Source organism: Haliotis cracherodii, unplaced genomic scaffold (genome assembly GCF_022045235.1).
Source record: "Haliotis cracherodii isolate W230 unplaced genomic scaffold, xgHalCrac1.p SCAF_3, whole genome shotgun sequence".
NCBI lineage: Eukaryota > Metazoa > Mollusca > Gastropoda > Lepetellida > Haliotidae > Haliotis > Haliotis cracherodii.
The window spans coordinates 46,981,579-47,125,757 of NW_027266286.1; the positions used below are offsets into that span (position 1 = coordinate 46,981,579).

The 144,179-nt window shown below is 39.7% G+C and overlaps 1 protein-coding gene across 1 annotated transcript; it reads left to right on the forward strand.

Annotated features, from left to right (window-relative positions):
* Positions 1-7,783: 7,783 nt before the first annotated feature.
* LOC139474842 (pyrokinin-1 receptor-like) lies at positions 7,784-80,062 on the forward strand. The gene is made up of 4 exons (XM_071257990.1): positions 7,784-8,147; positions 68,147-68,680; positions 78,833-78,964; positions 79,494-80,062. Exons 1-4 carry the CDS (start codon positions 7,805-7,807, stop codon positions 80,060-80,062), a joined length of 1,578 nt encoding a protein of 525 aa, XP_071114091.1. The 5' UTR covers positions 7,784-7,804.
* The last annotated feature ends 64,117 nt before the right edge of the window (positions 80,063-144,179 follow it).

Here is a 144,179-nt window from a genome sequence, read left to right on the forward strand (position 1 = left end):
GTTGCCAAACGTTGTTTTGTTAGATTTGACATTTTCATGATCTTTGTTTTATCAAAGGGGAAAAAAGGTATTCGACATGTTGATGTCAACATTGTATGTATTGTTAATTCAGGCGAATAGACACTGGACAGAGTGAGTGAGTATGGTTTTACGCCGCTTTTAGCAATATTCCAGCAATATCACGGCGGGGACACCAGAAATGGGCTTCACACATTGTACCCATGTCGGGAATCGAACCCGGGTCTTCGGCGTGACGAGCCAACGCTTTAACTAGTAGGCTACCCGACCGCCCCAGACACTGGACAGAAGAAATCTTCGTTTTTAATTATCTGGGTGTTTTGGGTAACCCATGGCCAGTAATTCGGTTGTAATTCCACATAATACTTATACGCGCAATCAATTCCATTCTATTAAAACGAGTTTGAATCCAAACTCTAAATAGAATGCTAACCTGTGTTACGACTTATCTGTTCGCCTTTGTCTCGATGTAACACAGTTAATACTTGGGTTCCGTGTCTTTGATGAAGTTAAGAAACAATTTATTTTATTTGCAGAGAGGACAGATTGTGAAGTCATGACCATTACCTGGTTGCACCACAATAAAGTTCACACCATTTTAATTGCATAGTTCGCGAAAGGTTGCTCTGACGTGGCCTGTAATGGGATGCCCTCGGCGATAACGAGAACTTGTATCTGATTTAAGCATGTGATTAATCCTGTTTCCTTTATTTAAAGCATTAATTGTTTATTGTTAAGCAGGTTTATCTCTGCAGCCGTTGTAATATGCAGCTACCAACCGACTCGTCTCGCATCAAAACACGGGGCTGTGTACTCGCGGGCAGATGAACACGGAGTACCCTGATCACTGTGTCGGATTAACGAGACTGATTAATGAGTGATTTCGGTAATTGGTTGCAAATTATGTGTGTCGGAGTCGGTGTGCGAGACTGTCGGATTAACGGGTCTAAATAGCACTGATTTAATCGGTTCCCATCATTAGTGTCGGATAAAGCCGATTGTCGGATTAACGAGACTTGGCTGTAGGGAGGTTCTTGCCATTATTTGCCATTAAAAAAAAGATGATGCTATTTCAAACAATTTGGAAAATGTTACTGGCACATTAAATCTGACCATACAAAAACTGCATGGATATTAATATCTTATCAATTGTAAGAAAATAGAGGTTATCACGCGAGTGTGTTTGGGGATGGTAAATATCCTGCATTAGGAATAAAAATTGTATTTAGCGAGCCATAATATAGTGTCATTCTTCAATTCTGTGCTTGAAAATCGCTTCACCTCACTCACAAACATTACCTAAACATTGCGAGTTTTCCTGGAATGCGCGCATTAATATTTATTACGTCACAGGGTAGGTGATGTGTCAGTCGGACAGTGACAGTAGCCAATATAGTTCAAACTGAAATCTGTTTCTTATACAGTGGCGAAGCAACATATACGCAAAACAACAATTGTTTTTACTTGCCTTTCGCGACAATCCATCGGTCTGTCCGCTAGAGGAACTGCCCTTTGTCAAAGGGAAGCTACTCTAACCCTAGTCTATGAGACATCACGGCCAGTGATTGTTCACAGTCGGCCTGTTCTGTCATAACGTTAAGAAGTGTAGTCAGATGTACACACAGCGCCAAAACGAAACAAGGTAACAATTCATACATATTTCGCCTAAACCCAACTATTTTTATTTGTGGAAAAGGTTTCAAGCCGCAGAGGTCTACAAGCACAGATATGGCTTCTGATCTCGCTTGGCTAGGCCTAATGCCCTCGCAAAATTGTTTCGAAATTTATATCTCCAAAGTTGCCCAAACTTATAAAATGCCTTAGTTACGTCGCAGTTCGACACTGACTTTCAGTATATGACTGGTTTTTTTTGATAATTGTATCAATTATCCCTGAAGTTTATCCAGATTCACGATGGTTAATTCTGACGCAATCGCCGAATGACAAGTGCGACGCCATGTTTGTTTATAAACACTGACAGTAGTCCCTACTTGACCTTTGATATTTGCATCTCTATCCGCATATGACCCAAACGGATATGGTTTTATCCGTTGGCTTTATCCTGCCGAGAAACCTACCCATTATATGTATGGAGCCAAATGCAAAACCACATTGTTTAAACAGTCTGAATAAGCAATTTGTTCAAGCATTTTATGGGACAATTTAATGTTTAGATAAAATTCCGGCAAGTTCGATTTCGACGGAAATACGTTAGTAAGGATCCCCTGCACCTTCAGTGTCAACAACAGCGAAAAAGCGTTCAATTCGGATGTCATATAATATATAACTCATCTGCCGCATACATATCCCTTAATCGTATTTACATTAGGCCCCATGAGGAAAATATTACTTGTTTGTGTAATTTAACAAACCAAACTATGTACTTATTATCAATGCGTCAAAAACAGCAAAGCGTAGATGCAATGAATGACAAGTACTGATGACAACATGTACAATTCAGAACAGACTGTCAGGTATATTAAACAGTTATTAACAGTTCTTATCCTATAAGTTTCGTCTTAATCGAGATATAACAGAATAGTATGTACAATAAAAAAGAATTTTCATTTGATACGTATTATGCCTATGTGTCATTATATCAAAACAGTTAAAATATCTTTTATGACAATGGCGGCCATTTTGAAATCCAAGATGGCCCACACAAAAGTTCGTCGAAAATCTGTCAATGTCATTTTTCTTCAACAGCGATGTTTTTTGAAGATTTTAAACCTTGTTGCCAAGGTGCTACCTATAATATTGTCTTCTTACATTAGCCAAAATACTAATCATGTCCCAAAAGAATTTGCTTCACCGTAGTTATCTTTAAACAAATACTACATGACAAAACAAGTGTAACGCCCCTCCGCCACTAAGGGTCGTCTCAGAATGACAGAGGGGCGGTGGGGTAGGCTAGTGGGTAAAGAGTTTGTTTGTGGCGATTACACACATGCCTACAATGTGTGAAGTGATGACGTCCCGGCGTGATATTGCTGGAATATTGCTAAAAACGGCGTAAAAACATACCCACTCACTCACAGACCCAAAATGACAGACAAGAAATGGGAATTTGGACTTCTCTACCACCTTGCTGTACGTGTTTTTTCTTCGGTTACGTTTTCAATTTTTATGTTTGTAACAGATTTATTACTTGGCTTGCAAACTTTGATTGATATGTCGGTCACTTATATTATTACGAAACACATAATGACGGAATTCGAACAAAGGTATTTTTCTGCTCTCAATCACAGTTACTAAAAGAGTTGGGTTTATACAGCTTCTTGAAGATATAAGATGCCCATAACGGTTCATGATTCCAATGAAGGAGATATTCTAGTCTACTGAGGCTGATATATAACAGTCTGTAAATGTTCAGTTCCCACTGGCACTGACGTTTGATCAGTATATCAGTCTTAATATCTTCTTGGAGAAGACCATATATGTTCATGTGTTTTGGCAGCCACTGTGGGAAATGCGAGACAGAGACTGGCTTACTCTATTAGTAACTGTGTTTGGGAGAAGAAAAATAACTTTCTTCTTTTGGGGGCACGGGTGGCCCAGTCGTCTTAGGCGTTGCGATTCGCTGTGCAGAGTAGCGTCCCTTGGGCACGCCAGAAACCTATGATTGTGGGTTCGAATCCCGGTTCGCCCCGATAATGTTTCTTGGTTTGTCAGCACCATACCCGTGCTCGTGGGTTTCACCGAAGTGGTAAACGTCTGAGACCTGCATCACTTCGGCCTTTCCTCACACATTAAGCTGACACGGCGCGATATAACTGTAATACTCTTAAAGCGGCGTTAAACCCAACCCACTCACTCACTCGTCTTATTCCGCCATGTAAGTATTTGAACAGTCCTATATGAAGATGCAATCACGATACACGTAAATATGTGAGTGAGTGAGTTGGCGCAACGCCGCCTTGATCAGGCATGCCATCCTAACTTGGTAGGAAAGTCCGAAGTGATGCAGGCCGTCGACGTTTGCCACATTGGTGAAAACTACGAGCCTTAGTATATACTGCTTACAATTTGGTGGAATCTCGGATTCAAACCCAAGACCATAGGATCCTGCCACGCATGCAGTTTTAACCAAGTGGCACTGATTTTTACAACTGAATAGGTCAAAATAACCTTTACACAGTTCAAAATGTCTCCATCAGAAAACTGTTTGCGAAAGAGTACTCACACCTAATGTACACGTGATATATACATGTTACTGCGTTGTAAACAAGCACAATAAAAAAATTCTCTGCATACCGTAATGAACATTCTGTTTGTCTGTCTCGCTGACTGTCATCCCCGGTGCCAATATGAAAGTCAATGTCTTTAAGTTTAACCTGGTGTATATAATATTAGACATTGATATTATCCAAACAGTCTGAGGGAGACAATTTAATACGGAACAGAATGTATTGCATACTGTTTTCATATATTTGCGTGAAACCGCCTGAGGTCGTTCCCTAAAGGACAGGCTTTATTAGATTATTGTCATAATTAACAACAGTCTACAACCCATAGCACCTGACCCCGACATGACCCCAGCGGGACACCGACAGAAGATGTGCCCGATGTCACGGTAATTCAATAACACACATCGCGATTGTCCTTGTCCCCCCGATATAGGTGTGTGGCCAGAAGAGAACTTTTGAACACAAATTCATTTGAACATAAAACTATGTATAAATCCTGGAGAGATAGGTATGGTCGCAAATGGTGATTATTGTGTTATGGTACACGTTGATGAGTGAGTGAGGAACTGGAAGTGAGGTGAAATGGGGTTAAACGTCGCATTCAAGATTAATGCAGTTTATGGTGACCTGCATGCATGTGTGAGTGAGTGAGTGTGTGTGTGTGTGTGTGTGTGTGTGTGTGTGTGTGTGTGTGTGTGTGTGTGTGTGTGTGTGTGTGTGTGTGTGTGTGTGTGCATAATAACGCCAATTTCATAGTGCTAGCCCACTGCAATACCATGCCGCAAGTTTAACATTAACACAGACACAAAATACAGACTCCGAGCCAACCAGTCCTTGTTTTAGCCCCTTAATGCCAAGCGCTAGGCAGGGTAACAAAAAGGACCATGTTTTAACGTCTTTTGGTATGACGCGGCCGAGGATCGAACCCCCGACTTCCACTCTCCGGGCAAGCTGTCGAGTGAGTGGGGGGATGTGAGTGAGTGGATGAGATCTAGAAAATGGATTTACGCCACTATATTGCAGTCACATGATACAACGGCGTAGTAGCAGCTTATTGAGGGACGAAAGACAGAAGTCACGCAAGTCAAAGACGTTAACCACTTTACAATTCCTTCGAGAACGTAGTGCTGACTGACCAAATATAATGCATCAAGACAAATCATTGATTCACACCACGCCCGCCGAATCCACACAATGGCGTCAAGATGGTCAATGATTTACTAATTATCCTAATTATTGTTTCCGGCGATTCTAGAACAGTACTACAACTTACCGATAGTTAGTAAAGACAAACTGTGTCGGTATCAAACATCAACACATATAATATAAGAAATTTCGAATGGTTCTATCGCTTTATCCTTTGAGTTTTTGATTTTCAACTCTACCAAACAAGACTCATATGTGATTTATCTGACATTAGATCGTACCTTAATCTATTGATGTTCCCTCTAATCTACAGGTGTAGATGTTGCCTTACCATCCTGAAACACTCCCGACTTCCATGTTTAGTGCACTGGGAACCCAACACATGTAGATACATGCTCTTTGTCCATTGCACTTAAGGCATCTTGGGGCGGTCGGATAGCCTAGTGGTTAAAGCGTTCGCTCGTCACGCCGAAGACCCTGGTTCGATTCCCGATATGGGTACAATGTGTGAGGCCCATTTCTGGTGTCCCCCGCCGTAATATTGCTGGAATATTGCTAAAAACGGCATAAGACCATACTCACTCACATAAAGAATCTTCTTTGTCATGAACAAAATGATAATACCGGTTTAAGGCGCCATTGAAAATATCAGTTTAAGAAGGAGGAATAACATCCAGCCATCATATTAATGATATGTTTTGTTATTTTCGACATTCATTTGGGGCATTCGTTGTTGCATCATGTGTGATACTCCGAGAGTATCACAATGTGTTTACAATCGCAGACTGTCATTTGTGATTTCACCAAACCGGTTTGCCATTTCTGGTCAAATAAATAACCAACGCTGGTTTGCAGATGGACATTGCCACAAGTTAACACATAACAGTCCCATAACTTGTTATTTATGTACTTGTATCTTCTTACAGTAATATGCTGTGTGAGTGAGACTGTCAAAATTCCTTTAATATAGTTATTTTAAAGAGAATGCTATCAGTATACAATACTCTACTCTTTATTTTGAACCTGCTGCCATCACTAATTAATAGCGATTCATAAACTAATCGCACGAGTGATTTGTCGCTTTTAGTTTGCCAGTTCCAATACAAGATGTGGCTAAGTAAGTTATTTTCTGAGCTTTGTGCTCGGGAAATATTCAAACATTAAACGTGTAGTATATTGAATAGAATAGTACAGTAGAGCCTGCTTAATCTCAACGGTACAAATTCATATCGACCGCGTTAACGACACTTGGTAGGGAGTAACTATGTATCATTTACAAACATACACAACAGTAAACGACTGGGAGATTGTTTTCCGACATATCGGGGTTACATTGTGTATGATTTGGTAGGAAACTGAACAAAGAGTCCGATTGCATGTAGATATTACCTTGCAAATATGCTACACACAATGTCCCGGGCCCATGATCGAACCAGTTAGGATTATTCGAATTAAAGCATCGTGCCAATTGACGTAAACATGGACAAAACCGATTACCTCCATCTGTACACCCATCTCATCTTGACCATGGACATAAATCTGGGACAGGGTGTTAGTAGGTTCCCAGCGCTGCGTGATTCAAACTATTTGATTCAGAATTATTTCAGAATCTCTCGACAGATCAGACGTTATCTAAGACTCTCTTGAGTTTGGGCCTAATAAGCCGTGACGTCACGTCCAGCCCTGTGCAGGATATTACCCTCACAATTCAACGCCGAGCCGAGGGTTACCTGTGAAGGCATTGACGATTTTTGCTCCCCACTGAGAACATATGTACGACGCTGGAATCTCACCTCTGTTCAATAGGTTCAACGAATACACCTATCCCTAAAGACCAGCAATTACTTCCAGACTCACAATAGATAGCAGACGAGGTACACACTCATTTGATCAATCAGCGCGCGCTGTACGACGGAACAGAAGCCGCTGCTCTTGCTATGTGACCACTTAGAGTATTGACACTTGGACGGGCGGCCGCGAGATCGTCTCTGTGCCCACGTACTTCACAATGGTAGGCGATGGCAACGTTTCAGCGTGGTCTTGTGCTGGACTTGTTGCATTGTAGCGAAACGTGTGGGTGTTGCAGCTGAAGTCTGTCAAAGCAATCACAGAAGCTTTGATTTGCTGTATGCATGATACACAAGTTCTCAAACAAGGGACTGATGTACGAGTGGATGGGGCGAAAAGATGGATAGGACTTGCAAAAGAGAAAATAGCTTCCCACACAAAGTTAAATGGATTATCGTTCAAGAGTTGAAAGCTCCTGATGGGTTCTTATGATGGTTTTTGTGTGGATATCTCTCTGGAAAACAAACCAAAACATGACAATCGTTAAACAACACGCGATTCGAATGGCCAATTGTGGGTATTTATGATATTTGTCAACCAATGGTTAATAATTCAAAGGTTATACTGTTTTTGAAAGTGAATCTGTGAACGACACCTGCTTTGAAATGGTCTCAAATTATGTAATCAACGGATCAAAGTTCCACATTGTAGCAACTGTACTGATAAACGACTCCACGAAAGTATCACCGGGTGCTGCAAGTGGGGATGAGTGGACAAACACGAGCACCTTTGACGTGGAGGAGTTCTTGGTGGAAAGCTTTGGCGAAAGACGAAAGGATTTGGCATCTGTGATAACGCTCACTATCGTATACAGTGTGATCTTCCTGACAGGGGTGATTGGGAATATGTCCACATGCATCGTCATCACAAAGAACTCCTATCTCCACTCAGCCACAAACTACTACCTGTTCAGTCTGGCTGTGTCGGATATGCTCACACTTCTTCTAGGTAAGTGTTAGAATCTTACGAAACTTTAACTTCACGTGTTGTTTGCATAAAGCATTGAATCCGGATGGGGATGTGACGAGGATGGGGATAATAGAATATATAGGTGACCTATGCCTGTCGTAAGATAAAGCGCATCGGGTCATGATATCACTCATTGGTGTGTTTTTTTCTCTCTCTCTCTCTCTCTCTCTCTCTCTCTCTCTCTCTCTCTCTCTCTCTCTCTCTCTCTCTCTCTCTCTCGCTCTCTCACACACACATACACACACACACACACACACACACACACACACATATACTACACCACTGTTTCGTAGCTTCTGTGTACGGGTTACAATGTGTTCTACATAGAGAAGTTAGCGCAATATTAATCTTCATTTGTACAAACACTGCTTGTCTGAAGTTAGCGCAGTATTAACCCTCTTGTCATCATTATCAGTATTACCATATATTCTAGTTACTGGGGTACATGTTATATCTAGAATATACACAGTTTTGCTCTGCGAAAAGGATTCAATGCATTCGGTTTCCGTATCCATTTTCATCAAAGGAAACGTAATTCGGAAATGTATTTATGATTCAGCTAAATGATGCCAGATTCATTTCCTTATGGCGTCACCGTTATTTTTTACTCGTTGCATATTCATTTTTTAAATGAAGCACACGACAATATGTCTTCAAAGTTTTTCCTGTGTAGTCGAGTTATACTTCATAAGGTCGAATCCGCCTCTTCTGTGTGGTCATTAATTATGAAACTAAAATCAAGTTAATTGATATGATTTTAATGTCTTTTTTATGGGCGTGTGTACGATTGATAATAACAGTTATTGAGAATTGTTGTCTATAAAATATATCATGTGACATATAAGTATCTAATTTTGTATGTCCCCCGGAGATGGTACGTAAGTCCACGTCAGTCAAAGTATATTTATTACTGCCACGGTTTTAATCGCAGAATATGTGTTCTTTTAATTCGGCTAAATTGACAATAATCGCCAACACCTGAAGGCATGATGTAAATCCTGCTAGGGTCCATGCAGGTAGCTAAAGTACTGTAAGTCCCCATGGCCCCTGGTGTGGTGATCTACCTTCAGTTGCTGGCGATCTGCAGCTCTTTTGTATAATGTATAATTGTTGTGTCTAGTGATGTAATTTTATGTTTCCATGCTGGTTTTAAATCATGATCTGTGATAAGTCTCGTTATTTTACTGTCCTTTATTGACTGTTTTTTATAGTTTGCATGTATTTATTATCTATATAACCTTTCAAAGTCACGATATGGCTGAAATATTGCCGATGTGACTTTAAATTTTAACTCACTTGGTCACTCTAATTTTGTAATGTTTGAAACAATATTTCATACTTCACAATCTTTCTTAGCCTTCTGCTCTGTAGGACACATAGGTTTAATTCATTCGTCTTGCATGGAATAATGTATTGGTATGATCAATATCTTCAGCACTGAGTTAATTGTTAAAGTAGCACCCTTGATGACTTCAGTCATCCCATAAAAGCTAAATCATTTATGCAGCAAAACGTGTCGGTGATTGTTAGAATGATATATTGATAAGCCCAACAACAGCTTGTGGTTATCAAAAGCATGCCCGCATCACCTCCTGTCTAACTGTAAAGGTCGATTGGAAAACTGCTGAAAGAGGGGCGGAAATTGCACATACATGTATACAGAGATTTCCATGAATCAATATATTTACCACACAGCTGTTCGAGAAGTGTATTATGATACCTCCGAACCGTTACAGTGAGTGAGTGAGTGAGTGAATATGGTTTTACGCCGCTTTCAGCAATATTCCAGCAATATCACGGCGGGGGACACCAGAAATGTGCTTCATTGTACCCATGTAGGGAATCTAACCCGAGCCTTCTGCGTGACGAGCGAACGCTTTAACCACTATGCTACCCGACCGCCCCTTAACCGTTAGATTGTCATTCAATGCTGGTGTATGCAGGTGTGGAAGTAAATTCCAGGATATAGCTCTACAATAGCTCCCAAACGCCTTTAAAACCTACTTCTCTACAATGTAAACATCTGTGTGGTGACATATTGCTATCAGATATTTATTACAATAAAATATTTGATTACAATATTACAACTTCTTTAGAAGTTGGAATGGTAACTAAGACAAAATTGTTATGGATGATGTAATAAAGAATTTGCTCATCCATAACAATTTTATTTTAGTTACAATATTACGATAAAATAAGATGTCGTTTTCTACAACCTCGGGTACTCAAATATTAAAGTACTATCAAAAGAAAACCACTTCAGACACCGGTTCATATACTCCTTCATTTTATGTACACACTAATGATCACATGATAATGCATTTAAGAGGTAGATAAAATCTACTTATATTTAATGATCGGTCAACGCCGGACACACGGTAGTAGGTTATAAAGAAAAGTTTTTACTTGTTTTTTATTTGTACTGCCAAACAATTAACGTTCATGATATACGCCAATGCCACAAATACAACGACAACTACATCCCGGTGACTGAGATACAACTTCCGGTTGACCAACTTATTGGGAATATTAAAGAAAAGAATGTTTCAGATCCCACAAAAACAATGTTATCACTCCTGTCCACGAGACATTGAAATTGTAAAAAAATACTCATTTGCTAAGAACGCTATCGGGTATTAAACACGAGCAACGCACAGCATAAATGCTTCTGTTATTACTGATAATATAACTCTAATTAGGTATGTAATAGGCTGTGTTCATCATTTCTGACAAAACCGCAAGCAACAACAAGAAAAAAGGAAGTTTTCAGCGCTAAAAGGCAACTCAAACCTGCTATTTGCACATCTTCGAGTTCCATTTATCTTCAACACGTTCAGTTTTCAACAATTAGTTTTTGCTTTTTCTTAGTTGGCTTGCGATTGCCTCCCTTGTGTCTACCTATCTTGGGGCAAGGTCTTGATAATTACCTTCATCTTCTACCATGTGTCAATTTCAATTAGTTGTACAAAGCGTTTTTCTTAATTGCTTTTTTCACACGATCAATCATCTTTCGTATTTGAACTATACTTATTGATGTTCAGAAGATGAATTCTCTTGCAGTGACTTTCACGAGACAGTTGGCTAATGATTCGACAGTCTAGACGTTAGAGTGGACGCAGATGTCCAGCCCTGGATATGATATAATTGCATGCGTGACATACGCCAGTAATAAGTCAGTAATAATGTGTCGAGTCCATAACCATTAAGGAATGTGTATTATGGCATTCATATCAATCCCAGATGCAATTTGTCGTTTTCCTAGCACTCGTGGGGCAGTTGGGTAGCCTAACGGTTAAAGTGTTCACTCGCCACACCGAAGCTCCAGATGAAATCACCAGATGGATGTAATGAATGGTGTGTGAAGCCAATTTCTGGTGTCCATCGCCCGATAATGCGTGATTATGATTAAAGGCGGCGAAAAACCATACTCACTGATGGTCGGATTTTGCGCATGTATAGCCATCTTTAGCAACAGTGCTGTTAATCTTTGAATAGTCTCTAATAGTATTGGGGAACAGGGAGGCCAGGTGGTTAAAGACTCAGCAATGTCCCGGGTTCGATGCCCCACATGGTTATAACCCATGTCTGTCGTCACCGCGCCGTGATATATTTCTAAAGGCCGCGTAGAACCCTACCCTAATACTTACTTATTGTTTCTCAAGTCACCAGTGTACTAGTACTGGGTAGAGTTGGCTCCTACCATCCAGCTTCAGATTCTCGCGATTAGGTTTCTAGGTTTGTCAGCTCAGGTTTGTCGGCTTTCCTCCCACATTAAACTGACACGCCATGATATAACTGGAATATTGTTAAAAGCGGCGTTACTCACTCACTCACTCACTCACTCAAATGCCATCTTCATTTGTCAAGCAGTATCCGTATCTGCCACTGTCGTAGCATCATGATCAATTCATCATATCACTGAACACATTGCTTTAACAAGTGCTTCCCCAAAGATATATTATGACTAACAAACGGAAATCAGAATGATGTTAAGGGTGTTCTCACGAGAAGCAATATTCACGTTCAAAGGTTTATACAGTGTATACACATATACTTACTTATGTGAACATATTAAGGAACGATCTAAACGAAAACTTTTCGGATTTTCGTACACATGTGTACCCCAAAGACTCAGAAAGTGTGTATGTGTGTGTGTGTGTGTGTGTGTGTGTGTGTGTGTGTGTGTGTGTGTGTGTGTGTGTGTGTGTGTGTGTGTGCGTCGTTATGTATATTAAACATTACTAGCAAACAGTAAGCGATGTTAACAGGTGGACATGTGGAAGATCAAAATGGTGTCCGATGCAATTCTATATTTTGACTTGGGCCATTACGTTCCCGGGTTTGTTCAGGTGGCGACTTGACTTGCATGTGCATGTATTTGCGATGGGTGCAATCGGTGACGCAGGCTATGAGAACCATTTCCCGAACACCAGGTATCATATTTATAGTGACTATAATAAAAAAAACATGAGGCATGATATTGTCAGAATGGTACAATGTTTTCAGCAGAGATTGCTTTTTGATGGTGGAAAGGGGTTTGTCGCTTTTATTTACAGAGAATGACCACTATGTCTTTATCACAGATATCTTGATATCAAATATCATGTGGATACCGGAACGATCAAATCCGAACTCTCGTACAGTTGCTGTCCAAAGGACTGATGCCGCCCGACGCACGTTGGGTACCTTCACTAGTGCCCTTACAACAGAGTTCACCGTGTCATATTGATCCTTTCACAGAAGTAATGACTATTAAAGCGCATGTGCCATGGCCTCCTACCAGGACTATCATCTGCGACCGGGGCGATGAAAATGTGTAAAAAATACTGCCGGTCAAAAAAGTATACACTTGAATATCGGATTTGAGCAAACAATAACAAACGTAATCACATCATTACTATGCTGAAAACAGTCGCCGAAACACGTAAGGTCCAAAACACAACTATGATACCCGTACCAAACACATCAACATCGAATACATGTAACCATTTCTTTTCTTCTTTTTTTCACGTTTAGTCACCATCAAACATGGGTGTATACTTTCTCTTGCCCGGGGAAAAATGGTAAACAAAATGCATGAATGATAAAAATTACATGAATGGATCACTATAAATCAGATTTTTTTTATTTGCCGAGTCAAATCATGAAAGAAAGTTCAATGTATCACATATTTAGACCTGTAATGCATCTAGGCGTCCTTGAGGCTGAGTGCTTAGCATTCTTGAACCGGTTTAATGGGGAGCTTTGGTTGAGCTTAAGGTCCAAATTCTCGCTTTTCTAACACAGTTAGGATAACTGCTTTAGAGTAATTGTGTTGTGAACTTGGGACCCAAGAAATTATATACCCTAGGCCTACAGCTGTACGGGGTTCTGAATGAAGGACATGGAAGGCTCCGTGATGGTTATGTGGAGTGAAGATACAGCTACGTATATGTTAACATTCATAGATGTTCAGTGACTTCTGTATGTGTATTTGAAAACAACATATAGTTTAGGGGTCAGATAAACATAATAACTTGCCGTTAGAATATGCCGTCTTGTTTGTGGTTTACATGTCTAAGGGGGTGCCTGGACATTAAAGTCTTCGCTCATCACCGGGTTCGATTCCTGAAATGGGAACAACATTTGAATCCCATTTCGGGTGCCCCTTGCCGTGCTATTGCTAAAAGCGGCGGAAACGTTCTGAGCCCAAGTATGATGGATATATAATACGTCCTTAGCATGTATTAAGTGCAGTATTGTCCGTGCTTACATGCTGAATTTGAACCAAATACACAACCATGCAGCATATATATGTAGGTATTACAGTAGCTAGATATTTGCTGTTGAGGGGGCACGAGTGGCCCAGTCGTCTAAAGCGCCGCGATTCGCTGTGCAGAGTTGCGTCCCTTGGGCACGCCAGAAACCTATAATTGTGGGTTCGAATCTTGGTTCGCCCCGATTGTTTCTTGGATTGTCAGCACCATACCCGTGCTCGTGGGTTTCATCGAAGTGGTAAACGTCTAAAACCTGCTTTACTTCGGGCTTTCCTCCCACATTAAGCTGAGACGCCGCAATGTAACTGGAATACTGTTAAAAGCAGCTTTCAACCCAACTCATTCACTATTTGCTGTTGATGATGGACAGAATTGACTACCGCGCTCCCATAAAGTATCTCCAACAGAAAAAGCTAACTCAAACAGCCACCCATGGTGTCATCCTCAGGACATGGTGCTCCTTCTTTGCCACTGTTAAGAGGTGAGCAGCGGAATTCAAGATGGGATGAGAGAGCCTCGAATGATCCAAGATTAGGAAGACCTTCAACTGATACCACTGAGGAAAACATTGATAAATCAAATATGAGTCTGGATGATCGACGACTCACAACACTTTACGTAGCACAACACGTCATAGCAGATGTCTCTCATGAAAAGGTTGAGAACATTCTGAATGAAGAACTGAGGATGACAAAACACGCCGGGTTCCAAGGTTTCTTAATCCTGATGAGAACCGCTCCTGGTTCATCCAGGGAGAACTAATTATAACGTTGCTTTGAAGCAGACCTAGTTGATGTTGTTGAGCGATTTGTAAACATGGGTATATCTTTGGTTCACCACTATCATCTAATTGTAACGTGGCCTCCGACAATACGGCAAAGCCTGTTCCATCATTTGACAAGGTGATGGCTTCCAAGGGAATCCTACTTGTGGAATCATTAATGGCCACTATTGTGCTCATCTAGATCTGTTAAAGGCTACTATGGGAGAATATAAAGGCAAAACGTCTTGGAAACTCACTAAAGGTGTATTGTTCCACCATGAACTCATTTTACAGCCTCTCGACTTATCAGATTTGGCACCTTCAGATATCCCCTTCTTCAGAAAGAGCTCTCTTGCATGAAGCAAATGATGATGACATAATTTCTGCTGTGGAAGACTGTTTACACCACCAGGCACTCCAGTTTCGTTGACCAAGTGTATGGGCCACGGAGGGCAGTATGTCAACCAACTCCACCCACGCAGCAGGGGGGTCATGAAATAAAATGTTATGACCGATCGTTGGAAGAAAGATGGAACGGTTTCGAAACAAAAACCTAACGCCCGTGACATTGCACATAGAGCTTGCGATTGCTGTATGTACGTACGTTAAAAGGGGGTCATTCCTGATTTTTGGCACTTCATTGAAAGGTTGTCAAGTCGCTTTGATCCTACTCACGCGCACGCCTCGCCCAATACACCGTATGTGGCAACTAAAGGCACCATCACTAATATTATCTTAAACATTCTCTGACATTGATATGAAATGTTTCAAGACACTGAAATAGTGTTCTAAAACGGGGAAAACTCTCGCCCACCAGTTCCAGTGGATAAGGAATACAGTGTCAGGCAGAACGATTCCACCAGGAGGGTATCACAAATGTTGGGTAACTATAATTGCTTCACCCGTCGGCTTCATTTTGAACCAGTGCAACAACGCCTTGCCAACCATAGCTCTGCTGGTGTAGGGGCGAGGGGTAGCCAAGTGGTTGAAGAGTTCGCTCGTTCCACCGAAGGCCAGTGTTTGATTCCCAAAATGGGTTACCGCACCGTGATATTGCTGGAATATTGATAAACATGGGGCATAAAACCCTACTCACTCACTCACTCTGCTGGTTCACAATGTCCCCCAGCACCCCACCACACAACATCTGTAAAATATCAACGCAAGGCCAGGCAGTAATCCTGACAACAAACAATAGGTCATCCCACCAGACATGTATCATAACATAGGATTTGTCTCATCCTAAAAGGAACGCCATGAGTAGCATTACTGTGTCTGGAGGTGTTGTTACAGGAGTTGGCCTTTCCTAGGCACACATTGAGAGTGTCACTGGCGACCTGAGGAGGCTTGACTCGGATCTGTAGTGAAACATAATGGTTATTACCACAGGAGATTGTCATCACTGGTCAACCTCCACAGAGCTCTGATGGAAAAATAATGACCATTCTCATTTACTATTTTGAGCGTTTACCTTCAACTATATACGAATTCATCGCTGTTCTGAATGTATTTTTCGTGAAGCTTGCTCCGTGCTGGTAACCTATTTCAATTATGCGTAAATATAATGCAATATGTGGGGAAATGTAAAAGCAGTAAGAGCAATGTTGTCTCGAAAGACTGTGAACTACATGAATAAAGTTCGACTTACCCGTAGTTCAACACCCGACTGGACCTGTATACCGTCTGACCCTTCCATCAGAAATAAACCACATCGTACATGTAGGGTAAATAACATATATATTCATATATAATAATCAATAAACACAAGCATATCTGCACTCATGCTTTTGTATCCATTTTATTCAAATTATACAAATGCTAATTTAAGTTGTATTTTGAGTTCGAATTGTAACTTATTTTCAACCCATGAAACTATAGATTTAGTTCGAAACAAACGGGAATTCGACACATCCAGGTTAAAATGGTAGTACATACAGCACGATTTGGGTCGAACACAACCGGGGATTCGACAAATCAGAGTTCGATACAATGGATTTGTCTGTAAGAGAACATTAAGTCAACACATTCATATTTTATAAGTACCACCAAAAAAGGATTATTTGACTACGACATCGAAGAATGTTTACCTAATTATCTATTCAAAAGGAAGCAAACAAAAAGAAGAGAAGCCAAATCTTTACAAAAATGTCCCAAAATGAATCATTGAAACCCTACAGTTATGACGAACGTCGTGGGTGCACAAGTGTCTCAATAAGACAAACATAAGCCATATATGTTATTACACGAAGTCTATACTTATGGTAACTTTTTTACAAGTAATAAGCGACGGAGAGCGGAAGGTCCGGGGTTCGATCCCCGGCGACGTCATACCAAAAGACGTTAAAAAATGGTACTTGTTGTTACCCTGTATGGGTTAAAACAATCTTGGACGCGACGTTAAACCCAATTTCACCTCACCTCACCTCCAAGCACTAAGAACAAGATCAAGAAAATGAGCAAACGGCTTGCGGTGTCGAACGCGTGTTCCTACGTGGTTAGCTAATAGTGAGACAATTATCTACCAGTGTTAGATGAAACACGCCAACCAATAATTACATCTTACATGTAGGTAAGGCATTCACGTTTACCGAATACTCGTGCATGAAAAGACCGAAATTGATCGTATGATATCCCCATTTCGACTACAGGATTAGAGCATTATTCAGTCAACAAGACCGATAGCACTCTCTTAATGCTTCCTATAACCCTCCCATATTGAATGTGCTTTGCAGAGCTTCCCGACTCGCCATTCAATAGATAATCTGCCCATATCACATGGGAATTGATGTATTTAACCCCCATCCAAAACTCATCATCAGTGGATAAAACATATTCGCAGTTCCAGAGGCGAGACGTATTGATATCAGACCTATACAACGCCTCCGTGTGAATCAAGTGCGCCCTCCATCACCCTCGACAAGATCTAGTGTGAGATGCAAGCGACCGGATCGCTGGTGAGATCAGGAAGACGTTTCACTAAATCTTCAAGTGAGGAGCTATTGGATTTTCGAAACGAATCACACTCGTTGACGGGAACTTGTTTCATTTCAAATACCAATCAGTATTTGTCGATGTTATAACGACTGTTGTCTAGACACAATTTCATTGAATGGAGATTAGCTGACAATTACTATTGAAGATTATAAAAAAGAATTATTTGGAACGTTTAGAATATAAAGATAGTCCAGCATCTCTTGAACGCTCTTGAAAACAATACGACAGCTCTATATCATCACTATTGGTTGATAATTTGAACATTGATTTCACACACACAGGCGACAGTTGAACGTCCAACCATCGACCCCAATATTACCCATATTCAGCATTTCTACCACTCTAACGGCCTATGTTAATAGAGCTTGCAACACACTATTGAAATAGTGTATGCTATATCAGCCGACCAGGAAAACGCACGACCGAGTGATGAATACCTAATGTTAAGAATGAGCATTCGAATCTGATCGTATTTTGAATTAAGACTTGACCATATTGTTGAGATTGTATACGAGAGAAACAATGTATGTAAAAGTCTGGAAAATACATTGCTCATGTTCGCGTGTTTCCTAAGATATGTCAAAAAAAAAGAAATAAAGTCCCCTATATTTTGGAAGGAAAGAGAGTTGTCAAAAGAGTCACACTGTTTGCACATAGGTCATTGTATTTAATTTTGTCCATCAAAATGCCACGAGGTCAAACGCAGCCTTTGTTCTTATGTAATGAGCATAATAAATATATAGTTCCAAATCTTTTAACGACCTCGAAATCGACCATTTGAATGGACATTATGTGTTCTTCTTCTTATTGACAATAAATACTTTGTCATCAACTGTGATATCAAATATATTGATATCTGTGGCTCTGTGAATTGGCTATATAGATACCTTTTGACTAAATATCCAACAATTTCATATTGATATATCTATGAGTGAGTGAGTGAGTTTGATTTTACGCCGCTTTTAGCAATATTCCAGCAATATCACGGCGGGGGACACCAGAAATGGGCTTCACACATTGTACCCATGTCGGGAATTGAACCCGAGTCTTCGGCGTGACGAGCGAACGCTTTAACCACTAGACTACCCGACCGCCCGATATATCTATGAGGAAATGGAGCATTAATGTTCAAAATTGCTTACTCAGTAACTTCAGATGACATTTGCTTTCAATTTTGACAAATTGAATTTAGCGACAGTGCATATGTAATATTACAATGTTTCCCAGGAATTTGGGGATGCATTTGCTGGAGCCAGCACCATAACTTTCTTTGTATGGATTTGTTTGGAGCTTTGGAATCTAGTAAAAATGGAATAGACATGTCTTCAGTTTTTAGTGTCAAAAGTTAATATTACTGATGCAGATATCTTACTCGGTAAAAATACTTGCCTTTTATGTGGTATTATCTGATATGTCACTTATATCAAATTCTTTGATCGAATAAATTTCTGTAGTAATGCTTAATTAATTCGCCTGACAAATACGGGAACATAAGGTACAAGTCCAAATAAGGAATTGTATCGGACATCATTTTTATCAAATTTGGAAATGACATCCACATGTCTGCCATAAAAAAATGAAATCTTTACCCATTCCTTGAAAGCTGTAACCTTTATCAAACAACTTACAATATTGTTGGTAGAAACAATAAAGGCATCAGATGGAATATATGACCAAATGATCATGAGAAAACTATCAAACATAACTGGAGGATTTAATCTTTCGTCGTTCCAAAATAGTGTGCATCGACATTAACACCATCATTCAGTGTCTGCCTGTCATATTCAAATTAGGAGGGGTGATTAAAGTTATAAATTTAAATTTCCATTCTAAATTTAGGACTTTCCTTCCATACCTTAAATTGGAAAGTATCTATCATTGTTAACAGAAACTGCTACCCTTGAACAAATTTGTATTATATTATAAATCAGTGTCTTCAATTCTTTGGCATTTACATCTTTGCCATCGCAATTTCCATGTTTAATATGACGCATGGCGGAACGTGATTCTTCAGTAATCGAATAAACAAAAAAGGATTTCACTTGACAGCATAGTTTATGAATAAATCTCTTTCAAATTTATAACCAGAACCTCCCACTTGTCAACTGCGTTAAATTAGATCCAGTGTGGGCGAGATGAATGGTTATTCTTTGCAGGACACAGAATGAGCGACTGGAGTAGAAGACTGATGAGTTACAGCGTGATGTGACTTGAAGGAACATGGCAAACATGTTTATGCTATGAATATTTGTATTAATGCTTACGTGTCTGTGTAAATATTGTGTCAAACAACATATGCTCTGCTCAGAAGGGCATGCACAAGAACGTCAGGTCATCTAACAACGACCGAGACGTCCAGACTAGGTCTGATCCGATTGTGGATGTAGCAAGCAATGTCCCTTTCACAGAATGCCTCGCACACCTCGCAAGCAAGTAGAATTACACGTTGGCGTTAAGTTATTACTTCACCGGCATTTGTACCAGTGTAAAATTAAACCTTTCTCCCATTTTTCTATCGATTTCACAGACCATATCGTTAAGGACTTTTGCCAGAGATGGAAAAAAGTCATTCATTAAGAACCAAATCTCAACTATATAGCCACCGATCGAAGTTTCCTGAAAGATTAAGTGGCATTCGGCCCAGTAAGTTGTTTAGATCTGGTTGTAAGAACACTTAACTCTGATGGTTATGCTCGGTCGGTAAGATGTGACAGGCAAGTCGTCAACAGGTTCGACATGAATGGTTTAATTTTTCCTTGACAAATACAAGAATGCGCAACAGGCAAATTTTGTAAATAAACACATGTGGTTAAATAGGTGTTTTTGTACTGTTTCCTAAGATTCATGTTCTCTGTGAAGTTTCTAGGAGACATTTATGAAGTATTTATTTCGTTCTCTATTGAAATGACACCAAGTCATGTTTTGCGCATGGACAAGAGTGTTCCTAATTCACGGAATACTGATAATTACGATCATAGTTTGCACGTTCTGACACCGGTGTTTTTGGTCAAAGACACACACAAGCTCTATCAAAGGGTCAGTAACCATCCCACATATTCATGCATGTGGTATACCAAATCGCTCAGGTTGTATGTATGAACATGCTTTGACTTGAACACAATAATTGTGACATTCACAAATTAATACAATGGAACCCTGTTAGACTAGACACCTGTTTGTCTGGATTTAGGTATCCGACAATGCTACCTGGAAAGGTGAAAAGGAAGCGACATTGTATGTACATGTACATGTACATGTGGCACTGCGTCTCGTTCCACAAATTATATCCAGTGCATTGTCATTTCTGGGCACTTGCTTCACTCTATCCCTTTCTAACGGATCAAAATGCCATAGATTCATCTCTATTGTAGGTACTAGGAAAACATGTTGAAGATAGGTTATGCCTACGTTTGAATCAAGTTTCTTGTAATGAATTCGCTTTCCATTTACCATTAAGGTAGGGTTCCGTCACCTGTCTGTGTGTTTCTTTCAAAGCTTCGCGTATGCGTGTGTGTGCGTGCGAATGTCAGCACCAGGGGCCCCTACCAACTATATGTTTCGGCAAAAGGGTTATCCCCCGTGAAAGATGGTGAGATGTAATTAGCATATACACAAACAGTTCATGTGAGTTAGGTTTATTTTCTTGTTTAAAGCCGCACTCAGCGATGTTCCATCTACATGACGGTGGTCTCTGACTATCAGGAACTGGACAATCCAGTGGTATACATCATGAGCATCGATCTACGCCACTGGGAAACAATGACATGCATGAACCAAGTCAGTAAAACTGACCATCAGATCCCGTTAGTCGCCTCTTACGACACGCACGGGTTGCTCAATACCAATTATAATCCGGAAACTAACGGGTTATAACTAAAACCGTTGCAAGAATTTGGATGGAACTTGCGGCAACAAGTCACCCCCGACCAATGATTCCAAAAGTTATTTGGTGATACAATATGACTTTTTTAAGTGTGCTTGATATCTTTTCCATTCAGGCGAAACAGACTGTTTTCTGCCCACCTACTCCCCATGGGCACCATTTGTGCATCCCTTCCTTCTGGTTAGTATCTTTGTACATATGAATCGGAGTTTCTGCTCGGATTGGCAAAGTCAAAATGAGGTAAATTGTCCAAGAAGTTTAACTTAAGCGTCAGTTATATCGATGATCTGATATCTGATAACAGCCAATTTCTTTCCACCTTTCCAATAGTGAACTCCTCCTTAATGCCGATCAATATTCCAGCAGTTTCAGCCCTTGGTGTCTACATTTCACAACTTTTGAGGTACAATCGAGCAAGCTCCTTCTTCCAAGATTTATATCAAGAGCGTCATATGACTTTTGCTCAGAAGTTGTTTGATGAAGGTTACAACATGCAATGTCTTAGTGAAACTTTCAAAAAGGTATATGGTAGACATGTGGAGGACATTTTAAAATTAGACGTATCAGTAACAACAAGCATGTCCTAAGCAATCCACTATTGTCCCAATACGTTCCCAATAATTGACCTGTCTTTGCATGTGGTTGTGACGAGTGCCACCGATTCAGCAGGATACGCTCACCTTTTCCTTTTCTGGTATCATCTGTTTGATAGTGATTCATAAGCACATGTTCTTGATATGGTAGGATTCGTGCAATCGACTCTGCTTTTGGGAGAGGTCTCTTATGAATATGGATAGGGTTTTGTCGCTTTTATTAAGAAATATCAACCGACTGCGAAAATGCGTATACTTCATGTCAAGGAAAATTACTATGTTGACTATGATACATGCTTGCAGTTTCTAACACTTGTGGGGCGCGTGTTTTTTGCACTGATCTATTATTTGTTAACAATAGATATACTGATTATATACATGACCCTTGGTTTGTTACCAATAAACCGGTCTCGTGGGTTTCACCACTCAATCGTTTAAGTAAGTATATTTGTTGCATATTTCAGTAGTTAAAACAAGAATAACAGTGGTACGTATTTATTATAACTTACTACCACTGTCCTGTTAAAATAGCTCTCACTTGCCAACTGTCATATCATTATACCATTAGCAACAATTTTGTATTATGAAACTGCCTCATATAAATATACTACTCAACAATTTCTAAGGACCGAAATAGCAATATGTAGTCGAATATGTGGCCCTTGGAAAATGTTGAGTGTTATTAATACATTTACGAAATTGTACCGTGTATAACTGTGAGATGATTTTGGTGAAATAAAGAACTTGAAATAACTCCAATTTTGTACAAGGAGCAATATACTAACTTCACTTCTGGTTTTCCTCCCAATTTAAACCTACACGCCGTGATATAACTGAAATGTTAATACTGCCGAAAGCGTCATAACTCACTCAGATACTTTCTGCGATAACTGCATCTATACAAAAGTTCACAGTTCTACCATATGGCATCAGTGCATGCTATTTCCAAAATCCGATCCTCCTCCCCTCCAGACTTCTTTACCTCATTGCAGGATTATTAGAGGAATTGAATGCATGGTTTATTAATATACCACTCATGCCTAAAGCTACGTCCGAGAGGTAGGTTTCGTTCATTCTTTGGACAGGTTCCGCAATAGATACATGAGTATTGTCATTGATTAGTGTTGTAAGATGGTATTCAGTCAATCGAAGAATACGATTTTCTGTCGGTTTAAACCTACTTAAGTTGAACATGTCAATTTAATTACTCAGTTTCCTTATGTGCACGCTTCCAGCATCGATATCTGTAGAATCGTTAGTCAAGAAGAAATGTTGTTAATTGACACAATAGGGTGATTCAAATTAGAGCTAATGTACACGGTAACCCACTATTGAATTCAGTCTTGGTCACTGGTAACGTGCCCTGTTTTTTCTCAAAATATTGCCGATGTCTTTCAACTTGACTCGAGTAAAAATTGAAACCCTGCTCAATATTTCCGCTAGACACGTTAATCAATGCATCTCCTATTACTCCTGAAAGAGTTCGTTTGAACGATTTTAAACACATTATTGATATGTTTTAACCAAATTTAAGAGAAGGTTTGATGGCATGTGACGAGAAACTTGAATCCAAGTCAATTAAAATAAAGTCAGTGAGCTTGCTGTGCCCTTGCTGTCTACAATATAGAAAGTTGTCTATGTTCACTACATTAATTCAACCTTTGATGCGAGAGATTTACAAAGGTTTCACCAAGTGTAATGTCAAACAATTGTTCCAAAGAGTCACTGCTGATGTAACTTTAGTAGTACATGTAGTAGTTAGTTCACACCCGTTACACATCTTTATTAGAATTCGATAATCTATTTGTTTTTTAAAGAGGGACTCTACTTTATGACCTGACGTACACTTCCAGTCAGGGTAACTGTTCACAATAAGTTTATTGATTACTGACAGACCACATTTGTTCACAAGGCATGAGGATTCTCCTTTTTCATCGGAGCATGGTGAACATCCAGATCAATATTGTGGAGTAGGTTGATGTTTCTTGTTGACTGGATAGTTCCTATATTTCCTCGGAATATACATCTTTTTAATTCACATGTATTGTTACCTGTGAGCGTAATGTGCAACAATGTTCTACTTGATCGAGTACAAGAAGTAAAGATGTCAGTCATTCTATGAATTGTACCTTTTAAAACATTAGGTAATACGATCCTGATCGGCACTAAGCGAGGGATACACAGTCTTCTGTTCTCTGTCTGATAATATGTTGGTTCGAATCCCGGTTCGCCCCGATTATGTTTCTAGGTTTGTAAGCACCATACTCGTGTTCGTGGGTTTCACCGAAGTGGTAAACGTCTGAGACCTGCATCACTTCGGGCTTTCCTCCCACATTAAGCTGACACGCCGTGATCATATAACTGGAATACTGTTAAAACCGGCGTTAAACCCAACTCACTCACTCACTGTCTGATAATAAAAACTCTCTTATGCACGTGTGTGCGTGTGTGTGTGTGTGTGTGTGTGTGTGTACTATAGAATCGCGACGATTACTTACGTGTGTGCAAGAACTGCGAGTTTGCACAAGTCAATCATCTTTAAATGTTATAAGTGTTCGTTCTGAGACACTGTTTGTAGCTATTGCAGGCATGAACATCTTGCCATTGATTGTTCAACTTCATATTATTTCCTTTCAAAAGAGGGGCTAACAGCTAACCGACTGAGCTACGTCCACACTGTTAAACTTAGTGCAAATTTAGTTAGTCATGCCTATGACGTCACGGAACTGAACGAAAAGGGTCGAATAGGTGACGGACACTTACGAAAGTTACGGGTAGGCATGGTGTCTCGTGACTTTAGTCTACGGACACTTACGAATGATCCCGATGCCATTTGGCACACTCGTCCCATTCCGTAATCTACAAGATAGCGAGTGGTGAGGAATGAGCCGTAATGCCGCGAACTGAAAACGGTTTCAGGCGTCAGACGTCAGACGTCGAACTCGCGAGTACGCATGAATGATATATGGTGATATTTGTGACAGAAAAGTGTGGTAGGGAACACTATAAGGATGATGTAGATAATAATAAGGAACGATGGAGGAATAAGCATGACTAGTGACGACACAACGGTGAGTTCGCTTTTGAATCAGTACTGAAAAAAATGTAGCCGGTGAAAGTGGCTTGTGTGAATGTTCCAGAACAGTTTCCAGTAGCCTACATTCCCCAACGTAATCGACACAAAACCATTTTATACTTTTTACTCGACGTTTTAGTATGAAGAATATTAGGAGCTGCTATAGAATCTATGATAGCCACTAAACGGGTAGATTTAACTAACCCTAATGATCGTAAAGGGATGATTGACCGTAAAGGGGATCCAAGGGCTAAGGACAGAGTTCGGGTAATCTAATTCAATGAATGGATTGGGAATACTTATAATCCATGATAACATTTTTTCTGCTGCCTATTTTGGACTTTATTCTTCCATGCCTCATTTTGGAAAGTTTACAAAATATACTCACACGGCGGAGTAATATTTCTGTAGGTTTAATAAGTAACATATACTTTTACCCGTGAACAAATTGTTTCAGTTGTTTCTAGATTTCGAGAGGATGGAACAAAACCGTTTATATTAAATTATAGATCAATGTGTTCAATTGCATTGGCGCTTGATGTTCTCAGTCAATCCTAGATTACGTCTTTGCTCGTGAAAGAACCATCGCCATTTAAGATGACTCACAACGGTACGTGATTCTTTGATAAACGAATAAACAAATCAGTGTTACCCTTGACAGCAGGATTTATGAATAAATCTCTTTCAAGTTAATAACCAGCGTCCTCAAACTTGTCAACCGGGTTAAATCAGATCCAGTGTGGGCGAGAGGTATGGTGTTTATTTGCAGGACACAGAATGAGCGACTGGAGTAGCATACTGATGAGTCACATCGAGATGAGACTTGAAGGAACATGGCACACGTGTTTATGCTATGAATATTTGTATAAATGCTTACGTCTCTGTGTAAATATTGTGTCAGACAACAAATGCTTTGCTCAGAGTGCTTACCCAAGTAGTCAGCCCATGTAAAAACTACCCAGACGTCCAGACCAGGTCTAATCCGATTGTGGACGTAGCAAGCAACGTCCCTTTCACAGAATGCCTCGCACACCTCGGAAGCAAGAGGAATACATGTTGGCGTTAATTAAGTTATTACTTCTTAGGTATCGGTGAAGTGTTAAATAAAACTTTTTCCTATGTGTCAACCGATTGCACAGACCATATCGTTAAAGAAGATTGTCAGAGATTGAAAAAAGGTCATTCATTAATAACCAATCTCAAGTATATTGTCATCGATCGACGTTCCCTGAAAGATAAGATTTGCATTTCGCCTTGTAAGGTGTACACATCCGGTGTAAGGAACATTTTACTCCACTGGTTATGCGCTGCTGGTAAGATGAGGAACCAAGTCGTCAACTGGTACAATAGCAGTTGTTTAATTCCTCGACCAAAATCAGTCATGTACAACAGGCATATTTTCAAGATTTGTAAGAGCACATTTGTTTGAGCATGTGTTTTTGACTGCTTCATTAGGTTGGTGGTATTCTTGAACTGTAAAGCTTCACTTAGACGTGTATGAAGCATTGATTTCATACCGTATAGAAATGAAACGAAGTCATGTTGTATGCTTGTACATCATTGTATATTGATAATAACGATCGCAGTTTTCCCGTTGTTACATTGGGACTGAACTTTGATTTTCGCCAAGGACACATACACGCTCTATCGAATAAACCAGCGCAGGTATTCGGGGATGTGGTATACCAAATGGCTCAGGTTGTATGCATGAACATGCTGTGACTTGAGCACAATCATTGAGACATTCTCAAATAAGAAAATAATGGAACCTCGTAAGACCAGACACCTGTTAGTTCGGAAACTCCACAAACTACGTACCTGAGATTCGTGAATCCAGATTTTTGTACCTGGACAATGTTACCGGTAACGGTACAGAGGAGTCATATTTACAAAATATGCCCAGGGCTGCGTCATTGCCAGACACTTGCATTACTCTGTCCGTTTCTACCGAAAATCATAAAGATCCAGTTACATTATAGGGACAAAATCTGAAGAACAGTCATTCCTACTTTTGAATCAAGTTTGTGGTAATGATTTGATAATGTCATTTCATTTAACATCAATGTGACCTTCGCTGAAGCCGTACTCAGTAATATCCCAGATTTATGAAGTCTTTACATAATCGAGTCTCGACCAGACACTCCACTGATTGGCATCATGAGCATCGATCTGCGCAGTTTCGATACGCTGACATGCTAACCAAGCGAGAGAGCTTGGCAACTTGAGCCAGTCAGCCGCTTCTTAGCAAAAGCATGGGTTGCAAAAGACAAATTCTGATCTTTACGACGGACCAACAGTTACAGTTGTAAGACAATGGAGTGGAGGATGTGTTGGTTTGTCAGCACAGTACCCGTATTCGTGTGTTATCCCATAATGGAAAACGTATCAGAACTACGTCACTTTGGAGTTTTCCCCCATACGAGGACTGCTCAAAACGTTCTCATCCTTAAAATACAAAACCAACAATTGTGAAAGTGTTCTTTATTTTATTTTTCAACACATCCCCCCTGCTTTTCTTTAGTCTTCTCATATCGATAGTGCAGCTTTTCAATTACAGTTAGGAACATGTTTTCTGATGCCACCCTGAACAACCCATTCACGGCAGCTTTGATGTCATCGTTGTCGTCATAGCGCTTTCCACGAAGGTGTTCTTTCAGTCCAGGAAACAGGTGGAAATCACTTTGTGCCAGGTCTGGCGAGAATGGAGGATGAGGAAGTTCTTCGAACCCACATTGTCGCACAGCAGCCTTTGCAAGTCGAGAGGTATGAGAAGAGGCAGAACTGCATAAAGGTGCAGAACTCCAGCACTTTTCTCAGAATCTCTCAGGCGATGAAGCAAATCAGCATAGTAGGCACCAGTAATTGGCTTTTTTTACTTTCGAAGTAATCAAAGAGGATCACACCCTTTGCATCCCAGAACACAGTTTGCCATCACTTTCTTCACTGATACGGAAGACTTTGGTGCTAGAGAAGTGGAATGGTGACATTCCATAGATTGACGTTTTGACTCAGGATCGTAGAGGTAGACCCATGTTTTATCACCCATTACCAATCTCGTTTTGAATTTGAAGAAATCCTCCTCAAGGCGCTCTTAATTTTCTCTGGCAATGTCAGTTCCTTTTCCTTAAGATCATTCAGATACTTTTGCACCCAACGAGCAGATATTGTATTCATCTGTAAATATTCATGAATATTAGTTTCAGTGGATCAATGGATTAGACCTGTTCAGCATTGGTAAAACGTCTACCTGACAGTATAAGTTTTTCTATCTCCTTGATTAAATCTTTTTTGATGGAAGTTGAGGGACGTCCAGACCTTGGGTCACAATCGAGGCTTGTTCTCCCAGCCTTAAACATAACTGCTCAACGTTTTACAGTAGAACAGCTAGGGCACTTTTCTCCATACACTTGCAACATGCTGGTAAAGAATTTCTTGGACCAGCCCTCTTATTAAGCTGACACTTCGTGGCATAACTGAAATGTTAATATTATTTACAGCGGCATTAAACAACGCTGACTCACTCACACATTGTTCTTCAGTGTCAGCCTCTATACATGAGTTGACCCGTGAAGATCCGGGGTAGAATAGGTCTTCAGTATCCTATGCTGGCCGTAAAAGCTGACTATGCTTGTCGTAAGGGATCGGGTGGTCGCTGACTTGGTTGATACATGTCATCGTGTCCCAATTGCGTGGTTCGATGCTCATGATGTCACTCATTGGATCGTCTGCTCCGGACTTGACTATTTACAGACTGCCGTCATATAGCTGGATTATTGTTTAGTGCGGCATAAAACAACAGACAAACAAACTATACATAAATTATAGTATTGGAGGATGGCATTCGTACATGATAAAAGTTTATCCTCCTTCTCCTCCAGACTTCTTTAACTCATTGCCCAATTAGTACATACAGGAATTGAATGCATGGTTTATTAATATACCACTTAACTACTAAAGCTACGTCCGATGGGTAAGTTCCGTTCATTCCCTGGGCAGGTTCCGCAAAAGATACATGAGTATGGTCATTGATTAGTGTTGTAAGATGGAACTCAGTCAATCGAAGGATACGATTTTCTGTCGGTTTAAACCTACTTGAGTTGTACATGTCGATTTAATGACTCAGTTTCCTTATGTGCACGCTTCCAACGTCGACTTCTGTGGAATCGGTAGTCAAGAAGAAATGCCGTTAATTGACACAATAGGGTGTTTCAAATTAGAGCTAATGTACACGGTAACCGACAACGGAGTTCAGCCTTGGTCACTGGTAATGTGTCCTGTTTTCACTCACATATCGTCGATGTATAGATTTTCAAGTCTTTCAACTTGACTCGTCTAAAACCTGAACACCCTGCTCAATATTTCCGCTAGACGCATTGATCAACGCATCGCCTATAAATCTTGAAAGAGTTCGTTTGAACGATTTTATACACATTATTGACATGTTTTTACCAAATGTAAGAGTAGGTCTGATGGCATGTGACAAGACACTTGAATCAAAATCACTTAAAATGAAGTTAGTGAGCCCTTGTTGTCTACAATCTAAAGAGTTGTCTATTTTCACAATCTTTGATGCGAGAGATTAACAAAGTTGTCGCGAAGTGTAATGTCAAATAATTCTTGTAAAGAGTCACTGCTTGTGTGTTTTAGTGGTAGTAGTTTGATGTCATCGTTGTCGTCATAGCGCTTTCCGCGAAGGTGTTCTTTCAGTTTAGGAAACAGGTGGAAATCACTTGGTGTCAGGTCTGGCGAGAATGGAGGATGAGGAATCCACATTGTCGCACAGCAGCCTTTGCAAGTCGAGAGGCCTGAGAGGAGGCAGAACCCCATGAAGTTGCAGAACTCCAACACTTGTTTTTTAGTGGTAGTAGTTCACGCCCGTTACACATTTTAATAAAAATTCGATAACCTATTTTGTTCTTAAAGAAGGTCTCTAGCTAATGGTCTAACATTCATTTCAGGTATAGTAGCTGTTAATAATACTTTTATTGGCGGAATTGATAGGCCACAAGTGTTCAAAAGGCATGAGTATTATTTCACACTGAACACACTGAGCAATATTTTGAAGCAGGTTGATATTACTTGTAGACACTAGTATGTACAATAGACGGATAGTTTAAGTGTATATTTCCTCTGGATACACATTCTTTAATATTTTTACTCCAAGCCGACAATCCATGTTTGATTTGAAGCGTCATGCCGTTGGACAACAAGTACAAGGTTTTAACGTTATTTTGGTGTGACTCGACCGGTGGATTGAGCCAATGACCTTCCGCCCTTCGGGCAGACGCTTGAGGGCACGCGTGGCCCAGTCGTCTAAGGTGCCGCGATTCGCTGTGTGCCAGAAACCTATGATTGTTGGTTCGAATCTCGGTTCGCCCCGATTATGTTTCTAGGTTTGTCAGCACCATACCCGTGCTCGTGGGTTTCACAGAAGTGGTAAAGACCTGCATCACTTCGGGCTTCCCTCCCACATTAAGCTGACACGCCGTGATATATAACTGGAATACTGTTAAAAGCGGCGTTAAGCACAACTCGGGCAGACGCTGTAGCCACATGGCCTTGGAAGTAGTCAGAGAAGAGATATATGTAAATTAGGTATTTTGTAATTTGTCATGCCATGTTTGTGGGAAGCGATCGCTTGCTCCAGTGCAGGTATAGATTTTTTTTGTGCTGTGATAGAGACATTGTCATCCGTATATTTAGGACTCTCATTAACTGCTGCGTGGAAAACGTAATAAATTTGTAAACATATATTAAGAAGGTGTTTTGAATTAATCAATAACACAAGCTAGAACTGCCAGTTTGCCCGGGTCTAGCCACCCTTTGATTATATAAATATTCGTTCAAGACACTGCTTGCAGTTGTCGGCAGTGATTGTGCCAGCGCGATTTTTGACGTCAGTGGCGATCATTCCAAAGTGATGAGCAAAGGATGGTTGTTTTGGGGTTGGAAAATGGTTCGTTCAAAAATGTGGATTCGAGAGGGGAAATTGAATATTATGTTTAAGTTGCTTGAGTGTGACCTCCAAACGGGTTGAAGGCAGTAGGATGCAAATGTGACGCGACTTGAAGTATGCCGCATATTAACGCCAACCTTTAAAATGTACATTAATGGCACTTCGGTGATCCGAGTTCCCACATTTTGTTCTGCAATGATTATGACCCTTGTCTGGTTGATGTCATCTGCCAGGTAAAGGACTGCAGGTATAAACACACCTGCACAAAGTCAACCTCATTGGGATGTGATGGTGGTGCTAGTGGTGCTACGAACACAATTCGACGTGCAAAAATTAAAAGATATGTCCCTATTCCCAGATATAATGGGTGCCTCGGTTCGTCAGTACCATCCACGTGCTCGTGAGTTTCCTAAATGTATATTTCCCCGACCTGCATCACTTTGACAAATTGACATTGTCAAATGAAGTATTGTTTAAGGTGGTGTTAATCCAAAGTAAGATCTCGCTCTTCAATAGTAAATGCATAGGAAATAACGCCACAGTCAGTGTACCAATCAACTATAACGCAGCGTTGCAAACCAGTGGTTGATAGCAGGAATAACATTAGTCTGTATACGATGACACAATTTCGGCCACCCTCATCCTTTTCATCTTTGTCATTACATATTCAGTTCCGAATTACCAAATTACATGCACTGTAAAATAGGGGCCAAGTGATGCTCTAAATACCCAATTAGAAATTAATCTGAAAAAATTGTCAGTCGTAATTGTTCCCCTCTCACACTGCAAACACGAAAACGTCGTTTTTTTCCGTATATGGTCATTGGACGGAAAAACGACGTTATTTGGACGTTTTCAAACCATCGTTTTTCCGTCCAAATAACGTCGTTATTTGACATCGGAATTTACTGGGAGAGAACGATAGCGTTAAGCTCCTCCCTTTCTTGATTGTCATTGTCAATCAAGCAACAGCGTCTACCGGTATTTCTACTTCTCAGATTTCATTGGTCAGTCCCCGCGTGTTAGATTACAGGCCCGCGTTTGACGCTGCACTCGAAGCGCTTAGCGGAAGTACTGAAATCAATCGTTCTGCGCATGCGGATTACTTAATGTCTTGACCAAATTTTCCGTTCTGTGCATGCGCGATTTCGCGTATTGTTTCCTAGATTTAATGTCACCACTATTTGACAATGGTTCATAAACACAGTCACGTGAAGGTTCGGAATCGTAACGAGTAACTACATTTAAATTGAAGAGGATTCCCAGTGATATGGGAGATTCCAAGATGAAACTATTCTTTGGCTGTCTAGGCTGCCACCCAAACCGATCTAAACGGGACCCGATAGCTTATTGTATGTTATATAGTCATATGGAAGTGGACAAGAACTATACATTGTATTCCGGCCGATTGTTCTTGCATTTACTTATAAGTCAGGAAAATGGACTTAAAAGGGGAGTTGTTGAATGTAATTATTTTAATTATTAAATGTTGCCTATACACTAATCTGGACGAACTTCTCATTGCTCTGTTTATGTCATCCTATATACTATTAGTATGTTACCGTTCTAAAGTCAACCTCTCACATAACATTTTATTGTTCATAGTATCAAAGTTTAATCAACAATATCAAGAGTAGCGATTTAAACCACTGAAACGCCCAAACACAAGGCTGTTATCAAGCGCTAGTGCAGACGTGATGCATCGCAAAAACTGTATCGTGATGTCTTCAGAAATTCAATTATACTACGAGATAGTACGGCTAACGCTGACTCACCGGTGGAACAAAGACAATATCGCTAATACAGATATAACGTATTTGAATGTTAATACTAAAGACAAACAATCATTATTTTTGCAGTGACGATATAACACGTATACACGTTTATTGTTAACTTTCATCAGTTTTGCTCTTCATTTTAATAACTTTGTTTTCACATATATATGTAGCAATACCCGACAAGCATGTCATACATAATTATGGGGCAGCTTTCAATCTTGTACTGACTTACCCTGGTGTTAATGAGCGAAGTTTATTGGCTTGTGTGTAAAACCCCGTTTTTCTGGTAATCCTATTATTACTTAGTTTATTTCTATCTAATGACACCCTGTTCTCTGGATCATGGCTCCGTGATTGTCCATAGCAATTAAGATGAACATTCAGTTCAAGTAAATGAATGAGTTTGTTTTGACGCTACAGTCAGTCAAAAAAACAATGCTGTGAGGTTTGATAACACACTTCTACCAGGTCGAACATCGTGGATCCTCATTTTCTGCCTAAAGAGAATCATAGTTCACATGCTAACAACTGACCTAAATAACCTGGACAGGAAATACTGCTGATAGCCTCTAGTCAACTCAGCCGCGCCACCGCAGAATGTTCGTCCAACTCTGCAGGGGGCATTCTCAGTGGCTTCAAACGCGCTGAAATGTTTTCGCCTTGCATCCAAGATGGTGGACAAGTGAAATCGTATGAAATTTGGCTATTTTAGGTCCTATCTCTTTTTTGATTACCCAATATAGTCAATTCATAGTTACACGGTTGTGAAGAAGCTTACAACTTTATAAGACTTATTCATCTCATTCCCAAAAAGCTACTCGCGCTCACATAAAGTTGTAGTTATTATGTCACTCTTTTATTTCTTTAAAAATATATTACATGTTCAACAATAACAATTAAGATGAACATTCAATTTCCGATATAAGTAAATGAATAAGTGTGTTTTACGCCACAATCAGTCAAAGACCAACGTTGTCCGGTCTGGAGACACACAATCTACCAGGTAGCACATTGTGTACACCCTATCCCCATTGAAGTCTCCACTGTGGGTATTCCTGGGGACGAAAAGGCCCCATGTACCTAGGAATTTCATCAATACATTCATGCGCGGCATTCTCTGCCTAAAGAAGATCATATAGTTAACATGCTAATCCAACTCGAACTACCATCCCGCTCAAGATGAATGTTTTATGTAACATCCAACAGGCCCACATTTACGCACGCACGCACGCGCGCACGCACGCGCACACACATATTTGGATTTACCAATCCCTGAATTGAGAAGACGTGCGTTTCGAAGCTCCTCCAAGTAATCATCAATATCCGTATATGTCTGTGATATCATTACCCATCCAAAGCCGAATGTACATTTATTGTGTTTTCTTGACAACAAATGTTATAATTGGGATAACACTTTCTGAGTAAAGTACAGATTCTCGTACTTTCTTGGGTTGAGCCCTGTCCGGGATTTGAACCCACACTGTGAGTGAGGCACCCAATCGCCAGAACACAAAGTTGGCGATCTAACCCAGCCACCGAAGCAAAAATGTTAGTCCAGATGACGTATACTTTCTGTACTCCTCTGACAAGAGAAAAATGGCACGGCTTCTATGACCGAAAGCTTTGAACCAACAATGCCTTTAAGAAAGTGGTCAACAGTAACACACATTATATTTGGATACCACCTTCTCAGTAAACTACATATTTTTAGGGTGGAGATAATAGACGTTGATGGTTGATTATCAATGGACAAATTAAAGCCAAAACTTAACTTATGAATGATTGGTAATGGGAAATGGACAATGGGCAAACGGGAGGCGGGGTAATCAGCGCCATGCCAGTTATCTGTTGGCTTCTCTTGTTGCGTTCCCTTCTTTGCTATCTTTTTACTTTTGTTGTTCTTACAGGTACAAATATATGTTCTCTGCCTCATAGCATTTAATAATATGCACCTGATTAAGGAGAAAGTATATATTCCGAAACGCAGTGTTCCTCCGTTGACATCCATAAATATTTTTCCTTGTGTGTATCAGTTCTTAATGCCCTTCAAAGACTCAATCTAGCTTTGTTTTTAAATGTCGTGATATTTGCGTAGAATATAATATGGTCATGCCTATATACATTTGGGTCTTTGTCTACATAAGCATTTAGACATACAATTTAGAGCTAAGGACATTGCTAATTCTGCAGGCATGAAGTACGTCATAGCAAGCTGTGATCTTTATTCATACTTTAGATATTCGTAATGGAGATCTGTAACTGAAGTTTACCGTAATCTTCGGCAACTCTCACCTCCTGACCAGTTGAACGTCTTAGTGCATTCAGATGCCATTGTAAAATTCCAGGCTGCCCCTCTTTCTGTGATGTTTTGACGGATGAAATCTATTGCGTTATGATAATCTCTGTTTGCTGATATATAATATGTACATGTTGTAAAATATTTACGATATTTTAAACGTGTAATTCGATGCATATGCAATGCAATGTGAACATAAGTGCGGATGCACGAAGGCGGTTATAGTCATAGTTATACTGCGATGGATGTAGGGGAATGGTAGGAGGGTGTATGTATGTATGAAAGCACGAATACCGATACATGAGGGCGGATATAGTTATAGTTCGATGGATGTTGGGGAATGGTGGGAGGATGGATTATGTATGAAAACATGCGCATGGATCCATGATGGCTGACGTAGACATAATGGTGGGGAAAGAAGAATGTGGTGTGTGAGTGTGTGTGTGTGTGTGTGAGTGTGTGTGTGTGTGTGTGTGCGTGCGTGCATGCGTGCATGCGTTGTGATACGAGGGTTGGCGAACATGTTGTCAGATGATTGTGTGAGTAAGTTAAGTGGTTGAGGATGTGGCAGGTATGAGTATTGATACATGCAGACTTGGGGTTGGGGGACTGGGTGTGCCTGTACTGAGGTCTTTTGTTTCACTCACTTATAGTGTTTTCTTTCACTCAAATACTGTTTTACGCATTTTAATGACTGCAACTGTAGTGACTCAAAGGTCATACTGGCCGGGCATTCAACATATCTACCCCAACTACATACGTAGCCATTTTTATGGTGTACAATTCTTCTTCTGCCTCACACACACACACACACACACACACACACACACACACACACACACACACATTAATTGTTTTATTAAATGTATCTTCGAGAGTCAGTAAGAAACTAGAAATAACTGCCTTTGTTCTGTAAACCTCACCAAGTTTCAGCTTTCGCCTCTTCCTTTGTGGACTGAGGTTTCACATTTGTAAAATGATCTCTCTTATCTGTCTGTACCATCAACTTAACTGCCCTCACCCCCTACAGTTTTCCTGTCCCATATTGACAAGCAGGTGACCCACAAGGAGGAATACCGCCCTCCCTCAGTCCAGTGATACTGTGCCTAGCACAATATGTTGGGGATACGTGGCCTTGCTGTGGGAAAACATTTTGTAACAATTTGGCAAACTTTGATATGTAAACAGCAAATATTATTCAGTTTTATTTCAACAAAAACGGAAAAAATCGGATCCTACTTATTTTGTGGATACCATAACAATAAATCAAGCCAATAGATCGTTTGAGCTGGCATGAATATAAAAAATAATTAGCAAGTCGATAGTCATAATTCCCTCTGTTGGTCCCACGTGAAATGTTCTTCATGAATAGAATAGATGGCTGATAGACGTTCGACCGAATAATATCATTTGCTAACTTCAACTGTTCATCTAATTTCCATGAATGTATGTTACATAGTTCATATGTTCATGGGCTTCTTCACTAAATGTATAGTGTGGAGGACTACTTCACTTGAGGATAAGAAACATAAATAATGATGATAATTATGATAGTATTGCCATTATTATTCCTTCAGATTATTAAAAAAAAGTTATTATGTTTTCATAGAGAGAAAGAGGTATGGAGATTGTGAGATTATTTTTAGCATCGGAATTGTTAACATAATTCTTAAAGATATTATGTTTTGTTTGTTTATTGTTAAATGCTGCACTCAGCAACGTAAGGATATTAAAACATTACATTTAGGTTCAGTTGTATTTTTATATTTGTATCATTTTGCAAATGTTACAGAGACCTGATAAGGGATATATAATAATGTATAGTCGCTATTCTTAAAGTAAGAATATGTTAGATTTATCAATCAGAAATATTGCACACAAGAGGATAATCATATTTCATGACACAATTTTTTAACGTCGAAGTCAACGATATTTGTGTATGTTATTGCTACATGACACGGATACGTCATGATAAAGCAATTAGAAATTGGCATTTGATGATATAAGATAGCTACGCGATAAATCACAAAGAACAAAGAAGGAAGCGATATTTATTTCACGATAAAACATTGTTCTATCATGACGTCATTTATTGAGATTCGAACATGCACTCGCAACTTGAAAAGTAAAATTTGTAAATTTGACCTTATTTTTGAGAGGTATGTGTCTAGTGAGTTGTTCCCAATAAATTTTACTGGAGAATCCGAAAATGAGAGTGATATGACAATCGGTATTGGGAGAAAAGGTACAGATGATTGACGAGAAAATTGTGAGAATATGCGGGACCAAACTCAAATCCTAAAATGGATTTATCTAGCATGGCCGCTGTCGGATTCTATTCAAGGAATCATCATTATTTAAGTACGGGTAAATATTGTAAAGCGTGTGTTTTTTCCTAATTTAACACCCTAAAAGAGGCTGTACGTAATGTTGATATCTCATATAGAAATAAACGAGTCTCGGTCGTTGTTTGTCGTACAATAAACAACTCCCACTCGTCGTTTGTTTCTTAATAACATGACCATATACACTAACATTATATCTTTTCATGTTTATCGGTCAACAAAAGCGACATAAGCATTTCCATTATCATGAGAAACCCTTGCCAAAATTAAAGTAGCGCCAACTGCACCATTGCGACAACATCAGGAGCATGTTTCATGATTCATCATAATAAATGATGACATTGGATGCTCGCAAAAACGCGAGCTCATTCCGATCCACTAGTTGCACCCGCCACAGACACATCCAAAGGCAAGCCAATCGTTCACCCGAAAAGGCAGAGAATTGCATCTGATATCATTTTTGTCATTGATACGTCAAACCTGGAAATGCCGTCTACACGTCCAACACAAAGCCCAAGCCAGGACCCAAATCCTTCAAACCCGGCCAAAGTTCTGTTAATTACATACATTTCCCCCTAACCTTAAATAATCTATACTAGTTCTGAAGTAAATCGTATTTACCCGTATGAATCGTCTTATGTTATTTATTGCCGATAAACAGAATATGCACACTTTCTGAAAGTACTGTGTGATAAGTCACGCACCAAACCTATACTCTCGATATACATGCTGCTCTTACTTAAAAAAGAATATTGGGTTAACAAGATACGTATATTAAAGTACCATGCTTTCCTGATGTGTTCTCATTCTAATTTGAAATAATGGCATAAATAGTTACCACTCATCTTTCAATATTTTTCAAATTTGGGTTAATCACGAACATATTTGAATATGTACAACATCTTTACTTACTTATCTTTATACTTAAAGGCATCAGGTTTGTCTGTCATAAGACCCCGAAACAAATATGTCCAACACAGCCCAATATTTGGCTCTTGGCTCCTTGTTCTTATATTTTATAAGTATTGTTTAAACAACTGTTTTTTTCTGTAAAATATGTTCATTTCAGAAATTAGATGTTATTCTAGCATTAGGTCTGTGGTACGTTTACTGCATCAGCATTACATTAAAACGATATTACATTTTATAAATCCATACAGAGGAAATGCTTAACATTTATCTTTTAAGGAAGAGTGCAGGACGACTTGCTTTATACATATAAATGTGGACATATATGTATGGACATTTGGATGATACAGATATACCTCCTTAAAGATAGTGTTCGTAGATGACTGTAGAAAATGGAATAATTATGTGAGTAATCGGGTTAATCCCACGTTCAGCAATATTTAGCCATATTGCGATATTGGTTTCCAACATACAAGACGGACCATGAAATTATGACTTGAATTTGGACCTGACTTTCTGGTGTGATGTAACACCCCAGAATCTCCGGTAGAAAAAGGGCTCAAAGCACGAATTAAGATCACGAGATGATACTGATGTATGCATCTGGACATATATTTGCGTAGTATTACTACCTTAATTCATCAGTATATATGTATTTTGCAAAAAAGGATATTATAGGATCGACGCTGACATGCGCATATAACCTATTCACCAGTGCTGTAATATTTCATTTCTTCTGACACATATCGACACGAGAAATTATATTTAAATTTAGAAGGAGCCCAAGTGGGATAGAATTTTGAATCTGAACCTGTTGAACAAGGCTTGTTTCATTTGGGCTATTGCATTGCCGCAAGGCCTGGGCGGAAGGGAACACCTGTTTGCACCCATCAGATACCAATCACAACTTCTCTCTCCAAACGAAAACAAAATACGATAAATGTCGGAAGTGTATCCTTCTAATTTTCTATTTAGATACATGTTTTAACTTTAAAGTAATTATATGTATCTCATGTATTATTGGTATCTGTGATGCTGGTACCGTTTTGTTGCCATTGTGTAGCTTTTGTGGATTTATTATTTATTTCAAATACATGTCTTGAAATATGGACTTGTGAAAGAACTCATCATTGAATCATTTGCATTTAAATTAATGCATATACCATTTAGTTGGCGTGTATGGACATATTATCCATCTACTTATACACACTTATTATGGATAAAAAAAAGAATTTCATTGTACTTTATTATTTAAAAAAATACCCGTGAAGATGCGGGTTAGAATAGGCATTCAACAACCCATGCTTCTACGAAGGCGACTTGGCTCGCTGACTTGGTTGATGCATGTCATCGTATCCCAAATGCGTAGATCGGTGCTCTTGATGATAATGACTAAATGTTTGGTCCAGACTGGATTATTTACGAACCACCGTCATAGAGCTGGTATATTGCTGAGTGCGGCGTTAAACAACAAACAATCAAACAAAATCTATATAATTATTAAACACCTTCCAACAATGAGAAATTAAACTTATATTTTCTAAATATTCTGTTATTTTTATAACATAATTTGATTCATAATTAAATTATTGCGTTGCTTTCTTCCCTGTCATTCAATGTGCATGTTCAAACCCCTAAACTTTTAATATTTCATTTTTCATAAATGGCTACGTTAGTGCGTTGCCTAGATCTCTCGTTACCTACTCACAAGAATAGATTAAAATAATTTGTTTTACTATCATATTTCTGTTTATCTAATTCATAATACGAAATTGATAATTCATTTATAATAGTATAGATCATATTCGTGTATATCACTATCTGATGCTAAGGTTTTATTTCAGAAAATATAATTAATTCAAAATGTAGAAGGATACACAATTTGCCATTATTTGACTTTTAAACTGTACAAAGTATGATATAATGATCAGAATACCTGTAACGGGTAGTATTTAAGAAAGAAATATTTGTCGAGAAGTCCCATTTTTCAGATATGCCCTTCAGTAGTATTATTGCATATCTCCAGAGAGAGGTTTCCATTGTAGTTCTCATTATTTGTGTATAATTCAAAAAGCAACATAGAAAATATATATGCTACCATGACGAAAGAATACAGAGTATACATAACTCGCAATTCTATATATTCAGCAAACAGCCCAAAACCGAAACTCCACAACATATCCGATTACACTGATTAAGGCTGTCCCAGTTCTCCATGCGATACTGACGCCCGTTCGTCTCCCAGACCATACAGAATAAATTTAAAAGGAATCCAGCTCAAGTCTAGAACGATTTGGCAAGCCTAGATTGCCTTAATTCTATCCATGAAAGTAAGCATTAATAAAAAAAAAATATTGTTCTTGTCTGCTTCAGATTATATTTTGTAGATACTTATTTTAACTAGGAAAATTGTACTGACACCGGCGCTGTCCCTATTGAAGCTATCCATAAGAATTTCGAATTGCCGTCCATTGTTCGATGTCAATACATCGATGACAAGTGAGGATATCATAAAGTAATCGTTGATGCCGCGCTACACTTTGATAAAAATTATAATCAAGTTGACTGGTATGTACATTACTACAATGAACATGTACATGATCATGCCCTAATAATCAAAGGCCGTAATGTCAAATACTAATGTATTATTGTGTGATGAATTTAACTGGATCAGTGGTAACATGTGATATTAATATTCCATCAATTTCTTTCCTGGTTGGTCCATCCATGTCTACAAAATGAAAATAATACAATTAAAATGGAGCATAGAATAATTCTTAATTTCCGGCTAGAGCTGTGGAAATCTAGACTTTCCCAATCATTATAGACTTGAGTTGGTCTCATGTTTTACATTATTCTCTTGGGTCAACGTCACAGCTCATACCATACACTAACAAGACCAGCTTGCCCCCCGCCGGAGCGCCTGGATTTTGGTTATATCATCTAACATGGCAAACTCTGCTCTTAAGTAAACAAGAACCTAATCAGCGAGGGGTCCTTTGTCATCCCTATGTGGCTGCTTATAAAAAATTGATATCTTTTCCCAAAGACCTGGTTAATGATATATTTTCTGCTGAATATTCGAAACAAATAGAGTGAGTTGGTACTACATGTACATATGTATACGATTCTATTTTAAATGACTGCAGCGCTCCATTATGAAAACAATTTCTTTTAACGCCGCTCTCAGCAGTATTCCAGTGATATATGACGGCGGTCTGTTGTATATGAAATATATGCAAATTGAATCTTGAATCTTGAAAGTTGTAACATGTCCGCAAATAAGTATCACATGCAGTATACAGTATATCAACTGCAATATACAGTATACATCAGTATACAGTGTGTCGCGAGCTCTGCGCTGGGCTGGAGCACACATTTCCTACACCTCTCCCTTCGGCAAACACATCACGAGGGTTGCAACGAGGTCACAGGTCAGGCGTGCACTCGTCAGTTTTCTAATACGGTCAAGAGTAAGATCTTCCGGAAGACCACTGCACTGGAGGTATGTGGATTATTGAGGAGGTACTACGTGTTTGGAACTGGGAGTTGAACACTAAGCACTTTTAGAGAAGAGCTCACAATAAAACGTTATGGACTCGCGGACGGACTTGTGTTTTCATTTCAAGACGTACATTTATCAGGTTGAACTTCCTAACTGTAACAATAACTGAACTTTACGCCTTTTATACACATTTGTGATGGGGCGACAATGCGACAACGAGACATATTTTGACCTTGAAAATGTCGCGTTACGGCATTGTCGCCCTTTTGTAAAATAAAGAAAAGGATTATCAAAGAGCGACAATGCGAACACGCGACAATGCGAAAAATGGCCAATTGTCGCGCTTTTGTTAATTTTGACACGTTTTGCGTGTTTTTGTAAAGGCGTCAATGCGACAATGCGACAACGAGACAATGTCCCTTCCATAGTAATCCGTGCAAATAAAACTGAGTAATGAAATAGAAGTCTGACATGCCAGTTAAAAGATAGAGTGTTGCAGCTTCTGATTTCATAGATCTTCAAGAAGGGTTATCAATAATGGGATGGGTGATGAGTTCAACTGCATACGCTGTGATTAACAATAATGCTCCGAGTCAATACATTTTGTCAAATGTATGACATGTATTACGTGAATGAACATATTGTTTATACTCGTCCATGTTTTTGACGGACAAAATAATTTACATGCTCGGTAAAACTGAGGACGGGCATCATTGTGTGTTTCCGTGCTTTGTTCAGGTGAACAATTGACTTGTCCTTGCATGTTTTGTGACGGGTGCCACTTGTGTGGCAAGATACGCTCACCTTTTCCCGAACACCCATTGGATGACCTGAACCACTTCGGATTTTTATCCCACATCAGTCTGATACACCATGAGATAACTGAAATACTGAAATACTGTACAGTTGAAAATGATGTTTAATGCGATTACCGTAGTGTGTTACTGCAACTGTTCATATTTTGTGCAGTGATGTTATGTAATATGTAAAAGAAAGCATATTCAATTATCTAACTGATTTGAATAGAATATACTTGCGTACTTGCAGAATTACCTCAGTAAGTAAGTCAATTACAAAGACAGAGCGTCGTAATACATTTACATCAAGTACAATACGTCAAAATGGCCGACACGATAAACGGAACGGGAGATATTTTCGAAGTTGTTAATTAACCTGTGGCTATTTCAAGCCTTTGGCATCACTGATCAATTGGCCGATCATTGAAAGGTGATTGTGAAGATGTGTCAAATAGATACTAAGGTAAATTCATAGATTTCTGTAAATTGTCACTGCGACAGTTTGGATTTATTTTCGTGTTTTTTCTCTCTTGGATGGGTTGCAGCGAGGGTATCCTTAAATGGGCTTGCAACCACGCTTCTGTTTGAATTCGTACCAGGGAATTCAAAGGATTTTCCCCAGGAATGTGGAAGTAGTCAGTGTTTACGCCTTTTCAAGAATACAGTCACGTGAAGAACGTCATGTGACCGACCTCGCGCCCAAGTCGTATATCTTGTAAACTTCACATTAAAAAATTAGTTATTGTTATAACCAAATGAAACACAACCCATTATCCGATAGGGGTAACCGTACATAGCCGTTACCACAATAAACTTACTAACATTGTTTGGTTTGACTTCTTGGCGCGTGTCTGAATTCCATTAACATGTAACATATCCTAAAACTAGCTTATCAGCAAATCTCGCTGCACTGCGCGCGACAGATACTAGAGCAAGGCATGCCAGAAATACGAAACCTAAAGCTTCGGAAAGGAAGCCTTGGACATCACGTGCGTCGGGGGACCAGCGCCATCTGATTGGCCGTTAACAGTTGTACAAGGCGGAGCAAAAAGCATCGTTTTTCCGTCCATTTTACGCTTGAAAAACTCGACCCTTTTCTGGACACTTTCTAGACGCTGACCAATTAATCAATTTTAATGAATTTTTAGTCGTTTTTCCGTTCAATGACCATATACGGGAAAAACGACGTTTTCGTGTTTGCAGTGTCACGCACAATGCACAGTCAAATACTCGTTAATGTGTTTTACTGGAGCATCTATTAATCCCCTCCTCTACACGTGAACTAAAAGACGTCATTGGGCCCTGACATTTGTAAATACTTTAAATGTGGAGTTTAAATGACAGTAATTCTGTAATTGTTTATCTCTAATCGGATTACCTCGTTTGAGAAACAGGAATATCTAACCTAGTTTTCTTTGTTGGGAATTTTTTGTTCGGATATTAATAGAAGAGAATCATGTGCACTTTTTGATCATTTTGTAAAATGCATCTACTTCTGTTAACGTTGATTATATCATGAAGCCATGATATAACTGATCCTATTGTCCTTAAGTTGACGTTGCTTAATCTTTGTTTTTCAAGCTTGTGTGGTCGTATAACGAACAATAAATCTTGAGTTACAAGCTGCGGAAAATGTTAGGTTCCTAATATATACGCCATAAAAGGCAAAAAGGAAGAGCTTCCTTTGCATTTAGATACATGCTTGATATCTGGAAAAGAGAACTTCTTACGAAAGACCGTACAGAGTAATTAGAGTCGTGTAAAATGGAATTTCAAATTGCAAAATTAATCGATTAAACCAGAAGTTTGCCTAGTAAAACCCAAGTTACGAAATGGCTTAGGTATGTTAAATTATTCAGATATGGAGCATGTCAAGGTGGGTAACTTCCTCTTTGTCAGTATTCAGTTCGGTGCCTCCTATAACATCTGATATGCTTCACCCATGTGATGATCGATGCACGTTTTTTATGTACATATTTCATTATTTTTGTTCGTTTCCTTCATACTGTCCGTCAGTGAGTGAGTTGGGTTTAACGCCGCATTTAACAGTATTCCAGTTACATCACGGGATGTCAGCTTAATGTAGGAGGAAAGCCCGAAGTAATGCGGATCTCAGGCGTTTACCACTTCTGTGAAACCCACGAGCACGGGTATGGACTTCATACTGAAATATTGTTACAGAACAAGTGTATGGTATGTAAACGGACTGAAGGAACAAGAACACATACTCTCGTGCAGTATCTTAAATCTTCCCTTTTTTATTTATCATCTGTATATATCTGCAACATTGAAGCATAGACCTCATCGATCACAACCTGGTATTTCTTGCCCTAAGTCAGTCCACCCAACAGTACTGTTTAAATGTTTAATTTCCCATCAGTATGACACAACTAATGTCCCTTTTTTCCACCGAGGGCATGACAAGAGCTGCATGTACAGTCGCTATTTTAGGCAGCACATATAGAGTTGATTATAAAAGAACATGCATGCTCCATAGTGACGTGGGTCAGATTGTAATCAATATAATTAAGAGGCCGTTTATTGCTGTATTTACTGTGCTGACTGCCCTGTGAGTTCCGGTTAAGATTAGGTACGACAGCGTGTAATAGGTGCACTGTCAGACGGCAGACATTGCCAATGCCTTCACAGGTCATCTTGAATTGGATGCGTCTTGATCTGGAGCTGGAGCTGTAGCCATCAGACCTTTATTGTCTCTGTTTCCTTCCATGCGCAAATAGAAACACTATACCTACTTTAATAATTCCGCAGTCTGAGCAAGTTAATATCATCTCAATGGATCAACTCTGAACAAGTTGTAATTCCTTTGCCTAATGAGGAATGTTGTGTTCATCTGTGCGTAACGTACCGATTCATTACCATTCAGGGAGCTGCACATGTAATATGAGTAAACACTTCGCCCGGGTTATAATGTCTCATCCACTTTAACCCTCTTTCTGTCTATGTCCTTTAGAAGTGGACTCTTATATAATTAAGTCAAATATTCCGGACATTAAAGAGGAAAGTGGCAGTGTCTATGAAGTCACTTCTCTTGGGCAGGACAGAATCCAATTATCCCTGTTTATTAATCCTGGTTTGTCATCTTGTTTCAACGAAGCTGTAAATGACAGAACTTCGCCAGGCCTTTACCATACACAGCCGTCATATACCTGTCACTGTATTAAGGCCCAAAACGTTCTTAGACCAAACTCACTCATTTTTTAGACATTGTCCTAGATACACACATATATCATGACTGTACACGTGTGACAATAATCTTGCAGATGGGTTGATTTGAGGATTTCTGTGAATGTATGTCAGCACAAAGATTGGTTTCAAACTCTAACAGGTGGAATTTTACATTTCGTAAATTACATATACATGTAGCGAAATACTCACAAATCTGTACCAACCTGTATCCCTTAATATATGCTTAAGTCACGATAATCGTAGAAATTTGACAGCAAGGACATTTTATAGGAAAAGCTATTTTTCCTCTATCACAGACTGGTTATCATTCACCTTTTAGAACGTCTAAACATGACGATGTGGTTGCAAACGCTGATCTTTTGGTCTTTAGATGATTAGAAAGGGATGTTTGTTTGTACAAATGTGTCGACCATCAGTTTTTGGCACTGCGAACGATCAGGCTACAAAACAAAATACATTTTGTTGCTTCGGGGTTAAATTGATTACTTAGGTTCTTGGATGTGTCCACGCAGATAGGAAGGATAATGTAAACGGCAATGTTGATGGTCAGTCTTGGACACTATTGACCAAGGCACTCAGACCCACTCTGCCCCGGATAAAGGTATCAAGGACGTGGTGGATATGCCAATTATTCAATCAAGATAATGAGGGAAGGAAGGACATTCCTGCTAAACATCTAATAGTGTGGACATTAACGTAACAACGATCACCCCACTACTGTATTTGAATGTGCCATTAAGTTGATGACATAAATATACTGTTGCTGTTAATAGAACCTATAATAGATAATTATACTAACACCTCCTATAGATCGTCGTCCTGATCGGTAGAGGAACATTGGTGCATTTGAACCTAGTGGTTATTAGATATGAGTGTTAAATTGCGGAGATTTGAGTATCCAATATTAATAAGCCCAATTGCAATAGACAGTTATTTACACAGCCATAGTTGTTTTAGCTGCAATAGTCTTGCAAGATAAAGGCTACTGTCCCCTTTCTCTGTTATGGTACAATACCATAACGTTGATACTTAGACATTAGGCCATCACCAGTACTAATCAGCGAAGCTACATGAAGTTGGACGACCAGTCAAAGTATGGAAAATTGTGTAGAAAGTCGACATGCTGCTACCCAAGTGTGATTTACTGCTGTGAGAAATTGGCAAAGGGTAACAGTGAATAGAAGTATCGTTTTTGGTTGAGGTGTAATGTATCGCATACTTTGGATTCAGCTCTATGGAGGGCCTCTTATCCGTGGCATGGATTGTGCAATGCCTGGCTAGCTTGATATTCACACATTGCCATGCACTCTATAACGCCCTATTGTCAGCAAAGGGACACCGCCCTTTTTATTCTTGTGGTTGTGTTTAAGATCCCCCTCACACAACTGTGCAGTGAAGACAGTAGAACACACTGGTGCATTAAACTACTACCACAATTACACACCGGTGCAGTGATAACCCAGACTTTAAACACGGCCATATTCACACACTGCCACATATTATGTATTTTTCGAATACAAAATAATTAGTTCATTGCATGTGTTTATCAAAATGTGTACACTTTTAATGAAACAAATGAATGCTGAACATCATTACACGTACGTAAGTTAATGGACTGTGCATGTTTGACCGGAAGAAGGTCTGAGTAGCCCGCCTTGGTCTCATGTTTATAAGGATGGTTTTATTTTCATCTTGCCTTTCCTATGTAGCTGAGACACTGTAAAATCTACAAAAGATACTTACGACAGAGATCTGAGACTTCACAACGAATGTGATAATTCTCTCATAAATGTGCAAGAATTGTGTCTTTCCATTATGACCACCGTTTCAAAGCACATGCCATGTACAGTTTGCATGATGGTTCAGTGACTGCTAATTACTATCTATCATCACTGTTTCTAGATGAAGATGGGTACTGTAAGTCCCCATGGTCCCAAGTCTGGTGATCTACCTTCAGTTGCTGGCGATCTATAGCCTGTTTTTTAAAATGTAATGTTATGTATAGTGCTATTGATTTTATTATTACATACTAGTTTTAAATTTTATTGCTGTGATACGTCTAGTTGTTTTACTGTCCCTCGTTGGCAGGTTTTTACATACGTTTCATTATATGTATTATATTTAACTTTTGATAGTCACGATATGGCTGAAATATTGCCGATGTGACTTAAAATTTTAACTCCCTCACTCACTAGATGAAGATGGAATCGGACTTGGGCGTAGTTAAACTGGACAAAGCAGGTTCCTTGTAATCGTTTCATTTATTCATACATTAATATTTCATAAATGTATCCATTTCTTACAAACATCTAACTGTCTACAATAATGGCCATATATATTACCCTAGTGGGTTTTCGCCTGTTAACAGTTACTACCTTCAAATCATTATATATGCAGTATTGGTTTGTTGTTTAGCTTTTTTTCAAATAAGGAATTTCTTCACAGAGATATATGTCAACACTGTTCAGTTCGACGTGGAAGACTGAAAACAGCATTTAATATTCTACTTGTGTCCATTTATTTCATCTCAATCCTATATCACCATTATGGGACGGAACTCTTTGAACTGCCTCATGGACCCAGAGTACAAGATGGGGGTCACCAAGGGCATCAATAAGCAGTCATCATGTTGGCAGTGCCAGGGGGCCGTCTCCTCGCCCATGGTTTGATTTGGTCACCGGGGGTCAGGTTTTCTTTCCAATATCGGCTCTTTGATGTCCCTTATGTTTTCGCTTTGGTCACACAATTATTTCTTTGCCGAGCTCCATACAGTCTGGGGTTTGTTTTTGTGAAGTTTGTGAGGGTTAGTGTTATCAAATGTGTGGCATAGTCATTTCATAACATTGAGGTGACAATTTTTGTTTGATTTGTTAAGACCAATATTAGTAAATATGCCTTTGGTATTTTTCTAGATAGATAGTGTTCTAAAAGTCTATTCTGTACCCTCTAATTTACGAACGACGTAAGTGGACAAAAGGTCAGGTGTGTTATTGTATTGTTTTTTTAATGAAAGGAAACTCTGTACATTTCAGTCTGAGTATTGCCTGCCGGGTTGTCATGTCTGGACGTGTTCACTGAGAAAGGACTTTCTTTTACCTACCATCGATTAGTAATCGATACAAACTGATGTGGAAATGTTCTTGATCATTCAAGTAAAGAAGGCGAACGCCCATCATTGTCATTCCGTTTTTGTATGTATTGTCAAATGCGTTAGGAACGTTCTTGTTGTGGTTCAAGCTTGATGGCTTTTCAGTGAAAGTTGTTACAACTTGCGCCACTGTTGACGAGGACACCACATTGGCCTAACGTATCAGATTGAAATCGCTGCGCTTCAGCGATGGTTGGCTCCGCAACGCAACGTTACACATTACTAAACAGATGGCGGATGTTATCATGATTTCCTGACACAACATTACTGTAATCATAAAACAATCAATGATCCTTCAGAAAGCAACAGTGGCGATATTTAGAACACTGTATCTATTGAATAATAAAGAAATGATAAATGGATTATTACTTAGAGGTCTACGAATCGATCATGTGGAGATCCTTGGTCTCCTTTCCCGCTATTCATCGGAGTTCGTAACCCTTATTGTACTATAGCAATGAAAACGCCAAATCCGATATCACGGTTCCGTGGCAATAGCAGACACCTTTTGTCAATCAGTTAAGTCGCTCTGCGTATGTATCTACATACGCTGTGAGAGTGCGTTGTCTCTCTTGTCAATAACGTACATGCACTATTCTTATGTTTGCCCTTAAAACTCGAGCCCATGATTTTTTTCTCACCAAGGAATATGTGGTTCTTGTTTATGGTTCTTTCCAGGTTCCTCAAAACTTTTTCATTTTCTTATATCCGTCATATAATAGCATCTCTATATTTCTTCGTACTAAAAAAGCTTTACAAGTGACTTGGTTTAATGATGCCCCGAACAAACAAGAAGGTTTCATTTTATGATTTTTTTAAAAAACTAATTCGGATAAATTTCAACTGAACTTCAAAGTAGAACGATCGGGGAAGTGAAGTGACGGTTTTACTTCTAATTTAAACGCACACATTTTTTCATACCGCGTACTATTTATGGCCATCGTCCGAAGGACTTGAAATAGAAGATTGCACATGATTTCAGTTCCCCTTTGCATGAAAGTTGAACCAGCCGCAATACTTCCAAGAAAGTGTGATCAGTTAAAAAATATTTTTATCGTTTTTTGTGTGTATGAAAACCGAAATATTCTTAGAAATGTTCTTAGAAATGTAAAACAAACAAAAATCGGAATGTGATATGTATTATTTATGACAATTGTACTGCAACTTTAATCATTTTATACCTGAAGTAAGACAAGTTCTATGGATGAACAACTTCTTTATTACAATGGCTCATCCATAGAACTCGTCTTACTTCATCACTCCAACTTCTAAATGCCACTCAAAGAAGGTATTTTATACCTGTAACTATTTCACGTATACCTGTACTATCCGACCCTTGACCATTGAGGGGAATGGTAATTACGCTCTGGGAAAAGGTAGGGTATAATGTTACAAGCCAGGAGAGTGCCAGGTGTGAGGGATGGCACTGATGATGGTGCAGGGTACGCTTACATTGTTCGCGAAACCTGGTATCATCGCTATTGGATAGCGATCCATAAACACTTGCTCGTGATATACACGTAGTCTGAATCTGACTCTGCTTTTGGCTGAGATTTCTTAAGAATAGGGAAAGGATTGTGTCGCTTTTATTTACATCAGTTGAAAAAGGATTGATATCTGTGTGTTCATATTTGACCTCTGTAAGTGTCCAGTGATTTGTCTTCATTGTTTAAAACAAAATTGTTTCTTGCGTCACCAAACTATGTTCAATTTCAATTTTTGTAATGACTGCTTTTCCCCCAAAAAGTGTAATTTAAACTACTCACTCTGGTTTACAAGGCAATATGTGATTTGACTTCTGCATAGTTACAAGAATTAATAGTGCCAAACAAAGCCAGCACGTTCTCAAACGATGTCAAAAGTCATGTACGAAAACATATGGCGACAGGTCATTTCAATTTGCTGGCCCATTGCTAGGGAACAATCTACCACAAGAAATCCGAGAAGAAGAAGATCTCAAAAACTTTAAAAAGGCATCCAGAACCGTCTCTTCGAGAGAGACTTTGACTAGATCAATCATGTTTTAAGCGCTTTTGATCAGTCGGTAAAAGTAGGACAATGCGCTGTAAACACATTCTTAGGTCAATTTCATTAATTTAAATCAAGATGCAAATCAGACCGTCAATCCTTTAGAGGTACTTTTCACATTCGTATATCTGACGCTGGCATGATCAAGGAAGTAAATATATGCTTATGACTTGGCTGCTCATAATTAACTAACTGCAGTGCATGTTAATGTCTACTTGAACACTGTCCAATGCAATCTCACTAAAATCAGATCTAAGTACTCGCTGCCGCTAAACAAAGATCTGAGGACATACCATTACGGGTCACATCAGAACGACCTTTCGCGAAACTTGACCTCCCACTGAAACGACTGACATGAAGTCGACATCAGCCAATAAGAAAGCAGCTTTCTCGAGCTTTATGGCACTAGTTTCAACCTGGGGACTTCCATTTCAGACTACGCTTGAAAAATATGTTGACACGGTTCTCGATTAAAACTTTGAAAACTGAACAAACGAACATTCCGGAATGTCTTATATATCGTTGCGATTGTATGGCAATGCTTCCCACGTACTGTGCAACGCCTCCTCCGTTCAAATGTTTATCCCACGCAAACGAGAGATAGATGATAATTTTGACGGAATCAGTCGTACGGGCCGTAACAATCGTTCGGAATACCCCGTGTTAACGTTTTCGAGGTTACATGATTAGAAAGCATATTCTGATCACTTTCATGATCTGGTAAGCGACGCTTTGATTGGTCGGAAGAAAGATCGTTCTGACGTTCTGAACTTCTCTGGATTCCATAGTTTCCAAGAATTTGGACCTCACTTCCCTAAGACCATTTATGTTTTATTCGTAGACTGCCCTGTTTCGGACAGTTCATATGCTATTTCTGAACCTTGTTACTCTCAACATGATATGTGATATTCCCGTTGACCCGAGTCCCACTTTAGGCCTTCGCCTTAGAGCACTGTATACCTACTCGCAATATCATCAATTCTTATTGTAATTCGTAATATATTCCCTCGCAAATTTCATGGATTAATGATTTAAATTTCATATAATTTACACAAATAAAAAAAGTAATTTCGTGCCTGTAATAGGAAGCAACATTCTGGGGAGGAGTGTGTACCCGCACTCTAGGGTGGGATGTAGGGCTCCTGGGCCTTGTTCCGAATGTTTTGTTTGAATGCAAGTTAAATTTGTTTTACAAGTCGTGACGAACAGGGAAGGTATACAGCGACCTGTTGATGTATAATTGAATACATTTGAATACTCAAATTTCAATAACACCCTGAGGTCCGGTTCGAAAATGATTTTGGACTAACAAATTACATTTCGATAATACAACACACTCAGATGCTATGTTGAAATTTCAAGAAACATTCTAAGTTGGAATTTCAAGATAATGATCTTGAAATTTGAAAAAAACTAAGTTGAAATGTTTATATTATAACTTGAATTTTCAACTTATTTTCTTGAAATTTCAATTTCTTATCTTGAAATGTCAAGATAATATGTTGAAATGTCAAGTTAATAAGTATTTATATTTAAGTTGAGATATCAAGATAGTCAGTTGAAATGTCAAGATAATAAGTTGAATGTTCATGTTTTTATATTAACATTTCAACTTATTATCTTCAAATTTCAAGATTCTAAGTTGAAAATTTAAGATTTTAACTTGAAATTTCAACGTATGTATCTCGAAATTTTAACTTACTATCTTGAACATTCAAGAAAAAATAATAAATGGCCAAGATGGCTTCCGTAAAAAACTATGTGGCTCTCAATAACTCTCAATATAACACTAAGGAATGACAATTCGATAGGGTCACAAACCAACGTAATACTTCATAATTCTCAATATAAATACAAAGGATGGACAATTCGAAAGGGTCACACGCCTATTTTATTCTCAGGCAGGTATATATCCAACCCCATCACTAGTTTCTCACAACAATCTTCACTCAAATACATCGCAATGTATAATAGCGGAAATAACATTATGTATAGTATCAAGTATGCGACACTGTGCAGCCTTGAACCAAAGGTCGTTCTAATTGGGGTAGCCAGTCAATTCATACCTAACTGTCATAGTCGTTGTTGGCCAAGTTGTTTAAGCGTGAATTAGTTTTTGTCATATAAAAGAACATGCCATGTCCTGTGATATTACAGGCGACGTCTCTCAGGTGCACCTACCAAGCCAGCAATATAATCTTATCTTCAGATGACTCCATGTTGCAACCCCAGCGGGACCTTTAACAGTATCCTTTAAGAATGGTAATAGACGTCTTTCCTATTGGATTGACGCTATGGCTCTTCACTTTTAGGATACACGAATTTAAATGCCCCTCATATATCTTGTAGCAGCATGGTGCATATAGTTAGCAGTGATTCTACTAACGCTTTCGACTGTTGACACCTTGTTACCATAATTAATTGGTGCTTCCATGAGTTAATCACATTGTCACCTACAGAATGTGATCATGACAGGGATGCGAGAAACTATAAACTGGAGAAAACTGAGACACGAACTGTGTACCTGCATAAAAAGACATGTCACATTGAACAGGTAGCATTGGGCAATGTCTCTTGTGTACGTGTGGTACCTGTCGGTTCGTTAGTCAGTTGGCCTGTTCCATCGTGTTTGTCCCTGTTATCGTTTGTTTGTTTCGCCAATAACCACTGGTGCCCATGCCGTTTACAAACAGAACTTCCCATCACTCCAGCCCCGGGCAACAATGGCTAGTTTCGTCACTAGTTAACGTGGGGGCAGGACCCTGAAGACATCCTGGCATCGCCTCTTGTTTACTTCTATCAAGTGCACTTTTAACAGAAGGAAACCTACATCAGTTCTGACACAATAATTTACCCAGTCATATAATTATATCTCATCTGACAAGAATCCGCCTCAACGGGCCACGATCACCTATACCAAGTGGACCACTGTATATATCTCATCTGACAAGAATCCGCCTTGACAGGCCACGCTCACTTTACCAAGTGAACCACTGTCTATATCTCACCTGACAAGAATCCGCCTCAACAGGCTACGCTCACTTTTACCAAGTGAACCCTGTTTATACTCAACAACAAAAGTTCCCCCGACACCAATATTTTAGTTTATTTTTCAAACAAATAAAGTTTGGTTTTCAATATTGTAGTACATGTAGACTTTTATGCAAGCCCCATGCAGTTCACTACCCAAGCATGGGTATAAAAAACATGTGCGTTAACAGGATTCCATATGCATTGTTTAGCATCGTGCTGACAACAACCACTCAGAAAAGCAACAAAATTACGGAATTATTCAACATTTCGAAATGCCACGCCTGTCCGAAAATGAGCGTCTGCGAGCCATAATGATTGGTATGCTTGAAGCAGGATTGAGTCAACGTGATGTTGCAAGACAATTTAACGTCCACAGAAACACCATTTGGTGTTTATGGTAACGCTGGCAGCAGACGAATGCAGTCAGAGACCATCCTCGGAGAGGCAGGCCACGCGTAACCAATAATCGACAAGACAACTGGATTCGAACAACACACTTTCGAAATCAATTCCAGCCAGCAACAGTGACTGCAAGAAACCTTCGACGAATATCTTCACAAACCGTATGTCGCCTCAGATGTGTAGGGATTGTCGCCAGAAGACCCGCCAGACGTCCCATTTTGACAGGAAACCACCGTCAAGCACGTCTACAGTGGTGCAGACAGCGTCTACGCTGGACGGCCATGCAGTGGGGACAAGTTCTATTCACTGGCGTGTCTCGTTTCCACCTCAGCCACAGCGATGGACGGATTCGAGTGTACCGACGTCAAGGTGAACGTTACGTCAATCATTGTGTCATAGAAGAAAATCGGTCCCGGGTCGGCAGCGTTATGGTATGGGGTGGGATTACAGCAAGACATGTACAGGGGACCCGTTTGATAGTGGTAGAGGGAAATCTCAATGGACAGCGCTACCGTGACGAGATCATCGACACCTGTTGTTCTACCGTTCTACCCTTCAACAAAACATCCCAATGTCATCCCCTGGCCGGCTCGCTCCCCTGATCTCTCACCAATCGAGCACATGTGGGATGAGATGGATCGGCGTCAACCACGTGTTCCACAGACACTCCAGGAACTTCGAAACATGCTCCAGCAGATATGGACAGATATCCCACAGTGCGAAGCCTGGTTCATTCCATGAGACGAAGATGTGTTGCTTGCATCGCAACCAGAGGTGGACACACACGCTATTGATTTGTAAATTGACATTTTGGCATGTTCATATTTCTTTTGTTATGAAATCACGCATTTTCTGAAGTCAGTATGGCAAATTAAACCATTTGAACACTTACAGGAGTCTTTTATCTGTTACAAACCGAAATTGTTTCAGGTTTGCTAAAAAACATAACTTTGCATCAAATCTTATTCAGTGTCACATGAAATTTTGTTGTTCACTATATATTTCGTCATATGCATTTAATTATAAAGGGAACGAGCAGCCAGACCGTCTGCACATTATGCATGGCCTACCCAGCTGGATAATAACATTAAATGGACATTTAAAATATATAGAGGAGCGTTAAGTTATTCTACCTACTGGCACCTTAACTATTAGTCGACCTCCTCCGTTAAACAATATTGTCCCTTTACACAGATAACGTTTCATCTCGTGCAACAAGAAAAGGATACGACGTTTCTGTATGTTAATCCATGTGTTTAAGCTCAGGTCATATATTTCGTGAATAACACGCATCACAACTGCAACCAAAATTGGAGCATCTTGTCTGACTGGACTCGGTGTTTTATTTTCTTGTTGTGGACGTGTCTCTATTAGAATGGAAACGAATCATTATCATCAGCACAAAGCATTTGGCCAAGGATTTGTCATTCATTACCTCATCTTCTGAAGAAGCATCTCCTCATTAATCACGTGACGTGTTGCTCCGGTGTTACGCAGATGATGCAGATGCCTTCATAAAATCAAACCCCACAATTATAGAGTTCTCCGTTTCTCTCTGCACTATTCTAAAGCTCTTACGTGGATATATATAGCAAAAACGGGTCTCGTTGTTCTTGTGTAATTGAAATATCAAATGATTTGTGGCAATAACTCAACAGGATCAAGTTTATGCGCAACTGAAATATCCCGTATTGCCTTTTATCATAGTCTATTTATCAACTTTTAGCATCTGCCTGCCTCGTTTAGGATTTCTCCCAGACTACTTTCGGCAATAACGGCGCACCAAGGATCAAGTGAAGGCGATTTGTAAACGGGCTGTGTCATTGTATTGTCGTATTTCAGACGGGGGCTTTCTGGCGGACCATTTCTGAATCCACCACCTAACCTTTGCTGGACTTCAGGGGTCACAAACAATGTCGGTCTCTCTCTACATCAAGTGTAAACAAAATGTAGGCAATGTGCGTTTCATCATATATTTGAATAATATAGATCAGGGCATACGCAGCAGTACCTCAAAAAACTAGTTCTGGTGAGTTAAGGAAAAATGCAGCCACAGTGATATTCGCTCATTGAAGCAAATAACATACTTTTCATTATTTAGCGTTAGCATTTCCTCTTTTTATTTGAATTTGAATTTTATACAGGTACTGCTGAATTGGTCACACGTTGCTTACACGTTGCCATTTACATGAATTAATTACAATTGGGATGTCAGCTTGACATCAGCTTGTAAAACCGAAGTACTTTTGATTTTTATACAATACCTTTCAGAAAATTGATTAAGATTGTTTAGGTAACACGATGCAGAATGGCATAGTTTCCGTTGCCCCATTAAGAAGACAGAAACGTCGGACATACGAGATTGGGAACTTGAGTGCATATTGATATACTGGACATCGTTCACATTGTCAGCATGGGTCATACATTGCCAGCTTCATCCCTGTATACAAATCATCACATATAATTTTGTTGTTCTATATTTTGTATTTTCTGTAGGGATCGCTAAGTGTCTTGTAATTTAAGCTCACCCTCGCAGACTCGTGTAGACTAACATATAGTCAATGAATCCTTTTATTACACAATACCATTTCTCTCCTCTTTTTTCCTCGTGCTGATTTCATGTGGACTGGGGCTGGAAAGACGGTTTTATAATCTAGACTAGTTTTGGTTCCATACAATACATATATTTCCATTGTGCAGGACTTACATTAGTGATGGGCTGTTTTTGATGGAGGGGAAATGCACCTATATGATCCTGATGATCCCGCCAGATTATAAGTAACTGTATTACGACAAAGCCAGAGAATAATCAGTCTCGATTATCTTCCGAAAAAGATTCCACTGCGTGTAAATAGCAACACAGTGTTGCAGTTTATATGAGTGGATTACAGAAAATCAGTGATGACACCAGGTGTCCGTGAAAAACTGTAAGCATGTCCTGCCCTACCACTGGAACCCGACACTCACACAATTTACATATACCAATCATATATTTCTTATATAAGAGTGAGTGAGTGAGTATGGTTTTACGCCGCTTTTAGCAACATTCCAACAATACTCACGCCGCGGGTAACCAGAAATGGGCTTCACACATTGTACCCATGTCGGGAATCGAACTCGGTGGTTCGGCGTGACAAGCGAACGCTTTAACCACTAGGCTACCGGACTCATCAAGTTGCCGTGCTACATGCTTTCAGTGCCTTTCATATGTTCGAGTGAAGTGAACAAACTGCTTGAGGATATGAACGCCACATCGTTCTTCAATTTGTCGCTTCCTAGTTTTTATTTATTTATTTTTTAAATTTCTGTTAAGGGAAATGGGACTGTCGTTCTGGTTCTCGTGACAGACACGGATATGAATTCTCCAAAGGCCTTGCAATTTGTTTTGTTTCATTCAACCATCAGATCGGCTCTTGTAACAAGTCGTTCTTTGTGTTGTAACCTGAGCGTTGACTCAAATGGATTGACAGGGTAAATGAAACACGCCAATACGTCTGCAAACATTAACCCAATATAGTTTTCTACACACGCTAGAACGATTGGACTGTTGTATGTTTTTGGTATCGCCAATACCAGCTTTCACGTATTGTTAATCACACGCTCTACCGAGCCAGGTCTTACAGCCTCAGTTGAAAGTCCAATGGCGTTTTGAGCAACCAAGTAAATGGGTTGTTTTGAGTATATGACCAGGTTTATTGCCGTCTTGTAAATATTGATTGTTTATAGTTGCATAAAAACACGTAACAGCTCTAACTTTCAAAATCAATTAAAGTTTGATCTTCTCCTTCCTGGAGGGGAAGTGAGTTCGGAAACATGTTACAAAGACACTGATGGATGGTATTATTCTGCTTGGACGAGTTTTATTGCGTTTCCAGACTACAGTCCTAAATCATATCTTAAGCAGGAAACTAGCTAAAGCTTCCTGGCGTACTCAATACTGGAATTGTATACTGTATTGTTCGCAGTAACAATACGAGGTTGGGCAATGAGATATGTGTTGATGTGAGTGAATGTTATTTTACGCCATAGTAAACATTTAAGTTACAAACGAACAAAGGTATTCTTGGACAGATAACTGAATATATGAGGTAGGGTCCACTCCCCGAGGCCATGATGTAACCTTGTCTCACATTTAACCATCGGATGATCAGTTACCTCGGCTCTTCGACATCATGTGATACCAAGGCTGTGTTCTGTTCTGGAATGTTCACGGTGGGAAATACATGTGCATCTAAACGTGTTAGGCGTGTTGTGGTTTTGAGGAATGTTTTCAGCCTAGGTAGCCTAGTGGTTAAAGCGTTCGCTCGTCATGACGAAAACCCGGGTTCGATTCCCGACGTGGGTACAATGTGTGAAGCCCATTTCTGGTGTCCCCCGCCGTGATATTGCTGGAATATTGCCAAAAGCGGCGTAAAACCATACTCACTCACTCACTATAGCCTACGATGTACATGTATCTTCATGCATATGTCTGTATCCAACAGATGGTCCTTGTAACAGCATAACTCGACGTTCATGTTCATCTTTTATAGGACTGGGTTTGTTAATTCTGCTGACTACCTCAAAATACTTCCAGTATGTTTTCAAAACATCGAGGTTATAAGTTTTTAAATCTACGTTACATGTTTATACTATGATTTTGACATTATCAATCCGAAACTCAATAACCACCAATATGAGATCATTTGCCTTCGGGAAGCTTGGGTGGCCCAGTCGTCTAAGGCACCGCGATTCGCTGTGCAGAGTTGCGTCCCTTGGACACGCCAGAAACCTATGATTGTGGGTTCGAATACCCGTTCGCCCCGATTATGTTTCTAGGTTTGTCAGCACCATACCCGTGTTCGTGGGTTTCACCGAAGTGGTAAACGCGTGAGACCTGCGTCACTTCAGGCTTTCCTCCCACATTAAGCTGACACGCCGGAATATAACTGAAATACTGTTAAAAGTGGCGTTGAACCTCACTCACTCATTTGCCTTCGGCGTCGCTAAACGTCTTCCCTTTCTTGGTACACTGTGTCTGGTAACCCCTATAACCAATGCAGCAACAGTTGCATTGTAAAGAATATAGATTGGATGATACACGTCCGCTTGATTCTTGTCGAGCTCCAGAGCTGACAAAACATGCAATTACAAACGTTTTATATTGATCGGATATAGTAAATGTCCTTTAAGGGTGTTTTTGAACGCTGTTCTTTCCTCCGGGAAGCGGAAAAAAGAGCTATCTGTTTTGTCGTTTAAGGTTACTGAATATCGGTCTTCTGCGACTTGTAAGGAGACCAAAAAACATCCCACACATACAAAAAAAAATTCGTTTGTTGAAAATGAAACTTGTCTGTTTTATCAACAACAGACAAAAACATTCGTCTCAAGTGGAGTTCTCTCTTGCTCTCATGTTTCTCTGTGGTTCTTATGTTACTTTGATTAAGTGTATATGGAATGTGGTTTTTTATGAGAGAGAGAGAGAGAGAGAGATTCTTTATTTCCTCCAGATGTTATTCCGAAGAGAGAGAGAGAGGGAGATTCTTTATTTCCTCCAGATGTTATTCCGAAGATTACAATGAAAACATATTCAATTACACGCGGTTAACACAATGAAAATAAGGCATAACATAAACTAGTGTCCAAAAGAAACGATACCAACTTATTTTCAAAATTGTTTTTTACTAAGTGAACTGTCTAGTATGAAAACATGCCAATTCGTATTGCACATCCCAAACACAGCATAGTCGATAAAAAATACCGGGAACACGTGATCACTTCCGGGAAAAAACGTAAATTTCCCTCTCTAGCATGTTCTGCACGTTCATAAAAACAGTATAAAACGGCTGATCAGACACGTTGATATCACAGCAACAAAAAGAACACAAGATATGCCACGTTTGACAGCCATCGAGAGAGAGAGAGCCGTTGGAATGGTCCAACAAGGAGCGTCACACGTCGACGTCGCCAGAAGGTTGGGCTGCGCACGCATCACTATCACCAGGTTGATGCAAGGGTTACGTCAGACAGGTCAGACGTCAGACAGGCCCAGGAGTGGAAGACCACGAGTAACCACGCCCCGAGAAGATCGTTACATCCGGGTATTACACCTGAGGAACCGCACCGTAACAGCGACGTCCACGGCGGCTACAGCACTGGGACACAGGATCAGTCGACAGACCGTCTACAGGAGACTACGGCAGTATGGTATCCGGCCACGTCATCCCTACCGCGGACCGCTCCTGACGCCTCGACACCGGAACAACAGACTGATCTGGGCCAGGCGAGTTCGACGTTGGCAACGGCGGGACTGGGCACGTGTTATGTTCTCTGATGAGATCAGATTCCTCATCTTCAGAAACGATGGACGGCAGCTTGTATACCGACGATTTGGTGAACGTTTGGCGCCTAACTGTATCCAACAGGTCCGGCCGTTTGGAGGTGGAGGGTTAATGGTTTGGGGTGGCATATGTGGTGACGTCAAAACGATGCTTGTCGTAATTCGTGGAAACCTGAATGCACAGCGTTATCTTGATGACATCCTACGGCCTGTTGTGGTGCCCTTTATTCAGCAACAGCCTCGTGGACTCCTTTTCCAACATGACAATGCAAGGCCACACACAGCAAGATTGACACAGAACTTCCTTGCCAACGCCAACGTACAGGTTTTGCCATGGCCCGCATGTTCACCGGACATGAATCCCATCGAGCACTTATGGGACCACCTCGATCGGCAAATCCGACGTCGCCTTGTGCCTCCAGTCAACGTCCAGGACTTGGAACGATGTCTCCTCGAGGAATGGGAATGCATCACTCCCAACGTCATCAGACGTTTGACGTCATCAGTCCGTAGGCGTGTTCTGGCATGTATTGATGCTCACGGTGGACATACCCGCTACTGACTTGACTTTGAGACGTGTGGTGTGACATTTCCCGTTGTGTCTGTGATCAGTGCTCTAACGAAATGTTCATTTTTCGACCCCACCCATCTTTAAAGGCTTGTCATATTGGTTGTACAGATTTTATTGAAATGAAATTTTTGTACAGATGTTGTGAAAGGATTTCTCAAAAGCATAACACCAATCCTAAACTTCTGCATTGTTTAGTTTTTGTTTTATGTCGTTGCAAACAGGGGGTATCGTTTCTTTTGGACACTAGTTTATTTACAATTACACACAGTTTATCAAATTCAGATACCTAAACGTGGACAGACATTCACTAAAAGATATATATCAGAAGATGCTTTAGTTTGTTCAGATACGAGGCAAATTGCATTATAATTGCTTCCCAGGTGTGTTGATCCAGATTATGAGTAAATTTTGTTTAAGCCCCAAATAAGACTGATAACATTTCTGTTTCGTCTTGCATTTCAAAATCAACATAATTTTGAACTTCAAGTAAGTTAATGAGGGAAGAGAAAAACGCATTTCTTTCTGATATATGCGCTTCACAATGTAAAATATCGTGGCTGTCATAGTCGAAAGCATGCCCTTTAGTGAGCATGCACTCTTTCGAAAGTTTACTGCATGATGAGACTTTCACACAGAGTTGTAAAGCAGGTCAATATTCCGGGTACAGAAAAGCTAACTGCTAAAGTACATGGAATGTTAATTTCGTATGAATTCTCTTATAACGGGACATGCTTGCGTTATTTGATACATTTGTGAGCCATAATTGTTCTTCGTATTTGCATATAGAATCATAAACACGATTTCTCCATTTCAATGTTGGAGGGAAAGTACCGTACTTAGTATATGTACGAAGGTAGGTACCCAGATTGTATTTATCAAGTGTTGATTTAAGTTCTCCACAGATTGTCTTTGAATTGACAGGGCTTGCAATGGACGCGCGAAAATATTTTTTGCAACGTTATTACAGTTCAGACTGCATAATATAAACTACCTAGAAATAAAGGTTTGCATTTATCAATATATGCAGTAATTGTCCAAAGTCCAAGGTTCGATATAGTGGATTCTGAAGGAGATAGTTTATCAGGACCCTGTACAATGCATGCAAAATATCTTTGCGTGCCTTCCAACAGAACGGCATGATGACCCTTGATGTCAAAGAGTAATTCACATCCATAAAGGCTGGTTTTGAGTATCATTTATGAGCCAAATTTCCACGCTTGAAATTGGATGAAGATCATATTAACTATTCAGTCCTAAAGATCTTAGGGAGTTAATATATTGTCTTGCTTTCTGACAGTACTTTTCAAATCTTGTTTTACAGGGCAGGTTATATGTTAAAAGTATTCCACCATATACCGTAGAGTCAGTTGTAGTAATGTGTGTATTACCACGTCTACCATGACATTTTTTTAAAGTTATATCCCCCTGTGTTTTGCTTTGGTGAACACATTTATTGCACTTCTGATGGATTATATGTTAGGCGGCACCTTGAGGCATATATATGTACAATATCAAGGGATGTTTGTAAGCCTCTCGGTGATGCGCAAACAAGCAAGCGTAGTAGGGATATCCACACCATATGCACGTATTCCACATTGTGCTTGTCTAAGGGCTGTAATGAGATCATTTATAAAAGCAAGAAAAAAACATGCAGAGATTACTCTGCTTGGGCAACACCTTGTTGAACCATATATCTGTCTGATTGTTCACCTTGGTAGGAAATATAAGCATAACTTTTTGTATAACAATGATGTAGTAATTTCCATGTATTACCTCTAATGCCCAGTTTATGTAGTTTGTAAAATAATCCATCGTGTGATATCCTATCGAATGATTTTTCATTATCTCAGAAAGCTACATAGACTGCAAAGTCCCTTTGTGTGTAATAGTGAATGCCCTCAAAGAAAAGGCTGACATAATAGCTCCATGTTCTTTTCTAAAACCTAACTGTAGCATATCAGGTTAAGCCTGCATAGTTTGTCTTCTATACGTTTGAGCAGTATTTTTTCAAAGAACTTACAGAGACATAATACCTCTATAATTTCGAGGATAAGATGTTTTATTCTTCCCCTTATATATTGGTATGACCATGCCAAGTCTATAATCATAAGGTACATTTTTGCAGTTTCATCATATGATTAAAAAGTATACAAAAGGAATAAAAAATATGTTCATTTGTAATCTTATCCGGACCTGGAGATGTATTCCTGCTGAGGGATTAGACGGCTTCTCTTATCTCTTTACACGTAAATTCTTTTTCCAAGTACTCGTCAGGCCTCTCTCGTTTAAATATCTTTACCTTACTAGTTATATCTTCTTTAAATGCATCATCAAATCCTTCAGAATGGTAGGGTTTAGCTAATTCTGAAAAAAATATTTACCCCATAATCTGCAAACAGCTGAGGTTGTAGAACCTTTCATCCTTATAGTTAGGTATCTGGTCATCGCGAAGTGTCCTTTTTTCCCCTTTGATTTCGATACAGCGTCGTCGTCAACTCCAAAATAAGGCACCAATCTATGGCGAGGACCAAACATTGAACAAGAAATCTGTTTCATCAACAACAGACAAAATTATCGTCTAATTAAAAAAGTGGAGTTCTCCCTGGGTTTGATGTTTCACTGTATTTGTTACGTTACTTTGAGTAAATGTATTCGCAATATACTTACGAATGTTTTTTATGTAGATATTTACAATTTGGATTTCATACGTGACTTACACGGTTAAACAATTAAAAATGGTTCTATCTTTCATGTCTCGGTATGCATAATTTTGAGAAAACATGGAAGTGTATGATATAAAATGGGCACTTTCAATTAAAGTAAATTAAGTTCCACATGGGCCTTACTTTGTGCGATATGTTTTTGAGTAATCTTCACACACTTTTATGTTGTGGAAACTCCATCCGTAGTTATCTTAACACTCGTTTGATGTTTTAAGACCATACCCTCAGGAGAGGCTTTAGTCTACGCTCACTTTGTGATAACACTATCAGAAACTTGTCAGATTGAATTCGGAATCTTTCTAACTTAAATCACGAAGTGAAGACACTCTTGAAATCCATTGCTAAAGGAGTTTCAAGATAATCATTACTTTATTCTTCAAGTCATGAAAGTTTACATGAATAATAAGTTCTCATCAAACTGTTTTAAGTCCGCACATCCCGGATTTAAGGTTACATCCCTCCACAGATACACGACTGTTTTGTAATGTCCTGTCATGTTCTGTGATTTTCGATCAGTTCCGGACAGCTGTGCCGACTGATTAGCTTCTGTTGTGGATTGAATTCCTTCAATCGATACATGGTGAGTTTAATGAAACATGTGTGTAATAAAATACTCTGCGTGGAGCAATGCATTGTTCAGTAGGTTTGATATTCTCAATAGAGCTTTCCACTTGTTGAAGACAGGTAATCTGTAAAGATGGGGTGTAAAAGTTCCATTACATGTTCATTTTCTCGCTTATCTTTTATAACGCTTTGAAACTCACCGCCTATGCCAAACACTACGTATTCATCTGAGCCAGGAGCTTTGAAACACTGATCACGTTTGATTGCACCGAATTTGTTCAACTTTTTGAATCAATTAAAGTTTGGGCCTCTTCCCGCCTGGAGGGGAAGTGAGAGCGGGAAAATGTTTTAAAGATGACGTAGGACACTAATTTTCATCTAACTTGAGTTTATTGTATTCAACGCAATGTATTTAAAAGAAAATAATTTACAGCCTTTTTCTATGCCAGATGACTTCAGGCGTCGCTTTCCCTTTATGAACTTACCATTTATAGTGCAACAATATGTTTGTCTTTCATCTGAGGTAGCTTTGCACCATAAGAGAGTCATCTGAGTTTTCGTTAGCGTTAACTTTTATCAGTGCCAAGGAAACAAGTGAAATTCGCCAAAAGATATCCTCTGACCCTTTCCAAAAGTTTTACTTGACTAAGAGTTTGAGAATGAGCTACTATATATTTTGAATAATACTCTAGAAGAAAAAAGTCATTTATTAGTATTAGTGCACTGGATATTTTTTTCACTTCTTTTCGAGCCTCATACATCCAAAATGCATCTAATATCTCGTATAATGTCACGTTAAACAGAACAAATGAGTTTATTTCATGAAATTGATTTTTCAATGTCTTGTACGTTGCATTTATTTCTCCTCCAGGAACGTTACATGGGTTTTTATACTGACTTGTTTTGCATGTTTAATGCACCAACCAGAACTACGATGTGAAAAGTGAGATTTTGAGGTTACCGCGTCTACGAAGAAATAGGTTAACGTATATTTCTACTGGACAGAGGCGTTAGGCCTACATTTTGATTTTGTAAAACGTTATAAATGTTGATGTCATGTGATTATCGGTGGATATTTAGTTGGCGCAGAACAGAATATGTCATGAACATTTCGCAAAACAATTCCATCAGCCGCCAGGCTAAACATGACAACATCGCTTATTCGATAGAGACTGGTTCATGTGCGGACTTTTTAGATCACCTCCATAGATAGAGCGTCTGCCAAGGGAGCGGAAGGTCGGTGGTTCGGCCTCTCGCCCCGTTATACGTCACGATAACCTGCAGTAATCTGGAACGCGACATAAAACCCATTTCATCTCACTTCACCTCTTTTTGTCGACATACACCGACTTCTCCCAAGATGGCAAAGCAGCGGTTTTTATTACAATTACAACCGAAATTATATATTATAGCTACATTTTAAAAAAAAATGTGAATAAAACTTTAAAATAATGATATCAGAACGTCAGACATTAATTACTGCAGGGGTTATGTTCTACAAAAGTATGAGGAAACTCATTTATGGTTCTGGTCCTTTGGGGTTTCTTTAAAAAGATATGACGTAATGAAATATATTTAATCAACAAAAGTATATTCCTTTCCAAACCTATTGAGAACAATTCTGTTTCTAACATTCGACACATAGATGTACTTCATGTACATTTCCGCGGTGTCACTGTCACCAAGTTTGTCACAAAAGTGTGAACGCGGCCACTCCTGATTGTGAGAAAGAATTGAACCTGTTCCTCCCTAATGATACTTTTTCCAGCTTATCATGGCCACTGGGATAAACGTCATAGGACAAAGTTTTACAGATAATGCATGTAATAACATTAATTCTTGGTTACAACATTATTATGCACCACTAGCTGACAAAATAATCTCCAGGCTTTACCTCCGAGCTAGACGCTTAATAACTGCTTGTCAAAGGTGAACCACTCTACCAAATAAGGTTATCGAAAATTGCGCATCCTATCTCCTGAGAACTATTATTTCATCGACTACTCTTCCATGGCTGTGTCTTACCCAATTTGCATCCTTGATGTAGAGCGTCCTTAAGATGTTTATTGGCTATCACCTCTTGTCGTTCTTGCTTATGGTAATAGCCAAACACATTAGGAGGTTCGAATACTCAGACATGAAGCGTTCCATACTAATATGATCGCTCATTGCTTTCACAGCATCAAAGGGAGGGCTCACCTATTGTGTATACGGTCCATCTAAACCAATATATTTCATAGAAAAAGCTTTTGTTGCAACGTTGATGTCGCCTATTTGAGTAGTTCCAGAAAAGTGCTTTTTATGCTCAGGACAATTTTTAATTATCGATATTAAGTCCGACTCAGGCTGTTTGTCGATTATAGTCTGCAATGGTATTCAGTGATATCCTATTTCAAATATATCTTTGAGATTATAAGACAAATTCATAACAGGAGTAACAGATGCAGGTGCATTTCAGAATCTAATCACGCATTGGTCTGGTAAATATAATGTCAACTTAATTTGTTTGCAGAAATACGCTCATTAAAGACAGATTTATTGTGCATATGTGTATTATACGTATACTATATCTTTATTAATTTCCTCCAACGAGTTTTGTAGCCTTTAAAGAGGTGCAATGTGTTTTGCAGATGTTCATTTTTCAAGAGTATATACCAATTGTAAAGGGTGACATATTCAGTGGTATAGAGGTGCTATAAAATCGGGTTTAACGTCACTTTCAAGAGTATTGCACAGTGTAGCGACGTCCATATGCGGTGTGTGGTTGCTTGTTCTGCACGGACTGATACCGGTTTTATAGTGCTTACCCACTGAGTGAGTGAGTATGGTTGTTTTACGCCGCTTTCAGCAATATTCCAGCAATATCACTGAGGGGGACACCAGAAATGGGCTTCACACATTGTACCCATGTCGGGAATCGAACCCGGGTCTTCGGCGTGACGAGCGAACGCTTTAACCACTAGGCTACCCGACCATCCCTCTAGCTCACTGAGACACCATGCAGCAGTGTGACCGAGAGACGCGACACAGGCACAGCACACTAACTCTTGACCAACCAGTCCTTCGTGTACCCTAGTAATACCGAGCACCAGACAGTGTAACAACAAGTACCATATTTTAAAGTATTTTGGTATTATGCGGCCAGGGGGTCGTACAGCCGATTCTAGAGTGGAAAAGACACCCTAGAAACCTTGATTACACGGTCCCTCGTCAGACATCACAACGTAGACCGGTCTCCACCAAATGTTAGTTATGTATTTCTTTTAGTTGTTGAAATGTAAGATTGATGTATATTCCACCGTGTATTTGACTGTTTACCCATGTTCTTTCAGGTCTTCCGCCGGAACTCTACAGCATTTGGGAAGCGTATCCATGGCGATTCGGGGAAGTGTTTTGCATTTTCAAGTCTTTCCTTTCTGAAATGACATCCTACGCTTCAGTGTTGACGATAACTGCCTTCACAGTGGAAAGATACGTAGCAATCTGTCATCCGATCAAAGCTCAAACACTATCCAACCTCTCCCGTGCAATCCGGATAATAGTGATAATATGGATAGTAGCCTGTGCCAGTGCCATGCCGTACCCAATCCACACCCGAGTGTTCTACTATCTCAAGTTCCCCAACACAACCAAACCAATAGAGGACTCAAAACAGTGCAACATTCCACTGGCCTGGATTGATGTGATGAAGCACATGTTTCAAGTGTCTTTCTTTGTGTTCTTCGTGTTGCCTATGGGCATTATAAGCATCATGTATATTCTGATAGGGATCACCCTCAAGAAGTCGCAGTTTGGAGGATCTGCTGAAGTTGGCTTCAAGAACTCGGCTAAGGCCACGGCCAGGAAAGCTGTTATCAAGATGTTAGGTGAGAGGACGTTTAAGCCTGGTTTAGTAATCTGTGTATGAGTTTTGTTTAAAGCAACCCGCTTATTAAATAGATTTAGTGGATTGGTTTTAACGCCGCTTTGAACAGTATTCCAGTTATATCACGGCATTACTGCTTACAGGGAACATAATCCGGGCAAACCGGGATTCGAACTCTAAGGCTTCAAGGGTCGCAACTCTGCAAAGCGAACTGTGGCCCCGCTTGCATTGTACGCTCCTTCGTGAGTAACTCGACGTAACGTTTGCATTTTAACGAAACCATCGTGCATGAATCGTTATCATAAACCAAGTATAATAATCGACTTTAGCATGGGATTCAAATCCACCAACAACGAATCCTGGCACGCCTAAGTTACGTTACGTTACGAAATGTGGCGCCCTACAAATACTTATGTTACTGGTTTATGCAGATCGTGTTTTAGTGTGAGTGGCGGGTGTTACCGGAAGGGCCGGATATTCTTACCCTTTTAGCGAACACCTGGTAAAAGTGATGTTTAGTTTTCCATTAATATAGCTTCCACAGCTATTTCGCCTTACGCCCAATGGAATCTGCTTCGGTGGATGATCGTCACTGGTTGTTCTCCGGCGTTTCAATAAGCTAACTGATTAACTATTGGGTTAGTTTTTGTGTCATTATCAGTTGTTTTTGAAGACTGGAAGAGTTCGTATTCTCATTTGGCCGATATCATCTCGTCAACTGATGGAATCTCATTTTAAGATATTAGAATTACAGATATTGTTGTCCATCTCCTGAGCATAACCGAAAAGTTTAATAATTAGAATTGACATTCACATTCTTCATCAGCAATTTGAAAGCAAAATATGTAAATGGATCGTTCCAGTTTGTAACATGCCACTGAACAGAAGAATTAAGGAGTTAACCTTTACTTCTGGGTCGTTATTTTGTATTTTGGAAGTGTATCAGTGATCACGGCATATAATTCATACAATTTTCACCGCTATTTTGCCCTTTACGCCCAAATGAATCTGTTTCGGTTGAAAATCGATGCTGATTATGCTCTGGTGTTGATGTTTTTATATGTACATGCACAATGTTAATGCCTACCAAAAACATCATGCTGATCGAGCACTATTAATTACAGCACACATGGTGTAGATGCCATGCAGATTCCGATCACATACAATCAATATATTTCTTAATCTGAAAGCAAATCACACGCTCCAGTATACAAAGAATAACTTTCTAATTAACTGTCCATATAACTTTTCTGAAACAATGGCAAAATGAGTCATTACTTCTCCACCTTAAGGAATCAAATTATCTGTCTTAGTCAGAATAAAAAGTCCAAGGAAAAATAGGTTTTGTGACACTTCCGGAGATTAGACTTCACAACATTAATTGGGTATCTTCCTAGTTTTTCGTGATAATGTCATAAAGTTGTAAGACATCATCCAGTCAGAGGTCATTGTAACAACTAACGACTATGTGTTTTGGGAACTGTATATATTGGACGGACTGATTCAAGGATACATTGCTCACTGATTTGAGTGAGCTAGTTTGGTTTAACACCGATTTAGAAAGTACCTTATATCTTTATATCTTAGGAACTTATTTTTAACCTAGGAACTGACACAAATACTTGTTTATTAGACATTTACATGGTAGCCCAGTGGTTAAAGTGTTCACTCGTCACGCCAAAGATACGGTTTGGAATTTTCACATTTCCCCGTACATCTATACACTCGTATTTTTGTAGTCCCTCACTCACTTACTCCCTGTTTACAGTAAGAAAGACAAAACGTGCGTGATATCTGTATATAAAGAACAAAAAGATCATAACTATTTTGGAGTATATTTTTATGAAATTATGTGCTCAGTCTTCACTACAATAATATCCCCAATAATATTCATGATCCATAATTGTTTTTGTCAGTATAGATTTCACGAGTCGGAGTTATTCATCATCACAGTTAGGGCTGTCAACACAATCTATTTTTGACACTATAATTGCCTTCATTTTCCAAACAGTGTTTCATGAGATATTATACGGTATGTTTTCGTTCACTTTCCAAGAATTCAATGCCTGTCATTCTGGAAGTTGACAGAGAAGGTTTCTTATCTATGAAGATTCTCGTCAGTCCACACATGTATGTCCTGCTCAGTTCTGTGTGGTCTTCCTTGCCAGATGACAAAATGTATAATTTCAACTTCTTTGCCACTTATTTTGATACTTATTATCATTGTTCAATATTTGGCAATTTTACTGTAGAGATTGAAGAAACACATGAAAGAAATCTCGATTAAGAGCTTGCTAAAACAGTTTACTTTTTCCGTGTTAGACGTCAAAGGATGAAACACACATTCTGACAGGATGTTTCTGGTCGCATGGTTTAGTAATAATATCTTTCTCAGATGTCAGAAATGATTAATCAGTTCTAACATTTTCAGAATTGTGTTTTCTTGACGTATTTTTGTTAATGGATTATTAAACAGGTAAACAATTTCGTGATAGCAACATGATCTGATGCGATTGGTGTCCACTTCTTTTTCGGGTATGTCTCCTCTTCGTAATGGGGATGACGCTCGTCACAGCAAATGCCCGGGTTCGATTCCCAACTTGGGTGTCCCCCGATATGATACAACTGGAATATTCCTAAAGCCGGTGTAAAACCATATACACTCACCTTTTTTTACGCAAACATGCGAAAGTATATCCCAGGTATATATACATGTGCTAGTGCTTTAGAAAGTCATGTTTTCGTCCAATGGGCGCCAGGAATATCCCCATGTGTGAACCTCCGATCTCTGTAATTAACGAGCACACTATCCTAATGACTCGGTCAAACAAACAGAGGATAGAGCGTCTGCCTGGAGAGCAGAATGTCGGTGGTTCGATACCTGTTACACCCCCCCCCCCCCCCCCCCCCCCCCCGAAAGATTGCGCTTTGTACACAAGAAGAAAATATGCTCTCCAAAGAAAATTAGGGGGTATTCGAAACAACAGATGATTACAGGAATCAGAAATGTATCGAGTGAAGGTACTAAGACAAAGGAAGGAATAGGTGTAACATGGCAATCAACAGAATATGTTGGCGTGTACTTTGAGGGCCCAAACAACCAAGAAAGATAACATTTGTGTGCCATCAAACATTATTCGGCGAGGCGTGGTTCAAATCAATTTCCCAATTTGAGGGAGTCTTATACACTTTTGTTCGGTGACCCAGTTCGGTGAACGAAGCCGGTGGCCTTTGACATCGGCGGACGGGGTATATATCTCCCAATCATATCCCAGTCGATTTGGCTAGATGTTTGGGCTCGATTTTTTGAAGCCTTGTTTTTGTTTAGTCGATCCTTGACTTGTAGTGTTGACCCACGGCGCCCTGTAAGGGGCCGATCATAAACATTTCGTGTTCAAAGTCTTCAAATCACAGACGAAGACGGATTGAATATAGTGGCTACCTTTCGTTGAGCTCTATGAGCATGTCAGTAGTCGTTATGCGTTGTAGACGACCTATTACCAATCCGGTTGCATTTACTTCATTAACGAGTAGAGAGCTCACACACTATTATGGATAATGAAAATCAACAACACTAATGGCTCAGAGCGATTTGACGACCTTTCATTGAAGTCTCTAAATCATGAATTACCACATACCCACGTGCGCAGAGGAATTGCATGGTGCACGTTCGGGTGTATTGGAACGTTAGGTTTCGGTTCTATCTCTTGCAGCTGATCATTCTGCTGACGACAGTTCATGACACCTATATCATGAATCCCTCCTTGTTTAGAAGGGTATGTATTTGGTGTGGAAAGTTGATATCTCCGATTTTAAACACTTTGCGCAAAGACTTATGGGTAGAAAATGCCGTGACCTTTAAGAGTGAGTGAGTGATTATGGTTTTACGCCGCTTTTAGCAATATTCCAGCAATATTACGGCGGGGGACACCAGAAATGGGCTTCACACATTGTACCCATGTCGGGAATCGAACCCGGGTCTTCGGCGTGACGAGCGAACGCTTTAACCACTAGGCTACTCGACCGCCCCAGAGGACCTTTAACAGTATCTGAGACTATGAAAATAGTGTATCTTTGTCTGGGCTACTTAATCGTGCATTCTTTCTAGGTAAATGGGTCCTTTGGTATTTGCACATGCTTTATGTTTGTTTGTTTGTTTGTTTGTTTCAATTATCAGTAAAAATGCATGTCACAAAAAATATCAATTGCATGTAAATATTTTATACTTTTGCCCTTTGTTGTGATCGGATTTGAAAATAATAACTGACCTGGCATTTTGTATTCATAAGAACAGACCCATCCGCACAACAATGTAACCGTAATTCGAGGGGGACATTTCTTGTCTGATCTAGTCAAATCAGCCTCTCGTGTCATTAGGCGTGACTCTCTCAGCCAGAAGTAACCCACTATACCATAATCCATAGATGTACAAACACATCTGTCAATACATCGAAGTTAGTAGCTTGGTATTCCTTGATGTTTACCATAGGCGAGATGCGGAATGATCTAGTTTGACGCAAGATTAAGCCAAGTGCGCTTGATGAACACAAAATGGAGAGTCGGTGTTTTGGGGGAAATTTGTTGCACTTGTTTCATTTACACTCCGAGATAACACTGGATGGCCTACGTCGATCATGGAACTATTGGTGTACACCATACATGCTTCTGTGAGTTGCTTCTGTGTTAGTCATTGTTCAGTGTGTGGCCATGTGTGTAGAACTTTAACGCTCGCATACTACAGTCCAGATTACACCGATTCTGGGGATCCACTGCAGTTTTTTTGGTTTGTTTGTTTATTTGTTCTTTAACACCGCACTCAGCAATATTCCAGCTATATGAAGGCGGTCTTTAACTAATCCAGTTTGGACCAGACAATCCAGTGATTGGCATCATGAGCTTCGATCCACGCAATTGGGATACGATGACATGCATCAACCAAGTCAGCGAGCCTGATCACCCGATACCGTTAGTCGCCTCTTACGGCAATCATAGTCGCCTTTTATGGCTATCATGAGTTGCTGAAGACCTATTCTCACCCGGACCTTCACGGGTCACATTGCAGTTACAATGTTCACAATGCAAAATAGATGTGTCTTCTTATAGGCCGTATTCCTCATGGTCTCAACACAAAGCAAGAAAATCTTACTGTATGCAAAGCCCTGAGAAATATTTTACTTCTGTGTGTAGCTAATGTATAATAATATGGGTCATTAGTGTTATATAATGTTACAAAGAAACGTATAATTCATTGGTCGTTCAGCATTATTTACCTTGTTTCTTCTTTATGTCTTCCACAAATAAGTACTAAATACAAGTCAAGTTGTTTTAGTTTCTTGTTTAATGTCACACTCATTATTCCATCTTTATGGCGGAGGCCTGCAAATAATGGAGTCGGAACCAGAAAATCCAGTAATCAAAATTGTGTGTAACGACACACGCCGTCGGGGTACGATGATACGCTATCAACCAAGTCACCAGATCAATTTTGGTAGTCTTTCACAATCAGCGTACATTGTAGTTTTATGGGGACCTATTAAAGCCCGGAAACCCCACGGGGGAAGTCATATTGTGATGAGATATATATTAACGTGTGCATAAATGCACTTTTGTGGACATTCTTTCCAGTAAATGAATCTCTTTTGAAATGTCCTTATCTATACATGAAAGACCGCCACCATGACAATTTCTTTGTTGTATCAGGGCGGTCGGGTAGCCTGGTGGTTAAAGCGTTCGCTCGTCACGCCGAAGACCCGGGTTCGATTCCCGACATGGGTACAATGTGTGAAGCCCATTTCTGGTGTTCCCCTCAGTGATATTGCTGGAATATTGCTAAAAGCTCACTCTTTGTTGTATCACTTCCAGGTTTGTTACGAAGATAGTCCAGTATTTTATCCTGACATGCATCTTAGGGTATTTACCATTTTTGTCTGTGACTCGACACAAAAAGGAATGAAGTTAATTTTGACCAGTGTTTAAAAGCAGTTTAAGAACATTGGTAATTTGATTCAAATCCCCACCCCGTCGCCACACGCCAAACGCCCACTTTATAAACTTAATTGTAAAACTGTTGACATTTTCACAGAGAAAATAATCAAATCATAGTACCACTGTCAAAATGTAATTAACGCATTCCCCATCCGTTAGGGAGCAACAGGAACAACGGATTCGCTATCTTCCTTCGGTTGCATGTCGCCTGGGTCAACCTACTTTAACGACACCGTTCATTTTCACCGTACAAATATAACAATTACAGCTGCCAGTCATCAACGTTAACTGCTATTCCTGCAAAGTTTTATTTGTCGGATTGAAAAATTTTCTAACCTATCTACTTCCCTCCAAACTTAAGGACTTAAGAGTTTAATCCGACATTTAACACTTAAATGTCTCCGCAAGTGGATCTGTATGGGGGCGCAAGGTGGCCTAGTTGTCTGAGGCAACTTACGCCAATGATCTTTGCATTGTAAGCAACTACAACCGTCCCGAATATTCGTACGGTGAAATTGTGTGAAATGTGGCACATGTGCGATCTCTCCAGCATCCCCGCCCACCCACACACACGCTCACACTCTAAACTGAAACGATGTGGATCCAACAATTTCCCCGACGAATTTAATGACAAAATGTGTTTTATGATCAATGTACATCAAAATGAAACCATTTAACTCAGCATCAGTATCCGCAAAGGATGTGATTTCATTATTACATCTGAAACTTCACACCCTTAAATTCTCTGTTTCACTTAACCGTTTCCATCAAAACATTACGGCGGCGTTTTTAAGTGAATTTGTTTTGCAATCAGTCGATATACCATATGGCCTGAACATGCTCTGTTGATAATACAAATATGATAAAAGCTTTTACCTATGTAATGTTATTTTTGACGCATCACGCGTTTTATCTATCAACAGTATACTGTTCCATCCCGTCCACATATCAAACCAGTTACACATGTAAACCCAAACCAGGGCCACATTAAACTGTCATTCTCTGCATTCTCAGTTTCTGGGAAATTGGTACATGTATTAGATTGCAAAAACGCCAGTGGCAGAGAGATTTATTTTTGGTACAATTGAGATATACTGTATTTCAAAGGATTCCGTTGATATAAGGTCCGTAATTGACACTTGATCACTGATATCACTTGACCCGTTTAGAATAAAGATGGATAGTCGGGACTAAACTGCGAATGTTGACGTCTTTGACGGAATGGTACTGCCATACCGCAGGGAGTAATGTGATTAAGGATACCTATTCTGGTCCAATCGTTATGCGTGGACGGATGCAGTGAATTGAAGCATCGAAGTGTTAAGTACTTCCGTTATCTCCTGACCGCCTCCGTGGTCTAGTGGTAGAGCGTCTGCTCGGAGAGCGGGAGGTCCGGGTTTCGAGCGTCGTACTATACAATAGGTGGTGACGGTTTTGTTCATGGGTGAAATAGTGGCCTCAGGCGCTTAAATTCGCCTCGTAGATTTGCGTTCCTTGGGCGTGCAAACAACGTTTGTCCATGGTTCGATTATGCCTGATTTTAATCATTTGTCTCAATCAAATATCAGTACATGGTACATAACCGTGGTGATTTGTTTCGCCGGGATGGCAACCTCTAGGAAGTGAATTTGAACTAATTCACGAATGACATAAAAGCGACACGAAGGCATTAAACATTATTTATCAGTCATTAATCCAAGACAGGAGCGATTGTTGTTTGGTGTTTCATTCAGATGGATATGGATTCAGTCAGTAGACACATTACATATTTATTTCAAAAGCATTTCTACAAGTTTCCATGATTGGTGTTTCAAGAACAAAACCTGCGCACACTACACTAATATTCGTAATTTTAACGTTAAAAAATTTGATACCAAGAAGATTTTGGAAATACCGCTTTTACTCTAGGGATGGACCAGTCAAATCAAACGTAACTCTTACGAATACAAAATGAAGAATGAAATCTGGTTTGTTTGGGCATAAGCCAATTATGTCATCATTGTAGAAGAGTTAAATGAACAATTTGTATATTTCTTTTTACAGGAGGTTATGAATATTTACACTATTTTACCCGTACACTCTCAAGAAAAGCAGTTGTATTTGGAATAAAATGGTAATCTGTTTTGTACAATCCAGATCCTACTGAAGCAGGTCGAACAGATTGTACGCCAGGAGCGATGAAGTAATCTTGTTAGTTTATAATCAAGCTGCATATGAAAACCTTCGTTTAGGGTTAAAGCCGGTTGTCACTTCAGTTTCATCCCTGCAATCCTCTAGCATAATAGCCACCGCCATCTCCCGACAATGTCAATAGAATTTGTCCCATAATGCTCTCCAATCACAAACCCTAATGACTTACAATCAATTTGTTGGTCCCACATAATTCCGCGCTCATCGACGCCTGCGTTTAGGCCTGTTGTCGACCCATCAGCCGCTTCAGGTGTAATGTGGAATTACGTGGGGGAAACTATGTTCGACACAAGTGATAATTTACTTTAAAATCACTTCCAGTGAAAACAGGCCGATTTAAATAACTGACCTGGTTTACCCGCTACCTCCTACTTTAACTGGCATCAATTGAATATTTCGATTGTTAATTTCATGTCTTACGAGGTTGCGTTATTGTTTTGGCTACTACATTTGTCCTATGTACGAGGACGTGTATCGTACGTTGTATTTACTTATAATCCACAGGTGAAATATATATCTGTGGGCTGAAATATGAAATGATATCCGTTCTATATATCTGTATATTATATCTATATCTATATATACACTCACCCACATATACATAGAACGGAAATCATTTCATATTTAAGTCCACAGATATATATTTAGCCTGTGTATTATATTTGAAGTTAATACAACGTAAGGTACACGTGACACTTTTGATAATGCAGCTAAAAAAAGTTATTTGAAATAGGAATAGAGATTCAAATGATGATGAATACACAATAAGAGTATTCGCTCATGAGTGAGTGAGTGAGTTGGGTTTAACGCTGCTTTTAACAGTATTCCACTTTATGGGAGCGCGGTAGTCAATTCTGTCCATCATCAACAGCAAATAGTGAATCAGTTGGGTTTAAAGCTTCTTTTAACAGTATTCCAGTTATATTGCAGAGTGTCAGCTAAATTTGGGAGGAAAGCCCGAACTGATGCAGGTCTCAGACGTTTACCACTTCGGTGAAACCCACGAGCACGGGTATGGTGCTGACAAACCTAGAAACATAATCAGGGCGAACCGGGATTCGAACCCACAATCATAGGTTTCTGGCGTGCCCAAGGGACGCAACTCTGCACAGCGAATCGCGGCGCTTAAGACGACTGGGCCACCAGTGCCCCCGTATTCGCTCATGATAGGCCATGCCAAGTGTTAAAAGCTTTCGCATTATCAACTGATTACACCAGTGGTGAAAAACAATCTTTCAGTGGTGAATATACTGTTGTCGGCTCACCAAATAGATTCTCATATCTTTTGAACAATAACCAATGTGAAGGATACTGGTAAGAAGAGAAAGAATAATATGTTTGCTTAATATCATATCGCTACTTCTTGAACAAAATCAAATTTTGAACACATGGTCTGAGGAGACAAAAATATATTCCTTGTACATTATGACATGACATGCAAAATCATTTTTGCCGCGCCTGTGACACTAATAGACAGAAAACAATTTGCAGCTTCGAAAATTTCATGCAATATATGAACGCATCTTAGGGATGCGATGATATGTAACCTCTTTTGTGCCGACACGCGACCCTATTTCAGAACGTCTATTTTGAGAGAGCAAGAGAGGAAAGTGTCTACAAAGAATCCTCATCTATATCAAAGCCTCATCCGGGTTGATACCGCCTCCCAAGGGAGACAACTCACATAATTACGGTTCATATGACATAATCCAATACCACTGGACCATTGTACAAGCATAGGTGGACATCTATTTTCACCTCGAATGCTTCATTGTAGACAGGCCCAAAGCAAATCACAATCCTTACAATCAGGATGTGTAGGAACTGTACTAATTGGAAAACACACTTCATTAATCATCGCGACACAAACACGCTACTGGTCGTGCATTCTAGTCCTTTCAGTCTAGTCCCTTCAGTGCAGATGTTACAAACAGGCTCCTCAATCTTAATAACTTAAATGCAATCCCTTCTATTTCAGTTGCTGTTGTTGTTGCGTTCTTCGTCTGCTGGGCGCCTTTCCACTCTCAACGCCTGATGACGTCATACTTGTCACGTGATCAATGGACATTTGAGCTCCTGGACTTTCAGAGTCATTTGTTCTACATATCTGGTAATTATAGATCTTCTTATCTGGTACCCATAAAGAGAATTGATGAAAACAAGATTCCGGATGAAGAAGGAAAATTATGGTCATAGTAAAAATGTCATGATAATGTAAGTTGGTATTCCAACTGGATATTATTTTTCTCCAAGAAAAATACAGTCTTGGCACAGTGGTGGATTACCCAACGCATGTGACATATCAACAACATATGTCTACGAAGCTTTTTCGATCCCCGGATATCAAATTCGCTAAAAAAAATAACGATCACCAATAAATCGATTCATTTGAATTCAGATCTAAAACAATCATTTTTTCCATTGATATTCAGATGCATGATTGAAGAAAGACAAAGTATACCTAAAAACACGGTTGTGACGAACTTACGCTTGTATCGAAGAAAAAACTTGGTCATGGCGTATTCATTCATTATTCATCATTTTCGGTTGTGTCGATCCTCGGATAACTCGAAGTATATACGTAGGTCCCTTCAACTTCGACACAACGGTGTTTGACTGTATTTTATCGTTTTTTCCAGGCGTGCTATATTTCTTCAACTCGACTGTGAATCCTCTCCTTTACAACATGATGTCCCGCAAGTTCCGACGGGCATTCAAAAGGACCTTGTGCAGGTGCTGCTTCAGCAGGGAGGAACTAGCAGAGCTGAAAGGAACTTCCAGATCGGTGCTATACTCGGAGCGAACGCAGTGTGTCAGCAGGTTCAAGGACAGTTCTCCCATCCACATGAAAAACATAAACGGGACCTTACGAAGAACGAAGTCGGGGAATATTTTAACCCCCGGGCCTTCTCCACATGCCGTGAGGCTTCTACTGAATGGGTACACGCAGGACCGCAGGCCACAGAGTATGGTTCAAAATGGCCGACGTGTTGTGTCATCGGTCGCCGGGCCTCCACCACTGAGCCCGTCAATTCTACCTTCTCCAAACATTTCCCCTGCGGCAAGTGAGGGTAGTTTTGATGGGGTAGAAATGGAGTGTCGTAAATTGGATGAAGACAGTCGGTCGGTATCGCGGTCTGGTTCATCGTCTGTGGCGTTACTGGTTCGATGCACTAACGTCAAACAGAGAGACACTACTTTTGTGTAACGCTGGATCTCGGGAACAGTTTGTGCTGTCGCCATGGGAGGAAGGGCACAACATAATTTGTGCATAGTGAGTGAGTGAATTGGTTGAGTTTAACGCCGCTTTGAACAGTATTCAAGTTTTCCAGTTATGACATGGCGTGTCAGCTAAATGTGGGAGGAAACCCCAAAAAGATGCAGTTCGAAACCTTGATGAAATCCACCAGCACGGGTATGGTGCTGACAAAACTAGAAACATAATCGGGGCAAACCCGGATTCGAACTCATCATATAATTATGGCGTACCAAAGGGACGCAACTCTACACACCGACTTGCGGCGCCTTAGACGCCTGGGCCAATTTGTGGCATGAGAGCGACTCGTGGTAAACGCCGCTTTTATCAGTGTTTCCGTCTTATCACGGCGTATTACTTTAATGTTGGAGAAGGGTCCGGAGTCATGCAGATCGCAGACGTTTACCACGTTGGTGCTGACAAACCAGGGACGTTAATCGGACTGAATCCTGTCTTCGAACAAATGGTCAGCGAATACTGGCATGGATAATGTATGCAGTTCCTGTTAGCGACTCACGGCGTGGTTAGCGACCAGGCCGCCTGTGCTCTCTGTTGCAGAGTGAATTCTTGAGACTCGCCTCACGAAACATTTGTTTGCTCAAAGCAACATATTCACATCTTAATATACATGCTGCTTCAGTATTCATTTAATCATATCATAACTATATGTAAGTCCCCATCCTTCGCTTCTTCTAACTCTCTTATATATACTCGACTTCTACGACATTGTACTTTTCATGTATGGTGAGTGTCCTGTACTTTTAAGGCTGTATTTACAGTATCGTCATTGTATAAAAACGCGTTGCTAGACATTAAGTGTTCGAAACATTCCTTGTTCTATTTGGTGTATCATGATCATTATTTATGCTTTCATAAGAAATTTTTACAGTTATTCCCTCGGAAAGAAGAAATCAATCTCAGGAAGATGATCATTGATCTGCAACTACTGGAAACGTCACATGTTCGAACATGTATGTATTTTTCAGGCCGCGTCCTTAATCTAACTTAGACGTCAAACTGTGTTATATTGTACAATGGTGAGCGTTAACTTGCTGCTCAGTACACGAAAAAAATAAAGAATATATGTCACAAACACCACTTTGACCGTTTGACTTTTAGATATGCTCAGTCACACGACAAACTTTATAACACACTGGTCAGTATAAAACCAGTAATAATATACTAACACATCCCATCTGGGTGAGTTGCACGCCTCGACTAACATCATTCCATCTGAGTGAGACGTCTGCTGCAAGCCTCGAATAACATCATCCCATCTGGGTGAGACGCCTTCTGTACGCCTCGACTAACATCATCCCATCTGGGTGAGTCGTCTGCTGCAAGCCTCGACTAACATCATCCCAACTGGGTGAGACGTCTGCTGCAAGCCTCGACTAACAACATCCTATCTGGGTGAGACGTCTGCTGCAAGCCTCGACTAACATCATCCTATCTGGGTGAGACGTCTGCTGCAAGCCTCGACTAACATCATCCCAACTGGGTGAGACGTCTGCTGCAAGCCTCAACTAACATCATCCTATCTGGGTGAGACGCCTTCTGCAAGCCTCGACTAACAACATCCCATCTGGGTGAGACGCCTGCTGCAAGCCTCGACTAACAACATCCCAACTGGGTGAGACCAAAGTTCAGAAATTAATTGAAACCGTATTACCATAACTGTATTAGACACATTACTATTACACTTTGAATCCTTCGTCGGAGTTCTAAAGCTGAAAATCAATTAATCAATAGTCAGTACAGGAAGAGTATTCATCAATCGTTTGAAATGCTCTTCCTTTCTCATCTCGAAACACAGAGTATTTCAAAACTATACCGACTCATCGTCTTAACATTAAATCAATCAAATGTACCCAACTATCATGCAAAGATACCGTGTACTGCAAATGAGCACACAAAGCAGTGAAGTTTGAAATGTTCAATTAAAAACTATTTCTGGCATCAGATGAGGGTTCATTCGCATCCATTCGCCTGCCGAGCGTCTGCACACATATACAGTGCCTAGTGAGCACAAGCTGTGAGTTCAAGCTCATGAGGCAAATACTCATATTATACAAAGGGCGTACTGTTGTGACTTCAACCTTGTTAACAGTTTTTAAAGCGTTTCTTTAATGGCAACGTAAAAACACTTTCTATTCGCGTTGTCAAAGAGTTGCGTCCTACAAGTAGGACAAAAGGAGCTCCCCTTTGCAGCGTTTCAAAATACCCCACAGACGTATTGTTTGAAATGGTAGTAGTCGGATGATCTTCCCCCGCCGGGGATTACCACAAGCATGGGGCAAGAAAACGATCTTTTTGATTTGACAGATCACCAAGAAAGCTTGTGTTGGGTATTATAGCTTCAAAAAGATTAGAGGTTCACAGAAAACACATCTTAAACTATTTCTACCCTTTTGTACTCCAAAAACATTTGCGTGTTTAGTTAGGGAATGTAAATAACCCTATGGCGGAGGACCACAGAACCACAAATTAGTATTTCAAGATGACAAGGGACAATATTTGAAGAGAACGCTCTTGGCACAATGAGGATATGTCACAATGACACACTTTATAACTGACGGAGAGGGTATAAGCCTTGGTGGAGGAAGCGTTTAATTAATGAAGAGGAGAAAGTGTGAAAGAGAGAGGAGATGAAATAATGTTACTTTAATAAAGCGTTCAAACCATATTTTTACATCCTGTGGTATCATGAGCATGACATTGTGTTTATGAATCACGATAAAAAGAGACGATATCAGGTATTATTGAAAAGATTAGCTTACCCTGCTCCACTGGTGGCACCCATCACAAACACATGCAAAGGTAAGTCAGTTGTTCAGCTGACAAAACACGGGAACGTATGGTACAAGTCAAGATAGGGAACTGCCCTCCCCATTTCTAAACTAATACGTTTAGAAAGCTTTGCTGAATATTATAACCTTGCTCAAACAACTCTTTGAAATCCAGAAAAGCCTGCTCGATGGTAATGATTTAGACAAACACATTATATTTCAGTTATAGTGTACGACCACAGATCCATAACGCATAATGTAAAGAATACAGAAGCGATTTACAATGACGAATGTCTTAATGACATAGCATGATTTATGAACAATGAAAGATGACGAGTTGTACTTAGTCTATTGTTAGTACATGACATTAAGTTACTATTCCATGTATTCATTTCTTATTTCAATAAATTTACAACTAACCTGCAAAATCATATTCATCATTATTTCTTCATTCTCGTTTCAATAAAATAACAATGAGTACACACACTTACATGTACATCACTAAGTAAAATATACGTGTCTGCCAATTTCAATCCTTAGGTTAACTATTATTATGCATACACAATATGTGATTTAATAAGCTTAAAATGTTCCCATTCGTTTGGAGAATCTACAATGAATTTCCATATTTGAGCAATGCTTTATTATGTGTATATGTTACATACAGAGCTTTTGGGAACAGGTTATTTCTCATTGCCAAGGCTTGATTGGGGTGTCTCTGCCTAAAGCTTTCAAGATGAATATTCAAACAAAGGCAAACCAAACCTAAATGCGCCGTCATACACGGAGTTCTATTTCACTCAGGCTTTCAACATTTGATAACATGCATATGTCGTGACTATACACGTCTTGTAATGCTACAAACGTTTTACGTGGCATGTCTCTGGAACATAATAGATTCAGTAATATATTTCTGTATATAAGGCAAAAGGCAGCACACACTCGTATATTTTCTGATATTTACCATGTTTATAACTTTATAATGTACATGTTTACAGTTGAGCATATTACAAACATAGTTGCGGTAAATACAGTTATAGATAACAGCATGGACATTACTTGTTGAAATATCCAGTGTCATAATTTATATTTGCAATACATTTTGTCATATTCATGGCACCACCAGTCTTACTTGTGGTACAGTGCACGCAAAAGGAAATAGTATCAACAAGTGAGTAACACTGATTACTTATGAATTACACATAGTTGAAGTCGCTCGCGTATTCTGACTCAATGCCATATCAGACATACACCGATCCAAGAGGAAACCGATGTCTGTGGTTTGGGGAGTTCCCCTGCATATCGCACAGGGAACAGTAGTATTAGTCGCAGCATGAAGAAACCGATTCATATTGTATTGAACACATGCAGTGAAAGAAGAATCTTGCCGTCTAGAGTGTTTGTTCTGAACAAGTTTTGGACATATGCGTCTGTGGCACATAAAAGCACATCGCTTCAGCTTACTGAAGGATTTAATGAGCAATGCTCCCAGGAATTCTTGACCCACGCTAAATCTTGTTTCCCTATGGGCACAATCACCTAACATGCGTATATGTGATATTTTCGACCTCACACTCACTCTCTTTATATCTCCACTCTCAGAGCATATATATTGTCCTCAAAGCCCATCCCTCTGGCCATGCTGCGTCTATTTCCGAAGCATAAGTCGGTCCTCTGCCAAGTGACGCGTTTCACCGTTTTGATGGCGTTCAGGTACTAGTAGAAGGTTGGCATGGGTACCAAGCAGCCTGTGCTTGTCGTGCAAGGCGTTTACATGTGGATCCGGAAGTCAGACTCGGTTACTTGGTTGATTGTCATCACATCCCGGTGGCTCAGTACGTTCCTCATCATAGTCCACCAGTTCAATTGGTCCCATGTCTGAAATCTGAATCAATGATGGTTATACATAATGTGCATACCCTGACGGAAGTGTACCATCTTTCCAAGTGTACTTTCCATTGACACATGTTCGATATGAGAGGGAAAGACGTTTATACACCTCTCTTCATAAAGAACTCGACATACATAATCCTTTTTGAAGATTGGTGCTTTATTCGCCATTTTGTAGAGAGAGACAAAAATTGAAATAAACCATGATTGCTCTTATTCATCATTGTACATTGATACCACAACATGACACCGTGACACCATGGATGTTTGGCGTGTAAACGCTGTACATAATTACATTAGAATATATTTTTAACTACTCCATTACAAAGACAATTATGTTGTTTTAAGTCCACGATGGGATCAAGCTATTTCTGGCCGCCTTGTAAAAAATCGTCTGTCCACAAAGATACATCACCACAATCCTTGGCTAATCATTTGCCGAAAGAGAAGTGTTGCTATCAAATATGCCACTACATAAAACCAAGTAGCAAAACACCCCAGTTCTCTCGACAAAGTCGCTATGTTCCAAGCCAAGTGGAAACTGTAATTAAATGACATCATACTTTACGCGTTGAAGATGTGCAGATAACAGACACGGTGGAGCTGCTGCCCACGCTATTGAGCAGCTGTAAATAGCTATTACAACAGTACATCAATCGCATCTGGAGTTCTGCATCTCTGACTTTGTCCCGACGCTCTTCGTATTGACGTGATTGAAGACATTCATGTACGTCGTCAGTCCCTTTTTCAATACCCAAGATTAGTAATGAATATGTGAATTTACGTTTAATGCATATTAGGTACATGTACACTACTGCCTAGGAGTTCATTCCCTTTACAAGCATGGGCAACGCGTTACGCAAACCGTGATCATCCCGTTGGTCACTCGTGTGGAACCCGTCCGCCACGCGTGTGATACCCGTGTTCAACGCGTTGCACACGGGTGTGCAACCCTTTCGTCACTCGTGTGCAACATGTAACATACAGGATCAAAATACTTTTTAGCAAAGGGGAACCCATGTAAAGCTGAGCTTGGTGGTGGTAACAAGGTAACCAGACATTTTTGATATCCTGAGAATAAATGTTAATATCCATTTTATTTTATGTACTTGCTGATGTCACATTTTTAGATGAGTGATTTTGTAGGTAAATATGAGTACTGTTGTAGCCTTTACATGATGTTTTGCGATGGTGTTATGAGAATACATGATCCTGGTAAATGTTATTGCCATTCAAATATTGTTGTTTTTTTGGTTTGTTGTGATTTGACATTAAATGTCTGTAGTACGACTTTCAGTGATTATGTTTAGCAGGTTTGGCGGAGCATGTTTTTATTGGACCCAAATTACTTTATGATGGTTGGGTCTCTTTGTCTCAGCTTCATAGCCGTGACGCTGGGAAAGGGCAGCATTTAATTACTGAGAGTAGGTTATATCATGGAGTATACACTTGAGGGAGAGGGTTCTACTAATTACCGTACCACAGGAAGAGACCTGCAGACGTGAGCGCGGGGTTGTGTATAAGGTGGCGTTGCATAAGCATTGAGATAAATCAGCATTGTTTTCATGGGCTTATTGAATAAATTCCAAGCGCGACTGTCAAAATATCTTCTACTTCATCCTTGATACATCATTTTGACATTAACAATATATTATTAGTTCACTAGTCATTTGTTTTAGATTATTTGTCAATTAGGTTGAGCTTACAAGCAATAATGGTAATATACTGAACCGCAAAATAAACGTCATCACGGATAGATATCTAAGAAACCATATTTGTCCAAACACTGTAAACATACTTTAAGACATATCAAAAAGATAAAACTTTACAAAACTGATCATTAAGGTTGAAATTAAAGTGTGAAAAGTTCTTAAAGTGAAACGCAACACTAGTCACTGAGAAAATGGCATCCCAAGTCAGTATCTCGTGTGTCCGCCATGTGCATTGATGACTGCCGTGCAACATCGATACATGGAATGGATGAGGCGGTTGAGGAAGGTCATAGACACTTGAGCCCGAACTCTGAGGAACGCCTGACGCAGTTCAGATGCAGTTGTCGGCCTTGGTCTGACGTCATTCAGCCGTCTTTGAATCTTGTCCCACAGGTGCTCAATGGGAATTAAATCGGAACTGAGGGCAGGCCACTGCATGGTTGTAACGCCATTCTGCTGGAGGAAGTCTCTTGTTGCTCTCGCAGTGTGGGCACGGGTGTTATCATGCTGAAACTGGTGGTTGCGGCGACGTGCCAAATGAGGTATGGCGTGTGGTCTCAAGACCTGATCAATGTACCGAGCTGTTGTGACACCATTGCCTCACCCTGGACCGATGTTCTGGAAGACCACAGGGCCGACCCTCTGTGCAAGACCAATTCCACCCCACCCCATGATGCTCGGACCATGTCCTCGGTGTGGCCTGTGACAGTGGATGTGTCTGCTCGTCAATCGTCGACGCACGGTGTCCGCACTAATGTGTCGCTGGTGTGTCCCCATGGTCTGTTGAGCAGTTTCCACAGCAGTAACAAAGCGATCTTGAAGATGCTGTCGCACAATCTGACGATCCTGACGTCGGGTCGTGACCCTTGGTCTTCCACTACGTGGTCGGTCATCGGTACTGTTTGTGGTCTGGTACCGTAGCTGGAGCCTGTATATGGTCCTTACGTGAACTCGAAATGCACTGGCTACTTTCCGAGCGGTTTGTCCAGCTTGCAATCGTCCAAGGGCTTGGTGTCGCTGATTTATTGTCAATCTTGGCATGTGGTAGGAATTTAATAACGAATGAATGAATGTTATCCGATCTGGGTAGATTTTTATATGTCAAGAAATGGGGGAACGCATGTGCATTTCAATTTGTACGGAACTCACGTGCATCGGGTAACCATGGCTGTTGCCGTGATGCGTTTGGGGAATCGGTTTTGTTGTCATCTGCTTTGTTTTGGCATCATCAAATTTCATTTTTCCAGACAAGGTAATGTTAAATTTTAGAAACTTTGACAAAAATTACCCAGATATTTAAATGACAACTGTTCATGCAGTGTTACTTGGAGTGACGTTTCTTTTGCGGTTCAGTATATATGGTGACATGTAAATATAAAACATCTTATGTAAAATATGTAGTATTTACAATAGTACAATACTAGATAATAAATATTCCTGTAGCATTAAAATACAATAATTACAAGATACATATGTAATTCTAAGGCCTGTGTTTCACATTCAGTGCCAGGGAACAACTGATTTAATAAAGGGAAGAAGCTTGCCCTTACATATATGTAGAATGATACATCATCTCAATATGACTATATATGTAAATGTTACGATACTTTAGCTATCTACACAAACTGTTACAAATGAGCATAAGGTCTCGGTGACCATACCTTATTTGATTTTCAGATGATAAAGTACATTATGTGATAAATTCAGTTATTGATATCTAAAACTCAATTTGTGGTATCAATAAACATTTAATGATTTAATAAAATCACATTTGTGATATAAATTCATTATTAGGTATACATTGTTCCCTACACCAATCAATATCTTAAGGAATGAACATTAGTTTATTGTATGGATTATATAACGATCTCACTGAGTATATGTTTTACATTTACCTTGCAGGAAAGATGGGATTAAGGGAGAAAGGAAATATTTTCCTAAAAGTTTCCAATAACTAGTGGAGAAAATTGGAAATGGCTGAACATGCAGAAAGCATCAAATCTGTGATAGATTTGACAGATCTCGCAGGGTGACATTCAACAGGCTCGTTACCTAGTGATCATGTTAGCGTTTTTCTCAACAGTTTAGAAAAAAGAGAAGACATTTGAAGTGAACTACATTGGAAAATGAGAGTTTGGTTGGGTTGTTGTTTAACGTCGCACTCACCAATATTCCAGCTATATGACAGTGGTATGTAAATAATCGAGTCTGGACCAGACAATCCAGTGATTAATATAATGAGCATCGACAAGCATAGTCCCCTTTTACGGCAAGCATGGGTTGCATAAGATTTATTCTAACCCGGATTTTGATGGGTCGGAAAATGAGAGAGGAAACTGATAGTCAATGTGTTTTTTTATCATAAAAATACCTAACAGTTGTTATTTTAGTACTTTCAAGAGGAAACCCAATCCTTCTCTTACTCTGTTAAGATGTACTGAACCAAATTAAAAACTTCACAATCCTAAAATTTTAACATTTTGCCCAGTTATCATTGTTGGCCCTTATTGTGTATTTAAACAGTAATCGCCACGTATTGTCTTCAGATAACATCCGATTTTGTGCAGGTGAATCGATCAAAATCATGTGCACAGCACTATAGTGGCAAAAGTGTTTTTTCACGTGCAACTGGTCACGTGGCCATAATACCGCACGTGTTTTCAGCCATACTTGCTCGCAGTCATTAACAAAAAAAAAGAAAAACACAAGAAAACAAAAGTCTTTACCGCCATTTGTCATGCCACGCCTTTCAAATGTGTAACGTGAACGTACCATCGGCATGTTGCAGACGGGAACGTCCGTAGCTGAAGTCGCAAGGACGATGGGTTGTAGTCGACGGACTGTTTATGATTTACAGACGCGTCTACAGCAAACGGGTACCACCGCTGATCGCCATCGGCCAGGTCGACCACGTGTGACTTCACATGCAGAGGATCGTCAGATGGTCTTACGTCACCTCCGTAACCGATTTTTGACGGCTACATCAACCAGAAATGAACTGTTTAGGGGTACACTGAGTGCGCAAACTGTTCGAAACCGTCTGAGAACTGCTCACCTTCAAGCACGACGGCCATGCTGCGGGCCGGTTCTGACTCAATTACACAGACGTCAACGTCAACTGTGGGCACAGCGACACTTACGATGGACTCAGAGGAATTGGACTCAAGTCGTCTTCAGTGATGAATCCCGATTTAATCTCCGATTTGCTGATGGTAAGGCGAGGGTGTGGAGGCGCCGTCATGAACGTTACGCCCAGTGTTGTGTACAGGAAGTTGACAGATTTCGAGGCAGAAGTGTCATGGTGTGGGGTGCTTTCTGTGGCAATGCACGTTCCATGCTTCTTGTCATCCATGGCAACCTCAACGCTGCTGCTTACCGCGACTAGGTACTGGCACCAGAACTTCTGCCTTTTATGGCAGCACATGGACCCGGTTTGATCTTCCAACACGACAATGCCAGACCCCACACAGCAATTTTGACAAGGAATTTCCTTCAGAATGCGAGAGTCAACGTCATGGACTGGCCGTCAAGGTCTCCCGACCTCAATCCTATTGAATACGTCTGGGATGCTCTTGGCAGAAGTCTGCGCACTCTCCAGAACCAACCACAGCATTTGCAAGATCTTGGCACCATTTTGCAGCAATAATGGCGTCGTCTTCCCAATCATGTGTTCAGAAGCATCACAAGGTCCATGCAGAGGCGTTGTGTGGCAGTTGTCAATACACATGGTGGCCATACACGCTACTGAACTTGTGTGTCATCAGATTCTCGTGCTTGGGACTCATGATTTAAACTCTTGATGTTATTACCGAATACCGTAGGTGCTTGGAACAAATTATGGTTACCACCGTTAATTAAAATTCTCATTTGGACATTAATGATTAAAAATTACCTTCTCTGATACATTTGTCCGTTGTATATCATATATGAGATTGCTTTTAAAATAGTTTTTAATTTGACTCAGTATATATTATTTCAAAGTGAAAGCAAGAAACATTAACATGCAACAAAGCATTTTCCATGGACTTGTTAATTTGCTTTTTGTTGACAGACGTGTATTCAGATTAATAAATACATATACTATATCAACTATAATTTGCTTCCGTTTGTGAATGCGTGTAATAATTGCATTTTGGCTGACAAGTTCTCACAATGCTTTATATATATAAAATCATATTAAAGCAAAATCTTGTGTTTAATTAACCTAATCTCTCATGTCAGTGACTGATTTCAAACCGCATGTCTTGGTGTTACACAGCCAACTCTCGTGTATCTACTTTAATGTTTCGCCCTAGCGATCTAACGTTATAACATTTCAGGGCATAGACATCCTCTTACACACAACAGATGCGTTCTGGACATATTACCTTTCGGTTCCATAGCCTGTACTGTCTTAGAATTGACTTTATTAGTCTTCGAATGTTACGTCTTGTACACTGGGGGTGGACGTGGGGGTGGGGTTCAAAGTGAAACGGTCTGTTGTCTAATAATGCTAGGGGCGCCTTATGATCTTGCCTCCAACCATTCATTTAAAAGATGATCAGGATGGCCTGGAAATAAACAAGATTTTTTTACCAATTCATCACTGTTGGGGTTTTGTTATGTACGTGTAGCTCAGTGTATCCACAATTAACTAGAATGTTTCATATCTACCAAAATATATACAAGCCAGATATTTGCCCACACCAAATATTCATTTGGTTAATTACGTCAGTGTGGTTTATCAACACTTGTATAACGCTTATTCACGCTTTGTGTGGTAGACTGAAATTGAACATTATGATAGCGTCAGCGGGGATAATAGAGGTCATAACGCATAATTCAAATTTATTTGCTTTTCGGGCCACATACCGTGGCATATGAATATATAAATATCATACATGAATAGGTTACATGAGCAGCAGGCTAGGTTATTTAAAGCAATATAGTGCACGTATTGTGTCTAAATAAACAAACTGTGGACTTTGAAGACATTTTCACTTATTGTAATAACATCTAGGAAACAAATCATATCTATCTCTGAAATCCACAAGCATAATTGCTGCCAAACCTAAAATCATAATCAGAGTGGCCAGGTTTGACATGCCAAGTGCCTTAAAGTGAGTTTATTCTTTTACATATCAAAAGCGATTGACCCTACAACATATAGCTGGGAGCTCTCTCTCGGATGGTTATGGGTAATGATGTATTTTATAATATTACTGGGGAATGTTCAAATTAATTACTGTCATTTGCTCCAACGTCAATCGTCTCAACGGGACCATAACTTGGGCTAAAAATCGACTCCCTGTCTCTATGTCTTAAGTTGTTAATCGGTAATTGCAGTCCAAATTTATCAACTTATTCATCTATTGTTGCAAACGTGACTGATTAGTTTCAATATAAAATCTAATTGATCATGAACTACTGAGGCAGTCAAGGACCTGTATAAGAAATGTAAACGCAGTCATGTAACTTGTAGTCCACATGTATTAAAATTCAACCATCATTTGTCACGCTTACTAAAATGTCACCAATTGAATGAATGAATGAATGAATGAATGAATGAATGAATGAATGAATGAATGAATGAATGAGTTTATTCCGTAAAGGGGCCACCGGCCCATTATACAAGGTACATTGGATTAATCAGTTCACATGTACAGAGAGCGCTGATTATTACATCAGGGAACCGACTCACAACGCGAGCCACGGATAAGCGGTCAACACTAATCGGAGTGCTGAGAAGGATGCACATAAGGTTACCGAGGCCGGTCATAACCCACAACCGCCCCGTGGATCGGGTCCCAACACATGTTACACACACTGGCAACAACCAGTCTCACATTGTTACAATGGCATAGAGCGAGTGAGAGAGAGCGAGAAATACATACTTTGCAAATCGTCTTATAACATAAAGGTTGCAGCTATATAATTGATTAAGTTTATCCAGGGTTGGACTTATTGAATAATATTTAGGAAGTACCTGTTCCCTTAAATTCGAATAGAATGGACACTCGAGACAAAAGTGGAATTCAGTTTCTATATATGGCACAATACAAAACGGACAAAGACGTTCTGGCCTTGGTATTTTGGAAGATGTCCCAGATGAACAAGGATTCTAACTAAGTTTGAATCTATGAAAGCTAACATGTGAATAAACTCAGTTCGCTGAAATTGTAATAATTGTAATAAATGTATATCAAGGTTGTAAATTGACACGGGTGCTCATGTGTGTCCCACGCGTTCTCAATGCGTGTTAGGGAAATGAACATCCAGGCAGTAGTGCAGGTCTCCAATATTAATGCAAACATACAGAGTTATCATAAACGTTTATATTCATTGTGACCTAGTCGTCGAAGAAGCCGCAATTCGCGGTGTAGATTTGCGTGCCTTGGCACTCCAGGAAGCTGTGGTTGTTGTTTCGAATCTAGGTTCACCTTGATTATGTTTCTAGGTTTGTTTTAGGACATAAAGGGTTTGTGACACTTAATGTGTCAGTGGATCGATATTGGGTTTAATGTGACTGATCCATGACATTCTAGTGTAAATAGATCTATGTATTTGACCCGCCATTTTGTCAAACTCTCATTTACGGTTACATCCTAGTCCAGAGGGTTGAACTGAATACTGAGTATTGCAATTGGTATGACCGAAACTAGTTGATCTCAAGCGTATACAATCAGCATATATAGGCAAACCGTACCCCTACACAACCACCGTAACACAGTGTTTTAAATAGTAATTATGAATATCCTATGCATTTGCTTTGATTAAACACTCTCTCAATCACAAACAATACGTAACTGAGAAATAGAGTGTATGACGTCATGAAACTAACGTTCTGAACAATAAGGGCGATTGCGATCACCCCGCAAAGGATCAATACCATATATGTTAATACAATATAGCTCATTTAATCCAGCCGTACTCACTGAAATCATGTGTACACAATAATCACACATTGTATACATGTAAGCAACCCTTCAAGTAATTGTCAAGAAGGTAAGACCTCCTGATTAACGGTGTTCGTGATTGGTCAGTGCTTCCAAACACATTTCTCATCTCTGGTATAAACAGTTGATTTGACTGCCACACTACGCGGGATCTATTTAAAGAAAAGTACTTCTGTTGATAGACATTCTGAAATATTGATATGAACAATTATTTGTTGAATACATCGAAAATGTCGACGGCACATCAAAATGGGTTGTGGCCTCACATAGAAAACGGTTCCGAATAAAACTTGCTCACACACTATTTTTCAATACACTTGGTCCAACAATGCTTCATCTTTCTCAGCCTTGTCTAACAGAAGTCTTCATCTTGTAATTGGTTCCCCCAAAAGCCTTCGACTGGCAATAACGTCCCTGTTACCACTCAGGTGTGATTTGAGTTTAAGTGAAGAGATAAACGTCAGAGAGTGCGGGTCAGGAGAGTAAGTGGCATTGGAGAGTAATTCAAAGCAACAACGTGGAGCAGTAGCCACATCACTTGTTTCACGTTCAATGTCCATTGTCCTGAAGCAGCAGTACACACCTGAACGAAGCTATCTTCGACGATTTTCCTTGAGGTCTGTACATAGTATTCCCGTGAATAATATTTCCATGTATAGTTTGAGTTTCAGTTTCAGATAGTAATGGGTAATCATGACTCACTGTCCACGAAGCCATCCTCTGGTTTCACCAACGGTTAGAAGTCATACTCTATCGGATTCTGCTAATAACTGGTCAAAAGGTCCCGCTGTATGTTCGGGTCAGTGCCTGATCTGGTGGGAACATTCTGGGTATTTATCTATCGGATAACGTACTCTTGTGAGGGTCCCAGACCGAAAACTCACCCAAAATTAATAGCTAGAACCATATGATAGCACCCTCCATCATCTTCAGACGACATCTTCTGTGTTACATTCAGCAGCCCGCCTTTAAAACAGCTGGATATGAAGGCCAGTCATTCGAGATCATATCATCCTCTCCTATAATTTTCACGGCTATTTTGCCTTTTCCCCCCAATGGAATCTGTTCCATATGATAATCGAGGCTGGATATTCTACACGTTTCATGTACCAGTATTTCCTTTAGTGACATGCCTTTTTTCTTGCAGGTACACAGTTTGTGTCTCAGTTTTCTCAAGTTTATAGTTTCTTGCACCCCTGTCATGATCACATTCTGTGACTTATAATTATTCTGTAATTTGGTGTTTTTGGCGTCTGAAACCTGCATCACTTCGAGCTTTCCTCCCACATTAAGCTGACACGCCGTGATATAACTGGAATAATGTTAAAAGCGGCGTTAACCAAACTCATTTACTCAATTTACCGTCGTATGTGTGGCGATACGTCTCTGGACAGAACCACAACAGAAATCGACTAAGAGAGTGTATTTCATGTTGTAGGGATGACTGGGAGCTTGCATTGAGGCGGTGTTCCGACGTCCAATTGCAACACCATGTCGTTTCCACCACAGTGAACCAATTTCACGTTACTCAGTATCTTCGATATCAACCATTTCAATGTGGAGCTTTCGACCTAAATTTACCATTCTCAACTTCATGCTGTCTGTTCGATTCCAAATTCAATTTAGTGCTACATTAAAGGCATATTTATTTGTATCTCCAAGATGTTTATGGAAATAAGAATGATGCATTAAACATAGATTCACATATTAAATCGGTGCCTACCTATTTTGGTATTCAAAACGAGACTGGCGGTTGACATGAATGAATATTCAGTCACATTTAGGGGAATATCCTAGGGACCCTAGGGTATTGATGTATTAGTACTACAAATGTCAGTGATGTACAGCTGTTGTTGTAGTTCTTAATACGTGTCTAATATTGGCGTGGGCAGCAGCTCCACCGTGTCACATGCTTGACATGTGCACATCTTCATGACGTAGTGTATGGTGAAATGCCATCTAATCAGAGTTTCCGCTTGGCATGCACCTAGGGGACGATGACTGAAGAAGCTGGGGTGATTCGCTACTTGGTTTTATGTCATGGCATATTTGATGGCAACAACTCTCCTTCTGCAAATGATTACCCAACGATTGTGGTGATATATCTTTGTAGACAGACGATTAATTACACGGTGGATAGAGATAGATTGATCCCATCACCCCCTGAAAAACAACGTGATAATTGCCTTTGTAACAGAGTAGATGAAAAATCTATTTGTCGCAAAAGTAAATGGAACACTGGACTTATATATAATGTTTACACGCCAAATGCCCTGCTACATGTACCGTTATTGTAGTTTTGTGGACAAAGATGACTCAATGCAATTACTTTTTAATTCGATATTTCTCTTTCTTTACAAGATGAAGAATAAGACAAGTAGTAAGCATTCAGAGTTGTCCCTCCTCAAACAGCGTTTCAAAGGACATTTGTCACGGTATGTAAACTCTGCATTCACATGGGGGTAAAACAAACGACATGCACAAAGTGACCATGATTCCGAATTCTTTGCTAATAGTTTATTATGACCTATGTGGTGAGGTGAGGTGAAATGGGGTTTAACGTCGCGTCCAAGATTATTGCCCTTATATAGCGACGGGCATGTACCTGTGTGTGTTTGTGTGGCTGCTTGTACTAGTCCGGACTGATGTCGATTTATAGTGCTAGCTCACTGAGATACCATGCCGCAGTTTAACATGAATACCCCACTCAGACACAGTATACTGACACCGAGCCGACCAGTCCTTGTTTTAGCCCCTTAATGCCGAGCGCCAGACAGGGTAACAACAAGTACCATCTTTTAACGTCTTTTGGTATGATTCGCCCGGGCATCGAACCCCGGACCTTCTGCTTTCCGGGCGGACGCTCTACCACTAGACCACGGAGGCTGTCCTTATATATAAAGACAAGGACAATGAAACACTGCAAAGGCAAAACAATGGCATTTCTAGACAGGAAGTGACTTGGTTGTAATGCCAATTATCCCGTATTGTAGTCATATAACTGCATGTCAGCTTAATGAGCGAGGATAGCCCAAAGTGATGTGGAGTGTAGACGTTCACGTTTACGTTTGTAAATGAAACCCACGATTAATGTCATGGTCCTGACTGACGATGTATCATTATTTGGGGAATCTCAATTTCTTCACATAGGTACTTTACTATTAAGTTTAGGCTATCATCAGCGGTATGTCAAGCAAGTCATGTCAATAGTTCTTAACTGTTAATTGTAATTTATTGTTAAACAATGATTGTAACTGTTTTACATTGTTTCTTATGCGATTCAGTGGAAGATCATTGCATTGTATCTTGGCAATGAGTAGTTATCAGTAATGTAGTACTATTTAATGTAAGCAGTGGTGATGAAGTTATATTTTTATGTTCGAATTGTCTGTAAACGGCCTGAATAGTATGGTCGGATGTCAAGCGTTATAGAAACATATGGAGTACTCTGTGATGTTCTAATGACAGTGGACTGGTCTAGCACTGTGAGGAAAACGTTGGCAGCTTGTTAGACTATATAAGTGGAGCGGGCGTGTGCCTGTATCATCTCACATTTCATCTCACATTACATCAAGTTCAGCGTTTGTGTGAAGATCACTTGTCAACCCGGATTCTCAGGCAAGGCTTATCTCAGAATCCTCAAAAATAAAACTAAGTCCAAATTGACATAGCAGAAACAGACTATAGGCATTACGCACCTGTTCTCACCTGTCGTCAAGGTGTCATAGGTCACCTTGATCTACTTACACCTGGTTATGCCCTGTTTCACAATAGTCTGTTTTATTCACATTTTTACACACTTTTACGTGTAAAAAGGCATAAAAACATTTGATACGCTGTATTTGTGCCACGGTACTAATTTAGTTGTTTGAATATTTACATATTTTGTATATTTACTGCAATAATTTAAGATCTGAGGTCGAAAAAACAGGGTTTTTTTCATTTCCGTGAGTACTTTAGGAGAGACTGCGTTGATGGATTTATTGACTGAATGTTGTTCAGCATAAACCCTCTGAGGTCCACACAAAGTTCCTTCTTTACAATGTTCTCAACTCTCTCATGTTAGACGCAAACTGTATTGGATATGTAACGCGTGGTGAGTCCTCGATCACCCGCATTCATATCATGTTCCTTCGATGAGGCAGTTAAAGGTCTTGAATCATCTTCGAGACTCTCTCTTTTCTTCTTGAACCGCACTGAGCATCGTCACCGTAAAACTGCCGCCAGGGATGACCTAGTCAGTGTGACGCCTGCAGACATATGCTGCCTGGTTGTGTATTTGGTTCATGGCAAGTATATATATGCCTGTAATACATGAAATACATGCGAACTGTTAAGGGTGTACTATCCAACCATTGTATTTAGGCTCAGAGTGAGTCAGTGAGTATGGTTTTACGCCGCGTTAAGCAATATTCAAGCAATATTACGGCGGGGGATACCAGAAAGGAGCTTCACACATTGTACCCATGTCGGGAATCGAACCCGGGTCTTCGACGTGACGAGGGAACGCTTTAACCACTAGGTCCACCAGTTAGGCTCAGAGCTTTTACTGATATTGCCACCCTATATAATCAACATGATACGAACCCAGTTCTGTTTCATGTTATCAACAATAATTTAGGTATAATAATTAACAGAGTTAGTGCCTCAATACAACATAACATTTCGAAGCTACATGTCACCTTCATGTTAACCTACAGTATGGTAACGTTTCCGATCCTTATGTTCAATCACCAAATAACCAGTAGACGTGTCTATTTGGACCTGATGACGTGAAACTGCTTGAACATGTTCCTCGAAGAATAGGGACTATAGTAACTTTGATGTGAAAAGTTGCTATTATCATTTGAATTCAAATATTTCCTACATATATACTGAGGACCGCTTGTCAAATATGGGATATGGAACAGATAATTTTTATAAGGACTCACATTATCTGGGGGAACAAACATGCCAGGTTTCAGCATAACTGGTCCAGTTGTTTTTGAGGAGATTATGTTTACACGGCCAAGAAATCGTAATGATTTTAGGCGTTTAAGTGAATTGTCAAAACATCAAGATCATTATATTTTAAAAATAGCGAAAGAACAACAAGCTCGACTCCCACCTCAACATCAGGTTTTGGAAGGAAATTGCTTTGGTATCACCATCAATTGGTTTTCCATGTTTAAAATCGTATTCGAACCACTTGAACTTATCTAGGTGTCATTATTAGTAGAAACAAGAATGTTTCCGCCAAACTGATCCGGTGGTTTTGTCGGTGAAGACGTTTGCAGATGTCGCCGATATCAACATCAGTGAGTGTAAGTTCTGGAATCTTATAGATTCGTCTCTGTCTTTTTTATTGATTCTGTGAATACCCCTTAGGCATTTAAATTTGGTTTATTTAACAAACATTCAACATGCTAAATTCAGAAGGATACATTTGTCACTCCCTCCAAATGGCAGGTTCGTGTAGTAATGTGATAGTTATTTCAGCAGTTATTTCAGCATTTCTACTCTTGCTTTCACATGCTAATAACTAACTCAACACGGAACCCGCGGGCGTGACTATTTCGCTCGCTATTCGATTCCTTCGGGTTCCAGCGTGGGTGATAAGTATTTTCAAGCCAAATCCCATTTGGCAATAGGAAGTCGATCAACATCCACACCAATTATTGATTGCCAATAATCATCTGTTTGTACTAAATACATGGTAAGTGTGATTTTCACAGGCATGATCAATTCATTTTGTTAGACAATGTGCCAATAAGAATTCCAATTAAGAATTGACAAGTATCAACGTCAAAACTGGTATGCAAGTCGTGTAAAGACGCAGACTGCCATTCACTCACTCATTCACTTATATATAACTAACTCTTATTATGTGTGGAATATTCAGACGAAACATACCATGTATCCAAACAAATTCATTTCTATTCGATAAACATGTAAAACAAAATAAATGTGAAGAGAAATTGAAAAGGCAAATGCTAAATATGTTCGTAATATGTCTACATGTAGTGTTCACATGTTGATCGGGCGGCCGATTCTGTCATCATACCTCGATCAAATAGAGCATTGCCTGGATAGGAACCACTGAAAAATTATCGAGAAATCATGATTACATAAAATCTTTTTTTGAAGAAACAAATTATAAAAAAACGAAATATATGCATTAAGCATGTCATTCTTCATGTTCAATCATAACGTTGTGGATCATTGGTCATAGCGTTTGGTTCGAAATGCATGTCCATGATATACACTCCTGAACAGAGATATACGGCGAGTGAAAGACAATTATGCGTGTAAAAGTAATGATTTCGTCGTTTATCACAAATGAGCGCTTTACCCAGTCCTATCGGCAATGATCTGGTAGTGACAATCTTGAAGCTAGATGAGGACACGGTAGTAATCAGCGGCTGCCCTCGGCTGCTGTAAAATGTGACAATCAAAAAGCGATGCATGGGAAATCTGCGAGAGTCGGTGCATATTTTGTCCTTCCGTGGTTTCATCCCGATTTCAGAAATAGTCCATTACACTATGGAGCCCATGTGAATGGGCTTGGGAATCGAACCTCAATCTCTGGCGTAAAAGACAACGCTTTTGGGCACCAGGCTACCCTTGGCAACATACTACTTTTTTCCTTCAGGTTACAAACGATTTCTGGATATATTTGATACAGGCTGAAAGAAAACCTGGCCGTAGGGGCAATCAGCTTTGTAAATGCTATTTCTGATTTGACAGATTACCAATGGACGTTACTGAAGGGATTCTATGAAATCCGCGTTAAGATAAGAAAACATATCACAGGAACACATATGCACATAGGGAAATGTAATTGTTAAACTATATTAAGGTTGTGTGCTTGCTTTCTGTCAGAAAGGAGAACGAACTTGCAATGCATCAAACAATGACAGTTTAGGCCCAGCATCTTACTAAGAAGTGGACACATATACACCAAAGCATCGCACAATAAGATACGCTAGAAGTAAGGGATGGGGGAGGGGAAACAGAAAAAGGAAATTACAAGTAATAAACGATAACTATTTTGAAAAATAACAACCACAATTTACACCTGGTATCAAGGTAATAATATGCCTTAAGTTGTTTTTTGCTGGGAACATGTCGGTTAATTATGATCTAGTTATTCTAATCCTTGACAGTGTTTCTTTTATCCTGCTTTATGGGCGGATTAATTACGGAAGGGATATACACTGCTTTGCTTCTTCTCTGTCCTGCCCTCATACTTTCTCTGAGGGGATGATACCTTTCATGCCATATCGTCTTCATAGATATTAACATTACATGCATAGACATTCTTCATTTCCTCCAATAATTGAAGAGTACATATTAGAGTAAATTAGTTCAACTCATAAATGACCTGTATTCAACCAAAGAAGATAACAATAATACATACAATGCCCTCCTAGGTAGGTGCAAATGAACAGTAATGTTTACAAAATGTTGTGTTTGATGTATAGCTTGACAACCAACACAAATTGTATCCAAGTGCTGAAATCAACACGGAATGAAGCGTTGTAATCTCCTGTAAGCAAACAGTTCAACATTGCAGTGTCATCGTGGTCACCAAAATGAATAAAATCGTTTATGTGCAGCACTGAAGAAAGTGTATCGCACATGTGATTTCATCTGAGTCCTTCACGGTCAATGATGACATGTTTTGTACAGTGCGATACTATGGTGTGGCATAGTGTACATGTAACTTTTTTTGGATGCCAGGTATATCATGGATGATATGTACAGTTTGTGTGGATTAATGTGTGGATGAACGTACGGTATTGTCTATAAATGGTGCATACGTACTGTCGGGAGAATTTCATAAAAAGGTTTGTAGTCCTGATTTGTTTTGTGAGGCACGCTTGAGTTTAATGCCTGTTCATATTGATTAAGAATCTTCTTGACCACTGACAACCATCTCTGTTTGTCCATACACGTGCCACATTTAAGATAAGCAAGCAGTATTTCTATTATATTATATTATTTTTTCTAAACTGTTACCCCAGGTCTTGCATTGTATGTCATATACGATGTTGGCGGAAACGCTCTGAGCCTGACTGCGGAGAATGTATAGTACACCCTTTCGCATGTATTTGTACAATACTTCCCATGTATACACGCAGCATTTGAACCAAATACATAACCAGGCAGGTATATTTCTGCAGGCCTCAAAGTGACTACGTATTCCTTGTATCTCCAACTGAAACAGCATCCATGAAGACATGTTGTCAGTTTGGTGGAAACCTTCCTTTGACACTGTTAAGAGATGTCGGTGAGGTTCAGAAGCGGAAGAGGTAGCCTCGACTAGTCCACTAGATAGCCAATACAGTAGCCATCTCTCATGAGACAGATGAGAACGTGCTAAAGAATTAAATGAGCACAACAAAGGTTTCAGCACGCAGGGTTCCAAGGCTTCTGTCTCTATATCAGAAACGCTCAATTTTCGTCATCTTTGGTGGGAATTTACGTCGTCATGAAGCAGACCGAGCTGATTTTGTTGAAGGATTTGCAACCATCGATGATTCCTGGACTCACTATTATCATTCAGAGACTAAAAAACAGTCAAAGCAATGAAAACATCTGACGTCTCCTCCTTCGAAAGAGGAAAAGTTCTTTCCATCGACTGGCAACGTGATGACTTCGGTATTCTGGGATTCCAAAGGCCCGAACTATCAGATCAGTAATAGTGAATACTATCCCGATCGGCCCCTACAAGTAAGCGAACATATCAAGACTAAACGTCGTAGACAATGCACCTGTGCACGTGTTTGTTATGCAATTTTGAACCCATCAAACATCCTCCGTATTCACCAAATTTGGTACTGTCAGAATTCCACCTTATCCCAAACTTGACAAGCAAATCATAATGACGTCAGGTCTGCTGTGGAGGAATATGACACCATCATTGGCAGAAATGTGTTGTCGTCGGAGGGTTTATGTTAAAAACATATTTTGCAACCAACTTTTCAGCCACTCTTCGTACTTATAGCAAACGTACTGATCCCCATATTTTATGACTTCTACTTCCAAAGCATTTTCTTTAAGGACTTCCTCTAATATCATGTAAGGTCAATTTAACCCTGTCAATAGTATACGGTCAATCACCATAGCAACGGGACCGTCTGTGACACCGTCTTTCTGGTACCGATGACCGGGAGATTTCAATACAGGATCCAGTTACTTTAACCTCACTCCAGTACCCAAATCACTCAAACTCCATACAGTTATCTGTCTTGACGCATGTTGTGTTGAGTTCGATATAGTGCCTAATACAGCTATTATCATACCTCTAGATCAATGAGGTATTTAAATGGTGATCAGATTCCATGATACCCTGTGTGGTTGTCACCGAGTCCTTGCTTTTGAGTCGTAACAATGAAATGAAGAATAAATCTTTATGTGATATAAAGAATATTTTTTTAAAAATTCATTTTCATACAATTAGCAATCGACTCTTAGACTTTAATTACTCTTTTTATGGATCCACCTAAAATACACAAATGAGGAATACGATTTTGAACAGATTCTTTTGTTCCCCGGGATAAGTCTAATAATAATGTTGAGTAATTTAAGTAATGACAAACTTCAAAATAGGTCCAACGGTTGGTTGATTGGTTTATTCTTTAACGCTGTACTCAGCAATAATTATGGCTGGGGTATGTAAATAATCGAGTCTGGACCAGACAATCCAGTGTTTAATATCATGAGCATCGATCCATGCTATTCGGATACGATGATATCCATCAACCAAGTCAGCGAGCCTGACCACCCGATCCCGTTAGTCGCCTTTTACGACAAGCATAGTCACCTTTTACGGCAAGCATGGGTTGCTGAAGACCTATTCCAACCCGGATTTACATGGGTCAGGTCCAAAGGAGAGGGGACGGTAGTCCTCTGAGCATCCACTCTAAAAGTAAAACATTTAGGTGAGTAAAACTATGCTTTTAAGATAGTTTTAATTCTGTTTAAAAAGTAATAACGTTTCGCCACGTATCGTGATTGGAATATACCGTTATACAGAAGGTTATATACATGTACCATGTGTACGGATACGTATTCAATTCAATTCGGTTTATTTCGTAAGTGCAGGCCATCGGCCCATAGTTACATTTGTATTACAATGGACGTGATGTACACATCTGTTATTGCTGTGACAATAATGTACTACGAAGTGACATCGCTTGATAGATATAGATAGCTAGACGTTCAATTAATTTACAATCAGTTGTAGACATAATGATATTAAATTTTTGTATGGTCGGATATTCATAAAATGTTTGTGGTAAGTGATCCATGCGTAGCTTGTTATAACCGGAGCAAACTAACAAAAAATGAAACTCGTCCTCCACATACCCAGCATTACAAACACAACATAGTCTTCTGTTACGTGGGATAACAGCATATCTCCCAGTTTCAATACACAGCTGATGCGAAAAACATCTAAACCGAGCTAGCGCCACTCTCAATTTACTGACGGTCACACAGCTAAGATACAACTCTGTACCAAACGATACCTTGAATAGAGAATACGAGAAAGATTTACTACCCTTTACCAGAAGACTATGCCAATCCTGTTCATAACTACATTTCAGACGCGACATAAATTCTGTCAAAAACGAATGAGGATGACGTATACACTGGTTTTCACATACAGAGCCAAAACCCAAACGGAACAATAAAAATTTACATTTTGATACCCAATTAATTTTACCATTACTTTCTGCCTGAAGCATCTTATAATAACATTTCTTTGGAAAGCGACAATCGGACATACTCAATAACCTTATCCAATAACCAATAACTCTTTTGTATGCATATATATATAATGGATACCGCCCACATTCACCTCGAACCATGTTGTTGGGTGTTGACGATTTGACACCTAGAAAGCTCTTGCATGCCAATGTATGTATAGTTTCCATTTCATCATTCTGGTGTAGACCCCAGACTTCGGAACCATAGAGCAAAATTGGGACTATTTTCATATCAAATATTTTAAAATATAAGTCATATCGAAGAGGATGTATTTTTATCAATGACTTTAAAATTCCAAACATTGCTTTTTTCCCCTGTAGACCAGCATTAGAAAAATGGCTTGATCAGGACAGGCTTCTCGTAAAAGTAACGCCCAACTATTTATAGGAGGACACACACTCCAACTTTAGACCTTTATAGTACCAAATCTCTTTTCTTGACAACACTCCGCCTTTCTTAAAAACAACCACCTTGGTTTTATCCAAATTGACATCTAGATCATAATCATTACAATATTTTTCTAGAACATCAATACGCTTCTGAAGTCCACCTATAGCATCTGCGATTAAAATAATATCGTCTGCAAATAATAACGTATATGTATTGACGGATACATATTTAAAAAAATGTTCTTTTTCGGGATTCCAAATTCACACATTTGAACGACACTAACGTTTTCAGACAAGAGGCAGACAAGATGTGATCAAAGCAGACTGAATACCAACGGAACAATACCCTTATAGGTAGGTAGAGACAGACCAGGACTCAGTACGCGAAGACATTTGCACAATAAGCTCCTTACTGCGTAATTACTGGAATCTCCGGTAGTCTAGTAGTCTAGGTAGGCTAGTCATGTAGGTAGACAGCTCTGTTTTAGAGAATGTATCACAAGCTGATGCACATGTAGAGCTTGTGTGTAGGTCTTACTTGTTCACTGAATTTTACAGGAGCCTAACTTCCTTTAAGGCAATAGCTGGGATGTTTTCCAAACTGGTATAATACACGTATATTGTATTATCAAAAATTGTTATTATACAAAATGTTTACCAAAACATTACCTTCCACATTGACTATTTTATATACGATTAATCAATAGAAACTTAATTTGTTTTCAAAATTCATTTTGGTTAATTCAAATTTCTTTTATTATACTAAGTTACTATTTAGGGATTGTTTATGAACGAAATCATTCCAATAGTGTGAAATAGTGTGTGTGTGTTTTTTCCCTGTTAATAGCTTGCTATTATATTTATGTATACGTATGAATGAATTCATTTTTGTGCACTCGACTGCAACGTTCGTCATCTGGCGCTTTTGATCGCATACTATGTGTATCTTGTCACGTTAATTGCTAGAAACGTGCTCTTATTCCTGACGTCGAAAGGCGGCGGTTTGATCATTTGCATGGAGATATCTATTCGTTGTTGATGTACAACCATTTGTTGGAGAATCTATTTAAGTATGTGAGGTGAGGTAAAATGGGATGCACGTATATGGCGACGTGCATGATACACAGAGAAGTGTCATTTCACTTATAATTAACTTTACTTAACTTTACATTACTTTGTGTTATCACCGAGACGGAGACAAAATATGTGTAGCAAAAGATGCCTTCGTCTAATGTCCCCAGCCCTGATGACTCCGATTGAATGATTGGTTAAGAGGTGTAATAGAAATAGTTAATGTATGAATGTATTAGAAGGTACAAATTGCAAATTCCACGACATCAAAGCAAAACAATAAATACTACCTTTGTCATTACACTTTACAATTATGTATTTTTATTTGTATCTTCTCTTTTAACATCTGATGCATATTTACAGGATGTGATCATAATTGTAATGTAAATGCATTTCATTCATTAAATATTCTTATAGCGTGTACACTAAAAAAAACATTTTGCAGTTTTTCTCAGACACGTAGATCATTGTAGTATAGTTACCTTCATGTTCAGGAAAAAACGACAAAACATTTTTGGAAGGAGGCAATTGCAAGTAAGGATAACAATTTTAATTTTCTTACAGCCTCACTGTAGGCGATATCTCGTAAGGCTGGAAGGCTTGTTTGATTTATTGTATTTTCAGTCGCCAATTACAGCTCTGTTCTTCTGTTTAAGGTGCGCGTTGTCCGATCCGTCTATGTCCCTCTTGTAATGAATTGTCTCCAGAAGATATATATCGGGGAGCATTTTTCATGTAATTCATCTGGAGTATATTGAACCAGGAACTAAGTTATTGAGTGGTTTCTGCAGTAATGGTTAGTCGGTAGGTTTTAACGACACTATTTCATTTATATCATTGCCTTTCAGATCGAAGTGATGCAGATCTTGGACGTTTAGCAATTAGGTGAAGGTTATAACACCAGGATAACAACCATGACGAATCTAGGATTCGAAACCACGACCAAAGGAATCCTGGCACGCCTATGGGACGCAACGCCACACAATAACGCTATACCATAGGGATCCTGTCAAGGTGAGTGAGTGAGTGAGTTGGGTTTAACGCCGCTTTTAACAGTATTCCAGTTATATCACGGCGTGTCAGCTTAATGCGGGAGGAAAGCCCCAAGTGATGCAGGTCTTAGACGTTTACCACTTCGGTGAAACCCACGAGCACGGGTATGGTGCTGACAAACCTAGAAACATAATCGGGGCGAACCGGAATTCGAACCCACAATCATAGGTTTCTGGCGTGCCCAAGGGACGCAACTCTGCACAGCGAATTGCGGCGCCTTAGACGACTGGGCCACCCGTGCCGCCTCCTATCAAAGGAATGGATTTCGTAATACTCAGAAATTTAAATATGTGCTTGAAGATATACATTCACGATACTATTTCAACAAGTATAAGAATCTAAGTCACAGGTATCTTCGACTCCTCCGTCGTGTAGGGTCACGCCAAAGATGTCTAGAGATGGTGCTTGTTGTTACCCTGCTTGGGGCTAAAACAAGGATTGGTCGGCTCGGAGTCCGGCATGTATCTCAGTTGGTTAGCACTATAACTCTGGCATTAGTCATGACTAGAACAAGCAGCAGCCCGCCTCGGCCACACACACACACACACACACACACACACACACACACACACACACACACACCTGCCCTCACCTCACTGTATTCATTTCTATTAGTTGTACAGATAGTTAAGCCCCTCAATTTCCAGAACCAAATTCAATATTAAAACTCATATCCAAACCAAATGAAAGTGGTGATGCCTTTTGGGATTACATCTATGCACTTGAGATTCACCAAAGTGGACATTTTAGAGCCCCACGACACATGTCGCTTTGGTGGTTCGCCCCCAAATAATCCTACTGCTAAACCTCACTGCTCTCTCTCACTCATTTGCGGCATGTCCTGCTTTGAAGAAAGCGTTTTATTTCAATAATTGCTACGCCAATTGGACGTTGAAGATGAAGGTTTGAAAGCATCCATACGTGAAGGTTATTTATCAAGTTCCATATTAAAAGGAAAATAATTGCATTTGTATTATTAATACAGTTTTATGTCATAATATAACAGACCCGTTAATACCTTGATATCGCAAATGCAATGTACATGGATCTTCTTGAAACAGTTGGAAGCAAAGGGTGTCTGCTGATGACCAGGAGGGAATGCATGTGATCCGTGAAATCACCTTCTACTGCCCGAAGACAGAAGAACGTTCTGATACAAGGAGGCGGAATGAGACAAGCGGGGCAGTGTGGTCGACCCTGAAATTGGGCCTTTTAAGGTCTGAAAAATTCGATTGACCTGACATACATGGGAACGTTCCACACTGCCGTCTAATGACGAAGAGACAAATTCAATTGCCCCAAATTGTTGGTATTGAAGAAGGCGCTTTGAAGGTGGATGCTTTGTGGCATTAAAATCTGTAGACATTCATTTGTGGGCACTTACTTTCATTGCCACGACATGCCGTCTTAATTTATCAGTATGCCATACGAAGTAATCATCGGTTTGGGGTTAAAGGACGCTATGCCTTCCGGTTCTTGTATATAATGGTGCTAATTAAGCGTCAGTGAAACTGCAAATTTTGTATTTTGTATTAAAATCTATCTCCCATCAAAACGTATTTCTTGAAAATGAAAACCCTTATATTCAGAGATTATTATAAAGCTTTTTTGTGACGAATGTCTGAATGTTTGTATTTTGAATAGTGCAAGTTGTCACTAGCGTCATAAATGATTCAATCACGACTGTAAAAAGTTCGACAATTAATAATTGTATAGTGCATTTCACCATCTGTGTTTGGCGGTGGCAATATGATATGTAATAGAAAATTTTTCTTCGATCGACCATTTCCAAAAGGTAAACACTTGGAAGCAGTTAAACACTAAAGAAATTAAGTAATTCTAAATCGAAGGCCAAATTTTACTGTATTGGCTCCAATTCAACTACAAGTTTAACTGCTCTTCAGAAAAAGACCTCAGATGAACTGTCGGAAGTCCATTTATGAGAGTATTGATCTTTGAGGCATTGTGCAATAAGTGTGTGAGTGAGTGAGTTAGTTAATATCTAACATCACATTGTGCAATAAGACAATAGCCAATGTTGAGATTGAAATGTTTGATTTACCCATATTAAAATATTTCCAGTTAGTGCAAACATCTTTCCGACACATTTTATTTAAAATGTTATGCATATGTCGTATTTAAGGAACGTCCTATATAAAATGGCAGACATGCTTTTCTTAAAGTACAACACGTTAAAAGAGGGCTATGACCACAACACGTTCATATAGTTACACCTTAGACTAATCCACATTTCCTTACAATATTCCACTGACAAAAAAACAGCAATCCACACCCGGTTGAATGCACAGCAGTCATCAGTTACAGCAATGTGACCTGTAAGACAAAAACATGGAAATCAGCTACTTTGCTTGACGCACACTCATTCACTAAGGCTACGTAAATATATGGCAGAAGGCTACCTACTCTCGCCCTGCTGGCGTCTGTTAGCAGCCTATTCATCTGGAAGTCGAAGCCAGTAAGTTATATTTTACTACTCCAATTTCCCTTATTAACGAGCATATGTCGGTCATGAAAATGGGAAAACATGTTTTGTCAACGAAAGAGTCGATAACAAATTGATATATATGGCGATGTGTTTATGTGAGAAAGGGAGTTGGGTTGGGATTAACACCGTTTAATACCATACATAACTTCTTATGTCAGCGTATTGTGACAAAAAAAAGTACCACAAGTAATCGACGCGAATGAAACATGGATGACAAATCAAGGATTTGAGTATTGAGTATTTAAAATTATATAATCAGATACTGGCAAAATAAAGGTACGCAACTCTACAGATCGATTTGCTGCGCCTAAGACGATTGTACCCCTTGAGACCTGTGTACATGTTTATGTACTAATATAAAGACGATATATCAAATGATGTTGTTTTGGTAACGTCCATGTGCATTTTCTTATTTTTGGTCCCACATTTCTCGTATTTGGTCTCTATAAGACTGTCTTTCTGCAATTTAACAGCACACAATATTCCACCTATATGACGTCGATCTGTAAATTGTCGAGTCTGAAAAATCCAGTGCTTGGTATCATGAGCAAAGATCTTCGCAATTGCCGTACGATTACATGCTTGGTTGGTTGGTTGATTGTTTAACGCCGCATTCAGCAATATTCCAGCTATATAATCGAGTCTGGACCAGACAATCCAGTGATTAATATCATGAGCATCGACCACGCAATTGGGATCGATGACATGCATCAACCAAGTTAGCGAGCCTGACCACCCGATCCCGTTAGTTGCCTTTTACGACAAGCATAGTTCCCTTTTACGGAGAGCATGGGTTGCTGAATACCTATTCTACCCCGGATCTTCACGGGGAAAGATTACATGCGTGTACAAGTGAGAGAGCCTGACCACACGTTCCCGTTTGAAGCCACTTTATCTTCACGGGATTATATATTAATAATATGTTGCCATTACCGCATGTTTGTTGCAAGAACCTACTGTGTTTTGGATCGGGTGCTTATATTGTTAGCCATTGTACCCGGGTGTTATGCAATGCTTGAGTAGTACTGCTGCTTGTCATCACTGTGTGATAATGATGCATATGCACATGCTTATAATATTAATATTGTCGGTATAGTACAATAAATTCTCAGGTTAGCGGGAGAGTGCTTAAGGAAAAGCGTTTTCGCTTTTTATCAACAATTGATTTGTCTGTATTAAATATGTATAAGCCACTGTGACAAAGCTGTTATGTTGATTGGAAATGAAGAACGTTCATGATCACTCACCCACACAGGTTTTTAGAATAGAAGTTATTTCAGAATACAGAATAGTTATTTCACCTATATATCTCACGAAATAAAATGTAGACTTTTTAGCCTAGGATTTAAGTTGTTAGATAATTTGATAATTGTCCCGATCATACATATTAAGTTCAGAAACAGCAACATTACATGTGATGTAATGTGCATACGACGCGATAGAAAGTTAGATTAAAACAATCAACGGTTGCATATTGTTTGATATTGTTCATATGTGTGCATGGGGATAATTTAGATACAAATGTCACTGGAAATATTTGATTTTATAAAAAAATACCAGGGTTTCATGCTTTGTCATATGTTTCGTGAGAACCTAAAAGAAGATTGCATTTGTTACCAGTTCTTAGTCAGTCGAATATCTTGATATATTTATGTAGGTGCTTGTACTAGGCCGGACTAAGGCCAATTTTATAGTGCTAACCCACTGAGACATCGTGCCGCAGTTAACATGAGTACCCTCGCAGATGCAGTATACTGACTCCAAGCCGACCAGTCCTTGTTATAGTCCCTTAATGCAGAGGCCAGGCAGGTACAACAAGCACCATCTTCTAAAATCTTTTGGAATGAAGCGGCCGGGAATCTAACTATCGAGCTTCCGCTCTCCGGGCAGACGCTCTCCCTCAAGACCACGGTGGCGGTCCAGATATTCACAAATGACCAGGAATGCCAACCGACCGCTCACAACATCCCAAGTAAAAATCACCACGAGTTTTAATGATGTGCTGTTATTACACTGTTTGCTCACGTGATTAATGAATATCAAAATGCGTTGGACCTTTCAGCCTAATGAATGGTGGAAAGATCCTACATCTTGACCGATGTCTTCGGCTCAGATGATGGCAATCAAGTTTAGCTGGGCTCCAGGACTCGGTCACATCACAGCATCTGCTGACAATCGGACTTGGATGTTTCTTGAGAACTCTAGAAACATATCCGTGGCCTTCCGTCACTGAAAAATCTTTTGAAAAGAGCATCATCCCTCAGCAAGATTGGATTTTGTTGGCATTCTTTTCTTTGCTTGGTTATTGCCTTCTCTTCCGTAAAATCCCTTGATGAAATTGGTTCTTTTTCCTTTTTGTATGACTTATTTCTAAACCAGCATTAAGGTTAAGATATAACGATATTTGTATATGGCATGTACAGGTTTAAATTGTTTAGAACACAAAATAATATGAAAGTGATTCTAAATAGTACTTGGCGACGGGAATAATCATAAGCAATGGAATGTGAAGATAAATACAACACTCCTGAAGCTAACTTCAAATAAATTTAAATATCAGAGAAAACAAATCTCAAATACTAAATAAAACGTCTTCATGGCAGGTTGTGAACATGATATCCAAACTTCAGTAACACTGCATCGAAATCAATCCTGGACTCATATGGTTAACTGAATGATACCAAACCGTGGGCAGTAACAGGCTCATATCCCACAATAAACCAGCTTATACATCAAAACAAACTTATCCCAATTTAACTGTCTCTGTGGTCATTTGTCTTCTTTGTGTGTTCCCCTCCCGCCGGTCCTAAATTACTTCCAGTTCAAAATATATATCTAAAGTGTTGGTATGTCCACCCATTCAGAAATATTTAACGAAGTTTCCGTTTTATAACAAAAGTCCGCTCTGAGTGTTATGGTTAGGCTTTTCAAAGAATGCAAGTGTCTGTCCCTATTGCTTTGTTTTGTCCTTATCTTTTTAACAACAACCGTTACACTTCACATAGTACAAAATAACGATCAAATTCGTTTTTTTAACTTGTCTGCCTACCGAACGCTCCCTGTACAGATGAGCGTGGTGATAAGAAATCTAATGTTGGTTAGAATGGCCTTAAAAGCCTAAACATAGGGTGCTGGGCAGAACTTATTATCAATGGGAAATGTAAACCTTGAAACACGTCAGAAATATTTCCCTGAGTCTATCTACATGGAACAATAATTGATAAATAATGCACAATCCATCCCGTGGTTTTTTGCTTAAAAAGTGTATGATTCATGAAAGGATATTCCCTATCATATGATTAATCTACATCTATGCACGAATATCTTTACATTTTCTGAATGACAACCGACATTAAATGCATCAGTAGACATCATTATGATCTTTAGAATGTGTCTTATCTTTTCTCAGGTCACTAGTATCTGCAAACTATGTGTTAATAAGGAAGTCACTGTGGACATGCCACATAACATATACTCGGTGTAAAGTATTTTATAAACGAAACGTACAAAGACCTATCAGTATTATCATAGATGTGTACATCCTGCTTGTATGTTACAGAATAAACAAACAGTTGAAACATATTAAACGGTTGACTTCATTTGACATTTCCATTGGCATATGTGTCTGAGTGCCAAAGTGCATGGCGACGTACTTGACAGACAAAATCTTTGATCACTAATACCACTCTCACTTTGAAATCTAGGTATGATTAGGAATGCTTAGATACTCATCATATCTGCACAGACTCTGGACACCCAAGCAGGAGATCATGACTATAAATTCACATGGCTATCACAACGCCAACAACACTACTTAATCACCCATGCCAGATACGTCGCAACTACAGGACTTTCGTATGTAGGCCTACTCCATAAGCATCGACAACGTGTGTGTTGGCACCATCTTGACCATCATGCAGATACATCAGTAATCATGTTTGATTGATGTGTATGTGAAAACCGAACTTACCATTTTGATACCTTTTTCCTGGACACTACAAACTAGCTGACTAGTCTATGTATGATATTTGTCAGACATTTAATGAAAATGTTTCTAAAAAATACTTGACATGGTATTGTCAAAAATCAAACAATATTCTGACCCTAACTGTGTCAGAGAGGCATGATCTGTCGTAACCACATATTGAATTTGTATGGGTGATCATGAATATTTCTCAAAGTAGTAATCAAACATCTACCACAATTTGCAATCACTAATAAGCTTCTATCTTTTGAACGTTTTATCTTTTATGCATTACCGATGTAACCGGGTTGGTTTGTTGAGGGGATCACAAACGCAGGATGAAGGTCTAAAGGTGAACGTTTAATAACAGATGGCATTAGCATTACGGTACAATGACGTCAAATTGATGTATGTGTCTAACTATTAAACCTTTAACCATCATCGGCCACTCCTTCCCTTGCTCACAAGTACATGATCCAAGTACGTCCCTTTTACACAACTACATAGTGCCACTCCTTCCCTTTATATACATGCATGGTACCACACCTTCCCGTCATCCAAATACATGGTGCCACTCCTTCCCTTTCATACAAATACGTAGTACCACACCTTCCCTTTCCTACAAATGCATGGTACCACACCTTCCCTTTCCTACAAATGCATGGTACCACTACTTCTCTTTCCTACAAATGCATGGTACCACTACTTCCCTTTCCTACAAATGCATGGTACCACTACTTCCCTTTCCTACAAATACATGGTACCACTACTTCCCTTTCCTACAAATACATGGTACCACTACTTCCCTTTCCTACAAATACGTGGTACCACTGCTTCCCTTTCCTACAAATGCATGGTACCACTACTTCCCTTTCCTACAAATACATGGTACCACTACTTCCTTTTCCTACAAATACGTGGTACCACTGCTTCCCTTTCATACAAATACATGGTACCACTACTTCCCTTTCCTACAAAGACGTGGTACCACTACTTCCTTTTCCTACAAATACATGGTACCACTACTTCCATTTCCTACAAATACATGGTACCACTACTTCCATTTCCTACAAATACATGGTACCACTACTTCCCTTTCCTACAAATACGTGGTACGACTACTTCCCTTTCCTACAAATACGTGGTACCACTGCTTTCCTTTCCTACAAATACATGGTACCACTACTTCCCTTTCCCAAAATACATGGTACCACTACTTCCTTTTCCTACAAATACGTGGCACCACTGCTTCCCTTTCATACAAATACATGGTACCACTACTTCCCTTTCCTACAAATACATGGTACCACTACTTCCCTTTCCTACAAAGACGTGGTATCTCTACTTCCCTTTCCTACAAAGACGTGGTACCTCTACTTCCGTTTCCTACAAAGACGTGGTACCACTACTTCCCTTTCCTACAAAGACGTGGTACCTCTACTTCCCTTTCCTACAAAGACGTGGTACCTCTACTTCCCTTTCCTACAAAGACGTGGTACCTCTACTTCCCTTTCCTACAAAGACGTGGTACCTCTACTTCCCTTTCCTACAAAGACGTGGTACCACTACATTCCTTTCATACAAATACGTAGTACCACACCTTCCCTTTCCTACAAATGCATGGTACCACTATATTCCTTTCATACAAATACGTAGTACCACACCTTCCCTTTCCTACAAATGCATGGTACCACACCTTCCCTTTCCTACAAATACATGGTACCACTGCTTCCTTTTCTTACAAATACATGGTACTACTACTTCCCTTTCCTACAAAGACGTGGTACCACTACTTCTCTTTCATACAAATGCATGGTACCACACCTTCCCGTCATCCAAATACATGGTGCCACTCCTTCCCTTTCATACAAATACGTAGTACCACACCTTCCCTTTCCTACAAATGCATGGTACCACACCTTCCCTTTCCTACAAATGCATGGTACCACTACTTCTCTTTCCTACAAATACATGGTACCACTACTTCCCTTTCCTACAAATGCATGGTACCACTACTTCCCTTTCCTACAAATACATGGTACCACTACTTCCCTTTCCTACAAATACATGGTACCACTACTTCCATTTCCTACAAATACATGGTACCACTACTTCCCTTTCCTACAAATACGTGGTACGACTACTTCCCTTTCCTACAAATACGTGGTACCACTGCTTTCCTTTCCTACAAATACGTGGTACCACTACTTCTCTTTCCTACAAATACATGGTACCACTACTTCCCTTTCCCAAAATACATGGTACCACTACTTCCTTTTCCTACAAATACGTGGCACCACTGCTTCCCTTTCATACAAATACATGGTACCACTACTTCCCTTTCCTACAAATAGATGGTACCACTACTTCCCTTTCCTACAAAGACGTGGTATCTCTACTTCCCTTTCCTACAAAGACGTGGTACCTCTACTTCCGTTTCCTACAAAGACGTGGTACCACTACTTCCCTTTCCTACAAATACGTGGTACCTCTACTTCCCTTTCCTACAAAGACGTGGTACCTCTACTTCCCTTTCCTACAAAGACGTGGTACCTCTACTTCCCTTTCCTAAAAAGACGTGGTACCTCTACTTCCCTTTCCTACAAAGACGTGGTACCACTACATTCCTTTCATACAAATACGTAGTTCCACACCTTCCCTTTCCTACAAATGCATGGTACCACTATATTCCTTTCATACAAATACGTAGTACCACTACTTCCCTTTCCTACAAAGACGTGGTACCACACCTTCCCTTTCCTACAAATACATGGTACCACTGCTTCCTTTTCTTGCAAATACATGGTACTACTACTTCCCTTTCCTACAAAGACGTGGTACCACTACTTCCCTTTCATACAAATGCATGGTACCACACCTTCCCTTTCCTGCAAAGACGTGGTACCACACCTTCCCTTTCATACAAATACATGGTACCACTACTTCCCTTTCCTGCAAAGGCATGGTACCACTACTTCCCTTTCCTGCAAAGGCATGGTACCACTACTTCCCTTTCCTGCAAAGGCATGGTACCACTACTTCCCTTTCCTACAAATGCATGGTACCACACTTTTCCTTTCATACAAATACGTGGTACAGGTGTCACTGCTTCCCTTTCTCACACGTACATGATCCCACTCCTTTCTTTCATACAAATAGATGGTGTCACTGCTTCTCTTTCTCACAAGTACATGATCCCACTCCTTTCTTTCATACACATAGATGGTGTCACTGCTTCCCTTTCTCACAAGTACATGATCCCACTCCTTTCTTTCATACACATAGATGGTGTCACTGCTTCCCTTTCTCACAAGTACATGATCCCACTCCTTTCTTTCATACACATAGATGGTGCCACTGCTTCCCTTTCTCACAAGTACATGATCCCATGTATGATGATGCTTGAACTCTGATGTACCAATAAAATGCATTTCCATTTAGGGGATTGAGAATTCCAGACCAACAGACAACATACATGTATACATGTGCATGTGTATTCTTGTAGAGGCCACAAACCTTAGTTTCCATATTTCACTTTTCAATTCCCGATGTTCTTCAGGTTCAGATTCGCACCGTCACCACGATTAATCCAGGCTACAGTACCCATTCAATCGACCGACCCACAGTCTATCTGTGACACCATCATTCTGACACCGACAGTATAATCCAATTCATTTGACCCAAGTGCATGGTCTTAACCAGCCACCATGTTGACAGTTCTTTTATCATACGTACCGTGAGTCAAAGCAGTGACGTGTGCAGTTGATCCCATCTCTGAATCAATGAAGAATTGAACAGTGGAAACGTGATTACATCTGAAGTCACTGGGTCTCTTTATCACCTATATTTCAGCATGGCTGTCGGTCATCGGCCCATACAGCTTCCGTTCAGTGCAGCCAACATACAGTTTAACGTTACACATTAACAGTATTGTTCTTAGTTGCTTGATAAACAAACAATGCCAAATGTTGAACAATTTCAATGTAATCGAGAGACATCAGCAAAACAAATGTTTGTACGCTGGGATGTACATATTATTTCTTGTGCAGATACATTAGACGGAGATATGCATCAGCCTAACGAACAAGTAAACAGAGATACACAATTTCCACATGTCCATAACTATATACTTGACAAATACTTTCTTCTTTTAGTTTGTTATCTTATCGACCTGTTTCTTTATTTAATGGGGGGCAGCCGCGATTCGCTGTGCAGATCTAGAGTTACGTTTCCTGGGGCACACCAGAAACCTATGATTGTGGGTCCGAATCCCGGTTCGCCCCGATTATGTTTCTACGTTTGTCAGCACCATACCCGTGCTCGTGGGTTTCACCGAAGTGGTAAACGTCAGAGACCTGCATCACTTCGGACTTTTCTCCAAAATTAAGCTGACATGCCGTGATATAACTGGAATAATGTAAAAAACAGCGTTAAACCCAAAACAGTAAATCAATATATAGACCTTGCAAACCAATGAGAGGAAATACGGTAGTTACAGCCTTCTCTTAACTTTTTAATGACTGCTTCTCCATTTCGCTAGTGGCTGATATATGGAATAAATATGTCATCAAACCATCCCAGAAATCTTCACCAATGGACCCCAGAGATCTCGACTCACTTTGAGGAATAACACTTGCATCGGCTATCTATAAATTATACTGTAGCAAACGAAACACTAGATATGCATTCTGGCTGGAAGGAAGTAACTCATAATTGACTTGCGAAATGGCTTCAGATGTGATAGATCAACATTGAGAACATCATGAAATAAAATTGGCTATAAGACTTGTCGGATTGTGTGTCATCGTGATGACGTGGATCGTTGTTCATAATTTCAGTCACTGGATTACACCTTTGGTTGGTTGCTTTGCTGTTTTACGCCGCTCTCAGCAATATTCCAGCTATATGACGGCGGTCTGTAAATAATCGAGTCTGGACCAGACGATCCAGTGATTAATATCACGAGCATCGATCCACGCAAGTGATATACGATGACATGTATCAACCATATCAGCGATCCCGTCAGTCGCCTCTTACGACAAGTATAGTCCCCTTTTACGGCAAGCATGGGTTGCTGAAGACCTATTGCATCCCGGAATCTTCACGGGTGATTACGCTTTTGACTGTCAGCAGTGATATAACTGGAATTTTGCTGACTGATATACTATATAGTTGCCAAAATGTGCTTCTAATAAATGAAAGTTGTTCCTTTGTTGTATTAATTTCTCAATCGTTACTAAATAATAAGGATGGGGGGGGGGGGGGGAGGGGAGGCTGCGGGATGTCCTTCAAACCATACTCTGTGGCATCTCTGCTTTTCATATGTCGCAAATAGCTACAGTATATACAAAAAACAATGTTTCCCCAATGAGATGCCTAAGCTCTCTCACTTTTTAGCAAACAACAGTTCTAAATGCTTCCTTTCTCAAGAACTGCGACTGTACTTCATACGAGTGGTGTTTGAATCCCGTTTGCTGTCATTTTCATTGCAATTTGGGACGTTTGACATATCCATCGATTGTATTTGCGTAGTTATCTTTTTATCATTCTACTTCATCTATCTGTCTGACAGCAAGTGCTTCTTCATTGCCCGAGTATTCAGCAGCCTCTTGCAGCTGACTTTGATCAGTCTTTATGAACTGACAAACTTGATTGAAGAAGCTAAATATGCTTTGAAACCATAGGCTTAATGTTTTCTCTTTACTGATGTGTCATCGCGACGTATCTGCTGTACGTGCGGCCCACCATCGTGCCCTTGGGTTCTCCTTAGGCTTGGGTGTATAAATATGCTCCGAATATTGCTGTTAATGGAGATATGGGATGGCTTCGTCTGATGGTCAGACAGTGGGTGCGTATGCGGAGACAGTTTTGTCGGTTCCAAAATATGCCTTTCAGTTAAAATAAACGTGTTTAAAATGGTCACAACAGTTGGTTGATTTGTTGTTTAACGCCGCACTCAGCAATATTCCAGCTATATGACGGCGGTCTGTAAATAATCGAGTCTGGACCAGACAATCCAGTGATTAATATCATGAGCATCGATCCACGCAATTGAGATCGATGACATGCATTAACCATGTCAGCGAGCCTGACCACCCGATCTCGTTAGTCGCCGTTAACCCCTTAATGCCGAGCGCCAGACAGGGTAACAACAAGTACCATCTTTTATCGTCTTTTGGTATGAGATTTTGTGTTCGCAAGAGCAAAACATTAAATAGTCATAACACATGGAATAAACAACTGTGGTGGAAAAGTAAACAACTATGGTGGAAAAGTACTCATCTGCGGTATTTCAACATCCGTGTTGACAAAGCAACCCATTTTAACGCACAGGAACTGAATGATTCATTTTCACAAAAACTCAAAGTGTCATTTATCTAAAACACAAAGACAGGCATACAGGACTTTATCATCTCTCGAGCTGATGAGATTAGTTTCATTAGTTAGATTATGATTTTCGCTTTGACCAGTCAGTACGGTCTGACCAGTTTGGTATTGTGAGGGCTACAGATATCTTACAGTCGCCTTGGACGCCCTAAAATGATGTGAAATCATCCTTAACTTTTCAACAAGCCAACACGGTTACTGACACCATCAACTTGTACAACTTCCTTCTCAGAGGCCTGGAAGAGAAGCATGCTGTCGAGAAGACAAGGGGGTGTGACTATTGGACAACAAACTGCTTGTAATACTGGTGAAACCAGAGCAGCCAAGCCAGAGCATCGCCGATTAGAGGGAGACAGGTGCGCTATAGAGGAGCATTGCCAACAAGCGTATTGAAGAGCAACAGAAGAAATATTTAACATTAAAGAGAAACAATTCTTAAGAACACCAGAACATATTTCAAGTTCGAAATTCGTTACTCTTCAAGCAAACACCAGCCATTTTGCCTTTCCATGCAGCTTGGAAAGTTGTTAACGAGATTAACAATTTCTTCATTGAAAAGACACATGACATTCGTGATGACTTCAGTTCATCAATAGCCATTATGGTGCCAATGCAGCTCATTGTGTTCAGCCGGCAGTGTCAGGTACGCCCTACATGTCATGCTTTGATTCTACCAGTGCTTACGAAATTGGAAAACGTTTAGCAAAGAACGCAACACAATCTTGCAGTCTCGACCCTTGCGCAGCATACATGTAGTTACGTAAACAGTGTCAAAGCTTTCTCTTACCAACCCTCTCTTCAATAGTAAATCAGTCCCTGGATCAAAACGAGGTTTTTGCAGCACTGAAAGAAGCGGCGCTCATGAAGAGCAACCTCCCCGTTGTGAGTGCTGGGTAACGCTAAGAGCTCTTACCCCGTGTGCACCTGTTTAGCACCCCATTGCTTGTCGTAAGAGTCGACAAAATTGGGCAACCTGTTTGCCGTGGGTTGCGCCCCTGTGTCGGTGGGATTCTGTTGGTTTAGGGCACTGGAGCCAGGAACCGGTATTCCTTTTGCCCAAAACACAACTTCGATCCTAACTTCACCTAGACGGGTGGTAGAATGGGCCCAGTTCTTTCAATCGGCTGGTCACGCCATGCCCTGTGTATGGGAAACATTCATGTTGAAATTCTTCTGCATTATTTGAATCCTGTGATTGAATGTTGTTAATGAAAATGTTATGATATCAATTTTTGCCTGGAGTCCAATGCCTGAAGGCCATGGCTCATGGGCCAATCTGGTGTCATTGACCTCCAAATTCAATATGTATCCATTTTCTTGTCATTGGCAGAACCAGCCTGCCATTTAATTTGGTATGCTAATATTGCTATTTGTGTTTGCATCCTGGAGATCCGATGCAATTTAACACTGTCCTTGTTGACACTCCATGGTGGGTAGGGAGCAGGGTTGCTGAAAAATGTCCTTTCAATATGGCTCACAATCATTTTGGTTCTAAACGAAGACATTTAGAAACAAGTGTATCTGATGAGGCTGATACACATGTTGATTCTTGGTTCGATTCCTTGTGATCGAAGCTGCAGTTCATGAACAAATCAAATCAAACCCCTTCGCGATATCCAAAGATGCTCATGGCTATTGTGGAGAGGTAAAAATTGTGACATGTTTGCGTAGTGGATCTTTTTCGGTGGAATGTATGCGAAAGCAGCAATCTGTCAATTTATTATCAATCACTCAGTTTGCTAATGCGAAGGTTGTTGTTTCTCCACACCGGACTCTAGCCGTGGCATTGTCAATGACCGGACACGTTCTCTATCGGAAATGTCAGAGGAAGAGATTGTGGCTGAACTAAAAATGCAAGGAGTTCAGGCTGTCAAACGCTTTACCAGAAAGGATGATACATCCAATATTGTTCCTACGAACACGTATTTATTCACATTGGCCCTTTCGTCAATTCCCAATTCAATTAAAGTTGGTTATGTCAACATCGGAGTGGAGGTGTTATCCCCAATCCACTCCGATGTTATAAATGTCAAACATTTTGACATGGTTCGACTACTTGCACACGACCCATGGTCTGTCATATCGTTGTGATGAAAACCACGAAAGTACAGATTGTAGTCAAGATCTGTAATGCTCAAACTGTGCTGGCTAGCACATGGGTTCTTCCACATTATGCCCTGTGTATCAAACAGAAATGAAAATTCTGAAACTCAAGTGCGAAAGAAACATCAGTTTTGCAGACGCCACACAGCTTGTTACCAATCAGTCAACACGTATTTCAACTTTATATTTTTCTGCTTCTGTAGCTAAATCTGTTACAACTTCTTCCTCTGTTCTGTGTCAGGCTGAATTGACATGGGTCAAGTTTGATCGACCAGTCATAACTTCGTCTGTCACTCAGACAGAAATATCTGACCGTCAACCAGCATCAACATATTCTACCTCTCAAGCTGAGACTCAGACAATTCCTGAAGAACCAGCAATGTCGGAAAAAAAAAAGAATAAGGTTAGACAGAAATCAAATGTCGAACAAAAATCAAACGCTCAATATCCCCTCTTCTGCGGAGTTATATGTCCACAATACCTTTGGAGCTCTAGACATGGAGGTGACTCCATCGTCAAACAGTAGCCGTAGGAGTTCTTGTTCCTCACGTTCACGTGAGAGATCACCAATTGCGCCATCATGAATCAATCATCAAATATACTCACACGCAAAAGAAACGCAAGTCGAGTATGCAGTATACATGTTATTTATTTTCAACAGTAAAGACAGAGGGCAAGATTGACAAAAATTTGACTGAAGACAGTTTAATGGATTAAAAGGCAGATGACATAATGTTAAGGGCTTACACGGTTTCGGGTCAGTACCCAAAATGTCAGTCAATACCTGGTTTGACCACAATTTGAACCTCATCCCACTAGTGTTCGATCAGGGCTGAGGGCTGGTCACAGTAGACCACGGATGTTGTGTTGTTGCAGAAATGCCATGGTAGCTCTGGCAACATGGGGACGAGCGTTGTCCTGCTGGAAAATGTGTTGTTGATTGTTTTGCAAAAAATGGAACAACGGGGGGTCTGATCACTCGATCGATATACCGCTGAGCAGTGACGCCGTGTCCCCGACCTTGACCAACATGCAGAAAGCACATGGGTCCAAGTCTCGCATTAAGTCCAATCCCTGCCTATCGCTAGGTCCACCCTGTGGATCCCTTTCCACCACGTTTCTGTCAGCGAAACGATCACCTCGACGCCGACAAATTCTGTCTGCATGAGACACAAAAGCGACTTTCTTCAGAGAAGATGACACGCCTCCACTCACGATGACGCCAATTGCTATGACCCTGTACCGACTGAAGTCGTGCTTGTCGATGCTGTGGTTGGAGAACAGGACGACGTGCTGGTCGGCGACATCTGAGGTTGTTGGAACGGAGACGTCGGATCACAGTGTCCCGGCTAATGTGTCGATTATGTGTTCCTATGGTCTGTCGAGCACTTTCACTTGCAGTTAGGAACGGATGTCGCTGGTGTTGACAGGTGATCTGCCGATCTTGTCGATGTGTGGTGACCCAAGGACGACCGCTCCGAGGGAGGTCATCTGTGGTCTGTGTAGCATTGTAGCGATGCAGGAGGCGGTAAATTGTGGTTATGTTAACATTGAAATGACGGGCAACATCTTGGACAGACTCTCCAGCTTCCAAACGTCCGATAGCCTGGTTTCTCTGAATTTGAGTTAGGCGTGGCATTGTTGACCAAGGAGTGGTAGGTCCAAGAATCGGACACAGTTTTATACCCACTACAGTTCGTGACAGTTCGTGCACTTTCGGTTTCGCGAGAAATGGGTCTATGATACCCGCATATTCATTGAAATGGTGCGTTTTGGCGATTCGTTTTTTATGCTGCGTGTTTACTCGGAACTTCCAAAATGCAACAAAAACTATTGATAACACCATCAGGCTTCACTACATGCTAAAACTCGTATCAACTTTTGGTTCCGTGTTTCTTACCTATTTGCTTTAAACCACTTGCGTCTCTTTTACGTGTGAGTATATAGAGGATCTTTTTAATATCAGCTCTCATTTAGTTATTGTTTTTTAAAGAAATTGAATTGTACCATACTTTTTGATTAATATGTTGTGTATATAATATAGTTTTTATAATTGGCAGAATAAATGTAATAACTGAGATTGTTAGTGGCTGTATCCTCGAAAGGGGTTGAAGGAGTCTAAAATGATTGTCCCCTGGAGAGGGTATGTAAGACCACGTCATACAAAGTCGATTTGTTCTTACCACTTTTTTTAATCGTAGAATATGTGGTTTTGATAAGGCTAAATGTGTTAATAATCGCCAACACCTGAAGGGATGATGTAAATCCGGCTGGGGTCCATTAAGGTAGCAAAAGTACTGTAAGTCCTCAAGGACCCTTGCATGATGATATACCTTCAGATGTTGGTGATCTATAGCCCGTTTTTATAATGTGTCGTCTGTCATAATCTGATCATTTTATTTTTCTAAAACTAGTTTTACAATTATAATCTGTGATATATTGCTGGTTGTTGTCCTGTCCTTTAACGACAGTTTTTATAAAGAAAATTAATGCATAACTTGGTCAAGTCACGATATGGCTGAAATATTGCCGAGGTGACTATAAATATTAACTAACTCACTGAAAGAAGATCTGAAAATGCCACTACGAAAAGGCCACCGATGGATCCAGAAGTGTAGGAACTATCGTCTTAAACCTACGCTTTCATCCAGAGTGGGTAGTGGTGGCTTGACTGCAAAAGCACATAAATGACAACAATCTTGGAGAGTTCTGTAATCGGCTTACAAGCCATGGACAGCTTTTCTACATGTGCAAAATAACTTAAGTCATGCTGTTGAGTACAAGAGCGTTTCTTGTCTTCTTAGAACTATCAGCAGCATTGAACACAATAGATCAGTCAACTCTCCTCACGACGCTGGAGTCAGGGGTGTGCTACTGGCGATGATCTATCATTGTCGACATCATATCTCACAGGATGCCACAAGTCAGCGAATATTTATGGAGTGAGGTTAAATAGAAATGAACATAAATTTGGAGTGCTACAGGGATCTATTCTTGGCTTTTCACTATGTACCAGTTGGACGAATTGCAAGATCTCATGATCTCAGTTTTCATTTGAATGCTGATGATACACAGCTTTATCTAGGATTGACCATTGTCACTATCATCGGTTAGTGAGACATTCCAGTGAGACAACACATTTCTTGATACTGAATGATAATAAAACTGAAATTTTGATCACCAAATGCAGGCCAAGCTTTAAGTTCCTAATAAACAATACACTCCAAAGCAGCCACACAAGAACTCTAGACGCCATCATTGATTCAGGTTTCAGTTTGAGAATAGCATGTTTAAAATTAATTCCAGTTGATATATGGGCAAAGACAATTTCAGGATTAATGCGTAGCCCATACACCTGTCGCTTTACTATGACATCATTGCAACAGTCTCCGCCAAATCATCTCGATAAGCTACAGCGCCTGCAAATACAGCTGCCAGGCTCATTACAGATGTCAAAAGAACGACCACAAAACATCGGTCTTCTATGAAGACTTTTAATCAGTGTATTCAAATTTAGTAAAAATCAAGTGGATCAATTGAATGGCCATTGGACACCAAACATCATGTTGATGCATCATAGTTTTATACACTGTCATATATTAAATACATTATTTTTTGCCCAAATATGCATTTGTCATGTTGTGGTCACCTTATGAACGACATATACGTAGACCAACAAAATCCGTATATATTAATGATGTCCTCTCTCGTTTTTTGAAACCAATACGGTTGGTGGACGAACAAATATTAAGCGCAGCACTTTCAACATTAATATTTTTTTAACATGATGAAAGAGGCAAAACGTCATTCACGGACAAGTATACATTGTACAGAAGGTTACAACTCCAAGTCGTCACACCAAGAATTTACATATGTGAAAATACATGAAGCGTTTTTTTATGTGCTTTTATATGTTCACATATTTGTAGAACCTTTTTGTATTATTCAGCAGAATAAGACCCCAGGGCCACGTGTGTGTTCTGCGTGTTAGCAGTTGCGACACTAACAATAGGTAACATGTATATTTGGCTAAATGTGGGGAGATTTGTATTGCAAATCATATCTTTAACTACACTGTATTTTGCAATTGTGATCGTGATACCATCATACGTCCAGGAAACCAAATAATATTTTCTCTATAACATCTTTCATAACGTTTGCAACAACAGCAGTTTAACATTACCATATACGTTTCAGCAGGACCACAATGGATACATGGGGTTTTAAGAGTACCGGAGGCGACCCATGAACCCCGAGTGATCCTGCTACAACGAATTTATCTTACCGACATGTTTTAATCAGACATTGTATAAGAATTCAAACAAATTCAACATTGACAGAAAAGAGCTGTTAGATTGGGCGGGTTGGTTTACATATATGTTTAAATATTGTATAACTTCTCGTCACGATATGGCTGAAATATTGCCGATGTGACGTAAAGCATAAACTCACTCACTCACTTAGATTGGGCGGAGGTTATAATAGCTCGCGCTATGTTGCGTGACTTCCAATAACTCGGAAAAAGCTCGCGGGGTTTTGGTTTGAAGCGGGGTATAAGGGATATATTCTGTCAGTCAGAATCTAGGGCTATTAGACATAACCTACATTCTATGGGGCCACAAGCGTATTGAAGTTTCAGCAATATGTACTCACAATGTGACAAAGTGCATTGCGACTCCCTATTATATTATCTAATCTCGTCTATGGCCAAGTGAGCTTACATGATTTAACGATTTCTCAATGTTTCATCCATAACAATATGTGCATCATTTTAAAAAAATACAAATTAAGTTATAAAATCTGACAACTTCAGAAACTTCACGCAACTAACTCTTGTTGACCATTCAGTACTAAAAACACCTTCACGGTCTGTGCCCGCGATCAAGATGGAAGCCATAGGATCGTGTTTCAAAGAGACGCGTGTCATGCACTGAAATTGTCTCTCTTAACATCTCACAAATTCAATTTGCCCGATATCAATCACAAAAGGACGCAATGACGTCTGGAGACGAGGAGACCTATCTAATTGCCCCAAATTGTCTCCATTGAAGGTTAAGCATAGCCGGTGGTTTCTGTGTGGCATTTGTGCCTGTTTTGTTACTTAACACCAGGAATCAGATCTCGTCCGCACTCTCATCAACGCCATCTTTGTAACAGCTCAGCTGCTGTTATTAGTACCCTATAACCAATATACGGCATACAGATTTGTCATTGAGAAGTACATAAAAACCGAGAACGTCTTCATCTTATACGTTTTAATGCGATATTTCTTGAGTCGATCAGTATCATAGAAGGTCCTCAGACTAAAACCTTTTTTTATTAAATTACTTCCAATATAATCCATTATTTGATTGAACTTGTGAAATTAGAGCACCAACCAAGGATATACATGATGACCATAGTCAATATCCTTGGCTGTCAAACTTCTTCTACAGTTTCATCATACTACGTAGGTTTACGCCATGGTCATACAACAGTTGCTCGCCAGCATTTGATAAAGGATGAGGTATGATAGGGACCATTTTCCGCCACGGGATAGCTATATTTTAAGAAACGATGTCAGATGGAAATCCCTCCCTTGACTTGTACCATCATGTTCCTCTGTTTTTTTCAGGTTAACACTTGAATGCCTTTGCATGTGTTTGTGATGGGTGCTATCATTGGGGCCGGATACGCTCGCACTTTCGGTCACTAATTGATAATAATTTATATGTTTATTGAACAGTCGGAATTGTACAACAGATTCTTCTTTTAGCAGTTTTACTTATGATTATGGAAAGAATTTTGTCGCTAACAAAAGAAACGATGTCTTTCAAGAGGTACAATATGCGTTTAACAGACAGCAATACATATAGAACATACACTTACATTAAAACTAGAAGTACACAGTTCTGGCACGTTACCCATTCATTAGCACTGCAATTGTGAGTTGTATAGGTTTGTCACTGAATGTACATTTCATATGGTTGGGGCTGATGGTAAAGAAGGAAATTTGTCTAACGCATCCAAGCGATATCACAAGTATTTCCAGTCAGCGAAAAGCGACGTCGTAGACACTTCAGACTCAATTTCTGATGTATCTTATTCACATTTCTGGCCGGGCTTATACCCTGCCATCGTGATTTCGTCCTGGCTGTCATACACGTCAATCACTTTGCCCAAAATATATCCGTAATACCGATCGCTTTCACCAACATGGTAATTTGGCTTCATTTCGTGACCTTAACCAGGACCTTAAACACACCGTCTCCCGAACACGTTTACATGTGCAAAGCAGCTAGCTAGTAATTCCTATCTCTGTATTGAATGGGGAACTGAGATGAACATGCAAGCCGACGTGGTCAATAACGCCATGATACAGAGAGAATTTGGAATCATATGGTGAAAGCTGGATGTTTTAACCATATTAAAAGATCGAGAGTTTACGATAAGAAAATAATGGATACTAAAGACGGGGATGTTTTGTGAGCAATTTTAAGCATTCACAGCGCTCGACAGTGACGGGAAAGATCACTCCCAATCTACTAGGTAAATCATTATAACCACCCGACACTCACTTTGGTCCATAAGAATTTGATTATCACACATCAAATTAGTAGTGATCAAAAAGAAAGATACCCCATGAATCATCCAAAGATAACCTCCTGTTGAGAATCCGGGTTAGAGTAGGTTCCCACCTTCCCACGTTTGGTCGTAAGAGGCGACTGGTTGTGTGTCACAGAGCCCGATGCACTTTCTGCATCGTGTCAGTGTCACCTTTTGCTGTCTGTTCCGTGGATACTTTGAGGCCATATGTGCGTGTACAGAAGACACGTGAGGGAAACAGCAGGACATTATGTTCAAGCCTTAAATTGGACCTTTTAAGATCTGACAACTTCAATTTGCCTTCCACAGATCACAAAAGGACTCACTGCCGTGTGTGGGCGAACAGCAAGATTTAATTGTCTGAATTTACTTTTATTAATTGAAAAGCCTAGAAAGTGATTCCTTCGTGGTATTAGGTTCAGCATTGTGACTTAATACATTATATCTCTGCAAAATCCTTAAAACCGTTCTCGATGAAGCACCTCGATTTCAATAAGCCACATTCAATACGCACCTTTGTAAATGGTTATCGAAGAGGAAGGTATGGCCCATACACTACGTTATTGATGCGACATATATATATAGCTATATAATGTTCAAACTACAATGGTTTCTCTCAAAATAGAGAACCTTACAAAATTCTAAGCTTGAGTTGGTTGGTTGGTTGGTTTGTTGCTTAACGCCGCACTCAGCAATATTCCAGCTATACGACGGCGGTCTTTAAATAATCGAGTCTGGATCAGACAATCCAGTGATTGACATCATGAGCATCGATCCTCGCAATTGGGATACGATGACATGCATCAACCAAGTCAGCGCGTCTGACCACCCGATCCTGTTAGTCGCCTCTTACGACAAGCATAGTCGACTTTTACTGCAAGCATGGGTTGCTGAAGACCTATTCCACCCCGGATCTTTACGGGTCATGTTTTCATTACACAACCTCATCATATGAGGCTGTCCTTTTCCTTGATCCTTTTCTTATACCCATCGATCACCTTCAAGCAGACATCTTGAAGTCCTTTCTTTATAATCTTCCGATCTGACGGCACGATTGTTCAGCATTAATTGTTTTTAGCTGCAAATGTAACTGCCTTCGATTGTAGTACATCAAATAAAAATTGTGACAGGAAGCCAGGACTCTGTCGATACCTCGGGGTTAAAACTGTATCATTAATTTGGAATTCTTCAAGCATATTCATATTTACAGGTGTTCCCTGTTCACAGATATGTCGTCCATCTCTGGTCTCGGTCTTGGCATTGTAATACGTGATATGCCCAGAACTTATCTCCATTTAAAAATCTAATTTCTTCAATATGAGGTAATATTTTTCAGGTCAATGTAACATCTCTACCTGATAGGACTGGAGCAGTGGAGATATTGGGTGACGTTTGTACAGTTGGTAACCTTGCCAACAGAGCAGTGCTTGCGATGATAGTATATTTTTGTACAATAGTATGTGAATGTATAACAGTCCAAACAAACTGTAATATTGAATAGGAAAAAATGCATTTTATATTATCTTAATAGAAAAGGATATCGGGGATGGTTTAAAAAATAAGATGTGCATTCTGACACTTGTGCCAGTTCCTTAAAAGCTTGCTTAATATGGTCACCATACTGAGGGCATCGCATTCAAGGCTATCACTATCGTTTATTTCATATGATTGGACATTACAATGAAGTTACTCCAGATAAATAAATACATGTTGGTATCTTTGTCAGGAAGTTATATTACTACGGGCAGACTTAAGAAAATCTGGAGTTCAGAGGTGAATACTCGCGATAAAGTACCCGTCCTATCTCATTATTTTGGTGTTCGTTGATTGGACGAAACATGAATTTCAGGGAATTGACAAACTCACACGAAGAATCATGTCAGACAATACACCTCACCACCCTCGCTCTTCCCTCACTGGCTTATATTTACCGGTTATAATGGGAGGGCGTGGTTTGATTAACGTGAAGGCTCTTCATAATAGAATTGTATTGTGCTCTTTTGACACATTGTTTGTCTAATGATCCTTTTTATGAAGCATGTCCAGACATTGTCTCTATGTCAGTGTTGATTTTGTTGATGATTTTGTACTGCTGACGGTACAGAAATGAGTGTCAACCAAGCGAAGTGCCATATGAAATAGGCCCAGCCTCTTTTTCAAGGAGAGGACATTTGAACGACCCCATCATATGTAGAGTGTGTTAAGAGAATCAGCAGCAATGCAGAATCCTTCACTCAGATGAAGTCGACTGACCTGAAATGTGAAACAGAATTGCTGCTCAGGACCAGTCACTTCCCACTCGAAACCGTCAATGTGTGCTTTTGCAGCAAACGAAATATGCAATGAATCTTATTAGACCGGTCAACACATTGTCAGTGCATGTCCAGTTTTGGCTCAAACGTAGTATCTTAAGCGAGATGGTGGAGTGGCTCGATCCTTTTATTACCGACTTCGAGATGTTTGTGGTTTTGACTCGTAGGTCCATCCATGGTACGACCCAGAATATGTATAGGGCGTCATGGAAAATGATAAATACAGAATTCTTGTCCGTATTTAGCCTGAGACCAACAAACCTGATCTTGTCCTTTTTGATAAATCTAATGAAATAATTTATATCATTGAATTTTCGGTCCCTTTGGACACTAATGTGATTGACAAGATTCAGGAAAAACATGTCACGTGTCGAAATGTCACGTTTGCATCCCATGTACAACGGTGCCTTAGGTTTGGTTACTTCCAATCTGTTGACTGACATTGGGAGAGTACCCGAGTTTGCTGCAAGGAATACAGCCCTCCTGACAATCTGGGTAAAGTAGAAGGCCGCAGTGGTAAAGGTGGTGGGGGCAAGGGCCCTGAGCTAATGATGAACCTAGCCAGCCTGACTGTTCCAGGATCACCCAAACACTCTTGGTTGCATTTTTTAATTTAACCTGTAAATAATAATAATAATAATAATAATGATAATAATAATAAGCTTTTATGATTACCTCAGTTGACTTGCCTGGGTTTTACGTCACTTGTTTCAGTACACATATATCAGAAAAATTGAAAATGTCAGAGGGCTAATTATATCATATTTCGTATGTCTACGACAGAACAGTATGAATTATTTTTTTAAATTATACTGTTTCATTTAGAATAATACATATAATTGATACGACAAATTGCATTTACCCGGTTCGCAACCGTTGTTTGAAGTGTCTAACAGCTAGATTAATGGTTAAAAGCTAAATTGTTCACTACAATTCTTCATTCACCTGATGAAGGGGCAAGGAGTAGCCCTGACACGTTGTTCCATAGAAGTTGTTATCCATGTAAAGTGTATTCTTGCTCCACCATCTTCTAATTGCCTATCAAAGACTTTACAGTTAATTTAATAGTTAAACTGAGGTGTTTCCCATAAATGGATCAATTGTACCTTTACCTGGAGGTATAACAAAATACCATGTTCATGAACAATCTGAGATGGACATACCGTCTCGGTGTAGAATAAGTTAACCGTATTATCAAAAGGAAACACCAGCTGCTCGTTTCAAAACGAAAGCCTGCTTCTGAATTATTCTGGACACTTAATATATAGTATCATCCAGCACAGCATGTATGCATGACCTTGACAAACCTCATGTTATTCAATTGTTGTGGCAGCGGTCACATTTTAATATTACAGAAACTGCTTTTAAATCTTATCAGCTGACAGTTTCGTCAACCAAGTGGTCTTCAGTTCTTAGCTGCAGTTCTTAATCTATTTGATTGTGATTCATAAACATATTTTCGTGATATAGCCGGAAGCGTATAATCGGCTCTGGTTTGGGAAGGTTTTTTTATGAATATGGAAGGGTTTTTGTCGCTTTTATTTAAACAGATCACTGAATTACCTGCTTAAATCGAATTTTGTATTTTGCCCCTGAAAGATTCAATTGTAATATAGTTGATGTGATTAAACGAATTTGCACTGAAACAGAATGCCAACTGTTCACTCTTACCTTCCTGAACTGACGTTTATATTATCCGATTCCCGTTCTATCCAATCCTTTACATAAAACTAATGCATCCTGTGTAGCATTAATTCACAACAGAATAGAAATTTGCAATATCACTATTTCATTCTGTCTCAAAAGTAGCCATATAGCAACTTATAAATGATTAATGAGTAAGTGACAACAGCTGTTTCTTTTCTCTTCAGTTTTATTTGGGCCACATTATATGTTTTGTCAATAACTGCTGTTCCTAGAGTGTCAGTTGTAGGGGCGACCACATGTGACGTTGGGCAAACCTGACAAATCGTGACAAATGTAGACATTCGGATGTGGTGCCGCCGGTAACACGATTGATATTTGTGAAAACAACCACAAGGTTCCAATACGTTGCTATTATTGCACCATCTGCTTTCTTGCTAAACGGATGTATGTCTCCATTCCAAATATCGTTCAACAGACATTAATTTCTTTCATGATAGTTGACATATCCCACAGTTTGACTGATGTCTTCGACACACATATTTACAATCGTTTATGGCTGGTTTTGAAGCCCGGCAAAATCACAGCTTCTTCCGACATGTTAATAATTTTATTCGACCTGGTGATCTCATATGTTAATGTCTTTTTGTTAGAGAAAATGATTGGAATGTTCGTGCAAAACGTTAACATTCAAAGGTCTGAGTGTGTGAGTGAGTGAGTTGGGTTTAACGCCGCTTTTAACAACATTCCAGTTATATCACGGCGTGTCAGCTTAATGTGGGAGGAAAGCCCGAAGTGATGCAGGTCTCAGACATTTACCACTTCGATGAAACCCACGAGCACGGGTATTGTGCTGACAAACCTAGAAACATAATCGGGGCGAACCGGGATTCGAACCTATAACCATAGGTTTCTGGCGCGCCCAAGGGACGCAACTCTGCACAGCGAATCGCGGCGCCTTAGACGACTGGGCCACCCGTGCCCCCCTGCAAGGTCTGAAATAAACATGCAGAATATTCATTAAATGTTATAAACTATATTTATAATATTAGACCATCATCATAAGTCCTCTGCTTCCTAACTGGAGTATGACCTTCCCTTCGGTGATGACCTCGTGGTCAAGTCAGTTGTGCATTTTGTTGTTTGCTTGCAATGTTTCTAAAATATTACTTCGTTGCTAGGAACCGATGTGAAACGTGGTCTCCGATACCGGTCGTCTCGAAACACACAGCACTGCTTCAATTTATGATTGTGTTGAATTCAAACAAATTTAGGGGTTATACATAAATGTAGACGCGTGTAGATTCGGGCTAGAATTGGTCTTCAGCAACCTAAACTTGTCGTAACGTCGTAAAAGGCAATTATGCTTTTCGTAAGAGGCGACTAACGGGATCGGGTGGTCAGGCTCGTTGACTTGGTTGATGCATGTCACCATAGCCCAAATGCGTAGATCGATGCTCATGATGTCAATTACTAGTTTGTCTGATCCAGACTCAATAAATTATAAACTGCCGTGTAGCGGGAATATTGCTGAGTGCGGCATTAAACAACAAATAAACATAAAGGTAGGTAGAGAGATCATCACTTGTAATAGATTGTAAAACCTAATTGTGAGAGCACACTTAGTGGACATTACAAGATTTTACTAGGAGGCTTATGTTAGCCTGACTATTGAATGATGACTATAGTTAAGGGACTCTTTAAGTACCATGATGTTCAACATAATATAGTTGTACAAATTAAATCATACACTCGTTAATTGTGACCTGTGTTAACATCTACAGTTGTCATGGTGCGAAGGGCAGACCTTTGATATTAAAACTATGGCATGGTATCTCAGCGGGCTGGCACTATAAATTCGGAAGTAGTCTGGACTAGTACAAGCAACCATACTCACACCATTTCACCATACCTCACCTGGAAACAGTATATAGTGTCTAGTCCTATTGTCATGTCATATTTCGCCTGCCTACAAAAGTAATTGAATGTGGTCCGAATCCATTAACATTGTCATATTGCATTGTCTTGTGCAAGCTTAATAAGAATCACCTTTAATTGATTAAAGTTGTATGTCCTGACTTTATCTTTGACTTCCTGAAAATGGGTTCAGATTTAACAATAAACTAGTGACTATATTACCTTCCTACAAAGTGGATTTATGCCGAATCAGTCCATGTTTGATTAAGTTGTGGTCTTCCTCCGAGCTAGGCTTAGCCACCATCACTTTATTACCTCATTTAAATAAACGTGGGAAGCGCCAGCCCAGTAGTGTAAGGCGTGTCCACGATGCACTTGATTGCTGAGATACGGCTTCTTCAACCAATGCCCCATGGAATATGAGATTGAGTCTTAAATTCAGAACATTTTTATGTAACAAAATTGTTCAGACTACAATAATACAGGACATTATTAATGAATAATCTGATGATTTGTCACTGAATTGACTGTATGGCCTTTTATCTCCGCACCGATGGCCCTGGTTTGAGTCCAACAAGTGGACAATGCTTGTATATTTCTTGTGTCCCAATCGAGAACACTGCGGTGCTATTGCCAAAAGTGGCGTGGAACCTTATTCACTCAGTGTTAATTAAGTCTAACTGATTGAAAAGAAGGGGGTCGTTGTACATTGTACTGTTTTAGGCTGATTTATTTAAACCGAATCAAATATACATATTACACAATAGCATAGATATAAACTCAATCGTCGTGTCCAAATATTTCAAAGAAATATTGTATTTTATAGTATTACTTTTAAATCGTTCTTCTGTATTATAGCATTTGATTTCTATATATGGGTATGCTAATAGTTCAGAGTATGGATAGCACGTGTAGTACTACCATTTTCAATTTTGTCATGTGCAGTGACGTTGAACTTATCACGTCATTATAACGTCAAAACGTCACACCACTGTGATGGTGATGTAGTGAAGTTATAGTTTTTAGTTATATCCTCTTGCCGTAATAAAAAAATTATCATTCTTAAATGGAAATTGTGGCTTACACCCAAACGTTAAACTCTCTTAATGCATGACAGTTACAGTTACAAAGTAAATCACTCATGGCAAACATAAGACGTCAACCTAACAAGTAAAATCTTCACAAGTAAAATGAAACACAATCAGACAATGACCGTGTGTGTCTGTGTGTGTGTGTGTTTTAATAATTAATGTTCACGTTATGCGTTTTATCTTATCTTACAAGTACGAACAAAACACATACCCTGCAGAAACGACACAGAGGTAAAACCAGAGCAATTATCCCCGCCGCAGAGGGCAACCACAGACGTGGTGCCACGGAAACCATCTTATTGAATTGACAGATTGCCTTGGAAGTTGGGTAATATTTGCCAACTTCAAAAAGACTAAACGATCAGAGAAGACACAACTTACACCCTACTCTTCCATCCTTCAGAAGGAGAATATTTCGTTAAACTGAACAAACACAATATGATTGTATCTGTCTGGAGTGAACACATACCTATGGCAGTGTTCTCTTTATTAACTATTAAATATCTATAAAGAAGAAATTATATTTATAAATTATTACACCATTTATTGGAAGTACGTCGAGGGTATTAGACAAGGTTGTATTCTAGGACTTTCAAATAAAAGCCACAAAACCCACGTTCAGGAAAAAGGCAATGTATCCAGATTTATTAAACGGTTCCAGAATGGTTCCAAGGATACATTTCAGCCTATAATTGTCATTTCGTCTCTTGACTATCTTCCAATTGGAAACTGAGGATAGTTCCGACATTACGTAACTACGACGTAACATCATAGAAACAAATTCCACAAAGACTAAAGCACCATACATGTATGTCATGTCTATATACAATTCCTACAAAAATAATTCTAAACGCTGAGCGTGCCCCCACGTCCAATGCCTCCGATTTAATCGAAGTGCGTTGTATTGAGTTCTGTATATACGTCTCCAGACAGTCACAGGGTGTACTTTTATTCATTGCCCGCGGCAAACATGAATGATTAAGTGAGTGTGAGTGAGTATGGTTTGACCAACATTCTCAGCAATAGGCATGCAATTGAAAAAATGGACCCATGTGGGGAATCGAACCCTCTCTTCGGCGTAACCAGCGTTCGCTTTAACAACTAGGCTACCCAAACGACCTACTAAAGTTAATCTGTGTACCACCGTAGAGTTCATATCTGTAACTGGAAGGAGATGAGAACCACTTATATGACGTCATCGTTCGAACATCCTTCCACGTTAATTTTTGATCGAAGTTTTCTAAAACTAAAGCACGACACTTTTATACAAAATGTATTGCCATTATTGATCTATTGTATCTATCAAGTACATTAAGTGTCTGTGTGTGTGTGTGTTCGTGTGTGTGTTCGTGTGTGCGATCGTGCGTGCATGCGTGCGTGCGTGCGTGCGTGCGTGCGTGCGTTCGTGCATGCGTGCATGCGTGTGTTAGCTCCGTGTTTAATAAGTTGGCTAGTGGACATGAACTTAAAAGAAAAAGAGATCAATGAGCACCCGCATGTTGCTTGTGGGTATAGTCTGAACTAGTCAATATACTATTATGGTAAAATGTGAGGAATGACTGTTCTTGTGTACTTGTCTACATCTCTTGGTGTCTACATTTCGCACCTTTTGAGGTCGAGCATGCTCTCTCTTCGGCGACTTTAAAGAACATCATACGACTCTAGCTCAAATGTAGTTTGATAAAGGTTACAACACTCAAGGCTAGATTGATAAAAAAAAGCTTTCGAAATGCTTCATGACAGACATGTGGAGGACATTTCAAAGCTTGACGCATGCATCATAGACAGATAGCATGTCTGTTGGAAGTTCCTGTTTTATATTGCACCATATGTTCCCGTGTTGTTATAAGTGAACCGCGAACTGTTCCCTAGACCGCTAAGCCACCCTGACTCGATTGTAAAGTAGTAATATAATGACTATCCTATCCCGGAACGACGCACACAACTTGACCCAAACACATGGCTAGGTATTGGGAACAAATTCAGTTTGTAGACAGGTAAAATATAATTACAACACAAAGAACACAGGTCAGCATAACCCGGTCACGACAAAGTCTTCATATGATAGATAAATCTTTTACATCTGTTTAAAACGTCTGAAATATCAGTCATAACTGTTCTTCGCCATACTTACCGTGTTGGAACCAATTAAAAGTAATGAAGTAATGAATGATATTACCTTCGCCTTAACAGTACCTTTTCCAGATATCCCATACACATTCCAGCATATAGGCACATATAGGCATTATCAAAAGGATGATATGAAAGACCCACCAAAAGGAAATATATTTCAAAAAGCTTCTGTAACAGGAAAGTGATATGGAGAGGATGAATGGGTGTCCAGAAGATGTGGATGTGGTGTTGACAACTAATACAGCCACGAATGCCACACAAAAAAAGACTCACTGTGCTTCTCTCTCCATTTAAACAATTGAAGTTAATTATGTATGCCTCTTAATTTCCAGACGTAACTGTTTTTGTGTGTTTGAAATCAGCCAAACCGAATGTGCCAAGCTGACATTAAGAGAGCCAATCTGAGGTGGCGACGCTTGTCCATGTAGTATACGACTTTACAGACCGTAAACTGCGTGTTATTGCCTATGGGCAGTCAGTAAACGTATTCGCAGTCTTCAGGTTTTATGACTTAATTAGACGGATCGCTTGAGGATGCACTTACTGTAATAGATTGACGACTGATCGCGTTAACAATGAACAAGATGGATTGGTTCATGGTGTCCACGCAAAAATATCAAACTATTATACAGAATCTACTTCTGTGATGGATCTTTTAACGCACACAAATGGAATGGTGTTCTTAATTAACACTTCTAACTTACACTTACATATTCAGAGGATGCTTAAGCTCTATACCCTTCTGACACTTCTGAAATATTCCTACAGAACAAATTCCTGCAGTCAGATGGTATGTGGAAGACCCTGTAGTGAGAATCTTCAGATAATATGTTGGTGCAGCGAGTGAACATATGTAATCCTATCCTGGTAACAGAGTGTGAATGACATCAGTGATCAAAGGTGTTTTCAAAAGCGTCTGATTGATTTGGTTGTTATCATTGTAAACCAAGGTTAAAGTGAAGGTTGTGATGACTCGAGGAACTGAAACAGATTAATGACAATGTTAGGCTGTTCACGCTTTGATTTATATGCATCATTTGTTAATTCTTCTGATCCTAAGAAGACGTTTCTAGAAGAATATTGATGTCTGTCTCATTCCGCTATAAAATCACTTACACTGATTAAATGTTCTGTCGTTCATCAACATTAATTTCCATTAGGCAATTCATTACAAGTACCCTGAGAAAGATAGAAGGAAGAGCAGCAATAACATATATTAATCATGAAATGATTTAGTTACTCTGATATTTATTGTAACTGCACTCCCCTTCCAATAAATTTACATACATTATATGCTTATACTGAATATTTGTATGTTCCAAATGTTTACTAAAGCAGGAATCGCTCGAAATACTCATATGTATTCAGATAACTAGGGATTTTTTGTAGCTCACCTGGCCTGAAATGTCATTTCAGCAGAGGTTTCGGCACTGAAGGACTACAAATAATAATTTGAGTTTGAGTTTTGGCATTAAAGGATCCAGGCAATGGACTGGTTGGCTCGGAGTCATTAAACTATTTTTGAGGGGTATTCATGGTAAACTGCAGTATGGAATCTCCTTGGGCTCGTACAACAAAATCGGCATTCGTCCGGGCTAGAACAAACAGTCACACACTCACAAACACAAACACACACACACAAACACACACAGACACACACAAACGTACATGCATGTCGCTATATAAGCACAATAATCTTGAACGTGACGTTATACGCCACTTCACCTGATCACTTCACTTCTAAATAAGAGTACGAGTAATACTAAACCTAATATGTGAGCAGTGGGATTCCGCATCAAGAACACAACACATTCTGCTTGACACGTCAAACGTCCTTCTCTACTGAGACCTCTCAACATACACAAATCTTAAGCAATTCTCTTGTATCATCTAGCGAACTATTGTGGCAGTTTCGGATAGTCAGCTGATAAATTTGACCGTCAAATTTATATTGAGACGAGTTTGCGTTCTGTAGTCTTGTGAAGCTAATTCCACATTTTCGTGTATTCTATGAATATGTACATTTACTGAGGTTAACTCTCTATGATCGACACCAGAAACATTTATAGCAAATTATGATAAAAATCTGGTTGACACTACAGATTGATAGACCAATTACTACTTATTGACAGCTGGACAAGGTTCATCACCAAACACAAAAGGATGGTATGGGATGTCCTGTGCACTTGCTCTGTGTGGACTTCCAGATGATTGGATTTACTCTGACACCGTGATCCATGCGTGAGGAGCCTCGCCACGTCCCCGTGATATACAGAGGCTAAATGAAGGGTAAACTACACAGTAAAGTGGTTGATTTCCTCGCCGCTGTCTTATAGGTCAGAGACCTCTCAACCCTGAAGTATCACCAGAATAACAATCGCAACTAGTACATGTCATTTCTTTGTGTATGCATACATGTACGTTGAGGTGAAACATTATTTTTAATATTTTACAAGTTGGCAAGTATTGAACAGAATATCCGGACACCTACTTAATACATGGTAGATCCTATGTCAAGTGAAACACATTTGCTTTATCTTCAGCTTAACCAATGATAGCTACTGCGGTAAGGCGGAAGAATTATGCTAATCTGTTTAGCGGAAACCTGTCCCATCATTGTAATTTTGCAATGATAAGTGTCTTTTTAATGTGTTTTTTCTGTACTTTATTCTTACCGTGTGACCGAAATCACGATTCAAATGTCCACAAGATGCTAAAAAAAAGTTGTTTATGGGGAATCGAAAGTGATGGACCTATATATAGTTGATACGATAAAGATACCAATAACATAATGCGTATTTATTTTGTGCAAAGAGTTTTACCAATTTGTAAGAATATTAAAGTTTTACATTGGCACCAAGCACGTTTATTGTATCCCATGATGCTCATCCCAACCAGCCAAACATGTAATAGTGCTTGTAAAACAAGTTTCGTCGTTCATGTTATTGTGGCACATTTTCTTTATTCTAACTGGCCTAAATTATATAAAAGTACGCTTCCTCACTAACAGTATTGACTTTGTAACTTGTACTTTATATCTATTACTATGCTATGAATTAGTATATGGGATTAGTGTCTAATGTAGACATTTGCCCTTGAAAGAATGTCATCCAAGTGTCCTGCTATAAGCGAGGAAACGCATCGGACCTTCTTCATTACACATGAGATCTAATATATGTGCTTATGTTGTATCCGGTTTATAAACATATAAACGATTTGTTCGCTATTCTGATTGAGACAACATGTATTCAGCATACATTGGATGAAGGTTACTTAAGCTTTGGTGAAACCCCAGAGGTATCAAAGCATACCTAGCCTCTTAATCAAATAAGTCCTTTTGTAAGACGTTGTTCAAAGGCAGCTGCATGCTGAATAAACAGGCAATGAAGAGATCTGTTGCTGCCAAACCAATATATTAGGGTAGAATCGACCGAAGGATAACCACTCAAAGACGATCGATGGATATTACAAATGTCTCAAGGCAAATGCTCACACCTCATTTTCTGAAGCTGCACAATATGCTACATTTAAGTTTTGTCACGAACAAGATCAAACGAAAGGCAAATGACAAATATTTGTGACACCTAGCACAACTGGTTTAAGGAGAACGAATGCCGTTAGCAATGTATATATTGATGACTTGGGTGTTTGATAAAAACACTGAGAGGCTTCGGGTATATTTTAAACTCATGTCTTTAAAGGAAAGCACTTTTTTGTGCTCTTATATTAGTATATAGATGTAACCCCTTACAAAGATGTGAACTACCTTGTGGTGTATTGATGTCAAGGTGATATACAGACAACTGTGAAGGATATCGAGGATACGTCACGTCATTGTTATGAAGTGGCAATGCAGAAGAGACCACTTGGTAGACGTCTCATTTAATATAATATAAAACATCAACGCCAGAGAGCAACCAGTCTCAATTATCCGACAAAAGACATCCGAAAAAGGCACTATAGCGTTGAAAAGTAAAATCGGTGATGACACCAGGTGTTGCCCTACCGGCCGCATGTCCCCCTCCGGCAGCATCCGACACTCACACCAGTTACATAACTTACGCTGCTACATAAAATTATTCGCACCCATGGCCACACGCCAGTTGGTCCATTTGCTACAATGGTTCATACACACATGCACATGATATAGTTGGAATCGTACACTCGACTCCGCTTTGTTTGTTTGTTTGTTTGTTTGTTGCTTAACGATGCACTGAGCAATATTACAGCTATATGACGGTGGTCTGTAAATATTTGACATCATGATCTACGACATGTCCATGACATATCGATCTACGCATTTGGGAAACGATGTCATGTATCAACCAAGTCAGCCAGCCTGACGGCATGCATCCGATCCCGTTGGTCGCCTTTTAAGACAAGCATGGGTTGCTGAAGACCAATTCTAACCCGGATCTTCACGGTTAGACTCCGCTTTTAGGACAGATTTCCAGGAATATGGAACTGGTTTTGTCGCCTTAATTTAATTGGTAATTCGAACATGTCAGACCACAAGACGTCTCTTTTCGGATCCAACACCTTGTCCTGCTGTTCCATTCCTTTGTTACACACTTCTTGTAGTCTCTTTGGTACATGAATTATGGCGTTCAAGAAATATTCCAGCTAAAAACGTCTGTAAGCAATCGAGTCCAGACAATCCTGCGATTGAGATCATGAGCATTAATCTACCCAATAATGATTATGCGATGCCATTCATCAACGAAGAGTGACCATCCGATAACGGTTGTCTCTTGTCCCGATTGGTTCCCTGTATCATCGGCCATCCAGTCCACAACGTCTCGTCCTGACTCGTTTGTTCACCACCCACCGTGGTGTTGATGTGATATATTTGTAATAGCGGCATGTCACACCATTCACCTTACGTTAATTGTACAAAATGTAAGTCTGTTTGAATTGCTAACTCTGAAGCGACGGGTTAACAAATATTGTCGATATTTTCTCCGAATCGCTTTCAAGCATTTTAATCCAGGACATAACTACATGTATCAGGTCTCAACACAATCACTTCTTATCTCGGTACTCACGGTATATTAAAGCAGGCAACAGTCCACATAGCGTCTGACTTAGATCAAATACTGATCAGGTCATAGTGAACCGATCTTACCAGAACGATGGTCTCACATAAAGACTACTACTGGCGTGACGGACGTTTAACCATAGCCAGGGCCTACTTCCAAAGATCTAGCCAAGGCTTGAGGCTGAAATGAAATTTCTTTTCCGAATGGACCTATGGGTAATCGCCACAACTCCCGGGGCTTGCTGGTTCTTCAAGATTATGCCATTCGTTTTTTTGCGTTCATTTTTTATATATTTTGTACTTGTCAGATTATTGACACACATCAAAACCAGGATTTTCAGTTGCTCTAAGTATGTCGTTATACATGACATATCGACTTGTGCACTTAACACACCAGGAGACATCATACGTCTACCAATTCCTTGCATGGGACACACTGACGAGACTCTGGCGGACTAGGCCCCAACTATACCATGCATATCGTTTGAGTCCACTAAAATGGTTGGCCAATATGTTTTACCAGGCTGAATGTTTGTCGTCACACTCGTTTTTGTGTGAGTCATTGATTTGGACATGTGCATTGTGATTATTAAGAAGGAAGCTGCACTTCAGGTCAACAGAAACCTCACTAACAATCTTTGCTACGATATTTCCTGACAGAAACCAAAATTCTCCATTCTTATGTGGACGGGTGGTGGTGATAACTCTGACTCAGTCAGCCAAAGGTGTGCCACCCTCACCCATTCGTCGATATATATATATAATAGTTTTTCTGTGTTCATTGTATGTGAGTGAGTGAGTTGGGTTAAACGCCGCTTTTAACATTTTTTCAGTTATATCACGGCGTGTCAGCTTAATATAATGTGGGAGGAAGCCACGGAGTGAGGCAGGTCTCAGACGTTTACAACTTATGTGAAACCAACGACCACGGGTATGGTGCTGACAAACCTAGAAACATAATTGGGGCGAACCGGGATTTGAACCCACAATCATAGGTTTCTGGCGTGCCCAAGGGACGCAACTCTGCACACCGAATAGGGGCGCCTTAGACGACTCGGTCCTTTTCATTAAAATTCCTTTCTCGCTTACCCTCCACCTGCGATCTACATACACGTTTTGGGAGGGATGACTCTAGTTTTCAGGTGAGAAATAGTTCAATATCCTTTATATCCTTCTCTGTTTCCATCCTGTTATAGAACTAAATTCACTCATAGAAAGCGTGTATACTATTGGATGACATCCAATTTTTAAGCCTAAATAAATACTTTGATTTTCTCGTTTTTACAGTGATACCCTAGCGAGGTTTTTATAACACCCAGTCTTTTTCGTTAAACCCCTTGTCTTCCCTGTTATGTTGACCTGTTTGTAAATTAATTCTACCCTGTGTAAACATACATGCAACAGCATTTATCTATACATTAACTCATACAGTTGTACAGTAAACTACGTTTATAACGAACACGCTTATAACGAACTAACGGATATGGCGAACTTACTTTTTTGTCCCGACTATTTGCTGTAGTTATGCTGTATATAATAAAAAAAATATGCTTATAACGAACTACGGTTATAACGAACAAAAATTATGATCCCTTTGAGTTCGTTATATCTGTAGTTTACTGTATATGCTCAGTCAGTATTCACCTGATGACGGGACAAGAAGTCGCCAAGAAACGTCTTCACAAACATCGAGAAAGTTGTTATCCATAAACAAATTTATGTAGTCGTGTGACCATGCCATGGCATGTGTACGTATTCAGTACTGTGAACGTCCTCTAGTTTGATGTCGTCGTAT

What these genes read in the sequence shown, in the direction of transcription:
- LOC139474842 (XM_071257990.1), top strand. Translation starts at nt 7,805, where the DNA reads ATGGTCTCAAATTATGTAATCAACGGATCAAAGTTCCACATTGTAGCA. An exon ending in AGCTGTTATCAAGATGTTAG is followed by an intron (nt 68,681 to 78,832) that starts GTGAGAGGACGT and finishes CTTCTATTTCAG; the next exon opens with TTGCTGTTGTTGTTGCGTTC. An exon ending in TCATTTGTTCTACATATCTG is followed by an intron (nt 78,965 to 79,493) that starts GTAATTATAGAT and finishes CGTTTTTTCCAG; the next exon opens with GCGTGCTATATTTCTTCAAC.